The 144,179-nt window shown below is 45.5% G+C and overlaps 1 protein-coding gene and 2 long non-coding RNA genes across 3 annotated transcripts; 2 read left to right on the forward strand and 1 right to left on the reverse strand.

Annotated features, from left to right (window-relative positions):
- The first annotated feature begins 47,399 nt into the window (after positions 1-47,399).
- On the forward strand, positions 47,400-60,338 carry LOC107033116 (uncharacterized). Its single transcript, XR_004194478.2, has 3 exons — positions 47,400-47,510; positions 58,444-58,541; positions 60,243-60,338. It is a non-coding gene; the product is annotated as an uncharacterized lncRNA (long non-coding RNA).
- A 7,670-nt stretch (positions 60,339-68,008) lies between these two features.
- On the reverse strand, positions 68,009-118,095 carry BRINP2 (BMP/retinoic acid inducible neural specific 2). Its single transcript, XM_015235425.3, has 7 exons — positions 117,827-118,095; positions 88,580-88,770; positions 87,271-87,479; positions 76,806-76,911; positions 74,066-74,302; positions 71,484-71,706; positions 68,009-69,991 (listed from the first exon to the last, which is right to left on the reverse strand). The coding sequence occupies exons 1-7, from the start codon at positions 118,093-118,095 to the stop codon at positions 68,875-68,877; spliced, it is 2,352 nt and encodes a 783-aa protein (XP_015090911.1). The 3' UTR covers positions 68,009-68,874.
- Positions 79,079-86,591, forward strand: LOC140688032 (uncharacterized). The gene is made up of 3 exons (XR_012062697.1): positions 79,079-79,872; positions 81,020-81,095; positions 85,754-86,591. It is a non-coding gene; the product is annotated as an uncharacterized lncRNA (long non-coding RNA).
- Positions 118,096-144,179: the final 26,084 nt, after the last annotated feature.

A 144,179-nucleotide genomic window follows, 5' to 3' on the forward strand; every position in this document is an offset into this window, starting at 1 on the left:
GGAGGGATCAATTTGAGATCATTTGAAGGCCAAAGAAATTAGTTTTCTTTTCTTTTCTTTTTTTTAAAGCTTTCCAGAAAATGCAAAGTTTTCTACACTTGAGATAGTTAGTGGAAAAGAGGAACCCGGGTACCATTAGTGCCTTTGATAATTCATTAGGAATAATTCATTGAGTATTAATGAAAGAACAATACCAACAGTAAACACAAAAAACTGGAAACCCTCTTGCCTCCCAGTGTACTTAAGGGAATGCACGTCCCCAGGCTCCAATTTAATGATGATACAAAGATAAACCACAAAGTAGCCCATTAACTGCTCATTTAACTTTAACGAATTTTGATCTCTGGCATAAACTATAATAATATAAATGTGTCTATAATTTGCAAAAAGTTTTTTAACCTCTGGTAAGCCTTCTCCTGTAAAATGCTTAAGTTTTATGGTCCCCTCGGCAACACCTTGTTCACCTATTGGATGATTAGTATGTTGGTGTCCTAACACTGTCCCTGAAAAGAGAATCCTCCATCCCTTCCATCTCATGAGAAGGCTACACAGGGGAAGCCCCCCCCCCCCACTTCTGGATTACATGTATCCTGTTGGGATGCCCTTTGAATTGCTGCTGTGGCAGCTCGAGTAGACATGTTGAAGCATTCATCCGTTTGTCTTCTCCTTGGGAACCGCTGGCATTTCTGTAGAAGATGTTGGGGAGACCAGCTTTGGCTGCACACCAACCATGGCTCTGTCTCAAATGAGTCTCACCCTCAGGCTCAGGACTGACAAACCTCATGCTTTTGTTAGAGTACTCCACAGTGGAACAAGCCAAAATGGATGATAGTTGGCTGAAATGTGCTGTAGGCTGTTCAAATACACTACGGTATCATGCTTAAACACCAAAGAGCTCTACACTCACCTACTAAAACTATTACCACCTCACCGACATCTGTGTTCCACCTATGTGACCATGACTCTAGGTTAAGAACTGTGAATATTTGCCTAAACCAACAGCGCGGTCCACAGCTTGACTTGATTCTTCAGTGCCGATTGACATGAAAATAGGACGATAACACTAATAAAAGCTATGAATAATAATGAAGTTTACTAATGCTAAGTGCTTTCCATGCATTGTTTCATTAAACCCTCACAACCTATGAGGTAGACATCATCATTAATTCCCATGCGGCAGAGATAAAGAAGTTGAAGCCTAAAAACTAACTAATATGGTAATTGGAAGAGAAAAAAAATTCTGTCTGACTGGTATGAATTTCTCTTCTCTGAACCTCTGTGCTTTCTCACCCCCTGGGCGTAATGAACCAGTGTATGCGTGAAGGCTACCATCACCTCTCGGACGTACCTAGTTATAATCAGGTTCACGTCATTGCTCTCCCTCATGCACATATCAGCCCTTGCGCCCACTGACTTAATTCTCGCCCTATAATCTTTACGCACATTGTATGTAAACTTGCTTATTATAACAATTTTAGAACAAATTGCGGAAACATGAGGGTGTTGAACAGCCCTATGGTGAACATTCTTTCTCTGCTGTGTCCATGGTCACATTTACACTATGTTCCTAATCATCTAATTAATTTAGTTAACTTATTTAAAAATTTACATTATTTTTCTCATCAGCCCAGTCTGAAATTAGCACTTTGTGCCTCAACATCTGCTCAAAAAGAAGAAACAGAAAAGAAAATGGAGCAGGGGTTTCTTCGTTGCTGTTTTGACAGTTGCAATGTATCACCTTCTTTGTCCTGAGGGCTAAAATCATGTTCGAAATTACAGCAAATTGGGATCTCAAAGCCAAATCTATCTTCCTCTGTAGTTTTCTACTTTTGCTTGGAATTCCTCAGGGTTTCCCATTTATTTAGTGTTGCAAATTTAAAGTCTGGATCCCCCCAAGTAAACTGTCCAAAAGCCACTCTCTGCCTCAGTTCCCCAACCCAGCAACCCCAGGCCAAACAGCCCCAGGGAAGGTTTTGTTGGCTTATTTTTTTTAACATGACACTCTTGAGTTAAATATTTCTCACCACTCGAAGGGGAAAGTCTAGGGCACACATGTCATGGAACCTGGAGGAATTTCTCTATGTGTTCCTTGGGCTAGTGAGGTAATAGTGTATTCAAGTCGTAATGGGTAAATTATCCTCTGACCCTGTGGGTGGAGAGAAATTATGAAGAAACAATCAGAAAACCTTGATGACTGATGAAATTGGAAGACAAGGGAGAGAGAGGAGTCTGAGATGATAAGCATATAGAACTTAGGTTCCTGGGAGAATGATGACGCTATTAACTGGAGTAGAAAAGTCAGGAGGAAGACCACAAGGGATGAAGGGAGGAGGGAGAAGAAATGATGAATTCAGCTGTAAAGTTGCTGAGTTTGAGGCGATGCTGGAAAATTAAGTACCAAGTATCCAGCTGGCACTTTGAATGGTAGAAGTGAAGTTTAGGGAAAAGGTCCAGGTAGGAGGTAAAAATATGAAGGTCATGTGTATAAAAATGGATGACATCTCTGGGGTGGAGAAGAAGATTGAGGCCTGAACCTTGAAAAATACTTACCCTGAAATAAGCAGCCAACACAGAAAAGCCAGTTAGGAAGCTAAAAAAGGAATGGGCCACGAATGGGAGAATAAACAGAATAGTGCTATGTGTTGGAAGCCAAGAATGATAATGGGTTTTTTTTTTCTGATAAGGCTATGAGGACTCAATCAGATTAAATGTGTTGAAGAAATTCATAAGCTACTAAATGCTATACCAGCTTTTACTTATAAAGCTGTTATTTAAAACCAACATTAGATGAGGAAATGGAATGTGTTGAAAGAGATCAGCATCAGAACCTCTAAACCCAGCTAGGAAACTCCAGCAAAACACACACTTTATAACTAAATTGAACCATATAAAATGGCCACTTATTTTGTCCCAGAAAATGACTCTTCCATATGATTCATTCTAATAACTTGAGCATGGTTCCCTGAACCTACTAGGGTGAGTTTGGCCAAATTCAGACTTTAGGAACTGGTTTTACCTAATCCATACCCTTGCCCTTGGCCCTCGCCCTGGTTCCTCTGGTCATTCTACCTGGGGTCTTCTGAGAGCTGGAGAGGGGACATGACTGATGGGAGTTGTACAGCGAGGCAGCCACAAGCTTTAGATCAAAAACCTATTCTAACTTCTACCTGGTCCGCTCTTGTGGCCTCTCTTCCATACCCTTTCTCTGAGCTCGGTGAGCACAGTCAAGAAATCAAGACTGTCCAAAGGAATGACTCTGACTATCTTTCTCCAAACTGTACACAAGAGAGAAACCCTCAGTGATCTAATACACCGGGTCCACTCTTACCACTCGCTACAGGGCAGATAGTCAGATAACCTGGAGGTGCAACTCATCCGGGCAGAGGAAGGGTGAAGGTCTGTTCTCATTCTGATTGACACATTGACCCTCCTCCCACAGTCTAGTGAGTTTCATCGTCAGACTGAAGCAGAGCACCAAGGGGATTGCTTCAATTATGTAAATCAGTGTCCCAGTTAAGAACTTCCTTTTGTATATAGAGTCCCAGCAATTGCCTGCCTGGCCAGTTGTTCAAATGACCAAATTTTGCTTGGTCTCATTAATATGTAATCCTTAAAATGCATATGCACCCAACTAATGTAAGAGCTTGGCTTCTGCAAATGGAAATCTTTCCAAGTGTGTAAGTGGCTCTAAGTAGTTTTAAAAGTTTAAAAAGCCCTGTAAGTAGCTTGTACCTAGCCTGTTGATCGTTAATAGAAGTTCTACAAAATGGAGATCAGCAGAGAGAAGCCTTAAAGTGCAAATGGGGCAATTAAGACTGCCAGCCTGCCTCTCCCTGCCAGTCTGCGTGATCGCTGCCCCGTCGCCAGCTCCAGGGCTGTTTGAGGACAATGACATGTATTCTTGACGCTTTGATGTGGTTTCAGGGATGGGAGGTATTCCAAGCCGTAGCTTTCTATCCAGGACAACACACAAGAGGTTGAGATGATGCTTGGTTATCCAAGAGCATTAAGTCTGGCTGTATATTCGCCCCTCGAAATGACCATTGGTGTCTGACTTTATCTTTGCCCCTTCACTTCAGTTTCTTATAATACTCACCCCTCCCCTTTCCCACGGCTGCTTCCTTTCATAAGTGGAATTTCAGGATGAAAATGTGAGAAGAATGTGGCAGCGGTGAATTGCCAGGAAAGGCGGCCGTCTCTGCCTTTCTCTTCTTAGAGACCATTAATAAAACACTAGTGAGATTTTTCATTTTAAATAACTGGAGAGAAAGATGCCGATGTACAGAAATTGGTATAATGTCACATATGGAATATGAAATTACCAGACCATAATTATATTAAAAACAGTATATACATTAAAGTTATATACATTTAATATATATGGTGCCTGTTTAATTTCAATGTACAGTCTTAGGAAGACCCAGCAATGTATTTTAGAAAACTGAATGCTAAATTTTTTTAAAAGCCTATAATTTTTGCACCTATGGGATACTTCAGAAAGTTAATTTTCTCCACAGACTGGTAATTTTACCAAGAATGTCCTAATATGACTCAGATGCTCATGAACAACTTCCATGTACTGAAAATTGGGTTTGAAATAGGATTTGGGGCTGTCATTTTCACAAATGAGATTATATTTTGTGCATGTAGTTCCATTTTTAATTCTTAAATCTCAAATTAAGAGAGAAAAAAAGATCCATTGAAATTTTTTTAAGGGAAAAGGCACTGCTTACCTTCATCTGGTCGCTTTGCTTTATAAAAATCCCCTTAGGGCTTCATCTAGACATCACATCTTTTCAGCAGCCATATTTCTATTACTTCATTAATATGTTATATAAAGACCGCAAAACTAGGTGTATAGACTTACTGCAGCCTGAAAGCTGCTCAGCAGGTAGCCTGGCAAGTCAGAGCTTGCTTCTGAAGACATCATCATTATTCTTTGTGGATGTAAAGAGCTTGTTTTGCCTATGTTTGTTTATTAATTGTTTCCATTTTTATAATAATTAAATGCATGTTTGTGAGGCCTGGGCTGAGATCCCTAGACCCCTAGGACAGTCAATGGCTGTTCTCTGTTCCTGAAGGTCAAGGCCATGATTGGTAGACCTGCCTCCCTGTCAGTCATTGCTACAGATGAAACAAAGATGAGTTGGAGGCAACCCCAGGCTCCTGGAAGAGAGCATGTTTGTGGGGTTCGTTTCTCAGTCTTTACCGTAACACCACACCTTTATTTTCATGATGTGTGTGAGATAAAGCAGCCTGCACACACAGCCTGTAAAGCGTGGACTGTTACTTTGTCCTCTCCACTCCAGATTTCCTCCAGTGGCCTCCTCTCAGGTTGGTTTAAGGTCTTCCCAGGTTCTGGGCATACGTACGGTTGGATGCTTCACCTCAAACCATATCAAACCTGTTTATCTATTATGTATGTGCTTAATGCACCCACACCCACATGAAATCACATTTCTCCATGATTGTAGGAAACTTGACTTGAATTATGGTTGACTATTCAATGTAATAACATTTATAGATATTTAAATATTTATTAATCTTGCTTTTCAGATAATTTTTCATATTTTGGAGGGATCTTTCATTTGTGTCGAAGTCCCAAATATTTTTGAAGCCCTTGAAAAGCCTGTAGGTCCTAGATACTGAGCCTAGAAGTCTTCCCTTGTCCCTTGTCTTAGAAGAAAAGTGTCATTCCTGCTGACCAAGACCAGACTAGCCCCTTCTCTTAGGCCTTCAGGACTAGCCCTGGCACTGAGCAACAAGCAGTGGAGAAAGTCTACCATATGACCACATGACTCCAAGCAATGATAATGTAGAGTGAAAATTCCTCTAAGACAGAGAGCACAGGGTCAATGTGTCTTAGGACGTGGCTTAGGATGGCTTCCCAGAGGAGGTGGCCTTCACACTGAGCCTCATGGATGAGTCGGAATTGGCTAGATGGAGGGGGGTGGGGGTGAAGCAGGCATTCCAGACAGGAAGAGCATTGGCAAAAGCACAGCTTTCTCTTAGATCTTGGTCTGTAAAGTATCTCTGCCTTCTTCGTTTTCAAAGACTTTAGAGACACCAGACATATTTTGTTTTTCTTCCACCTCTCATAGTGCCCTTTTTCTGGGTGTTATTTTATTCTTACCTCGTGAAATTAGATGTTGCCCTCCAGAGTCTGTCTTTTGTCTCCTCCTTTTCTTTCTCTCTATCTTCTCCGTTAGTAACCTGAAGCTTTCTCAAGGCTATAAACCATTACCTTTTGTAGAACTCTATACCCTTGTCAGTCTCCAGGGCCAAGCTTTCTTCTACACTAAGGGTGCTTTGTTCTGTTTTGTTTTGTTTTCATTTGTATGATGGATATCTCTGTGCATCTCAAACTAAACATATCAATTCTTCCAGAAAAGTCTACTCTTTGTTCTGCATTCCCTATTCCAGCTACTCCCAGAAGATCTTCTTGGGCATTTAGATTTAAAACTTCAGAGTCATCCTTGATTCTCCCTGCTTGGCCCACCACTCCCTTCTACTAACTCCTTCTTGTCTTTCACTCCCTTCCCATCCCAGTCTCTCCTCCCTAGCTGATCACTCACTTCCCTCTCACCTAGATTATCACCTAGCCTCCTGACTGCTCTCTCTGCTTCCATTCTCACCAATACTGGCTACATATCAAGTTACAAAATGCCCATTTCTGATCATATCTTTCCTCTATGAACGATGTTAACATAACATCCACTATCTAACAAATAAGGTTTAAGATGCTTTGGCCATATGTGGGGTCTCTATTACCTACCTTTCCAATATTAAATCAAATATTCACTTTTACATCCCCTTTGCCTCATCCAAACAGACTTATTTGCTGCTCCCCACGCTCGCTTAGAATGTTTCAGGGTCTATCTTTTTGTGTAGGAGACCCTTGCTTCCCAGGTTGAAACCTGACTTCTCCATTAAGATCCAACTAGAATCTGCCTCCTTCCCAGAGCAGCGCCTTAGGCTACGCTTTCTTCCCCATTGTGCCTCTCGCCCCTCCCCCAACCCCGCATCCCTGGGGAATTGGGAGAAAATTCTCCCTCTTCCAAATTCACATTTAATTTTTTTAATGATCAAATTTGTGTTTTTTCTGTTTATAATGTTACAGCATTATACTCAAAGCTCTTAGGGCAATTATTGCACTTTGCATTGATTCTGGAGACGTTCCTCCATAAATATCTAGTGGATGAATGAGTATAGCCTTTATAGATTTTTTTTTTCCCTCTAACAAGTCTGCCTTCACATCTCTAAGTCAATTGAAAGAATATTATACGTGCAGTGAATTTATGTATGTTCACAACAAGTTATTTTAAAGGATAATTTGAAAGGGTGTTTATTTCTGATGTGGAATTACAATTCTCTATATAACTATAAAAAGAGAAATTAAAATGGTGATTGGATAATTTTTGTAATATCCCCTAACAGAATATTTGAGTTAAAATTTTGTATAATAAAGCAGGGAAGAGTCAGGACGGTTAACAACAGCAATAATGATAATTTAATAACCGTTGTTGACTGAGAACCAGATGTGTGTCACATACGATACGCACACATCATTTCCATCCTTACCTTTTACAGATTTGAAAATTGAGTCTCAAAGAGATTAAATTCAATTATCTAACTGCTCAAGATGACTTGTTTAAAATTCACACTTAGATCTGATTTCTCTGGATCAGAGTACTCCCCCAGATATCTCTAGTTACTTCAACATCATACAATTCCAGCTACTTCCCCTTGCCTCTAGTAAAGCCTGTTCCAGTTTTGGTCAACCTGTGTTTTGCATCTGCATTATTAGTATGAAGTTGTGTTTTCCTGACTTTATAACATTCGTGCGGTGGTCATTCCCAGAGGTCGAAAACAATGAGATTATCATTGCATGAACAGAGTCTTTCCTCATGGTGATTCATCTAAGGATAGAGTTTAGCAGTGCCTGCATCTGCAAGTAATGTGTATGTGCCCACAGGTCTGGGCACCAGGCTCAGCTCTTTCTTTAATATTGGATAATGTAGCCTAAAATATTTCCTCTTCTTTTTTTAAAAAAAAAAATTTTAATTGTAGTCGGTTTGCAATGTTGTGTTAACACAATATTAGCTTAAAAAATTAAAACCAAAAACTTGGCCATTGTTCAAAAAATATATATATATACCTGCACTGATTTGTTTTACCAGTGGCAGAGTCCCACCTTCAGATCTGCTTTCTGAGTATGGAAGCTCACTGTTACAAGAGCTTTCTCCAGGGAGTTCTAGATGAGTAGGGTGGTGAGAGTAAAAAGCTTGGGCTTCAAGTCTTGGCTCCACTGCTTAGGGTCTGTGTGGCCTCTCAGTGCCTCAGTTTCCCTATTTGTGTAATGCGTGGGCGAGAGGGGCGAGAGAGGCTATAACACCTATTTTAAAGAAGTGATGTGAGAAGTGGAGAAAACAGACGGCCTGGTATAAATGGGGCAATCAACAAATGGTGGTCAGTACCTTTCCTACTCTCCCAGGAAATCCATCTTCCCTAGCAGAAGGAAGGGTCCTGTGTCAGGTTTTATGTGGCTGCTGTGACAAATTACAATCTATTCTCTCACTGATGCAGAGCCAGAAGTCTGAAATCAAGGTTTGGCAGGGATGTACTTCCTCTGGGGGCCCTAGAGGAAATCCATTCTTTGCCTCTTCCAGCTCCTGGTGGCTTCCAGCATCCCTTGACTTACAGCCACATCGCTCTAATCTGTGCCTCTGTGGTCACACTGCCTCCACCTCTTTGTCTTTGGGATCATCTTCTGCCACCCTCTTATCAGGACACATCACTGGGTTGAGGACCCACGCTGTAAACCTGGGGTGATCTCATCTCAACATCTGTAACTTAATTACATCTCCAAAGACCCTTTTCCCAAATAAGATGGCATTTATAGGTCCTGGGAGTTAGAATATGAATATCTTTGGGAGCCACCATTCAGCCCACCACTGGTCCTGGAGGGACGAGTAAGGGATTTTGCTTTGTTTCCTTTCGGCAGGTGGAATCTGTGGTGCACAGGATGCTCCCTGAATGGGGGCTGCCATGATGAGGCTGACAGCCAGGGGGCAGCCTAGGAGGCTGCAGCAGATCCTTAGAGGGGATGATAAGGCATCCGGGGAGGCGGCCTGCAAGGATGGGAGACCGCAGGAGGCCTAGACTTGGGGAATCCCTAGGCTGTTGCCTAGACCTTGGTGTAGTCTTGGTCCGAGTTCACAGTATAACAGAGGGCCGGACACTTCACCATGGGCCTCAGTTCTCTCATCTATAAAATGAGAGACTGTTGAACCAGATCAGAGATTTTAAACTGACTGCATGCAGGTTGAATGCAACCTGCCCAGGTGTTTTATTTGTATCTTTTAAAAAATCTACATATTTAAAACTTGGCAGACATCATATAAAAATTGGTACAGCTTCTTTTGACAAGCAGACGTGGCGGCCTGGGGCACCCCTTTGCTGGCAGTGGGTTGTAGGACGTGTGGCTGCCCCCTTACCGTGAACCGTCTCGCCACCTCTGGCTTCTGACACTGAGGCTGAGTGCCAGGGGGCCCTTGACCTTCCTCTCGTACTGTAGATTCCCTGATGGTAGAGAAATATGTGTCTGTCTCCATGTTTCCATCAGTCAAGAGCTCCAAAAGAATGGTTTTTCCTTTGCCTAGCTGGCCTCACTCACTCACGCGGCCTGCCTGGGCCGTCTAGAGATCTGCTTTTGTGATGACTGAGTCAGGAGACGGAGAGCATGCTCATCTCTGTGACACTGATGATCTGGGTGCCACAGGAAAAGGCTGAGGGTGCCCGAGGCTGATTTGACTTGTGTCTGCCGGCAAGCTCCCCACGTGCCCTTCCAGGCACACCAGTTCCCCAGGTTCCAGACCTGTGACAGAGGTACTTCACAATTCCTAGGATGAGATGCCTGGCCCCCTCACTGCTACTTATAACCAGGTCCTCCCTGTCCCAGTTATCTCAGTCCTCAGATTTCCTGCCCTTGTCTTTCTACACATTTCCACGACTCCTGCCGCAGAACGTTTTACCCTGCGACGCCTGCCCACGGGTCCCCTTCCTGAGGTGTGTTGGGAGTTTATTACAGCAGCCTGTCCGTCATCTGGACTTTACAGCTCTCTCCTGCATGATTCATGATTTAGTTCTGCGAAGCATTTTTAGAGCCTTGTTTGCAATGGAAGAGAACTAGGAAACAAAGCAGCATATTGTCTTCAATCTGGTCCCTCTCGTAAGGGGGCTGGTTAATTTTTAAAACTGTAATCCTCCAGTAATGGACCATCTGAAAAGACAGTCTCTCTCTCGGCTGGAGCCTCCTGAGACACAGCAACATGTCACGTGTCCTGTCACATGCCTGCCTGGCCACCTTTCACGGAAGCTGTCCTCTCCCATTTCCCTAGTCTCAGCCTTGTCATCACTCGTCCTTTTCCAGAGGTTTCTAACTGATGCCATCTTCCTGCCCCTCCATCCCCAACAGTTTTTAACTCCCCAAGGGGCTACCAGCCCACAGGGAAGGCCGGGTTTGACTGGTGGTAGTCATCTGAATTAGCTGATGATGGAGAGAACTCTGACAAATAAAAGAAGCCTTTGCTTTTATTTTAATTTCTATTTATTTTTGTTACGTTCCTGAGCCTCCTTAGCAGGGATCAAGCGAGGAACTTTTAAACAATGTAAAAACCAGGGAAAAGTTTACTCTCTCTTGAATCTTTAGTTGCGTGCAGTTCAAGTTCGCAAACAGCTGGGGGCATCTCCTGGGTGCGCCGGCTGTGCTGGCGCTCCGTTTCCAGCTCACAAGATGCGGAGATCATGCTCGCTCTATAGGATGGGTACACAGGATCAGCTGGGGGTGGAGAAAGCAAAACTCAAAAAACAGGACAGGAGGGAACATTTGGTAGACACAGAGGAAGGCAGATTGAGAGACAGGAAATGTGATGAAGGCATGAAATAAGACTCTTGGAAGTTCATTTTGTGGATGGTGACTCACCTAGGGCTTTTGCAGACTCTGAGGACAGGAAGTATTTCTTGAAGACCCATGTGATTTCCTCAAAAGCATATACTCATTTCAAATGATGCCCTATCAACCTTGTTCCCATTTTTCTCTGTTCCCCATGTCAATAGGGCCACAATTCACCCAGCTGCTCAAGCTGGGAACTCAGATTTCTTCTGACTCCCACTGCCCCTCCCCTCCCCCAGTCTCCCCATTCGGTTGTTTCTGTTTCCTAAGGGGAAATCCTTGGGGATTTAAATCTGTTGGAAAGGTCACTCAGGCAACCTGGCTTATGTCATGACTCCTTTTGGCACCATGTACACACACTCACCCTCACAACGCCCTCTCACACATATACACACTCAGACTCTCACATACACTCACATGCTCTCACACATCTTGAGATCCCTCCCTGCAGTGGGACCTCACTGGTGCTGTGCACCTTATAATCAGCCCTCAGAGAAGCGATCATGTCCCAGAATCAGCTATTTGTCAGCTGTTCCTTCCTTCAGGCTCCTACTTGGGGTTGCAGTAACTTCAGGTCTGGTCTTGGGTCACAGGTCTGTTTTCTTGAAGCTTCCTTCAGGTTCTTGCTCACCCTGCTGTACAAGAATTCTAGCCTCCCTCATCCAGATGTCTGTGGACGGCATTACTTTTTCCTCTCCTCTGGCTACCTGCCTCGTCTCTCATGACAGTTTCTCTGTATGCACCCTGCTTCCCGGGAGAATAAATTCCATCCTGTGCAGGAATCCCACACCCCTATGTTCACAGCAGCCTCCACCACGGCCCTGGGAGCACTTCCGAGCATCCCTCTGGTCTCCAAAGCAGCCACACCTCTGTTCTCTTGGATGGCATTTATTTCCAGGATACGCCCCCTCCCTGCCCAGCAGGGATAAAGCAGCCCCCCAAGAGGGCGAGGACATCTTTGATCTGACCGTGGCCCTGCCTGGAATTATCTCATGAAGCTTAGCTTCGTTGGAGACATTATTGTCCAGTCAAGGAAGAAATGAAATTGCTCCAAAGTTAGAAATTGAATTGATTAAAACAATTAGTGACCATCATATCCCCAGGAATGAGATGGGGCTGTTAGGTAAGATTGTGGGTTCCCCCCACCTCTGGATGAAAGAAGAATCTTCTTTTTCTTTCCATTTGGAGCCTCAAAAAGTAGAAAAGTTAGCAGCACATTTCTGGAGAGGGCTGGAAAATGAAAAAGAAATGATAATTCATTATTTAGTAATCAACTTCTCCTGCCAAAGCAGCAGATTCTGCAGAGAACGCAGGGTTGTGGGGGAAAGGCAAACCCAGACCCTGCCCTGCTCATACCTCGGGGGCGAATGCTCTCCACAGAGACCTTATTAAGAGGAGAAAGACAGGGAACCAGCATGGGGTACCACTCTTCACAGCCTCGCTACTTTTGTACAGCACATTAATATGCAGAGTCATTGTTTCGTGGGCCATCGCTCCCTCCTCTCTAACCCTCACTCTCAGATTGTATATAATCATCTGCCTTAAGGTTCTAGAATGGCTCCCTCTCCACTGGGGCCTCTGCGTACAGAGAAAGATGAAACCTTTGTGAGAGGACACACCTGTGAAGCCGCCTGCATTCGTCAGCCTGCTCCTGCTCTGTGCTCTGTGCTGGGCAGAATTCCAAGAGGGGCCCCAAGACCCCCATCATCAGGTGTACACGTACCTTCTCCCACATATTCAAGCCAACACTAATCTCACTGCTGCTGTAAAGGGACCTTGCAGGTGTAATTAAGATCCCGAATCAGTTGACTATAAGAAAAGGAGAGAATCCCGGAGAAATCAGACCTAGTCAGAGGAACCTTTAAAAGGGACTGGGCTCTTCCTTAAGGGTTGGAAGTGCGAGAGAGAGTTGACAGCAGGGAGATTCTCCGTTACCGGCTCGGAAGATGGGGGGGCCGGGGACTGAGGAACGTGGGTGACCCCTAGGAGCTGAGAGCAGCCCGTCCTATGCCAGTTACCTCTTGCTGTGTAACAAACTATACCAAAACTTAGAGGGTCAAGCAACAGCCGCTTTATTACATGTGCAGGTTTTGTGAGTCACGGATTCGGGCAGGGCTTGACCAGACGATTCCTCTGCTCCGTGTGGCGCTGACCGAGGTCCCTTGGTGCATTCAGCTAGCAGATGAGCCAGTCTGGAGCCTCGATGGCTTCTCTTTGTACATCTGTCACCTTCCCTGGGATGCAACCCCAGGCCCCCTGAGTTTCCCAAGAAATAGAAAGAGGGAATTGCCAATGTCTCAAGGCCTAGGCCCCAAAACTGGCTCAGTGCACTTCCTTCATATCCTATTGAACAAAGTTCTCACAGAGCCCACCCGGAGCCCAGGGATGGGGACACACACCAATGAGAAGAATGGAAAAACACTGTGACTGTATGTAATCTGCCACAGAGCCCAAGCGAAGTTAGGAAGCGCTGTTTTGTCAGAATAAACATGGCTAAGACCTCCTCCGTGGGCAGTTTCTGGGAGTCCTAGAGCAGAGGCCAGCAAAGGTTTTCTGTAAAGGGGCAGATGGTAAATACATTAGGGTTTGTGAGCCACAAGTCATCCCTGTCACATATTCTTTTTTATTTCCAATTAAAAAATATGTACAAATCATTCTTAACCTTGTGGGCTGTACAAAAACAGGCCGCAGGCCAGATATGACCCATGGGCTGTAGTTCGCCAGCCCTTGTTCTAGAATGACCTTCCATGACACAGAGTGTGGCTGAACTGGGAGTAGGGTGGCGACCTCTACCCACTGTGTCCCCTAAGTAGCAATAACTCCGAGACTTAGAGCTGGAAAGGACTTTCAGAGTCACCGACTCCAACCCATCTATTCTGCAGATGTGGGGACCAAGGCCCCGAGAGCTCAGGGACGTGGCAGAAGAGCCACGCTAATGAGCAGTGGGCTCACAGAGATCCCTAGACCCCCTCACTTCTCCTCCAGCCTTCTTCCCACTGCGTCAGACTGGGTCTCAAAATGCTGCTTTTCCGGTCAGCAGAAACAGGGGGTATCTAGGAGTGAAGGTTAGACACAGCAGCAGTCAGATATGCTTGGACCCTAGGACCTCGGAGTGTGTTTACCACTGGCTGTGCAGGCCAGTCTCCTGGAGGTTCTGCCTGCTGGCTGGGAAACCAGAGTGTGTCTTCGGGGTTTGCAGATACTAACTACTATATATGAAATAGACAAACAACAAGGTCCTACTGTACAGCACAGGGAGCTATATTCGGTACCTTGTAATAGCCTAAAATGATAAAGAATATGAAAAGGAATGTGTGTGTGTGTGTGTGTGTGTGTGTGTGTATAGCTGAATCACTGTGCTGTACACCAGAAACTAACACAACATTGTAAACCGACTATACTTCCATTTAAAACAAAACAAAACAAAACCAGAGTGCAGTCTGTCACTCCTGTCAGGACGGATCATCACCAGCATGGTAAGGGGGCAGAACATGTAAGGAAAGGGGGTGTGGAGAGCTGGTACATGGATCTTCAAGAGGTCAGCTGGGGTATCCATGCCTCCCGTTGGAGAAGATCAGTCCGAATTTTGAGAATCACTTATCTCCTTAGCGGGAGGTGTCATCTGGGGGAGATTCTCGCTTTGCTGAGTTCCTCCAGAAGCCTCCGACTTCCTGGTCAGTGCTTGCATCCACCGTGTTTTTCCCATGCCTCCAGGCCGTTGTGTGTGCTGTCTCTTCTGTCTAGGATGCAGCCTGCATGCCTTTGTGAAAAATCTAAGTGCTGTCTCCTCTGAAGAGCCTTCCCTGTCCTTCCTAGGAAGGTTAAGGCACTTGTCCTAGACTCTCACTCCTTTGTAATTTTATGTAATAATGTAAGTAATCTGGCCCTAAGTCACCTACTGAGCCTGACACCAACAGTAACTGTTTCTGTTACACACCTTCTTTATAGGTCTTATCTAATGGTGTTGTAATTGTTCATTTTCATGCCAGTTTCCGTATTAGGTTGTAAGCTAACTGATGGTAGAGTTAATACTTTTTTTTTTGTTCTTTCCCCAGCCCCTCCCATAAAGCCTGGTACAAAGAAAGTGTTCAAGTAAGTGTTTGCCGGATGAAGGACTACGTGAATTTGTGAACGTGGTTGCATGTGCAGTAAGTCCCGATGCGTTCTCCCAGGGCCAGGGCATGGGTCGACTCAGTGCCTGGTAGTTCATGCCGACATTTCCTTCATCACGGGCTCTCAAGAGCTGAAATCAATTGAAATGGTTCCCGGGAGGTACCTGCGAAGTACAGTGGACCCTTGAACCACATGGGACTGAACCACGTGTGCCCACTTATATGTGAATTTTTTTCACTAAATACGTAGGCAGTTCTGCACAATCCGAGGTTGGCTGTATCTGCGGACACAGGACCACGGATGCGGAGGGCAGACTATAATGGTGGATTTTCACCGCCCTGGGAGTCAGCGGGGCGCCATGTTGTTCAAGAGTAAACTGCATTCTCATTTGGGTCTTAAATGTTAGAACTGTTTCTTTAAATAGTTGCTTAAGCTTACCTCTGTGAAGCTGGCCTCGCAAAGCTTTTAAGCTGTGATGTGGGTATATCCATCTCCCGTCCCCTGTGTCCTGAATACTGGGCCTCTGAACCAATCATATGTTCTGGTTCTGGCTGTTTCTAAAGGAAAGCCACAAGGTCAACAGTTGGCTTTTGATAGCTTGATTCATGAAATATTTGAGACCATTTGCTTAACATAGGACTCATACTTTAGAGGAATATAATTACAGACTCCTGCTGAGGTCTTCGCGGATGTATCTTGGCAGTTCTAGCTGCTCTCCGTGGGATCGTGTGTTTTGATTCAAAGTAACTAGACACTGGCTGATCATTATCCCTTTCCACATATCAGTTTTATTTTTTTATATCGATTCCTGCCTTTTGCCCACATGCTGCGATCTTTTATTAAATCTGCCTTGACCTCTTGCAATTGCAATGCAGAGCAGCGAGGCATTATTGCTTTTCCCCACCATTCTAGTCGATGTGACCAATTGGTTAATACTGGTAGGGATTCTAGGTCCTTGGAGGGATGCGTTCTCTGTGCAAAGGAAGGATGCTTTGCTTGTCTGCTTGCAGGGAGAAGGGATGTTTGGTGATCGGTGCAGCCCTTCATGCCTGCCCACCCCTACGGCTCTGCTGCTGTTGTTTTGCTGTTGTTAAAAATAACCAGTTGGAGGGAGAGTGTGGGCTTGCAGTGGTATCAGACGATGTTTCAGACTATTGTAGAGAGATTTATAAAACGCCACAAACACTTTCAGACTTTCTCCAGCTCTCAGGATCCTCCCCTTGCTAATTGGTTTCTCCGCAGGCGAGTTATCACGAAACATGGGTCGCTGGGGGAAGAACCGCACCAGAGCAGGGACTAAGACTTTGTTTGCAGCGTGTGCTTGTCTTTAGTTTTGGAGTTTTGCTTGTTTTAGATCTGGTCGAATTTCTCCCACCCCCAGAACCTGGGGCTGGATGTGGGGGCTGCTGACAGTATGACATTCATTTAGCTGGTGCAGGTGCCTTTTGGCAACTGTTACGGCCATAGAAATCCAGGAATGCTCACCGAAGACAGATCAAGCTAGCACATACTCACGCGGGACCCCTGCCATGGAGACAAAAGCCTGGTGATAGAAGCCTTTGCGATTTTCTGCTGCAGCTGGATCTCTTGTTCCGATTGTGGACCTGTTACTCCCTGACTTTGAACCTCAGTGTCCCTCTGTGTAAACTGGGGATAACGGAGCACTTTGCTTGGCCTCTCACATACTGTTTAGCTCTGGTCAGTGCTTATAGCCTGAGCAGTCAGGACTGGCCCGAGGCAAAAGTGTGCCCCATGCCGTGTTCACATGCAGTACCCTTGGAGGCCCAATTCCAAGTTCAACAGTGCGCTCCTGGATGAGGAGCTCAGAGACAAGATGCAGCCAGCCTCTGGAGGTCTCCCTTTTACCTCCAGCTTGCAAGCACAGAGTGAATGTGAAAGTGGACTCAGGGAATCCCCCAGCAGGGAACTGGTATGGGGTGGGCGTTAGACCTGTGCTTGGTGAGTGAGACCCTATTCGAGGGCCCAAATGACTGACCCAGTCCCCGTCCCCGTCCCCCTCCACACGCTCCCCAAATGGTTGGCTGTGGTTGTCTTGTAGGAACGCATGCAGACACCTTGTCAATCCTAGGGCATCAGTTCTGTGCAGCCTTTTTCCTCCACCCACTCCCCGGTGGGAATAAAGAGCCCCCATCCTCTGGAGGTGAGAACCAGCAGCTTCCTTGATCAGGGTATCCAGAAAGGCACTTCTGCAGTGGCATTTTCTAGAAGAAGTAACAGAAATCTTCACTCTAAACAACAACAAAATGAAACAAGGACTCCATGGATACAGAGAGAGTGGACTGGCAGATCCGGATGGCCTCAATAACTGCTGGAGGCGGAGCAGGCAGGAGCTGGGAGGTGGAGGAAGGAAAGCAAGGGAAGCGGGTGGAGAGGGGTGAAGAGGAGAAGGCAGGGTGGGAAGGGACTTACAGTCAGTAGTGTCTGCAGTAAAACACTCTAAATCAGGGTCAGCAAACCACAGCCCGGGAGCCAAATCCAGCCCACCACCTGTCTCTGTACAGCCCACAAGCTCCAACTCATTTCTGCATATTTAAGTGGCAGAAAAAAAATCGACAGAGGAATATTTTGGGCCATATGAAAATTATATGAAATCCCAATATCAGTGCCCATAAATGAAGTTTTCTTGGAAAGCAGCTCTGCGCATTGGTCGTTCTCCACCACTGCCTTCGCACCTCAGCCGCAGAGCTGAGCAGGTGTGACAGAGCCATATGGCCCTCTGATCAAGACAATTTACTATCTGCTCCTTTACTGGCAGATTTGCTATCTGCTGACCCCTGCATTAGAGAGCAGTCTTACATGCTAACCTGTCAATTGGATTTAGTAGTTTCAATTTCCCCCACAAGAAGCGCTTAGCAGTTACTGATTACTGTGTATCTGTTCTGGTAAATAGGGGGCCAGGGCTGCAAAGGCAGGTGCGAAGCTTTCCGGCTGGCTCTCCGGCTGGCTCTCCGGCTCTGCCCCGCCCCTCGGCCGCCCACTCGCATCCCCTCCCACATCTCAACGCTGCTCTTTTTGGAAGCTAGCCTGCCAGTGGAACTCAGTGTACACGTTTGAGCATTTTCATTTGAGCAATCACATGGGGACGACATCCAACTTTTTGAAATATCGCCGAAAAACAGTTATATGTGGAAACGTGTATGAAAAGTGTTACAATGATTTCCATTTCTTACAAAGAAACGATCCGCACAGCCATATTTGAATAATCGGATGTATATTAATCACAGTGTGAGGTGTGATGTTATTAAACTTCAGCATAATAGTGAATGTTCCTTACTACATGGTATAGAGAGTCTTCGGCTAATTAATCACACTTGTGGTATATATTTTGTATTGCTGCAGTGAATATTGCTATATTTGACTCAGTTGCTCATGAAACACATATGAGGCATTCAAAGATGCCTGTTTTCTCCAACGGCATTTTTTTTTATCTTGTTAACACTTGCAAAATGGCTGTTGGACAAGAATCTAACATTACCCAACCTAGAATTGCCTTGATTCCCAATACTTTCCACCAACTAGATCTTTCTTTAAATGGGTTCCTGTGTAAACTAGCCATTTTTAAATTAGTTGTGTGGGTTTTTTTTTTTTTTTTTGGAGATTTGCTTTACTTTTAAGTGATGGGCTGAATCCTCGTGTATTCTCCAAGGAACTTGTTACGTAATCCAAAGTCAGCTTTTTAACTCAGGGAAATCTAGTTCAGTTGGAAGGACAGGGATATATTGAGAGAGAGGAAGGAATCAGATAGTCATAAGACTGCCTCACGTGGAAGCTCCTGGAGTGCCAGGAAGGGGGGCAGCTCTGAATTGGTCACTGACAGGTGGAGAGAAGAGGGATGGTGGACGGTTGGGGTGGGGAACAGGCGTGAGGCAGTGGTGTTTTTCTGCGGGGCTGTGTATGAAAGGAGGGTGAGAGCAGGTTCAAGGTTAGAGAGACGAAATGGCAAGTGAATGGGTTTAGAAAAAAAATGTGGCTAGAAAACAAGAAAGAGGCTGAGGGGTCTAGCTGTGATCTGAGATGGAGTGTGAGTGTGCGGTCCACATGTGAATATGGTTTCTCCCGCAGGTTGTACCTGGAGAGAACCATTGTGCGGGAAGATGGGTGGGTCAGAAAAGGAGCTTGTGAAAGAGCATGTAAATCAGAGCAGGGGGTGGAGGTGGGCTTGTGTGCACGTGCTGTGTGGGCATCGGGAAGGAGAGGAAATAGAAGCACGGGGGCCATGGGGAAGGCGTTAATTGCTTCCTGCCTGTTCTGTAACCTGACTATAAACACGGTTTCCCCATCAGGCTTTTTAATGGACCGCCGAGGTGAACGTGTGGCTCTGTGCCCTGTCAGGAGTGATGGTATTGAGGTGGACAGCCCTGGGGCTCTGCTTCCCCCCTGCAGTTCGTCATGTCTGAATTAGAAAGGGAATTGTTTGGACAAGCCTGTTAAGTGAATGTTTTTCCAGCATTAGCGGGAGAGCTTCAGGAGCTCCCATTGGATAGAAACAGCATCTAACCACCTCGGGCTGTGCTGGGAGAGAAAATTTATAGAACAACGTTCACATAGCATCTTTCCTTTGCTTCCTCGGTTTCCTGCATTTCAGACTGGTCTAAAGCATCTGTCTAAATCTCTGCCCGAATTGAACTCACCCTGCATCCGTCTCCTAAACTGTCCAAAAGCCATAAGGCTGTTTGAACACTCTGATTTGGTTCTGTTGCAGCGAGATTCTGAGCGAGCCTGTGTCCATCTGGACGTGTGCGCGTGTGTGCACACAAAAGTGTGTGGCGCTGAAGAGAGAGAAGCCCTGCTTGTGGAGACTCTCCAAGGGGCAGTTGTTGTAGGAAAGTGTTCAAGCAAAATTGTCTGCACAAGCTTTTTGCTTCTCTCCGTACGAGCTTCACTAAGCCACAGGAAACCCAGCTCCTGGGATCTTTCTAGTTATTCCATCCCCAGTCTATTTGCAGGAGAATATACCAGGCAGGGGAAGCCAAAAAGAGAGAGAGAGAGAAAGAAGTGTCCAAGGTTGTATTATGTAGAGAAAAAGTCAAGTATATAGTAATAATTTGGGTGTGTGCATTGGGAAGGGAGGAGAAGGCTAATGGGGACGGGGTGAGGCCCAGCTGCTCATCAAGGGGGAAAGCGGGCTGGGTGGGATTCCTTTGTGTCTTGGAGCGGGTCTCTCTGAGGCTGCCGAGCCAGGGGCGTCTGCACACCTCAGCAGCAGAGAGGCCCAGATGGAGCTGGAGGGGAAGCCTGCTCTGCCAGTAGAGAAGGTGGGGCCAAGGAGGCGAGAGAGCGTTCCTGGGTTCTGTTTGCCCCATTAACTCTGCAGAGGGAGGGCCTCAGTCCCAGCCAGTGCAGGTGTGAACGCTCGAGTCATCGCTTGGAAAATTGGGCCCTGGAGGCACGAGCTGCCCGCTGCTCAGTGATGGGCTCCGATGCCTTCCAAGTCAAGGCTGAGCCCAGCATCCCCACCCCTGCTCCCCTTTCCTGGCCGTGTGCTTGGCCCCCCGCTGCCACCCCCCTCCCTCCAATTCTTTGCAGCTTCCTGTGTAATTTGCTTGTAACAAGCCTCATAAAGTTTGATCGTACTTGCTAGGACTGCAGATGGATGAGTGGAGTGAGCTCAGGATTCTGGCAGTGGAGCACGAGGGTTAATGTGAGTCCCAGAGGGGGCGGCCAGCCTGGGCTTTTTCAGGAATGGAGGCAACTTAACAACCTTCAGACAGTCAAAGTGTCAGGAAAGTAAAACTCGACATGCTCTTGGTGGGCTATTATACCCATGTTCTCTGAATTCTTACGATTTATCAGCTCCTTTTACAAGCCCAACCCCCTCTCTCCTCTGCCCCCATCTCCTGGGACCTTCAAATCATCATCAGACAAAACCTTTATTGTCATCTCACCGCCTTGAACCATTGGGCCCATCCAGTGTTTCACTGTCTCCTCCCTCATCCTCTCCTTCCCTTCCCATCATGGTCGTCACACCCCTCCTCTTCCTTCTTCCCAAGAACCCTTTCCTCCTCCTCCACCTCCTCTGTGCTCTCTCTGCCCCCTGACCCCCGCCATATCCTCTGTACTTTCCCAGACTTCTGCCATATGGCTGATTGGCTTGGCATCTCAGTGGTACATGGACAGATGGACAGAGACCAGAGCAGTGAAGCAGGCAATTTCCCAAGGTGAACTAAAAAGCTCTCCTCTTGATTCTTCCAGTCCACCCAGGGCACTTCTCAGTTTAGCACACATGAGAGGAACACCATTATATACAGTCACCATGGTAAACACGGGGCTTGGCTCTGCTGTGTACCTTGGAACCTGAATTAGCACAGCCATTATTAACGATATTATCACTAAACTATCTTTAGCAAATCGTACCATTATTAAGAAGTACATTTGCAAGCTTATCAAATAACTCTTCCTATGCTATTCATTCCGATAAATATCTCTATATTGGGTACTTCCTGTGTGTCAGTCATTATGCTAATCGTTGGAGACTTAAAGTGCCCTTGATAGGTCTTAAAAAAATCTCTGGAATAGCCAGGCTCCAGGATGCTCATTGGCCAGCCCCAGGCTGCAGAGCTAATGAATGGACAGCTCAGACATCTTTCAGCTAGAGCGGATGCTCGCTCTTCAGCATGGTTTCTCAAACTTGGCTGGACTACATTGAAATCACCTGGGAAATGAAAAAATAGACTGATGCCTGGGCTCCCCTCCCAGAGATTCTGATTTCACTTATATGGGGTACGGCCTAGACTCAAGATTTTTTTTCAAGTTCCCCAGCCGATTCTAATACACAGCAAAGAGCCACCACCTAGAGCGTTTTGCGAACTATACTAGCTGCATTGTGTTCTGGGGGGTTTTGCATGCTTGTTTGCACATGAATGAACCTTGTTTCCTCTGTGAGGCTGTAAGCTACTTGGGTGTACACCTGTGTCTCCTGCATTTTCTAGAGAGCTCATCCCACTTAGCACCATGCTGAATGCGCCATAAAGAGACATCACTACTTGTCGGATGCCTGCAAGTGTTATAACAAGTTGGGGGGTGGGATTTGGTGGCAGGAGAGACTAGCAAAGGCATCCGGAGCCCCTCATCTCGTGGCCGTGGGCCTGAGCCATTTTCTCTGACAGTTCTTAAAACCCCCCCAGGACAAGATGGCCCTCCTTTAAAGTTCAAACGAGCTCCTTTACTGGACCTTCTCTCTCTATTTTCCCCACTTTTGTCTCTTCCAGGTTTCTCTCCCCCAGAACTTTACTCTCTCCATTTAAAATTTCTTTTTTTCAAACTGCAAACAGATGCCAGATTGGCTTTCCAGACCCTTTCGTGGCATTGTCGGCTCTTTCTAGTAGGCACCTCCAAACGCTTGCAGCTGCTACCCTTGACCCAGTTCCAAAGCCACTTCCACATTTTTAGGTATTTGTTACAGCAGCACGCCACAATCAATACCAATTTCTGTCTTCGTCTGCTTGGGCTGCTGTAACGAAATACCGTAGACTGGGTGGTTTAAACAACAGACGTTTGTTTCTCGCAGTTCTGGAGGCTGGGAAGTGCGAGATCAAGGGGCTGGTTGTGTTTGCAGCTGGCTGTCTTCTTGCTGTGCCCTCACCTGGCAGATGAAGTTCTCTTGTCTCTTCCTCTTCTCATAAGGATATTAATTCCATCAGGAGATACTCTCAGGACCTAATCTAACTCTAAGTTATCACCCAAAGGCCTCATCTCCAAATGCCATCCCTTTGGGGATTAGAGCTTCCACAGATGAATTTTTCAGGGACACCAAGTTCAGTCTTTGGAACCCTATATCTGCGGGTGGGGGATGGGATTAGAGTCTCTCACGTAAACTTAAAGGCCCATCTGTCAGCGAATCCTTACCCCAAATACCTCCTCGTTCTAGAAAAACGTGAAATACTGTATTGCTTTAGCTTCCAATATGTAGAGTCGTGAGGGATGGGAGCAGGGGAGGGTAGGATTTTTGCTTTTAAGGAGCTGCTTGAAAGGATTCATTCATTCATTCATTTAATTAGTCAGTCACTCGGATAACATTTACTGAGCCCTTTTGATTAAGTGTTAGTCCTGAGAACAGACATGAATAAAGCATAAACTCTGCCTTCAGCAGCTCCCAGTTTAATGGGAGAGAAAGACACGTAGATAGACAAATACACCTGTGAGTGAAGTGTTACGTGGAGCACAGAGGAGAGGTTCCCCTGGGAAGCGAGGTGGTTAGGGAGGGTTTGAGGCGAAAAGTGGGGTGAAAGTTCAGATGTGAAAGAGAAGCAGGCCATGGCTGGGTGAGTGGGTGCAGGGCCAGTGTGGTGCATGGAGCTATGTGTGGTGGGTGGGGGGTACAGTGGCTTTGAGGAGGGGGCAGAAGCAAAGGTGAAGATGGAGAGGCAGGCCAGTGGTGTATCAGGAAAGCCCTCATGTGTCACGCTAGGGAGTTTGGGCTTCAGTCCAAATACTTTTCACACCTCTAGACCCCTAGACTCAGGGAGGTGACCGGCCAGCCTCTGCCCCAGGATCTCTTCTGTGGCTGAGCATTCAAGATATGAAGGTGGCTTCAGAGGCAACCGCCCGGGTACTCAGCTGACTGTCGGATGGCCATGCCACCACCTCCTGCAAAGACACTGTCAGGTGCAAGTTGCAAGGACATTTCTCCCATCGTGTTGCGCTCGCCTGCAGGAAAAGAGTGGGCAGTTTCTGGTTGGGGGTTCTGCTCGCTCTGAGAACTGCAGTTATGCCAGCACCAGGCTACACATCCACTAACGGACCCGAAACAATGAGGGCTCCCTGAACCCGCCGCCAGAAAAAAGAAAAAGAAAAAGAAAATCCATGTACCCAAAGGCATGTGACATATCTGCTCTCTGCTGATGCCAGCAGTTTTTCTGGATAAAATGTGCCATAACTGTAATTCTCAAAATCCCACCCAAACATGGCTCCCTTGTTCTCCTGTCTGACACAAGCCATTTGCGCCCCTGAGTTCCTTCTTAGCAAGAGAACAAAAATCATTCCAGAGCTGAGGCCAGAAAAGACCCCACTAAATTTACCTTTGTTTGCTTTTTAAACCCCACGACAGGAGCCTCTGGAACTTCCATGTGTTTTGTTCACTGTGGCCTTGCAGAAGCCCCAAGGGAATTCTGTGTGCCTCACCACACGCCCAGGGACAGGCACCACCGACTCATTTCTGGAGATATTTGTGTATGTGTTTTTTAATATATATATATATTATATTTTATATATATATATATGGAAAAGGGCTAAAACTACAAAGAAGGTTGTGCTGAGGTGTGAATGTGTTGAGCCCAACTGCAGATCTAAGAGAGGCTGGCTATTAAGAGATGCAAGCATTCTGAGCTGGGAGGAGATGAGAATAGAAGGGGCCAAGCGATCCAGTTCTAAGCTTTGTATTTTGTGTTATTAAGAGGACAATACCATTTTGAGATTGTTTAAATGTACACATATATTTCATGAGAAATTTGTTGAGCTTTTGGAGAAAATAAAAAGCTCGTTTCTATTCATTCTGGGTAGCTTTCTACGAACCTTGTGTTTTCCAGTCCAGTGTCTCCATTCAGTCTCTGTCACGAGGCAGCCATATTCAAAAGCAGGAGAAGGAGACGGGAAAAGAGGAAGGGAAGGACTTGGGGGTGGGAGTGATCAGATTCCTAGAAGGTAGCAGGGATGTTACAGATTTTATCCTCATGACAGCCAGGGAGGCAGGTAAAGGCACCCTCATTTCACAAATGAGGTTATAGGAACTCAGATAATATGAATAATTTGCCCGTGATCGCAGAAGTGGGAAGCAGCAGACTGGGTTCTCTAGGTCTGCGCGCAGGACAGGCTCCTAATTAGTGTCTGTGGATTTGAAATTCCATGGGTAAAATTAGCTGGGGGAAGAGAAGGCTTTTTCTGATTAATTTGGGAGAGTGATTAATGAGGGATGTAAGAGTTGATAAAAAGAATATGCCATCAGATTGGTAAAGTGCTCTTCTACCTTAGAAAACCTTCTGCAGCTCTTTTCTCATCAGACAGGAGGACCAAATGAAGTACGGATTTGTTTAGGCAAAGAAGCCGATACTTGACGGGACCATTTCATGAATTAGGGACGGACTAAGGGGAGGACCCCAGGCTCCTGGCACCTAAGCCAGAGGCCTTAGCACCACATCTGGACTTCTCAAGCCTTGCCCTGCTTCAAAATGCATACAGATTTCCAGACACCACCCCACAACCTCTTGTTGTATTGCCATTTCTGGAAATGAGCCATGGGAGAGAGATTTTAAACCAACTCCCCAAATGCTTTTTTCCTGACACCAAACTTCTGCATACTTGCACTGTTTTGTTTTGTTTTATCGTTTGGTTTTGTGTTTTGGTTACTTCGACTCTGTGAGTTGGAGGTTCTCGTCCGTCCCCTGCACCGAGGTGAGAATCTCCACAACGCCCACTAGGATATCGGGGTCTTCTAATCCAGACGCTGCGCAAGAAGGGAGACGCGAAAATACCCCTCCTCCTCTCTCATTCTTAGCAAGCCTCACTGTGTGCTAGTTCCTCTTCATTCAGGGTTTTGTTCTTTCACTTTCTCATCATTAGGAACAGAGAACATACAATCACCACCCCTCGTGTAATAGTAGTCCCTGTGATTGAAAGCACATCTTACGTCTTTCTTCAGACACTTCTACCCCCAGACTGAATTCTGTCCTTGTAGCCTCAGTTATGAAGTATTTTTAGACTGAGACGATTCTGAGCTGTGGACTCTGAGGAGAGCATCAGAGAGAAGCTCCAAAGATAGACTAACTTCCAATGTGACATATTTTGGGTAAATATGAATGAAGATTCGCACTGATTTTACCTAAGAAGGAAAATACACATTTTCGGTTTCCTTTGGTTGCCCTACATTTTGTTCTTAGACACCTAAAGTTATAAAGCAGATAAAAGTTAGAACAATTTTTAAAAATCACTGATCATAATGATACACTACGCAGATCAGTGCAAGGGATGAAACTTCCTTCACTCATGGCTTGGTTCCAATTGACAGCTGCCCATTATCTTCGGGAAGAGGTGCGTCAGACAAGCTCATATCTTTTTTCTCACTTTTCTGTAACTTTTCTCCCCTTCTTACAAGACAGGCAGTGTCAGTAAAAGGTAGGAAAACACCCTTTCTTCCTGTGATCCTTTCTTCTCGCCACCTGCCCCCTACCAGCCACTCCCTAAAAAGTAGAACCTCAAACTGTTTCTTTTACCAAATCCCTGGGTGATAATTCCAGTTTGGACTTAAAAAGATGATTCCTGTGTATATTTTCTCAGGACATGAAAGATCAAAGAAATGCCCCAGGGTAGGGGGCGCATAGCTGGGGAGCCATGACAAGGTTAACAGAAAGGATCAGAGGTCTCCATCCACTGTCAAGTCCCTTTGACAAGGTGCTCCTTTTCTAGCGCTGGCTAATATTCACACTCACTTATTCTGTGACACCTCTGGTACCACTGGGGGCTCAGGACTTTTTGTCTGTTTTGTTTTATTCTAAAAAGTTTGTTAAACATACGCATTAGCAGTACAGTCCATCAATACCCACTCAAATTCTAAGCTCTGAGTCCAGTTTCAAACAAATTAATAGCTAGCTGCTGTTTTTTTCCCTTTTTTCCTACCTTTTTCTCTTGCTTTTTAGAAAATTTTAAATATTTAGAAATAGCCAACTAAAAAAAATCAAATCATTCAAGAAGATGTTCGGGTCAGTGCATTCTTCCTTCCCAGCTCTCCCAGCAGAACTGCCACAGGCAGAACTGTTCAGCAAAGAGACCTGGACGCCACACGGAGAAGGAAGTAGTGACATTAATACATGGGACTGGCACACGGAGTGAGCGCCTGTCGGCAGGAAATATGTACAGACATGGTGCTTTATGACCCCTAGACGCCACTCTTCCCATCGCCAGCCAACTTTATCTGGAAAGACCATTCTGCCTAGTGTCCTAAATGTCACAGACAAAAGAGCTTTTTTGTTCCTAAAGAATCATTTCCTCACTCAAGGCTTTTGGCTGTCAATGCATAAAATCTACAAAGAAAAACAATAAACCATACCTGGAAAAGACATCAGTGGCAACACCTTCCTCCAACTCAGGGGATCAGGGAAGTAAAGGAAGACAAGACAGAGGCAGCCAACCCCTTTCCATCACAGCCAAAAAACAAATGTGGTTTGCAGATGCCTTGGACAGCAATAGACATTTGGCTCAGAACTGCCTACATTTGTTTCACTGTCCACCTCAGACACACTCTGATGGAAGCAGTCAAATGCTCTCTCTTCTGCTCTACCCTGACGTGAGCACATACACACTTGGGAGAGACTCTGCAGCACATCCTTGGCTGAGCAGATCAGAGGTTCCACTTCCCACCCTTGGAAACTTCATGAGGGGAAGATGTTCAAACATCCCTTCAGTCCAGTAAGTCCTCTTAGAGAACCGTGGTTGTAATAGATCTACAGAAAGAGATGGATGATTCAAAAGCAGTCTCTTCAAAGTAAGACATCAGTCTTCTCTTGGGGCCTAGAGTACCAAATCACATCAGGACAACACAAGGAGAGTCCTTGGCTCCTTTAGATTGTAAGCAGATGTGTTATCTGGTGCCTCCTGCTTGAGGAAATGCAATGTTTGCAATCTTCACATGCTCACGTCATCACAGAAGTATACTCAAGAGACATCCCCAAAGGCAGTAGTTTTCTCACTTCCGTTGTTGGCATTCCTACTTTCCTGCTTCCCACCTTCTGTGTTGTTCTCGTCCAGGAGTGACTTTGCCTCCACAGATCTGACCTTTGTTGCTTCCTGAGGCCATTCTCACAGAGCTCTAACTTTCTGCGTGGTTTTCTACCAACTGGAGTTGACCTAGTGATGTCCGGCAATAACAGTGTACAGTGCTCTTCCCAGATGGCATTTATTCTTTAAAAACTTTTGTTGATGTTCACAAGGTGAAGAAATGACGACTGTGGGCCACACCAAGTAGGAGGTTAGGCCCATAGTAGGCCCCACACAAATCGTGTCATGGGTTCTCATTCCTACAAAGATTCCTGGATTCTAAAGCTCTTTTTTTTTTTTCAAAAGATGGTCCCTGTGTGCTATTCCTCCTTTCAATCCAATTCAGCAAAAGTCTTGCAAGTGGTCACAGAACCACGTGCTTAACACATCACCGAGCCAGGGGCTGTGGAGGGATTAAAGAAGCATGCCTCGGCCGAGGCACCCGCTGGTGCAGGTGAGACTCCACTACACGTGACACAGCCACAACGCAGCAGGATCAAACTCGTAATTGGGCAGTAAACTCTGGGGCAGAGCTGACAATACTGCACACGTTCAAAGAGGGATAAATCACTGTGAATGGCTATTCTGGAGGACTGAGTGGGTTCAGAGTGAGCAGGCAGAAGGGGAACGCCATTCAGGGTATGGAAAATGTGCTGGGATGTTGGAGGCATCAGAGCTAACCTAAAGGTGATGCTCTGAGCTATCTCTAAGTACCGAGTAAAAGGCTGCCTCTTTTGCATTTTGTTCTGCATCCTTGGATGACCCCTAAGGGAAAGGTGAGACAAGATGCCATTTGCTCATGAGCAGGCCGTCAGCAGTCAGTGCTGGTCATCTCAAAGCCTGGTTCTCCAGGCACAGCATGAGCAAATGTCTGTCAGAAACTTGGGAAGTGAAATATCTCCAAATGATCAAGTGCCCAAAGTCAAGGTTCAGTCCTGGGTAGACCAGTCAGCTCTGCCTGTTTCACGACATCAGTCTGCGGCACTAACCTCAGGCCACCTGTTCTATGTTAGTCATAAGCCTGAACAAGAGCATAAATGGATTATGACGAATCTGCTACCACCATTAAAAAATCCACAGTTCAATACTGGCTGTGTTTCCTGATGTTGTGTTGGCAATCTCAAAGCTTTTTTTCTTTTTTGTCAGTTTGTTTTTGTTTTTATAGAGCACATCATTAAAATATACTCACAACAGCAGAAGAGCGTAGTGGCTGTGTGTAGGCAAGAGGCAAACTGCCTGGGTTAAAAATCCCAGCTCTTCTCTTAGCTGCATGACTTTTGGACAAGCTCCTTGATGTCATTGTGCCTCGGGTTTTTTTTTTTTTTTAATTTGAAAAATGAAGATGATGATGGTAATATTTCTGTAAGATTATTTTGAGGAATAAATGAGAAACTATATGTAAAAGGAATAGAAGAATGCCTTGGTGTATATATATATGGGGCGTGCAATAAATGCCAGGTCATCACTGTGATGATGGTCATTATTCACCCTGAATGGACCTTAGAGGGCGTCAAGTTACATAATGCAATTTTACAAATAAAGAAACTCGGTTCTCAAGAGGTCAAGTAACTTTCTGACAATCATTGGTAAAATGGGTGCTAGAACCCTTGGCTCCCCACTCGTAAAAAATACAATGTGCATTTATGTGTTATCTGACTCACGGACAGAGCACACTGACACACATTGTTCCCCAAACACTCCCTGTTACCCCACGTGGCCTATCCAAACTGAATGGCTCGAACATTTTTCAGGCACCCGAGGATGCAAGCTGCACAGGGAACGATTCTCGGTGAGTTCCGGAAAGCAGTACTTGTGTAATGAGATGAGGGAAGGGCATGGAGAGGGCATGTCCCAACAGTGCAGCAGACAAATGGGAGGCCTTTAGTGCTGTGGCACAGTTATGCTGCATTATTAATTTGATGCTGTGTTAAATTAGCCGTTCTGATGAGCAGTGGAGAGCGTCCCTTCAGAGGGAGGTGTGCTACACTCCATGAGCCCAATTGTCCCAACAGGCTGTCAGGACAGTGCCTGTTTCTCTTGGATGATTAGGAGTGGGTGGCTGCGATGCCACTAGGCTGGCTGCATTTCTTCTTCCTTGAAGAGCTTAGTCTGACCTAGACCTGCAACATGCTTGTCTTTGGTCCCTTGAAACCTCCCTCTCCCTCCACCTTTGTCCCCTGCCTGAATTGGCCCACCTCCACCAGTGACTAACAGGCTGGTGTGCCACAGTCATCCGCTTGGGGGTGTCCTTTTGATGGAGTGTACCTGTCTCATACAGGCATCAAACTCCTTTAACAATTCTGTTTCTCTTGAGGCAAGATAGAGAAGAGTAGGTCTTACCAGAACTTCCTCGAGGGAGACCATTGTGTGTTGTCTGATAAGTCATTTAAGTTGATGGGATGAGACTTCAAAGTTATATTAAGTAATAGCAGCCTGATGGGGTATTCAGATTAGGGGCAGAATTATGTGGGACACTAGAGGAACAAAAGGCTGCCTCTAGGTGTGGGAATCCCGTGTGAGGACCACAGTAGGAGTGGAGGAGGAGACATATCTGGTAAGAAGACGATGCATTTTGCTGTGGGGATGGGGTGAAATAGAAACCCTCCTTTCTGTTTTTCTTATGATTCTTCAGTAAAATCTGTTAACAAACATGAACTGGACTTCTTTTGAAAAACAATGAAGGAGCCGATGTTGACATACAATCTGGTAAAGACAAGACAAAGGCAGGCTGAATGGTTGGTGGGAATAAGAGGGCAGGAGGGAAGCTGAAAAAAAAAAAAGTGCTGAGCTACCCAGTGATGACCTGAACAGCAGAAGAATTCTTCTTTCTACCAATAACTAGCTGATCCTAGGTAGGAATGGCCATCCTTCAACCTCTCTAATTTTGGAAACATTTTTCTTCTTTTTGTTCATGAGGTGTATGTTATAGGCTGAGTTGGGTCCTTCCAAAATGCACAGGTTGAGGCCTTAATCCCCAGTGTGACAGTGTGCAGGTAGGAACATGGGGGAGATAATTAAGGTTAAATGAGATCGTAGGAGGGGGGCCCTAATCTGATGAGACTGGTGTTCTTGTAAGCAAAGAGTTCTCTCTGCACACCCAGAGGAAAGGCCATGAGAGGATACAGTGAGAAGGCATCTGTCTACAAGCCAGCTGTAGACAGGGGGCCCCCTCCCCAAACCAGCCCCCCTGGCAGCTTGATCTTGGACTTCCTTCCAGCCTCCAGAACTGTAAGGAAATCAATTTCTATTGTTTAAGCCACAAAGTCTGCTATTTTGTTATGGCAGCCCGAGCAGACTAGTACAATGTGCTTATTCCATGAAAAGAACACCCTCTTCCTCACTGTTGGATATGGCTTTATATTATATTTGCTTATTCTTTTACCTAGACTACTGTACCAGTCAGTGTCCCTGCCTCTCCTGGAAACCAGACAATTTGTTACATGAGCCGGTGGACAGGGCTGGCGTTCAAATGTGCTATGGTTCTACTATTCCTCAGTGTCTGTATCAGATTGCCACCAGAGGAGCATGTGTAAGTATGTGTGTATGTGTGTATATGCATGTGTGTATGTGTATATATTAATCATGTATATGATTAATTACAGGGCACAGGCTTAGGGTTGTAGGAGCTGGATTCATCAGCCTGAAGTCCACAAGGCAGGCAGTCAGGAAGGAAAAGGAGAGCAAGTGTAGCTCCAGCTGCTGCTTCACACCAGTGAGGTGGGTCACTAGATGGGCAGCAATGAGGTGAGTGTAGAGATCTCAGAATTTGGAAATATTTTACTGTTTATTTTCTCCTCTACTGCTTGGAATCTTTGCTGTTCACAGAGGGCTTTAAAGGGATTTCACCTAATTAAGTCAGGCCCATCCAGGATAGTCTCTTTCTTGATTAACTCAGAATCAACTGATTTGGGAATTTAATTGCACCTGGAAAACCCTTTCACTGCAGTATTCAGTGTTTGATTAAATAACTGGGGGGGGGGGATGTGCATTACAAAATGGCTGCTCACCACCTTCGACACTCAAGTTCTTCTGGAAGAATCTCCCTTGGAGCCCACCCTGATCAGAAGCATCCCAGGGAAGTATAGTTCAGCTTGGCCAAGCTGACATGTCACAAAGCCATCACGGTGTCCCATTCTTACACGTGTCCTTCTCCATGTTTGTGTTTTTATCTCACAGCACATCTAGGGCTGGTCCATCCAAAAAAAAAAAAAACTTCCCTGAGTTCCATGGAAAAGACCATCAGCCTTTCAGAAAGACACATTATTCTCTTCTGTTCTTCCCTTAGTTGTCCTCCTTGTGTGTAAATCCAGTCCAATATTCACCATGTCAGTCTTTGGCTCTGTTTGCTGGAATGTCCAAGGAAAGAAGGATCGATGCCCTTTTCTTTCTTTCTTCCTTTTCTTCCTTTTCTTCCTTTTCTTTCCTTTCTTTTCTTTCTTTCTTTCTTTCTTTCTTTCTTTCTTTCTTTCTTTCTTTCTTTCTTTCTTTCTTTCTTTCAATTGAAGTACAGTCAATTACAATGTGTTGATTTCTGGTGTACAGCACAATGTCCCAGTCATGCATATATATACATATATTCATTTTCATGTTTTTTTCATTAAAGGTTATTACAAGATATTGAACAGTTTCCTGTGCTATATAGAAGAAACTTTTTTAAAATCTATTTTTATATATAGTGGTAACATTTGTAAATCTCAAACTCCCAAATTTATCCCTTCCCACCCCCTTTCCCTGGTAACCATAAGATTGTTTCCTATGCCTGCAAGTCTGTTTCTATTTTGTAGATGAGTTCATAGTGTCCTTTTTTTTTTTTATAAGTGATATCTTACAGTATTTTTATTTCTCTTTCTGGCTTACTTCACTTAGAATGACAATTTCTAGGTCCATCCATGCTGCTGCAAATGGCATGATTTTATTCTTTATTATGGCTGGGTAGTATTCCATTGTATAAATATACCACAACTTCTTTAACTAGTCATTTGTTGACGGATGTTTAGGTTGCTTCCATGTCTTGGCTATTGTATATAGTGCTGCTATGAGCATTGGGGTGCATGTATCTTTTCAAATTAGAGTTTCCTCTGGATATATATCCAGAAGTGGGACTGCTGGATCATATGGTAGGTCTATTTTTAGTTTTTTTGAGGAATCTCCATACTTTTTTCCATAATGGCTGCACCAAACTACATTCCCATCAGCATATTAGGAGGGTTCCCTTTTCTCTACACCCTCTCCAGCATTTATTGTTCATGGACTTTTGAATGATGGCCATGCTGACTGGTGTGAGGTGATACCTCATTGTAGTTTTGATTTGCATTTCTCTGATAATTAGCGATACTGAGCATTTTTTCATGTACCTATTGACCATTTGTATGTCTTCATTGGAGAATTGCTTGTTTAGGTCTTCTGCCCATTTTTGGATTGAGTTGTTTGGGTTTTTTTTGTTATTAAATTGTATGAGCTGTTCATATATTCTGGGAATTAAGCCTTTGTCAGTCACATCATTTACAAATATTTTCTCCCATTCCATAGGTTGTCATTTTGTTTTGTTTATGGTTTCCTTTGCTGTGCAAAAGCTTATGAGTTTAATTAGGTCCCATTTGTTTATTTTTGCTCTTATTTCTATTACCTGGGTAGACTGCCCTAGGAGAACATTGCTAAGATTTATGTCAGAGAATGTTTTGCCTATGTTTTCTTCTAGGAGACTTACCGTGTCTTGTCTCATATTTAAGTCTTCAAGGCATTTTGAGTTTAGTTTTGTGTATGGAGTGTATGCCCTTATTCTTATGGTTTGCTTTGTTGCAGTCCTTCTAATGATGACCTGGGGTTGAATAATGGCTTTATTACTAATGAGCTGTGTGAAGCTGGGCCAATCCCCTACTTCCCCAAGGCTCAACAAATAATCTTGATCTCTTAGGTTTACTCTGTAGGTCAAATGACCAAATAAAGGTCAAACACTGAACACTGCCTACACACGTACATCATAGTCATTATCATCTCAATATTCTTTTTTATTATTTTCCCAAAGTCCTTAAAGACAACTACAGAGTAAGTTCTTTACCCAAACCCAGAGCTCAGAATTTATATCAGTTGGTTTGTTCCTCACCCTATCACGAGTTATCTCCAGTTACTAGATACTTTAAGACATTTATTCAGAGGGGCTTCTAATTGATACCCACTCTTTATCGTTTCTCAGAGATACTGCCTACAGCATTACTGGAGGCAATGATAAATACAATAATGATAATTCCACAAAACCTCAATGTGTGCTTGAGGATCCAATGACAGCCTGAATTGTCTTCCCACCATTTAATAGGAAGCCACGTTGGATTTGCCATCTGCACAGCACTTTTGAACCTGTCAGGGAAACAGGAAACCAGTGAACCTTCATCTTATCACTAGTCTTCTTGAGGACTCTCTCTAATGCAAATGAAAATAGCATTCATTAGAGTGAAAAATAGAAAGCCTGTGTCATTTCCCTCTGTCTCCTTGGCTAGAAGTTAAGTCCATCCTTGACAGTGAGGAGGTGGCTTTGAAAGCCCACTATACACTCATCTCCTGATGTTGGAGTATGAATATTCACTTAAATTCTTTAGAAAAGTGTAGAGTTATTCATTCTACTGGGACATAGGGGCTCAAGGGACATTATAAACATAAAAAGAGCTCCACTGTTTCAAAGTCCTAAATATGAGAAAATACTCTAGAAGCCATGATAAATTCCAGGTAAATAAAATAGGACTTCCGAGATGAGATGATTTTTATTTTTATTTTTGTCTCTCCTGATCATCTAGAATAATAATACAAATGTATGCAGTCCATTGTTAGTGTATCCTTGTTAAAACAAATACACAAAAATCAGAGACCCACAAACCCCTTGCCAGTAGTATATACTAATACTTCAGTATTGCTGCATTTCTTTTCATTTGGCACTTTGCTTACAATTAGGGACACAGTCCCTAGATGAAAAATGTGTCGTATACGACCATGAGGTTAAAAACATGAATTATAGCTTATTCATTCAGTAATCCATTAATTCAACATATATCTAGTAAACCTACCATGTGCCTGGAACTTTGCAGGCAAAATTAGTTACATCCTAGAAATTTCGCCTTACCTGAAAGTAATCATATATTTATGGCTACTTTTATGTAGAAACCTTATACTATCAATTTCTAATTTATTGATGATGCAGGTAATTAGAAAGAACACACTCTTATGGAACATTTCTTGCAAATTATGGTAATCTAATTCTCTCCTTATCCTGATACCTTGATTAAAATTGCCTCCTTCCTCTGTCACGAATTCTGAATCCCGTCGTGGTGCCATTCTTCTGAACTGGATGTCACTTTGGATTCTTTTTGCAACAGCAGCCCCTTGAGGGGCTTTTCTCGGCTGCCGGGAATCCAGGGACTTCTTTTCCTTCATCCCCCTTATCGTTGATCTGTTCACTCTCTTTGGAGTTTAGACTAGTTGCTCAGCTTAGGAGTAACCCAATGCCCTCTCTGCCCTCTTCTGCCCGGACTTACCCCCATCTCATAGTGAAGAAGGGATGATGTACAGACTGAAGTCAAGGGGTTAATTGAGCTTAGGTCTGAGACATTCTCATCTTTAGGGATCTTTCTTCTGAGGTCCTCTTTTTCATAGGATGTCAGTTCGAGTCTAGGGCTGCTCTGAGAAGGCTTCACCCATTTCTAATCTAGGCACTGGAGGGTACTTAGAATCTCACGCCTCAGGATTTGCACAGTGTAGAGTAGTTGAGGGAAGACAGAATCTTGGGTCCTGACTGTGTCTCTTGCTGTTTATGACCAATAACCTGACTTCTTTTGAATTAGAGGGACAAATTTCATTTGTCTTCTACATTTCCAGATCTCAGCTCTATTCTTTCTGACAGCCCTGTGTCTTCTCTCCTATAGGCTGACATGGAAAGGGTGAGAAAAACCACATAACAGAGCCTCAAGACCACTTCCCTGCAATTACAACTTTTTTTTTCCCTGTTGTATATATCCCCCCTTCCTTGGGAAGTCTTTCAAGTGTCTGTCTTTCTGATCAATACTTTATTCGCAATCAGTGACTCAGGTTGCCTCTAGCAACAGCTTTAGCTTAAGCATATCATCAGACATACCTTCTCCCTTCAAGATTTGTTTTCCATAAGCTTGTATCTCACCACACCACGTTTTCCAACAACACTTGTAACCAGGAGATTTAATGATTCTTAATAAATGGGAGACAAAGTATTTTTGTCAAGCTATCATGATAGGGACATTCTTTTGGACCCAAGCATTTATTGTAGGATTATCTCTCAATTTGTGTGTATGCACATGCGAGTGCATACACACACACACAGACACACACACACACATACATGCATAGCAAAGTCCATCTATATGTATATGCAGAGGTACATATATTTAACAATACATAAGGCAATATAAATACTGCTTTTGCCTTCTGTAATATTAAACCTAGTATGAACGTAATAGAAATATGCTCAGTTCATAAGATATTAGGATGAAGAAATAAAAATTAAGGTGAAGTGGAAAAGAAATTGAATGAATTTATCTTGCTACATGCTTTCTCCAAGTACAGAGCATGAGCCCAGCCAGTGGCTTTCCTAGGCTCCCTGAGCATCATTAGATACAACATTTAGGCCCATTTGTGCATTAAATCAGAATATTTCATACTAGCATCTGTTTAAGCCTTTGGGCTGCTCAGATCCTCAGGTCCTAGGGTAAGAAGAATGAGAATTTTCTGAAATCCAGAAAAGTCTTCTCTGAAGGCAGTCTGTCCCCAGACCACTCCTCTTAGGAAGGAAAGATCAAAGAAAACACCCCAAATTCGGTCTATTATGGTTGGGAACACCACTTGCAGTTGGATATATAATTTCCTATTTTCAAAGGCCATTTACAGCTCTGCCTTAAATGGGTTTCATATATAGTCATATGTATATTCATATATACTTTATACATATCCCTGATTTATAGGCAGAAGGCTTTTAAGACAACGAGTCACAATGAGTAAAACCTCTATAAACTTTCCACCCCACACTAGTTCTGGGAAAGTCTGAGAATGACCGCATTCCCTGGGAGCCTTAGAGGTTAAGTGTAGTTGGGCTGCACTCAAAATCTCTTGAGAACGAAACCTCCCGTGATTTGCTTTGTCCCTTGTCCTTATCCCGGCAGGACCATCTAAGACAGATGGTCCTAGAGATTTCTAGATCCAGAGGGAGCCCTTTGACCTCATTAGTACCTTCCAACTGCAGTTTTACTCACAAACCCTACAACAGATAGCACAGAGTCTTCCGAGAACCGTGGTTAAAAATTCCAAGGAAGTCGCCTAGACTGCGGATGAGGATTATTTCTGTTAAAATATAAATGTAGCGTCTTCATGGCTTCTTTGAAGGTATACAGATAATACTTTTTAAATGCAAAGTGCCATGAAGCCATGAAGGAGAAATCGCAAGGAAAACAATCTCCAGATTGGAGAGGGAAGTTGGGAGGCAGAGTTACTGCTTCTGTTTGGACAGAGTGTTACAAAAGCAAAATGGAGTGTGTAGTGGACACAGAAAGGCAGGCGTGAACTGGCGGGGGGAAATAAGATAAGTTTGAATAGAATGACATGGCAGATGATAACTAAAATTGTGCCTGGACTGTGTAGAAACGAAACACAGTCCGCATGAGGACTCATGTCACAGGTTGAAGAAAGGGGACGGATGAGCCACAGTGTCCCAGGTAAGAGCCAGGTTCACATGCTGGTCTGGAAAGCCCTGATACTGGCAGCACACTGCTGATCACCAGCTGCCCGGTGAATGAATGGAACAGAGGAAACGGGATCCCTGAAGGAGTCGTATTTGTTGAGCTGTTTACCAATATTAGCAGCAGAGCTATTCCATGCTGTAACACCTGAGCATGTAGAAAACTCTCATTTCTTTTGTCGAGAACATTAATTTCATTAACTGATTCAACAGATATCTATGAAGGACTTGCTGTGTGCAAGACATTATGGTAGGTGCTGGGAACACAATAAAAAAGCAAGATAAAGTCCTTGCCCTACAGAGTTTTCATCATGTAAGGACGGTATAATACATCAGTAAATATGCTAGAATATATGCTGTCATTAGCGCCAGAAGGACCACACACAGGGAGCTCTGATTGAGAAAAATGAGCAGAGATGGGCTTACTAGATAGAGTGGTTTGGGAAGGCCTCCCTGAGAAAACTGGAAGGTTAAGAATCAGTCGTAAAACAGAGTTGTGAGCACCGAGTTCCAACCCGCTGAAGGCAAAGGAGACAGCAGACGCAGAGGCCCAGAGGCCCAGAGGGTGAAACAGCTTGGTATGTTCTAGGAACTAACAGCAGGCAGCCAGTGGGAGACGTGTGACACTGTTGAGGTACGCGGGAGCAGCAGACAGACGGAGATCAAAATGGGAGCTTCATTGCTGGAAAAAGCCAGGTTGGAGGGCGTGGTATAGATGGCTGGGGGAGGGGCTTGCTGGTGGACCTCAGAACTACACTTGCCCACCCAGGCCTGGTTGGAAGACACCAGCATCCCCAGCTGGACCTGGACCTGCGATTTACCCCACGGAGGAAGAGAGGGTGAGTCTTCCCAGGGAGCAGGCTGCCACTCCAAAAAGAGATTTAAGAAAAAAGAGGCTGGACCGTGTGATTCAACCCCTCCTCCCAAACCTACTGAACAAGTCACTCCTCTTCCCCTGGGTACCAGATGCCAGGAGGCTTACTCAAAGGGCAGTCCCTTCATTAGGAAACTTGAAGCCAAATAAGGTGGTTCCTGTACGATAGCTATTTAGTTTGTGCCTATGTGTTTGGACTAGAAAAGGCAGGTTGGAAGAAGTAAGACTCTGCAGTAGAATGTGGCCTGTGGCTTTTGATTGGAGAAATCCCTCACAATTTTCACCAACAGTTTTTTCCCTTTAGGTAGTACCCACAGACGGCCGCCATCAGAGATCATGGCAGAGATGGGTTAGGCAGAGCTCTTTTTTGGTTTTGATCCAGTTACAGCTCAGCTGGATTTACAATAGGAAATGCTGTCCATCGGGATTTGCGTGAGGCTGACGTCTAAGCCAATTCCTGTGTCTTTGAACTCATGCTACCATGGTTATAGGCATGCACACATGTGCCTGGCCCACGTGCATCCCCTGTCCCTTTCATTAGTATGTAAACCTCCTTGGCTGGTTTTATATCTGTCCAATGGCATCTGGTTCCGTTAGAGAAATTCAGTTTTTGCTCTTTGACTTCCTGATTCATAAGGTTAAGGACAGCGCTGTTTAACATTGGTGGGTTCAAGCCAATGAGGAAAGTTACCTCCTCCCCATTTCATTCAAAACCTTTATCCTCTTTCCCTAAACACTGTGGTTGCCAGTGAACAACCTGCACAGAAGCAGGGGGAAATCCTAGTTAGAGTGAAAAGAGCCCTTCATCCTTTGGGAAAGCAGGCTGGGCTCGCTCCGATTCACACACAGTGAAATCCTGCTTATCCCAGTGTTTTCTGCTGTGTCCCCTAGGATCCATTAGCAGTGACTTTCTTGGCATTTGTGGCTGGCAGAAATGAGATCACCCAGGCCCAACAAGCTCCAGTCCACTGAGGGTTGAATTTCAGCACAGGCAGGCTGAGCACCCTTCCCAGCGGCTGGCTGGGAGCAGCGTTCTCACTGAAGGAGCTCTGGTGGTCCAGGCGTAAGTGACCCTTTCCTGTCCGTGGGATGCTGCCTTCAGTAAGACAATTATTGTTCTCTTTAAAAAAAAATTTTTTTTAAATTTTTACAAGACGTGCATCATTCAGAAAGTTTTAATGGTTCTATGAGGTTTACAATGAAGCCCTCAGCGGCTTGCCCCAGCCCTGGATTCTTTCTCCCCAGAGGCACTCACTTTCAATTATATAATCCTTCTTCTGGTAGTTACCTCAATAATTTTAAATAACACGCTTACACTGCTAGTTTTTCAATGTTAGGCATAATCTATCGATTTTCCTACTATAAAAAATTAAGATTTGAGTCTCTGATGCATGCACACACACCGCACGCATGCACGCACACACCCCTTCTCTTCGCCGCATTCTCCTGCTGTAGTCATATCATGATTTTGCAAGGGATCAATATGCATTGTTTACTTGCTGTGAGGTTATAAATAAGATGCTCATACTGCTGAGTTGTATGGAGCCCTCTGATTTTTCCCTTGTACAACTTTTCCCCTGAAGTGAATAATTTGCCTAAATGATCTTTTCTCTCAGCTATACATGCAACTATCTTTAATTCATCCCCAAACCGGATCTCCTCTCAGTGCTTCAAAACACATGGGGTAATCTCCCTTGTCACGCCTTCTCTTGGAAACATCCCTCCTGGAGCCTTCATCCTCTCCTGCCATTTGATGGTTGCTCGCTGGGCCCACCTCCAGCCACCCTCCTGGCGGTTTTGTTAACTCAGAGTACACGCAGGAGTGAACACTTCCCTCTGTATGGGAGTCACGGATTTCTCAGATCCCTTTTTTCCCTCTTTCTTCTCAGGTCTTCCAATAGCTTTCCAAAAAGGGTCCATGAATTGGAGATACATTTTAGGTCACTTTTATATCTGGAAAAAAATCATTATTCTATTCTCTCTAATTGACTGAGGCATAGAAACAGAAGTTGAAGTCATCTATTCATTGTCTTCTAGATTCCTATGTGACTATTGAAAAATCTCATATTATTTTTATCCCAATTTTTAATATTTAATCTATTTTTTTCTCTCTGGAAAGAATTTAAGATTTTACCATTTTCCCAGAAATCCTGAATTTCATAATACTGTGCCTGTACACCCTTTTTCATTCTAGAAACTCAGATCTTTTAGTTCTGAGAAATTTTCTTTTTTTCCCTAAAATATTAATTTTTCCTTTTTTTTTTTTGGCTAGAACTACAGGGTTGATCCTGTAGATTTGGGGTCGGGGAATGGGTTCTTTTGTTTGTTTTTATATATTCTCTGCTATTCTTTCTCATTCTCTCTCTCTGTGTTTTGTCTTCTGGAAGATTTCCTCACCTTTATTTTTTAGTAATAAATGTTTCATCTCTGCAATTGTAGCTTTAATTTCCAGTGACTCTTCTTTGTTCTCTGAATGTTCCTTTTTATAAAGGCCTCTTGGAGCAGCATCATTTGCATGATGGTTGAACTTGTAAACTGAACGAGCAAATAGCCGGGTGCAAACGCCAGCTCAGCTGCTTAACCAGCTGTGTCACATCTGACGACACACTTCCTCCCTCTGTGCCTCAGTTTCCTCGACTGTAAAATGAGGATGGAAACAACAGCCACTTCTCGCTGTGTTACTGTGAGGGCTCAGTGAGTTACTCTGAAAGCACGTGGGGCAGCGCCTAGCACATAGCAAGTGCTCAGTACGTGTCAACTTTCATTACTACGTATGTGATATCATCTCTCATTTTTCTGAGGATATTAATTACAGGGATTTTTTTTTCCTTGAAAATCCTTTTTTGCTTCCTGCTTCATCTCTGCATTTTCTTTTCTGTTTGTTTTGGTCTCGCCGTTTCACAGGGCTTCCCTCCAACATTTCAGGATCTTTTAACAGTGAGAAATTTAAATGCTGATGGGGTGCTCTGGGGTTTGCCCCTGGCTTGTGCCTGAGTGGGTTTCACCGGATGTCATCTGCTGGATGTTTCCCTAGTACAGGTCTTGGGCTGTTTCCTCTCTTGCCTGGGGGTCTAAACCTGGCAGCCAGCGTTCTTGCACATGAGCTGGGTAAGGGGCCCAGGCCCTCCAGTGCACTCTGTAGAGGCCTCTGGGGGCCTAACTGCTTCTAACAGAGACATTTAACAAATACTCTTGTTTTCAGCCCTGCTTGCACTCCCAGTTGAAAGGTATCATTGCTTCCTGTTCCTGGGGTTTTCTGAATTTTGAGGGTATAGACTTGCTTGCTTTTGGACATTTCTCACCACCGGCTCTGGTTTCACCCTTCTCTGACGCACTAAGTTTATTACCACTTGTTCATCCATTCTCTCTAGTGCGAAGAATTGTGTGGTCATTTTCCCTCCTTAGTTTTTCTTGACTCATGACTGTATGCAGCCTTTAAAAAAAATCATTTTATCGGCCTATTTGTGCAGTTTCACGAAGATGCAGAGATACACTCTTTACAATTATACTTCACAATGCGTATCTCATGATTCTGGGTTTTGCCTAGTGGAAGGACTGTAAATGATAAGGGCCACAATCCAGGTAATTAATAAGTAGATTACCTTAGTTTGTGAAGATGCGGCTACAGATGTTTGGTGAGGGCTGTGAGCTGTGAGTCTTGAGAGGGAATTTTCCTGATTGGCCAGCAGGCTCTCGGTGTATGACCAGCAATTCACACGTGTGACCTGGCTGGCGAGGCTCAGGGAGCAGCGTGTGCTTCCAGGTCTGTGATTTATCGGCTGTCTGACCTTGGACAATTAAAACCTCTGACTTCAGTTCCTTCCCTGGTGAAGAAAACACACCTCTGCTTCTAAGTTTTGTGTTAGGTTCAGAAACTGTAAAGTGCAATGCTCTGTACGAATAATAGAACATGTTATATTTTCATTGCTTCCCTTTCTTAGCTCCCAAACATATCAGTGTGTGTGCATGTATTTTACAGCACAAAGTACACTAGAGTGAAATGTTCATTTTCCTATCCTTCTCCCACATTAGACTGTGTGGCTTCTAGGCCGGTATATTGGCCATGATTTTCTCAGTTGGTCTCATCAGGTCCTAGTACTGGGCAGGGTACATAATAGCTGTTCACTAAAATATTGTCTTAATAAAGAGGAGACAGAGCTATCTGGCATAATCTTGACCTCCTTAGTTGCAACTTCTAACCATCTCCATATACCGTTAAGAGAAGTCACATCCATGACTGAGACGACCCATTCTTCATTGGCTCTTAGCAGCCGTAGTCTGGTTCACATTGCTGGCCGTGAATGCCTGGGGGGCAGACCTGAAAAATGATACTCCTGCTAAGCCTGACTGCACATCCTATTACCCATCCCTTGAGTCATATGTTTAGCAACTTATATTTAATAAATACAGCAACTGAATCCGATTATTGCGAGCCCAGTGATAGTTAAACTCAATTGCCAGGGAAACAGAGTTAGAATCCTGAATTGTTTTTATGTATTGCGATGGGCAATTGGAATGTCTGTTCCATATGGCGTGGACTCTGCGAATTGCACAGCCCGTTCCCTGTCAGATGGTCCCATTTTGGGTCAGTGATGATGACAGGAAGCAATGTGTAGACGCAGGTGATCCCTAAGGGGGTCCATTAGACTTCTGTTGTCTCCCCTCAATCACTGTCCCACAGCAGACCAACGGTCTTTGGCACAGCTGAGCTTGCATCCTTACGTTTGTAATTGGCGCATTGATATTTACGATGCTGGCTCTATGTAGGGCTTCAGAAAGGCAGAGACAATGATGGGAAGAGAACAAATGCCTCATATAAAGGTTAGTGGAGATTGTTTCCATGCTTCCAGAGGCGGGGGCGGGTTCTTTTATCTGCACCAGTTCACCCGTTTCCAGCTGTCATGGTTCTGAGGTGCATCCACAAAGCTGCCGAGCGTTCAGCCAGAGAGGAGGGGGTCACCTGCTGCTCAGCCTCCAGAGTGACATTTTTCCTTCTCTGACCACCCTCCCAGCCCCCAGAATGTCCTCTCCTTCCTTCTTGAGGCTGCCTGGGGAGTTTACCATCCTTTACCCTGGCGGGAGGAAGTGGCTTCCTCTCCCATCATTGAGTGGAAATTACAGAAATGTCTTTAAAGATGTTCCCCTCGGGCTCACCTGTTCAGCTTATTAATAAAGCCATTCTATAGCTTCTGGGGGTGAAATGGCCTGCTATGAGCCTGAGGTCACTCTTTGAAAAAAGAACTCCATTCAGATCCCAAGAAGAGACACACGCCTCTCTCAATGCCCCTTGCTAAGGCTTTTGTGAATGCTTTTAGAGTCTATTACGGGGAGGCTGGCTTGGCCACATTAGGAATATCAATTGAGTTCACACAGCCATTCTCCCTATCACAAAGGAGCATTCACACGGTATTCACCGGCACGGTGGAGACAGTAAGTCTGCTTCCATCCGCAGCCCCTTTCCCTTCCTTGTCAAGTGGAATCAGCTCAGCGAAGGGCGCGCGGGCAGTCTAACTTTAAGAAATTGCTCTGCAACCTGACCTCTTGAGCCCGCAGCCCCTTTTTCTCTCTCCTTCGCTTGTCCTGAGTAGGTTCCTTCTTCTCTAAACATTCTTTCCATCTTGTGGTGATCTTTCTCCCTTTCTTGCTCGCTTTCTGAGTTTCTTCCTAAAAATCCGCAGCTCGGCAAACTCGTGGGTGTGGATGTTGAAATGTCATGGCGACTGACTCCGCCGCTCAGTGGCCAGGATACCAAGCCCTCTGCTCTCCATTGAAAGGACAGTACCTTCCAGCTGGAGTGCACAAATGCCTTGAAGTCACAAAATTTTCTTGTTTAAAAAATAAAACGACACCTCCTTGCTCAAGTGGTAAGAGTCTTAACGGCCTACGTAAGGCAAATGGCGATAAACCAGGGCTGCTTTATAGCCAACCGTTCACGTGAGAGAGATGCGTACAGTAATGATAATAGTCGTAACAAGAAGTAGGTGTTAGGGAAGGAGGGCTGGAAGTGGGGGCTGTGATAAAATGCATCTCTCCCACCCTTGTCGTGTGTGTGTAACTCCTACAAAGCAAGGGCGGGGCACTCCTCCCTGGGCAGCGGACAGCCGCACTGACCGAGTGCCTCCTGTTTTGTCTTGGTCCTTGATCACGCAAGGCTGCATGGTGGGGATGAGGCTGCCATTTGGAACTAGGTGGAAGGAAGAAATGGCTCTCCTTGCCATCTACCATGTTTCTCTCTTACACATAATATCAGAGGTACCCCCCCACCATAGTCAGACACAGTTATTATACTGGGCCCACTGGCCAGTGTCTAAGTCTTGGTCACTGCAGAAGAGTCATGTCAGACAGACTCCTTACACAAGGACTTGCCCCTCTAGAGAAGCCTAGAGGCACTTCAGTATGCTCTAGGGTGTTGGGGTTTATATTTCGGGCCATATGCCAGCGGCTAGGAGCTAGGCAAGGCAGTATCCCTCCCATGCACCCCAGTGAACCCTCCCCAAAAAATTCTTTGGCAGCAACAGCATCTAATTTTAAGTTCATATCCCACTTGCCTTTCCTCTTGTCCCCTGCCTCCGGAAAGTCTTATTTAAATATTCCCCCTGGTCCTAGCTACGCTACAGAGTTGGGAGGACAGGATCCTGGCTCGTGTTTGGTCAGAACATTAAGTAGGAACAGCTCTGTCCCCAGATGAGCAGTGGTGGCCCTAGTAATTAACAAAAGATTTCCCTTAGGCAGCATTTTCCAAAGTGGGTTGCATATAATGAGAGTTCCGTTTGGATATTAATAAGCCTTATGGGGAAAAAGAGCGCCATGGTTAACCAGATTTGGGGAAAGTTGAGTTAAGCATCTGAAATGAGCTGCCTCCTCGCAAGGCTGCACAAGGCCTTTTCACTAGTTTTCTGTGGTTGCTGTGACAAATTGCCACACCCGGCGGTTTGCATTCTTATAGTTCTGGAGCCCAGAAGTCTGAAGTCAGTATCACTGAGCTGAAATCAAGGTGTTAGCAGGGCTGTGTTCTCCCCGTGAGCACTAGGGGAGAATCTGTTCCTTGCCTCTTTCAGTTTCTGGTGGATGTCCCCATTTCTTGACTTGTGTCCAGGTCACCCTGATCTTCACGGCCAGCATCTTCACTTGTCTCTCTGCTGCACTGTCATGTCATCTTCTCCTCGGGGTGTGTGTGCATGTGTGAAACCTCCCTCTGCCTCCCTCTCACGAGGATACATGTGATTGCATTTAGAGCCCACCCCGGGATAAACTGCTCCTCTCAACATCCTTAATTTAATCACATCTTTTGTCATATTAGGTAATGTTCATATCCCTCCAGGGATTTGGGAGTGAATATATCTTTTTTCAGGATCACCCTTTAACTCCCTGCAGCCTTTAATATGTTACGAGCAGAGGGCATCTCCAGGGTGAGGCAGGTGTTGTGAAGTGTTTCTCAAACCTTGGTGATAAACCAACCCTCCTTTCAGGACATTTCTGTAGGGTCAGTGTTCTGAAGAACACACTTTGGAAAATTTCACCAAGGGAAGATGAATCTCGGGGGAAAATGAAACCTGATCCATCCAGCTGCCCTTCCCTTCATAGATCTGGGTTATATTTTCCTAAGGAAGATGGCACTTTCCTTGCCTTAGGAGTTAATATCATTGCACAGAGAAAATATGAAAAAGAAATCAGCAATTTCACAGGGTCATCTAAGCCAGACTCCGCAGATGAAGTGTCTCTAGGGAACAGTGAAAATAGCATTGTATTAGGAGTTTCAAAACCTGGGTTGGATTCCTGGTCCTCTAATATACAAGCCTAAATGATGCTGAGGAAGTAATTAGACTTTTCTAAGCCTTGGTTTTCTCATCTGTGAAATGGGGATACCTACCTTGTCATATCCTGTGACTACCTTGTGCAAAAGCACTTTATTAAATATGAAACTTTATGCAATATAAATCATTATTTTTACTCTGGGAAACCCAAAGTTGAAAAAAAAAAATCTTGTCCTATACGAAGACGATGATGGTGAGGGTAGGTGATCTTCTCTGGAGGTCAAGTTGTTTTTGCTCAGTAAGAGACCATAGCAACATGACTATCCTTTTTTAAAATTTTTTAAATTTATTTATTTGGGGGAGTAATTAGGGTTATTTATTTTTAATGGAGGTACTGGGGATTGAACCTAGGACCTTGTACATGCTAGTCACATACTCTACCACTGAGCTATACCCTCCCCCAACTATCCTTTTTGATATCCTGTTATATATCCAATACTCGGCATCTAGTATGTTCTCAGTAAATGTGGGATGAGTGAAGTCTCCTTGCCTGGATCACTTCCCCCAAGTGTCAGTTTCAGAGACTCATGGACTCCTTGGGCTGAAAGGGCTCTTGAGATATCATCAAATGCTGATTGGGGAACTATCAAAGGCTGGCTACAGGAGAATCAGCTGGGAGCGCATTAAATACAGTTGCCAGGCACCACCCTGGGGATTCTGATTCAGTAGATCTGAAGTGGCACCTGGGAATCTGCATTTTTAACAAGTTTCCTGGGGGATGTTGATACCGCTTGTCCGTAAAACTGATTAAGCCTTTCCCAGTATCTTCATGCAGAACCACTCCAGAAGCATCACACTAGGTAGTCTATTTATTTTTAAAGATCTCCATGGATTTTTGCAACTTCCTTTCCTAGAAATGCCCTTTGTACCAAGTGGTCATATGAGAGAGCCACAACTCAGGGCATCTTAGTTCATTCACTCACTCATTCACTTATCTGTCCCTTCCTACAGGCATTTATTTTGCACCTACTGTGCACCTGTCACTGTGCTAATTTATTCCACTGCATCCCTTCTCAGGAGCTCCCTTGTCAACACGAACCCCATTTCTCTTTTTTTGACTTGAGTAAATAGAGATATAGGGAGACTCGCCTTTCTGCTTCACTGTTTGCTTTTCTCTTTTCCAGGGATTATCTTTAAAGTAAGAAGGAAGCTTTTCTTTCCTTGAATGATGAATCTTTTAATGCCTCAGAATCATGGATCAGACAGTTGGGAGGTGCCTCACAAGACCCAGTCCTCGAAGAGGTAAGGAACCATCGTCCCCCCTTCCCCATTTACACATAAACTGAGTAGAAGTTAGGAACACCGGATGATTTTCCCAGCAGCCGATTCAAGAAATGTGGGGCTTAGAGCTCCTGTCTCTCCTCCTTTTATTTCTTAAAATAATGTTTATTCAGAACTCTTCATTCTGAAATAATATATGTGGAAGCAATATTCTCCCCCCACAAAAAAAAATTCTACCTTTCGTCTATTCATCTGGCTGGCTTGGGGAGCGGGCCTTTTCTTCTGCAGGGCTCATAATTACTTATTGACATCTGATATGTGCCAGTGTTGGCTTATAAGTAAATATCCCATGCCCCCAAACTGAGCCAGCCGATAAAGGGTGGATGAGTAAACTGTTAGTTGTACTTTATTTTCCTAGGCTGCAGTGTGGCCTTGAGTTTTCTTCAGAGTCTCTCTAGCCCCAGAGGGTGACAGTGCCTCCCCATGAGCCCCGCTTCTCCTGTCTTTTTGGGTCTCTCTTCTAAGGATGCTCCGTTCGTTTGTCACCAGCGGTCTCCAATGTCAGTGGGGAGGCAGGTCTCCAGGCAGATCTAAAACCTGCCATGGGATCTGCTGGAGTTGGGGTGTAGCAGCTGGTACTCAGCTCAAGTTTCACAGGGTCCAGGATGGTGCTGCCCTCCTGTGGCAAGTCATGTCCTACCAGGAGCGAGGAGGGATGAACCCATATCTCTGACCTGCATGTCAGGCGATCAGGCTAATCAAGAAGTGATCTTTTTCATTTTAAACAAAGTTCTGCCATCTCTTGTTGGTTTCTCTGTTTTTTTAAGGGTTTCTAGACAGAGGTGCTGCCTTCCTCTGCTCACGTCGATCCAGAGGTCAACAGAAGGCATGTGTAGGCGCTAGAGAAGGCCTCAGGGCCATGAGCTGGGGACTCAAGTCCTGGGCTGGATTGTGGGAATAGGATGGTGATGAGCCCCATAAGGGCAATGGGAATCTTGAGAGTTGTATTTTTTGGGCCAAACTTATATGCCTGGTGGCCCCAAGGAAAGGGCAAGATACTCTACTTTTTGGGGGGAGGAGGTGCCTAGGGAGCACGCAGAAGACACTCTGGACTTGGTGAGAGTGCTAGTCTTTTTTTCCTTTCTTTCTTTCTTTTAAATTGTTGATTTTTTATCACTTATATCATGACTTTGCACTCCTTTTTCTGGGATTGTGATCATTCAAAATGGCCCCTTAATGCTGTTAGCAGTGAAATCTGAAGTCCAAAGGATCTGAATAAATTAACTTTGAAGGAGAACAAGTAGTACTAATTATGAAATGTGCCAAATTCCCACCTTTTCTCTCTTTTCCCCTACTCTGTCTTCACCCAGTTGGTCCAAAGCACTTTAAAGGTGATAAAACTGTTTTGTGTACAAATATACAAGGCCATCATCTTCTCCCCCTCCCCAGCCCAGCGTCATCCTCCACCACCTTCCCTTATCCCAAGAGAGTCTAGATTGGGAACGTTTTGCTTTCTTTGCAAAACTTGTGAATTTAGGACCAGCCCAGCAGCAGATCAGCCCCTCCCCTCCCCCATCCTCCCCGTGGGAGTGTTCAAGGGCTATTTGCATATGTCCTGAGAAGGGGAGTCCTGGGAAGCCACCCGTTATCAGCTGTCACGGCCACCCTTCCAGGATAACTGGAGTGAAAGGACATGCCTCATTGTGTCTTGGCTTGGAATGTATTCTGATGCCGGGAAATGTGGGGTGGAAGGCCAAAGTGTAGGGCAGAAGGAAGACAGATGAACGGTTAATGAGGGCTGAAGTGGCAGATTGAGAGAGAGCACAAACACAATAGACAGAGCAACGGATTGATGGATTGGACCAGGAGATGTAAATAGGATAGTTTATCTAAGCTGTTTAGAGTCTCTCCTTCTTATCTATCCATCTATTTATCTATCTACGGGAAGCAGGGGCTGATAGGGGTACAGATAGATAACGCGAGTGAGATGGATTTGTGGCAGGCGCGGAGCCTCCGGGCATCCCAGACTTCAGGACAGCAAAGGGGGTTCAGGACCTGGAGGACAGGTGACAGGCACTTTCCTGGAGGATTCCTTCCCCTCCTGTGCCCCAAATAAAAACACGATGAGTGCGCGGACAGAGAGGGTCCCTCAGGCGGCGGCGCAGGGACCGCTCACCGCCTTCCTGCTCCGGACCCCTCTGCTGACAGTGTGCAGGTGCTCTCCTCTCGGACCCCAGAGCGGACAGCCGCCCATCTGAGGGGGAGGCTGGGAGAGCACTGCCTGGTGCCGGCATACGTTTTCATCCCAAAGCCTTGCTTTAAATTCCAGTCAGGCTTCCAGTCTCGCAACAACAGGGGAAAGGAAGAGGAGAAAAAAAAAGAGAAGGAAAGCTAACAGGGCTCCGGCTGTTCCGGAAAGCTGTCAGCTGTCAGGTCTGCTCAACTGACAACCCGGAGCCCTGGGAGCCCAGCCCCCAGAGAGGGGAGGGCTGGCCTGGGGGTGGGGTGGGGCGTTGTTGCTGCTTGCCAACCGCAGGATGAGCTTCCCTCCCTACCCTGCCCTCCCTCTGGGGTCAGGCAGGGCCCTGAGCTAACCAGCAAGCTTCCCAGAGGGGCTGGGGAGTGCGGTGGGTGTGTCCTCTGGCCCACCAGTCACCCCGGGGAAGAAGGCGCCGCAGGGTCCAAGGGGGCTGCGGAGAAGTCAGGCCCTCTCAGAACACCCCTCCCTTGTTAGGCTGGGGCGGGTTCTTTAGGGCGAGGGAGGGGGTGGCAGTGGAGGCGAAGCTCAGAGATTTCCAGAGCTGACTCTAGGCACGCAGGTGCCGTGGAACCCACTTTGGTCCATGTCACATTGGGATTGAGTATCTTCCGGCTAGCTAGCTGGCAGCCACTCTTGGGACAAGCTGGCCCTCCCTCGCCGCATCTCCACACGCTGGCTTCCAGGATCTCCTCCTCCTGTTCTCTCTGCCGGACTCAGATTCCTAGGTTTGAAATTTCTGTGAACCTCAAGATCGCCTTTTCAGGGCAGACTCTTGTGCCAGGTGGTAAAACATAACTGGGCTCGATTCCAGTCCTCACCGCCCAGTGACTTTGTGACCTTCATCCAAGACCCTACTACTTACTGTGTAACCTTGATTTCAGTGCCCCCTACAAACCCTGTGACCTGGCCTCGAGTCCCATCCCCACTTTCTATTGTCTGTGTGACCTCGATTCTAGTCCTGACTGCTTGTTATGAGACCTTCATCCTAGTCTGACCTACTTACTGTGACCTTCATCCTAGCCCTCACTGCTTATTCACCATAACCTTCATCCTAGGCCCCACTACTGACTGACTGTGACCTTGAGTCCAGTCCCCACTATTTACTGTATGACCTTGATTCCAGTCCTCACTGCTTACTCACTGTGACCTTCATCCTAGATCCCACTGTTTATTCATTGTGACCTTCATCCTTGGCCCCATACTGACTGATTATGACCTTGACTCCAGTCCCCACTATTTTCTGTATGACCTTGACTCCAGTCTCCACTGCTTACTCACTGTGACCTTCGTCCTAGATCCCACTACCTACTTACACGTGATTTTGAACAAATAAGCCTTATCCCTAAGAGGGAGATAATCTCTAATCCACTGATCAAACAAAGTGCACATACAGAGACAATTCATAAACTATAGGCGTCTGTAAGACATTATTCTTCCCTGATTTATCTTGGTTCCCCTGACAGCCCCTGGCACAAAGACTTACACAGAGTAGGCACTCAATAATAGTCAAATGAATGAATAAATCAATGGATGAGGGGATGTAGTAGAGAAATGTTTCCTGGAGCATCTGTGCCCACTACAGCTTTAGACTCGGGAGCTCTGGGATGGGACCTGGGAGTCCAGCCTTCACAGGTCGTCAGTGTTTCAAAACTGGCAAGTTTCTCTTCTAAGCAAGGAAGAAGCAGAGGGCCAATAACCAGGTTTTGTGATTTTTTTTTTTAAGCATATAGACTATGACATTGTTGAATCCCCAGCACATAGCACAGTGCCTGAAAAAAAAAGATTGACGCTCAGCACAACGTTTTATAGCTTGAGGGTTACAGTCAAGGTTTTGGTAGAAAGCCGGTTACTGAAGTTTCATTGATGATTGAACATTCGTCCCTACCCTCAAAACAATCACATGCAGAGATAGTTTTAAGACATGGCTACAGTGCACCCAGAGACATACACAGGGACATCACTCCAAGAGGGCTAATGTCTGGCAAGGCCAGGCGGGGCTGGGCTGGGGTGAGGCAGGCGAGGTACCTGGGACACCAGATTTAAGTAGGCGGTACTCTCATTTCTGTGGAAGTGCCTCCTTGGATTGTGTGCCTTTGGGGCCCTGCCCGCCTTACCCTAGGTCTGGCCTTGAGGTAAGGAGAAGGGTTAGAGGGGGCTTCTGGAAAGAGTCATTAGGTCTGAAAAGATGAATAGATGGTGGTTTTCCAGGGGTCTCTGAGGAAGGAAGTTACTTCAGAAAGAGGGAAGAGCAGAGAGGTGTGACAGCCACGATGGTGCAGGTAGAGGTTACCTGCCCGTGGAGAGGGCAGGGGCGTAGATTAAACGTAGAAAGTTGGGAGACCTGAGGAACACAGCATGGCGGGGTCTTGCCAACCGCGTTAAGGACCTTGGAATTGACTTTGCTGGCTATGAGAGCCGGAGAGTAACATGGTACATTTATGCTTGAAACAGAACATTCTGGTCAATCTCTAGACACTGTGCTGTCCAGTTCATAGATCTTATGAACCACAAATGCGAGCCATATGTGTTACTTTAAATTTGCTAGTAGCCATATTAAAAAAGGACCGGGGAAAGGAAAAACTAATTTGAATAATATATTTTATTTGACTTGATATATTCAAATACAATCATTATAACCATTTTAACATGTAATCAATATTAAACAATATTAATGAGACATTTTATATTCCTTTTTATTGTACTAAGTCCTCAGAATCCAGTGTGAATTCATGCTTATAGCACATCTCAATTCAGTCTAGCCACCTCTTAAGTGCTCAATAGCCCCACGTGGCTGAAGGCTGCAGTACTGAACAATGCCCATCTAGAGGATGGAATGTAGATGCTAAGAAATAAAGGTGGGGTTTTACAAGGTTCAAGGGAAGAAGATAAATTTCTAAACTAGTATGTTGGTAGTGCGAATGGAGAGAAGGCGATAAGATTGTCAAGTGGCCTAGCTTCTCCTAGCTACTTGGTTTGTGAAATCTGGACACAGCATTTACCTCCCTGGGTGATGTAAAGATTCTTTGAGGTGCCGTATGTAACACATCAGCCCAGGCTGGCAGGCAAAGTATGCTCAGCCAGCATTGTCCCCACTACCCGAGCTGTTTGCTCTCTCCAGGAACAAGAATGGACATCTGACTTGGATAAGGTGGGGCTTAAGGCACTGGGATGATACAGTACCAGGCATAGACTGTGATCACTAAAAGAAATTGCTGCATGGAAGCCCCACCACACCTTCCTGGGTGTCTCCCTGGCTATCGCTCAGGTGATGGGAAGTTAGTACCTGACTGTCGTGGGGAAGCTGGAAGAGTACATGAAGCCAGTCCAGGAGAGGCAGAAAAGCAGAATTGCTGACAGTCCAGGCAGCAGCCACTCTGACGATCAGCAGCCAGCAGTTGGCAGCAGCTCCAGATGATTGAGAACTGAACAGCTTAATTGGAAGAGCACGAGCATTGTGGAGTGCCAGGCTGGCACGGCCAAGTGCAAGAATATTTCCCCAGAGCCCTCCTTCCCTGCCTTAGGCTGCTCTTGGGGAATGCCCCCAGCCAAACCCTTGTGTACAGATCAACAGCTCCTTGGAATTTAAATACAGAAATCTTTTCCAAGTAGATGCAGGACACGGCCCTCCAGATGGAATTGCTTGTTGCTTAATATTGAGGAAAGAGGCTGGGGGTAGGAGGGAGGGAAGATAAGCCATTTTCTACTCCATGAGAACTCCATCTCCACATGGGGTGTCCAAAGAGTAAGACAGAGGCTACAAGTAAACCTTAGCTGCATTAAGACCCTTCTGATCATGCCTACCTCATCTTTCCACCAAGGTAACTTTCAGATGTATATTTGTTCAAAATGATAATTTTGGTCAGCTGAAGTCATTGGGAGGGTGCTGAGAATTTTCAAAAGTTACCAAGTAATTAATGCCTAGAATTGGAGAGGACTACAGTCCAGGTTCCCTTGGGTTCCCTCTGACGCACATTAATTTGCTTATCTCTGTATTAGTCAGCATAAGCCAACTGTTGTAACAAACAGCCCCCAAATCCTCCTGGGATAACACAAGTGATTGTGTAACAGTCTGATTTAGAGGAGCAGCTCTCCTGGAAAGCTTTCTTCCAAGCAGATGTGCAAGGGCCCTCATACCTTACGTCTCCTGGCTCTAACCTTCAGTCCTCAGAACCCTTTCCTATCTTCTCAGAAGAGAGAAAAGGAAAAGGAGAATTGCATTTGGGAGCGTCCATGGGCCAGGCGTGGGGAGGAGGCACATCATCTCTGCCCAGTTCCTTTGTCCAGAGGTCAGGCACATGCACTTAACTTCAGGAGGCTGGCATATACAGACTATCTCTGTGTGAAGGAAAAATAGGAAAAATGCTTGCTGAACATCTAGTTGATCTTTGCCACAGTCGTTCTCTCTCTCTGTTTCTCTCTCTCTCTTTTTTTCCTCTCTCTCTATGATGAGAACAAGATGGACTGTTTTGGGCTCTGACTTGACCCTGGAGGTTTGAGAGTCAGGAGACTGCAGGAAAGGGGCAACATTAATTAGAGGGTGAAGCTCTGAAGTTTCAAGGTGATCATTAATCAGCATAATGTCATGGTGAAGAAGTTGTAATGCCAAACTAAATTTTCTCTCTGTACTCCAAACCTATTTCATCAGTTTCTAAGCCAAATAAAGGTGCTGCCACCTGAGTGCCACCAGAGTGGAGGGCTATCGCGTGACTAATTGGCACCACATTGTCATCCATGGGTCTAGGTACTTTCTCTGTAAATATCTTTGCCACAAACATTTTTACTGTGTAATTAATTGGCTATAAAGCATTTTTGCCATGAAAGATAAAATAACCGGTCGATAGTTTTTAGTTTGACAGTTTGGTTTCCACTGGTTGAAATGAATTAGACTTTCTTCTAGTTAGTGACTTTTTTGATGGCTTTATCCAGCTGTCAGATGACAGTGATTCACCCCAAGAGTTGATTACTTATTTGGAAACACACTACATTGGAGGAGAAAGAAGCCAAGGGCCTCGAAGGCACAGAGTTGAACCCACATTTCCCTTAGAACTTTGGAAGGTCCATGAAGGGACAAGTGACAAAATGCAAAGGACAGACAACAGTGCAGAGGCTTTCCCAGCACGATACAAAGCTTGGTTACAAACATGTATCCTAGTATTTGGAAACTGATACCTCTTTTAATGAAGGAAGAAATTTAAGCAAAAAAGAAAAGCCACAATGCTGAGCAAGGAGACAAATCAACAAGCAAATAAATACATAAAGCCATGAATGAAAGACTTGGAAGTCAAGTGCTTAGGTACGATACACAAAGTAAAATCAGTTGTCTGCGCAGCATTGCCACGAATCTACACCCATTTAAAATGTATTCAAAGATTTTGTATTTTGCAATAGAGTCTTCCTAGTTTTGTGATGCCTTTTTTTGTGTTTCATTATGTCCTCCTTTAATTTTTGTTATTTTATCTTTCGTGGCAAAATTGGCTTATGGCCAATTAGGTATGTGATGAAAATGTTTGCAGCAAAAATGCTTATGTTGAAAATACCTAACATGGTCACTCATGGCCCCCATTTGCCAGCCAAGCTTAGCAGATCTTTTGTGGTGCTGTTTTCTTTTTGCTTTAAAATGCAACCCTGAATGTCCAGAATAAGCAAACTATATCTGCACAGGTGTGGAGATTCCTGTCTGGTAAGACACTGTGAAAGGCAGGCAGTGGTCCTGATAACAGAGATGGTCTTTGTAACAGATGCTGTTATGTGGCACATGCCCCCTTAGGGTTGATGCACATGCCCCCTGGGTTCTTGGAACACTGACTGCTGACTGCTCACAGTTCACAGCTACGCCTCTCACTCGGAACTGCCTTGACCACAGTTATGCCTCCTCCCATGCGTAACACCTTCCACAGAGTCTATGGCTAATGATGGCCTGCTTGGAGATATTAAAGGCTAGCTCTCTTATCTCAATCTGGCATAGCTCTGAAGGCCCATTCGAGCTCCAAAACTCCCCATAGAGTCTGCTTAGGTCTCTGTTACAACTTCATTACAAGTCAGCTGCTGCTTCTGCCCAGACTTTCCGTCTTCACTTCCTTACCTGTGTCCCCCTCAGGAACTCACCCCATTAAAGCTTCTGCATGCAACTTCTCATCTAAGAATTCACTGACACAGAAAGTGGTTTTAGGAAGCTTTTGAAAGGGGATTTTGGAGTTGGGTCAGTCATTGGCTGTCTGGCAATGCCAACCCCATCACTCATAGTAGGTAGAGAGAGCTTGCCCCTGAGATGCTGTAGCAGTGAAGTTGTTAAAATTCGGGAAGTTTCTGTGCAATTGTTGAAACAGTCACCAGCAGTAGACTGATATGGGTTATCTGTAGAAGGGGATGATACATGCCCTGGTGCAGTATTTCTCATGATTGAAGGGATAAAGGAAATGTAATTATAAGGACCATGGAATTGGGTGGCTGTTGCTGAGCACCATTGATTTCTGAAAGATAAATAATGACAGGCTCAGATGATTAATCACCATTTCAAGACAGAATATGAAGCTGGAGGGCCTCCTAACAGCATTTAGGGAAACCCTGGTCTCCTGCAACCAAAGTACATACCAAGAGAATAGAAAGCTAGGCCCAGGACTTAATCATTAAAGTGGTAGAGCTTCAGGTAGGATTGAATTCTCAGCCTCTGTAAGTCCCTGTGGCAAGCACAGGGCACTAATGGGGAAGGAACAGGATGCTGGCACTTGCAATGGGCCGAGTGGATGCCGTTAAGGACCTTGACTTGCTGGGCCTTCAGAAGTCCGCCCCTCCGTTAGAAGATAGTGTCCCAGCCCTTGCTTGAAGATGGTGCAGAGACCTCAAATGAGGCATGTACTTTGTAAGACAACGCTTGGCTGCTTTAGGATCCTCACACCACCCCTCTTGGCAACCAATCCAATAAGGAAGATTGAATCTCAGTAAAGCAGGCTAGACAAAGGCTGAGCCTGCTATGGAAGGAGGAGGGGGATACATCAAAGGAACTGCAAGGCCTGGCTAATGTGTGCTCATGGTAGCTGGTAGCACGTGTGTGGGGCTGAAACCTGGAGTCCTGGGTCAAGAGGGGCAGAACATACGGTTGGATAACCAAGAGGTTATCAGTATAGGAACAGTCTTCTTTTTCATGATTTGACACCCTGGCAGGCACCGAGGAGATAACACCACTCTGTTGCTAGAAGGGCTGTTAGGATCTGGAAAAAGCCAAGATCCACACATCGTGAAGTAGAAATGCTAGACCTGCTGTGGAGGATGGTGAAAGAATAGATCGAAAGTTTCAAAATATTTGGCACACCAGACTGCATATACTGCGTAAGGCTGGAAACCCACCAGTTCAGTATGTTCCATGGGAGGGCCCGAAGGGCACCCCAAGTGTCATGCCAGGAAGGAATACGCTGGTGAAAGCTGGGTCAGCTCCGTGGTGACTGTTCTCTGGGGGTCCAGGCTGATGATGGCAGAGGCTGATTTAGAATTTGGCTTCCAATAGACTGATTAGATCTCCAAAAAATAAAGGTCCAAGTGTTGGCACTCAACCCTCAGAAGCAAGGTAGTTGCAGTTACTGTGATGAAGCGAAGTGGCCGTAGGTACCACATTATGTGGCAAAACCCAAGTGGCATTTGGGGTGAGCTGGAGGAGGACTCTAACCTCCAAAGAACTGTGGAGATATTAATGGGAACTTGGTGTTTCCAGAGGTAAGTTAGGGGATAATTAAGTAAAGAGGGAACTTCTTAGTTTACGCAAGCAAATAGTACCAAGGATGGATGATGATAAGGAAGAGGGAAGCCTCGCAAATTAAAATTCATGTTACTTTGCAGTCTCAGCTTCCCCACGTGGGTTTTACAGATGCTATTAAAAACCTTAGACTAATGTCAGGTACGGATTATTATTTTTTTTGTCATTGATATGTCTTGATTTATACAATAAAGCATTAATTATTTCACTGCTCAGAAAGAAAAAAAATTCATGTTACTTTGTCAGGTTCTCAGACTTGAGTCAGTCCTCAGACCTGAAAGACCGAGGGCGGAAGGAGATGCTGGCTTCTGTGAAGAAGAATCCTGCAACTCTATAGCAGTTTATTCAGTTGAAATTCCTCTAGTCATTCTCCTAAGGGACTATATAGCGATTTACTTAAGTGATGTGCATTTGGTAAAAGGGAATAGCCAAACTTTTCAATGATTGTTAAACACGGAGTCAGAATTGACGGTGGTACCTGATATGCCAAAATAGCCTTGTTGGACCTAGAACTCAATTTGGGGAGTATCACCATATAGTGCTGCTGTCCAGGGCAGAAGACACATGAAATTTTGGAATCCTTGGTCTGGCTCGCAGTGGGTCTGCTGGGTTCATGGATGCACCTGATGGTCATTTGCTGGTATAATTGGAAATGACATACTCAGTATTTGGTAGAAACCCTTGGAGTTGGCATTTGTTCCTTAATCTGTGGGGTAAGAAATATCATAGCAGTGATAGCTGGATGGAAGCCTCTGCAACTTTCACCCAAGCCAAGACAGTAAATAAAACGATAATATTGCAACCTGGGGAGAAGAGTAAACATTAGTGCTACCTTCAGAGATGTAAAGAATGCAAAGGTGGTGGTCTGTGATGAATCCCCATTCAATTTAATAGAAGGGTCCATACAAAAATGGAATGAATTGTGACCAAATGGTTCATTATTGCAGACTTAATCAAATGGTGGCCCCAGGTGCAGCTGCTGTGCCAGATGTGGTTTTACTGAAGCATGCATGCCTCCAGTATGTGTTATGTGGCCATTGATCTGGTGAGTACATTCTTTTCCATCCCTATAGGAAAAGAGGATCAGATGCAGTTTATATTTTTGTGAGGTGGACAAGGGTATACAATTATGGTCTTGTCTCAGGTTATGTTAACACTTTGACCCTCAGGTATAATATTGCTAGAAGGCAGGTGAAGTGTCTGACATCCCACAGGACATCGCACTGGCCCACTATATTGACAATGTTATGCTAATTGGACCAGATAAGCAAGAAGTACCAGCTGTGTTGAAAGCCTTGGCAAAACAGATGCGCTCCAGAGGGTGGAGATGAACGCTTCAGAACCCCAGCACATTACTGAACTGTTTAGGGATCCAAAGTTCTGAAGAAAGCTCGACCTTTTCAGGTTCTAGAGGGACCATATTCTGTACCTGGCAACACTGCTCTGACCCATGTATTGGGGAATATTAAAGGTTGTGAACTTTGAGTAGTGTCTCAAGCAGGAAAGCTCAGCGGAAGGACTAGGCTGCAGTAAAGTGGTCTTGACATTTGAACCATATGACCAGGAGACACTATAGGGCTGATAGTATCTGTGTGAATAGAGTTTATGGAAAGCCCCAATGGAAGAATTGCAATGTAGACCTATGGGGTTCTGAGTAAGGTCCCTGCCATCTGCAACAGAGGACTATCACCATCAGGACTCAGTGACTGACGTGCTAGTCGGCCTGGTAAGTACAGAGCTTCTGACTATGAGAGACCAAGGACGTTGTGGCCGCAGTATCCATCGTGAGCTGCGTTCAGTCAAAGCCACCAAGTCGTAAGGTGAGGCTTTCCAGCAGCAATCCATTCTAAGATGGATATAGTGCATCCAAGATGGGAACAAGCAGGGCTAGAGAGCTAATAAGCTAACCAAGCAGGTGGCCCAGAGCCAAATGCCATCCATCAGAGTTGTGTCAGTGTATCTCCCACAGCTCACATCCGTAGCCTAACGGGAGGCCTTTATGACCAGATAACAGGGAAGTAGAAAGGCCAAGCTTTATTTATAGGGTGGCAACGATGGGCAGTGTTGAGGGGACATCCTCTAGGTGGGAAGAATTGTGATATTAGGTGCCATTGCTCAGTAACTATGTGTAGAAAGAGAAGTGGCCTGAGGGAAGAGTAGAGAGAAACTCATGGGCAGTAGTGAGTGGCATGGTTGGTTGGTCCAGGGTCTGGAAGGAGAAAGATTGGGAAGTCAGAGACAAAGAGGTCTGGGAAAAGGCATATTGGATAATCTACGGAAGTGGTCGGGAAGTGTGAAGGTTTTTGAACTGCATGTTAATGCTCAGCAGAGAACTTCTGCTGTGGAAGAGATACTGAACAATGAGACAGCATGACTTGGTCAGCTGGTGAAAGCCATTGGACACTCTGGTGCTGGCACAATGGATGCGTGAACCAGACAGTCACGGCAACAGGCGTGAATGCTAAGCATGGGTTTCCATTCTTTAAGGCTGATCCAGTTACTGCTTCTGCTGAATGGGCCTTGGAGACAGCTGAGAGCTTTGGAGATGAGCTAAGAACTTTGAACAAACAGTCTAGATTATCGATTATTCTCACATTTATAGTGTGTTAGCTTTTGGATACCTTTGTGTGCCCACAAATAGTGCTGTGAGTGATATATTTCTCTGTAAGCCAATCTGACTCTGCAGTAAAACAGTTTTCTCAAGTGCTCCCGGTAAGATCATAAAGAAAGCCTTTTGCCTTCGTAGGAAGCAGCAAACGCAAGACTGTGTCTTGACAGCAAGAGCAAGAATGCACCGGCTAAAGAAGAGTCATTAAGAATAAAGGCTGTACTAAAACTACACTTGAAGATGTTACACCCTTGTAAATAAAAAAATTCTAAGGAATCCACCAAAAAATTTTAGAGCTTATTCAGCAAGGTTGCAGGAGACAAGATGAATATATGAAAATCAATTGTAGTTCTATACACAAATAATGAACAATCCAAAACTGAAATTAAGGAAACAATTTCATTTATAATAGCATCCAAAAATAAAATACTTAGGAATAAATCTAGCAGAAGAAGTGTAAGACTTTTAAGGCCAAAAACTCCAAAATACCATCAAAAGAAATTAACGATTTAAATGGAAATGCGTTCCATGTTTGTAGATCAGAAGACTTAATATTAAGGTGGCAATAACTCCCCAAATTGATTTACAGATTCGACACAATCCCCATTCAATTTCAGCTGCATTTTTTTTGCAGAAAATGACAAGTTGAACCTCAAAAACCCCAGAATAGTCATAACATCTTGACAAAGAAAAAGTTGGAGGACACACGTTTCCTGACTCCCAAATTTACCACAAGGCTACAGATACTACAAATAAACACCAGCATGAAGATAGACATACAGACCAGTCAAATAGAATTGAGGGTTTAGAAATCAAGCCATACTTTTATGGTCAGTCCATTTTTAACATGCGTGCCAAGACAAATCCATGGGGGAAGAAACATCTTTTCAACAAGTGGTGGGACAACTGGATATCCACATACAAAAGAATAAAGTTGGACCCCTATCTCACACTATATATGAAAATTAACTCAAAATGGATCAGAGGTCTAAATGTAATAGCTAAAATTATAAGACACTTAGAAGAAAACACAGGCATCAATCTAGGTGACCTTAGGTTAGGCAGTGGATTTTTAGGTAGCAACAAAACAGCAAAAGAAAAAAGATAAATTGGACTTCATCAAAATTTTAAACTTTGTGCTTCAAAAGATACTATCAAGAAAGTGAAAAGAAAATCATACATATTGTATGATTCCATTTATATGTAATGTTCAGAATAGGCAAATCCATAGAAACTTAAAAGAGATTAGTGGTTGCCAAGGGCTGGGGGTCAGGGAGGAATGGAGAGTGACTACTAATGGATACAGGATTTCTTTCTTGGGTCACGTAAATGTTCTGGCATTGGAGAGCAATGATCGATGCACAACTTTTGGAATAAGAACTATTGTACTGTACACTTTAGAGGGGTGAACTTTATGGCATGCGAATTATATCTCACTAAAGCTGTTATTTTCCAAAGAAGGAAGAGCAGGAGGATGGACGTGGAATGTGAACATTAGGCTGATTCGCAACTGAGTCTATGAATATGCGTCTAGACTTCTGCTGCTCCCACTTCTTAGAACGCTTCCCCACCTTTCTGCCTATCCATGTCTTCTACTTCTAATGTAAACTCTGCCTGGCTCATGACTGTATCTAAAAGCATTACGGTAGTACTATGCCCTGGTTGCCCATCAAGGAATTCAGCTAGGAATCGACTGCAGTCGGTACTTGCTAGAAGTGCACGTAAGAGGTGCTATTTGAAAGAGACAGTCTAATGGGCATGTTAACCAGCCATTCTCTCTGCTGCTCCAAGCTGTCACTGTAATAAATTATATCATCAGAAACAACCTGGGTACCTGGGCCACATGACCTAGCCCGGGCACAGGCGTTTTGGTGATGAGCCATATTACCATATTCTCTGCTTTTTTTTTTCTTTTTTTAGAGGATCTATATAAGAAATATCTGTGTGAATGGCTTATCTATGTCTGCCACAAACCTACAATTGAAAACCTTTTGTATTAGATTACCTAATGACCCTTATGTAAGGGCCTGGATGATACATTTCTCTGTTTCCAGGAAGAAGTTTGCTTCTGCAGGCGAGTGGTATAAATATTTCTTTTTCCTTTCCTTCACTTCTCTTCTAAATATAGGAACTACTGAATGCGATAAAAATAACCCCCACTTACTGATCATGTACTGTGAGCCTACCCCTGCCCGTTACATGCTATGCTTTATTTGACCATCACAGCATCCTATGACAGCCACACAGGTATTGCTCCTTTTTCACAGATGTGCAAACTGAAAGAGATTAAATGACACATCCCGCCTCTAACAATTGTTAAGTGACAGAGGTGGGGATTTGAAGCCAAGCAGCCTGACACCAGAAAGCATGCTAAGTCCAGCTTCTGTTTCACTTAGCTGTATAGCCACCCCCAAGTTTCATAATATAAGTCATCTGCAAAGGTTTTTGACTTAAGGGAGTCTACATACTAAATACATGTTTGTTTAATTCCCCGTGTCTCCTCTCTGAAAACTCTCAACAAATAACGTTGATTCATTCCTCCAAGTTTGTGATCCTTGGAAGAATGACCCTACATAAATTCTGGTGGCTGTTTTTATTAATGATGCAAAGGTAGTCATCGCACAGGCTGCAGGAGAGGGGGACAGAACTGAAAACAGAAGTAATTCATTTTTTTTTCTTAGATTAGGTACCTAGAGGTGGTATGGCACCTTAGCAGTCTAAAGTCAGGGGCCTCTGGGTGCTTGGACCTTGCTGCTGCGAATTTAATCATCTCATCTGATGTATGTTTCTGTAGAGTGACAGAAACTCCCGGTCCCACTTCGGAACAGATTTACTCTGATCGGCTTGCGGGGAAAATATCTTTACTCAACCAGCATGATTCAGCTGGTCTGTGGGGCTGCTTGTCTGTAAACACATTCCCAGGCAAGCTAGCTCAGCCCACAGAATTTTGATTTGGTTGTTTCCTTTCTTTTTCCTCTGATTTCTCCTTTCTCTTCTTAGACTACTGGTACAGATGGGCCAGGCATCTGCCTCCCAGCTGGTTGAGAGGTTAAAGGCTAGCGGAGGGCCAAGATTTTCTTAAGTGAGGTCTTCACCTCCTGGCCAGACATCATCAACCTTTGGCTTCTTTAGCCCCTGTACTTCCCAGGAGGCTTCTGATTTTAGCATCCTGAGCACTGCAGGAAGATGACAGGCATCCTATCCAAGGACCATGCTCCTCCAAGGATGGTCTTCAGGCCAGCAGCAGAAGCATCACCTGGGAGCTTCTGACAAGTGCAGAATTGAGGCGCACCCAGACCTGCTGAAATCAACTCTGCAGGTAAATCACATGTACATTAAAGCCGGGAAGCCCTGATTTCAGAACACTCTCCCCTTAAGGGGAGAAGGCATCCCCTCTATCAAACAGATCGCCCATGGCAGTGCCTTGAGTGTGCCTCGGACTGCGACTGCGCAACAAGGTGCTGACATGGTGCCCAGGAGTTAGAAATAAAGGCGCCTGCAAGACGCAGTGTGCGCCTTCGTGGGGCTCTGCTGCTGTCACTGCTCTTTTCTGCCCTCTGAGAAAGAGGCACGCGTTACGTGGTAAATCTTTCCCTCATGAATATGTAAATCATCTGGAGACCTGGAGTATTGCTTCCTTAGTTATTAGAAGGTTCGCAACAAACGGCAGCAGCGTCTGGTCCAGGGAGTGATTTGCTTCCTTTCTGTGCTCCATCAGGACTTTGCACATCTCAGCCAGAAAATGCACCACTGTGATTTGTTTCTGCATTCCCACATTAGATTGTACAATTCTTCATGGCCCAGAAGAATACATAAAAGAAGGAAAGGAGGAGGAAAGGAAGGAGGGAGGGGGAAAGAAACGGGGTTCCGTTTTAGAGAATTGAAGGTACAGGTGTATTCTGGAAGTTGGAGAGGATGGAGCAGAAGTCTGCAGAGAAGTGAGTGTTCAGAAAGAGAAAGGAGAGACAAATCTTAGGGAGATGGGGATGAAGCTCTTGGGGTACAGATAAGGAGACATATCAGGAATTAAGGTCACTTAAATATAGGTGTGATGCCACCATGCGAATCCAGGTCTGTCTGACTTATGGCCTACGTGTCTCCTGAACCACACTGCTTTTAACATCATGAAAGGAGTGCACTAGAAGGTCCCCCAGTACCTGCATGGGAAACCCAACTCCCTCGTCCACAGAAGAGCAAACACCAGGGAAGTGGAGTGACTTGCCTGCAGTTACAGAGCTGGCTGGTGGCAGAACAAGAGACCAGAGAAAGACACGTGTGTACAGCCAGGCACCCGACCTGAATTTTCTAGCCTGTCCTTCCAGGTCTGGAGTGCAGGCCTTAGCGTTGTGTCTTGGGTGGCTCCTTTGGTCCATGCGCTCTTGCTTTTCTGCCGCAAGGAGCAAGGACTCTTAGTCCACAGAAGAGCATTGCCTCGTCGCTCTTCTCCGCTGCGATCCTGGACCGAGGTCACACACTTGCTATGGTGACCATGCAGCCTTAAGACCTTTGGAGGTTGGTGGTGCCCAGCTGCCCCTAGCCTTCACGGGGAACATGTTTTGCAGAAGTTACCAGATTTGTAAAGAAAATGTCAAGAAATTGGAGGCAGGATGTTGTAATTAAAAAAACATCGAGCTGAAAAAGTCATCGGGAAACTGGAAGGTTTATCCTTTTTCTCCAGCTCAGATGGAAACATGTCTACTCGGTGCTTAAAGCTTCTCAGGGGAGAAACTTTACTTTTTTTTTTTTTTCTTTCACTTGTTACAGCAACTGATTATTTTTGTAGAACCAACCGCAGCTAAAAATGCGGGCACACTCCTACCTCTCAGAAGTCCTTTTCTTCCTGGAAAATAGTCTTTTCTCCTCCACTCTCACACCCAAGCCCTGAACTGGGTCCTTGTCATCTCCTGCAACCCGGATGTCATTTACTCGCAGAGAGCTGTAGAGAAAGACCCAGATTAGGCTGCTGTTCGGAGCCCCACCGATAGATACAACCTTGGGAAAGTTCTCTCCACCCCTTCTTCCGCGTGTCGGAAATCAGTAGACTTGGACGACCTCTAAAAGCCTTCCATCTCCAAAAACCTAATCCTCTATTTTGCCAGCGGGTTGAACTTCTAAGATGTATTTCTTCCTAAGGGCATTTTAATTTTCATACAAAATATAATGGCGAGAAAAGATCTCTTTTATATGCAAGAGAACAGACTTACGTGATGAAATTACAGACATTGGAGGTGATATCTGGGGACAGGACACCAGGTTGGCAATGTATGTATTCCATCCACCCATACGGCAGCTCTGGCCCTCATGACCGCTATTTCCATATTTGTGAGGGGAAGCCAGGAACTGAACCTGAACTATTTCTGATAACCCAGTATTTGAAGCAGTCTTCAGTTATGTTTCTGGCTATGGATGCATGAGTCTGCATGATATTAGCAGCAGCAGGTTTTAAATATATTATGTCGTATTAGAGGTGTTAGTCTCGAGCATTAGGGCAGATTAGCATTTGATGTATTAGCTCTTTGGGGTTACAATTAAAAGTTGAATTTCAGATTGCTAATATTCAGTAATTGAATTGTGATTTGGCTCTTAATTCCAAAAGGCGTTCACCAGTATTGACAACCTAGTACTAATTAATTAATGGCAACTCTTTATTTGCAACCGTGTCTGAGAATAGGTAGCTCACATCTTCTGATTATTAAAGACTCTTAAGGCAACAATTTGGGGACAGCCTTTCCTTACTGTGGCATTTCTCAGTCTAGCTTTCTGAGAGACTCTATGCTGAATTTGTGGTTTCAAGACTTTAAACGCCTCTTAAGGAATCCTGCCCATCCCGTGCTCCCCTCTTGTTCCACCTGCCTTCTAGAAGCCAAGTCTCTGGTCTGCTGTTTTGATCCAAGCTCTTGTACACCAGATACTCCATCACTGTCTTGGAACAGAGGAGTCAGGTATCCATCACAGGTAACAGATGAGTAGGTCAAACAGAAACATGTCTACTACTGTAATTAATTATTAATGCCTTCTACCAGTATGGTACTTGCTTCTGGGCTCAGAAGGGCACCCCTAGATATTAAACCAATGTGTAAGAGTACTTTTAGATGAAGTTGATACCCTCAGCTTCATGGTTTTAACCTTCATGCAGGCAAGACGTGGAAGTCTTTGTAACCAGGTGCGTGTATTTCTAAAACCACAACACATCATGCTAGCATCTTCTCAGAACCTTCCTACGGCAATGAGTCTGAGACAGGCGATGTAGCATCCTTGCTAATAACTCTGTTGGCGGGCTTTTGCCCCGAATCTGCTGTCTGAGTCAGAGACTGACAGTTGAGGTTTCCCACCCCTTGGCTGCGGGGCTGGCTCAGGTGGGACGTGAGCCCTCATGTACTGACTCAGCTCTCGCTAGGCCAATTACCTTCATGCTCCTGTGGGTCAAACTGCTAATTCTGGGCACAGCACATTTTCAACTGCTCTCCTCCCCACTCTGACTGTTGCTACGCACGATATGCCTTTAATTTGTGGGTGGAAGCCTCTGCCCATGCACTCCTATAGCATGTAGACGTGCATACTCAGAATGCTAATACCAGACTCTCAGGTCTGCCTTGCACCTCTCAGACCCCATCCCTGGAGGGTATCAAAGCCTTCCCACCGGTTGCAACCCCTTTCCCAACAAATGCACACTCCTCTGGCACATCGACACCCCCCACCGATGAAAATGACATCTGCTGGTTCCATCTTCCACAGATGAGGAGCTTGATATAAACCCTGCAAAGGAAGCAGTCGCTGAACCAGAAATAGGCAGCCAGTACCTGCGTTCATCCCGAGATCATCCCGTCACTCCGGATTTCCACACAAAAAGCCTTCTGGGAAATCGTAAAGAAAGAAATGCCTGAGGCTGCGTACCTACCACGGATTTCAGGTACTCGTGGATTGAAAGGTGGTGCAGTGATTAAATAGGATGCTGAATTCTTCTCTGTATGACAGTAAGTGTAGAAGCCTCTGAGAAGATAGGCGTGACCATCACTCCTGTCTCCTAGTTCATTTTGTACCAACAGAGATGTACCACAGGTACAGAATGAGGTACTTAGTATTTTTGTGGGGACTTCTGCCTGAACAGAATGGGGGTTGTCATGCCTACGCGCTGTACTTGGATCATGTGGAGAATAGAGAAGTGATTCTCCGAAAGATTTGCTATAAAGTGCTTCTCACTCTACCCAGAGGAGGCACTAAGGGAGAATGATGCGTTGTTCTGTGTGGTGTTATGTCAAACCTGACTTTGGGGCTGGGAAAGTTATAATCAGAGTTGAGAAAACCAAATGTCATGTCTGCATCTTTCCCAGTTTCCTTAAAAGGTGACACCAGACCGAAAGGTAAGATGCAGAGTACGGGAAATTCTCCTGATGTCCGCCGCACTGTAGGCAAAGAGGAGCCCCCTTTAGCAGGGTCTTGCCCCACCACGAAGGCTGCAGCTCCCCGTGACAGCAAGAACTTCCCTGATAGTGGGAAATCCTGGTTGTAGGACTTGTGTTAGCCTTCACACCTGGGAGAAAAGGAGGTGGACTAGCCAGATAAATCTCTGGAAGAGTTCTGCCTCACTCAATTTCTTCATTTAATACGTACCCCTCTCTCACTCACTCACTTACACACACACACACACAGTCAAGCCAGATGTGCATTCACTTGTGTGTATACCAGTCAACCAGCTTCCCACACGGCCGTCCCCACCATCCATGGACACCCACGTCACACACAGAGCAATTAAAAAAAAAATCCAGGCGGCCCAAGAGACTAATAATCCTTTTTTCTCTTTTCTCTCTCATTTTTCCCCCTAAAAAAGGCCTTTTTAAAAATATATATTAAACCAGGTAAATTTTTACTCATATGTTCACGTGGCTGGAGCAGATTGACAAGAAAAACAATCACAAAATAAATATTTTGGGGGTTTTTTGTTTTTTTTTTTTAAAAAGAACATTTCCCTATACATGGTCTCTCTCTTACTTGCCAGAGCTGCTGTCGTGGACCAAACGGGTGGTGCGGTTGGAAGAGGAACTCTGGCTGGGCCACGGGGAACCTGGAACAAGCCAGGCCCCGAAACTGGGGAGGCCGAGGAAGCAAGGGGGCCGCGGGAGGGATGGGGAGCAGGGCTGGCCGCCTGCCCTGAGTGGTCCTCCGTGGGTGTCGCTTCTTGAGTTTCCCGAGGGAGCTGGCTCGGGGTGCAGTCAGAGTGTCCGGAGGGCTCAGAAGAGGCAGCGTACAAAAAGTAAGAACCAACGTGGGGAATCACGAAACAACACCATTTTAAGAAATCTGGTTAAAAAGAATACAAAAGTGACTCCACAGAGAGGGAGGCCGCGCTCCTGCCCCTCCCACTGCTGTTCCCTCTTGCTCTCCTGAATGGTAAGAATCACTTTTAAGGATTTGTTGGTTGCGCGGTTTGGCCGGTTCTGTTTTTGAATCTCTCCCTTGGCACCTCTCCTTCAACTGCATTCATCTGGGAAAGCACCGGCGGTACAGATTCAAGGCTGCAGAGCTGTAGGGCTCCCTGTGTGAGTGTGTGTGTGTGTGTGTGCATGTGTGCACGAGCGTGGTGAGTGTGTGTGTGTATGCAGTGGCTGTTTCTCGCTCTCCTGCCTGCTTCAGTCCAAGCCCCGAGGTCCCGTCTGCTGGGCGCTGACAGTCTCAGGGGAGCACCCTGTTGGCACTAAGGTAAGGGCTTGGGTGATCTTTGCACCCCAGATTCCTGGATCCCTCCCTACCCAGCACTGGAGTGGGCCCCCAGTTAGCTACAGAGCTTGCCCGTCTCATACTCCACGGGGTTTGGCAGCTTGGAGTTGAAAGCCCTCAGGGAGGACTGGATCCTGCCCACCTCGTTGTTGGCCAGCTTGAGCCGATGCCGGAGCAGGCAGGAGAAGAGGTCGAGCCGGACCTTGCCCGGTGGAGACAGCTGGTTGACCCGGTCCCTAAGCTCTATGAGCTGCAAGAGGGCTGAGTCCTGGGAACCTTGGGTATACGGGTAGTCTAACTGGAGGATTAAGTCCCGGATGGCGTCCGGGTCAAAGGGCAGGCTGTAGCCAAAGACCTGTAAGGTGTTGATTTTCATGTAGCCCAGGTTCTTGGACGGATCGGTCATCTCCAGGGGCTCGTAGTAGATTGTCTCGTTGGAGCTGTCATCCAGGGACTTGATGCGGCTCCGTAGGTAAACATGAACTGTCTCGAAGAAGGTCTTCCACCTGTTTCCCAAGGTGATAGTCCAGTTTTGGCACTGGGCGGCCGCGTCCACGTTAGTCCTTTCCCAGTCGGGGAAGTCGCCCTCGTTCACGGGCATGAACCAGCTCTCGGAGTGGCTGCCCCCGAAGGGGTTGACGTAGATGGCCATGACGGGCTCCAGCGTGCTGTTCTTGGTGAGGCAGATCTGCAGGGACAAGGCCAGCATCACGTGCACCAGCCCGGGCTTGTACTTGTTGCTCTTCAGGGTGAGCAGCATGCGTTTCCTCCAGGATGGGTCGAACCAGCTGCCCAGGCGCATGTCGTTGCTGATGAAGATGGAGTGCACCTCGATGCGGCTGTCCCGCTTCTGCAGCAGGTACTTCAGCTCCAGGTCCTGCAGGTCCGTCTCCAGCCCCAGAAAGTTCTCCAGGGACTCGGCCACCTCTGGGCGGCACAGGCCCTGGGCAAGCACGTAGCCCGGGTTGCAGCTCCCGCAGCGTGTGCTATTGTCCGGAGCGCAGTGGGCACAGGCAGGCCCTTCCCCCAGGGCACACGGGATGGGGCCCTGGCAGGAAGACTGGTCGTAGGGGCAGGTGCAGCTGTGGCTCTGCTCCAGGAAGGTGCCGGGGAAGATGCTTTCTCCACAGTAGAGGAGGGACTGGATTCGGTTCCACCAGTAGGACAAGGACCTTGGGGAGGGGAGATAAAAATGAAGCAGGAGTCATAGGAAGCCACACACTGCTGCTTCCCCGAGGGTGGCAGGGGATTGACTAATAGACAGGGAAGGTGATGAGGAAGAGAAAATCCCCACATTCTCTGAATGATGGCAACTCTACCATACCACATTGGGATGACGGAGTAAGGCCTGGAGCTTGGTGTCTGATGGATCAGCACTAGAAAGATTTGACACTGTCCTGAAACAGCTAGGCTCATCCGTCCCGACTACCACCTTATTCAGAAGCCTACAGAAGCTCTCCAACAGCCTCCGTTTCTAATCTAGTTCTCAGCCTCCGAAATACCATCTTCCAAACCCTCCGAGGTCACACCGACCTCTTTCCCACTTCGTGGTCTCTGCCCTTTCTTTCTGCTTCCGTCACTCTTCGCCAACAACAGGGCTTTTCTGTGGCTGGCTCTCTCTGAAGATTTACATTTCAGCTCTTATAATACCCGCCCCCCAGAGGTCTCCTGTTGTGACTCCCCTGTCAAAAGGGCCACCCAGTCTCTCTAGCAGGTCGCCCTGCTTTGATGTGAGCCGTAGTACTGATGCAGTGTTCAGCGTCAAGGACGATTGTTTGCTTATTGTTCACTTGTTCAGAGGTGGCGTCCCTGCAAGCACCCTGAGAGCGCAGACACGGCATTCTTCACCAATATAATCTCAGAAACTAGCGCTGTTCCTGGTGCCTGGTAAGCATTTACTGATTATTTTTGGGGGGGGGGAAACACCTTTCTCCAAAGCCCTGGCCGGTCTGTCCTCTCCACCCAGGCTCCCCCCTTACCTGTGCCGCGGTGGGAGGGGCAGCTCCCCTCCGGGGACGCTCCGTCTCAACAGGCGCCAGTCCCTTTCCATCTCCTCCCGCATGATCTGGCCCAGACCCCCTTCTCTGAGGTGCTTTTTCCTCTCTGGCCTTTGATTTATGTCCCACCAACGTGAACTTAAGTGGCTTTAAGAGGCTGCCACATAGAATTTTCTCGTTTTTATGTCCCTGTGTATTTATTGTATCTCCCCAATTAACAGATATCCCCTCGCTGCTTGCTGTTAGGACAGACAGCGTGGACGTGACACAATCTGTGCTGCGCACACGCGTGCGTGAGGGCCGAGGGCGCGGGGCCTGCTCGCTGTCCTCCTGTGACCCTGAACAGTCACCTGGGGGAGTAACCCCCTGTGTGTATTTCTCATCATATGCAGCTGGTGTCCGAGCTTCCACTCCACCCCTTTCTTTCCTAAAAGACTGACCACAATGGAAGTGAGTGAGTGAGAATGAGAGGATTAGGAGGATAACGTTGGAATCTACTGTAATTTATGTGGAAGTCAAGTTAGCCTCCCTCTCTCGTTTGTCTTCCTCTCTCACTTCAGACACAGCTCAGAGTGGAGGCTGGCACACAGGCGGGTGGAGACGACCGGGGGCTCTCAGAGGCCCCAGGTCCCCAGCGGCCGTGGTGGGCGGCGGGGCGGGGGCTCACCTCTCCTTGGGCAGGCGGAAGCGGGGCTGCCGGTGACAGCGCTTGCACAGGGTGAAGAGCCGGCGGACCAGCCGATGGGTCTTCTTGAACAGCACTTTCAAGCTGGCTCCCAGCTGCTGGTAGCGGTGCTGGAGGCTGGTGTCCATGGCCCAGAACTGGGAGATGGCCGTGGAGTTGAGGAACCTGTCGTCCGGCAGCCTCTTCAGCAGGGCCTGGAATTCCTCTGATGGGCAGAGACGGGAGGGCTGAGCTGAGGGGGGGCCGTGCAGACCCGGGGAAGGCAGGAGCGCCCTCCCCAGGCCCGCCTGCCCTCCAGTCTCTGTGTGAGGGAGGTGGCTTCACGTCCACTCTCCCTTTATTCATTTCTTTTAAAACAGCTTTACTGAGAAATGACTGACACACTGTAAGATACGGCTCCGGGATTCTTAACCATCCTTTCTGTCTCTGATACACTTACGAATTTCAAAACACATCTCTGTCACCACCCACAGGGCCAATGACCTCTTGGGACAATGTCTCTTGACCTTTGCACCTCCTTGTAAGTCATTCACGATCCTCAGTGACACCACAGCACCCTTAGGGAAGGTGTGAGGCACTGGTGAAGGGGCGCGCACACAGTACTGGCAAATCAGGACACAGAAGACCGAGCACCCGGCTCAGAAGTCGTCTTGGAGACCAGCCTCTCCTCTCTACATCCTTCTCTCTGACTCTAGGATACCCTTCCTCTCTTGAGATTGACTTCTTGGCCAGATACCTGTTCTTTCTTAAAGCTGATCCAGAAGCAGTGTGCCTTCTGGTTCTCAGCTCCTACTGCAAGTCTGACTTCATTTCAGACATCCCTCTATACAGCATGTTTTCTGAACTCATGATCAGATCTCTGTCCATGATCTGGAATCTGCTTTCCCTTGGGACCTGCAGCCATCGGTCTCCTAGTGGGGGTGGGTCCAGATAGCCCTCCTCCCCCCCTTAACAGTAACTCGTAGTACTCAAAGCCCAAAGTCATTTCCCCGTGATCGAGCGCTACCTGACCCATCCTGCCCCCACTAGTCTGGGAGGTGGCACGTTCCTCCACTACCAAATGCCTCTTCTAGGGCTGGAGGTGGCAATGCCTGGGGTCTCAGCTCGTTCTGATTCCTCAAGCACCTGGTTCTTCATCCCCTACCCAGATGATTGGAGAACCATGCCTAGTAATGACCTTAACCAATAGCATGGTAACAGCCAGCAGGGCTCAGTTCATTTTATACAACATGTCCGTGTACAGATGAGCACACAGAATAACAAGGTAAACTCCCATCTGCCCACCACAAAGATTTTTGCCATATTGGATTCAGATTTTTTTTTTAAAGAAATAAGGCAAAGCAAATATACTTGAAGGGCCTAAACTTCCCCTTCATCTTTATCTAGATGTTACTCTCTTGTTTTCTTTTTTCTTATTGTATATTTTTTAAATGTTTTCTACAAATATGTCCACAATAATATTAAGTATTGGCTAGTATGTTTTTAAACATCACATAATGATGTACAAAATATGTATTACATTTAATAAATTATAGTATTAGATATATTCATATAATATTTGTATGTATATAATACATAACCTTTTTCATTTGCTTTGTCTTATCCAACAGTAAGGGGTTTTGAGATATAGCCATATAATTAGCATTCATTTAGTACTGAAGTACATGACTATACCACGTAGAGGTCTTTATACTGTAATTTTATCTACACTGTCCCATATGAGCCATCCATCCACTCATTATGATCATTTTCCCTCATTTACAGATGAAGAAAGAGGCACTGAGAAGGTGTACGGCTAAATCAAGGTCATAAAACTGGTCCGTAAGAGTGTGTGTTAGACGTTGTAACAAAACGCCACACACTGGTGGCTTAGAAACAACAGATACGTAACTCTAGAGGCTAGAGGTTCTGGATGCCAGTAGTCGGGGTCTGGTGAAGGCCCTCTTCTGGGTGGCAGGCGGCCGAATTCTTGCTGCGTGCTCCTCTTATGGTGGAAGGGGTAAAGGAGCTCCCTGAGACCTCTTTCATAGGAGCACCAATCCCATTCATGAGGGCTCTGCTCTCGTGTCCTAATCACCTCCTAATACCATCACCTTGGACATTAGATTTTCAACAAACATTCAAACCATAATACAGAGCCAACACTCAAAACACGTCCTCTGAACCTAAGTGTCAAGGTGGCACTGATCTCCATTACACCTGCAATAAGCAATAACAGGCATGTACTAGGCACCTCCTAGAAACACGCTGTGTACTTCATTCATTCATTCACCAAATACTCACTGTGCCCCTTAATGTGCAGGCACTGTGGAATCTGCAACAAGACAGACAAGGCCTGTGCCCTCAACTTTACGTACCTTAGCTTATTAAGTCCTTGAAACACATCTCTTGGGTAGGTATTAGGTCTGTTTGCATATACAACAAAAGAAGGTGACTTGAGACCTGGGGTGGCGATACATAACCTGCTGGAGGTCACAGAGCCAGTTGTTCCCCGTGTTCCTGTCCTGCACCTCACAGCCACTTCCCATCAACAGGGGGAATATCTGGGTCGGCCGACTGCTCACCTGACTCCTCAAACTGCCGGCTGTGCGTCGCCCAGGAGTCCTGGATCTGCAGCAGGCTGTCCTCCATGGCCTGGATGTCGGCGTCGGGACAGTTGCACTGCGGGAAGGTGGGGCTGCACTCGCACCAGCAGTCATTCTCCCTGCAGACGAGCTCGCCCTCGGAGCTGCACGTGATGTAGCTGAGCGCCGCGGCCACGAAGCGCTCCCGCAGGTACTGGGGCAGCAGCACCTGCAGGCCTGGGGGGAGGGCGCGTCAGGGAACGGCCCGGGGGGGACCAGCGGGGACTCAGTTCCCCACACCCACAGCTGCTGGGGCCCTGCCTGGGGTTCTGCTGACGTGTGCATCCTGGGCCCAAGGATGGCCACCCCGGGGCCTGATCCTGCTGAGCTGGCTGGGACGGTTACTGCTGCCCCCATGAGATGGGGAACCTCAGAGCTTAAGGCTTAGTTGAACCCTTCACATCAGCCAAATTGAGAGCGTGCGTGACATATGAACGGGCTTACCGGCTACACATCAGCATTTCTAGGATGGGATGGGATGACATTTCAGATGAAAGAAGAGCTTATAGCCCTCGTGGGGGAAGAATCAAGGCTTGATGGGCTCTTTGCCCCGCCTCTAATAGCCATCCTATTTCTGGCTTCTCCGAGATTAGCAGCAGGCCTCCCACCTGGACGCTGACCCTCCTGGGCCTCCCACCTTAGCCCTGATGACCGAGGCGGCCGCCCGCCGCAGGAGGCAGGGACAGGTGGTGTGGGTATGCAGTGGCCCGGCGCTACACCAAGTCCTTCCCATGTACGACTGCAGGGGCCACTGGCGGTCATACTGAGGCTCTCCAGGTGAGGAAGTCCAAGCCCAGTGACCACAGCGACCTGCCCAAGTCACAGCACTAGCAATGTGACCTTGGTGTCAGACCCTCCCCTTGCCCCCCTGGGTCATCTCATGTAACTGGGACTGCCTGGCCATCTCATGATTTAACCTTTAAGGAGATCTGAAAGTAGGACGGTGGGGGACACCCCAAGTTCAGTCAAGCCTGGAGAGGGATAAACGTGTCTCAGCTCTCTCTCCTGATTCGCTGCTTCTGGTCATGTTTATATTCCACTGAATTGCTCTAAGCTTCCGGTTTCCTACCCATCTGGAGTAGATGTTGGTTTTCCGCAGCAGAATATACTCCGAGTTGGCTTCAAGCCACACGGGGTGGCTGCTGGAAGCGTATCAAGAGATAAATGAAGGACAGACATGCCTTTGGGTGCAGCTTGGCCAGGTTCGAGGTCAGACCTGCAGGAGGCTCCCCCTGTAGGGCCACTGGGAGACACTGTGCCAGGCGAGTGAGGAACACGATGTGCTCCCCTTTCATCAGATGTCTGCCAGCCCTTTATTGTCACACCCTTGACCTTGTCCTTGGCAGGAAATCAGGGAGCCCAAAGAACGTCTCCCAGTCTCAGCGGACCTCAAAACGGAACTTAGAGCTGTGGCTGCAGTAGGCGTGTGCTGTGCTTGTTTGAGACCTACCTCCTATTCTGAACTGCGCCTAAATTTTCCTCTTTTAACGCTGTGGCCGCCAGGGCCCTTGAGCGGTCCCCCCAACACACACCCTGGCCACATTCACTTGCATTCCATACTCATCCCCCTGCAAGTCCTTTCTTTTCACCTCCCCCGTTATCTCCCTCCTCCTCACCATAACATTTCCTCTTGCTATAAAACAAGTGCCCCGAGCAATGTCTGCATGAGTGATGGGCTATAAAATTAAACGCTATAAACTATTCCAAATGAACCGCCAGACACTCTGAACTTCACTCATCGCTAATTTCTAGACACAAAGCCAGCCCATCCAGGGACACGGGGGAAGAGGGGTGCTAACTGCCCTGGGTGGCTTTCAGTGAAGGATTCTTTTCGTCCTTTCGATTATTATATATTCCCTGATTCCTAAAGCATTGAGGGATTGCGTCTGGCTCAGGTTGCCTGGAATTTGTAATCGTAGATCCTGGGTGAGGGCTATTGATTTTGTAATACCAAGACAATAATATCTGAAACAGAGTCCAATTCAGTTAGGCCTTAAGAAGAATGAACTCTTCCCACTGCCAAACAGCTCTGTCTGAATCAGTTTGCAGAGCTCTGCCCCCGGGGTGCTTGGGGGACAGAGAGCAGGAGCTGAATGCCACCCCTCGTCTCCCAGCCTCCAGACCTGCTGGCGCTCCCATTCCTTCTGCCTGTTCGGTCTCTGGTTGAAGCTCCCCTTCCTCTTAAACTCTTCTCCTGGCTTTGATCTCCCATGGAAGACTGCAGACCGGTAACAGAAGGCAGGGACCACGCCCAAGGTAACCAGAGGTCCTACAGTTTGTACAGCTCTTCATCGAGCCAGAGATGGTGCCCCACAGCCACTCTGCAAGGGCCAGCTGTCCCCAGCGTGTCCTTAGGATAAGGCAGAGGGTTCTTTGGGCAACACAGGAGATCACTGAACTAGGTCAAGGCATGAAGGCAGGACAGTGACAGAGGTCTCGGGACGGACTAGGAGGTGGGAGGATTTGGGTGTTGAAAAGCTTGAGCAATGGTCTAGGTGTAAAGTAAACCAGGTAAGATGTTTTCTCCAAAGAATGATAGGAAGTTATTGAATACAGGTCCCCAAACGAGTGGTAGTTCTGGTCTTCAGCTTTTTCCTTTTGGTGAGCCAAGGTTTTTGTTTTTGTTTTTGTTTTTTAAACCAGGTATGAAAAGCATGAAAATCATCACAGCAAAACTCACCAAGTAACTGCACTTTGTTCTCCGGACTCTGGACCAGGACAGAGCTGACCGAGTCCAGGTTGTCGTAGTTGCTGCAGCCCAGGGGGCCGGTCCTGGTCTCTGTGACCTAGAGAAGGAGGGGCAGGGTGTGGGTTTAGATGATGAGCCAAGACTTCCCCTCTGCACGTCCACCTTCCGGTCAGTCAGCCGGTCTCAGGCTCTGTGTCCTGTCCTTGACCCGCCCAAGGAAGGGCACGTGTCTCCCTACCCTGGAAGCGTGAAGCCACTTTTCCCCTTGTTCTAAGACAGCGGGTACCAGTGGCACAGGGCTGGCGGAAGCAGCTGTCCGTAAGTGGAAGGTTGTCAGAGGAAGCCAAAGGGAATCTGTGTCTGGGGAGAGAAAACTCAGCGCAGGCAGAGGAAGCTGGACCCTCAAGCTGGAGTTCCCCCTCATCCTCCCCCAGAGGAAGACAGGAGGCCAGATACGGATGCTGTCCCCGCTGGCGAGCCCAGCTGCATCCACTTGATGTGGTGCTCACAGGCTTTAGGGATCCCAAAGATGAAAAGCACTAGAGAAATATGAGTTATGAGTATTATTATTAATATTAAACATTCAAGTCCCATGTCGGCACTGAGCCGTCCTTAGAGAAAATCGGCCATGAGCTTACTACATATTTTAATAAGTGTATTAAATATACATAAACTCTTATAGCTATGTAATATTCCAAAACACCGTAGAGTCATTTAAAAATATTATAAAGTTGGCCTATCAGTTTTTCCCTGATGTTTAAAGTATAAAATGAAAAATGGGGCGCTTTAAATGCCCTGAAATAATTATGTAGTAAGAATGATGGGGACCTGAGGCCCTTTCTTCTCAGGATCTCCAAAGGCTTTGCCAACAATCAATCAACCAATCAGCGAGTACTTATTGAGCAGCCACTGTTCAATTCCATCCAATTTATCAAACATTCCCAGAGTGCTTTTCTCGGAGTTCTTCAGGAAGTCTGCCCTGACACCTCTGGCCTTCTCTCCTAGCTCCAGGCACCTCTGCTCCGCAGCAAGCACACGCTCCCCAGTGTTCCATCCCTTTCTGTGAGTATCTGGTTCAAGCCTGGGTCCTCCGCACCCTAAGGGCTCCACAGAGGTAAGCTCCTAGTTACTTTGCTCATCATGTTGTCAACAGCAATTAACAGTGTCTGGCACATGGTACTCACTAAATTAGAGAATGTATGATGGATCTGCTCCAGGGCTTGCAGGGTGGAGAGGTGGGCAGAAAGACGTGCAGGTTATGAGTGAGCCCCCCAGGGGGTGTGCCCCACCTTGGGGGGAGGCAGGTGTGTACGCAGCTGACCAATACGCATCCACGCTGAGCAGAAGCAACGGGTCATAGTGAGCCCTGAGGAAGGCACAGCTCTAAAGAAGGGAAGATGTTGCAGAGGAGACACCAACTGGGTTGGTCCTTAAAGAGGAGTAGAAAGTGGACAGTAAGAGAAGAGAGGGGAAGTTCTCTGAGAAGAGGAAGGGGCAGCATGATTTCCGACACATGGGCGTGAAAGCGTGTCGCGTGTGCGTCTGCTACCCGGCTGGGCTAGTCATCATGGTGAATACCAAAGTGTAAGTGACACCTTTAAAGAGAATTTAGCAGACTTCATCTTTCAAAATACACACGGAACAGAGTAATTAAGTGCGAAATGCTGTAGTACTGACTAATAATACGGGAAAGAGAGAGACAGGAGAGATCCTTCTAGCTGAAAGTAGTCAGAGAAGGCTTCTTGGAGAAGGTAACCCATAAATTGGCCTTGAGGGATGAGTAGGGATAGGGTGGAAAGAGGGGGGATTGGGGTAAAAAGAGATGATTGCAGCAGAAGACCAAGGGGCAGCAGAAGACCCAGGGCGTGAGAAGGAGCAAGACCCAGCCGGGACCAGGAGCGGGACCAAGGCCATGACAGGCAGGAACAACTTCGCCACTGTTTCCAAGCTCCTCCTCCGACATCATCCCATTTAACTTTTGCATTAACTCGGAGACAAATCCCGCTGCTATCACTCTTCAAAGAAAACCGAGGTTCAGGGAGTTACAGCAGCCTGAGACCACAGAGCTGCTGAGTGGCTAAAACAGGGTTTTGACTATCGAGTTCTCAGACTCCAGTTCAAAGCCCCCTGTGTCTCCCATGAGGACACATCAAAGGGCTGCCGAAAATTAAAATGAGTTCAACCCATTTCAGTGACATCACTAAAGACAAGTGTGAACAGACCAGTTCATCCAGAATATTTTTGTGATCTGCCCTCTCCTGAGTACATGCACATGGGGGCAGGACACACTGGATAGACTTGAGACATTGTGATGCTTGTATTAAAGGTGAGGAAACCAAGGCCAGAAAGGTTAAATGATTTCTTTGAGGTCACACAGCTAGTCACCTGCCACGCTAGGTTTCATCTGACGCATTAATTCGTTCTTTCACTCATTCATTCATTTAGCACATCTTCAAGGAGAATCCCAAACTCAGTAAGACACACTCACTGCCACCGGGAGTTCACAGACAAGCGGAAACATGTTTCTGTAGGCCTGGTGTTACACGTGCGCCCGCCTCCCTCCACGGGTGGGCACTAGGTGCTGAGTGATAGCTCCGTACTGAGTGGGTGGGTGGCTGGCTGGTTGTCAGACTGCAGAGGGAAGGCAGAGCTAGGCTGATTTCGAGGTAAAGTCTTCTTTATCTATACGGCGTAAACATCCCTGCAGGAAGAGCTGTGGCCAAGACTACTAGCCCAGCCGTTCTGGGGAAGCCGGCCCCTCTTGGGATGGGGCGGGCTGAAGGGCAGAATGGGATGGTGAGCATGGTGCTTGGGTGTTCCCACCTCCAGGTAAACTGGCCATCACACCATCACCACACCGTTCTGCACTGGCTTTTCTATCCACCCCTCCTGAGTTGGTGACTCCCAGCATCAGGTCCAGGCAGGGAGAAAGCTACGTGCCTTATGCAGAAGCAGGGCCACTTCCAAGGGGGCCCTCTCCGCCCTTATCCAACCACTGTCCCTACCGAGCGACCACTGAGCCATCTGCTTCCCCCACCACCACCATCTTGTTCAGCAAGTGAGTAGCTTCACTTTGTTAACTGTGGTGCAAGGATGGGGAGGAGGAAGAGACAAAGACCATGATCCCCCCCGCTCACTCCCTGGTGGAGGGAAGGATTCAAGCCAGATCGCCATGAGTGACGAAGGCTCACCCAGGTTTTGCTAGATCCCAAAGCCACTGCCCTCTCCACTGCTCTTCTGCCCTGAGCCACCCTGTCCTCCCTAGAGGCAGGAAGAAGGGAGCTGGAGAGGCTCCTGTTGCAGATGCTGTCTGAGCACTGACTTGATGCGCACGGTGGGCTAAGGACCCCCTCCCTCCTGCCCCCCATGCAGTGAAAGTCCCGGAGGGTCTGGCAGTTTGGTCCAGAGAGCCCTGTGCCTCTGTCTGGAGAAGAGGCAGGCAGCTTCGGCAGATTATAAAGAGGGCCCACAGAGGTGATGGAGAGTGCAGTTCACTCAGGCATGCAATCAAAGAGCGTCTCAGATAAGCTTTCAGAAAGAGAAAATAATCGTGTGCTAATTGGTCTGTTGTCAGAGACCGTCCTGCCTTCAGAAAGCCCTGCTGGATCTCAGGTTCATTAGCACAGCCAATTTTCCATAAATACCAGATTGTGCAAACCTTCATTCCGGTGCGCCCGCTTCCCTGTCCCTGCCCTTCACTTCCTGGCTGCTCATGTCCTACTCAGGCGGCTGGTGGTGGGGGGTGGTACCTACAAAGCTAAGTGCAGGTAAAATGGGCTTCTAATTGTGAGCGATAGGGCCGGCCAGGAGAGCAAGGCTGACAGACAGGGTGTGTGATTCAAAGAGCTGCAAATTGAATCCCAGGCTGCTGCAGTGAGGAATCTGGACAAGTCGCTTTAAGGATGCTTTGCTTTGTGAAAACCACTCCCTTTTGCTCTCCTGTAGTGCACATGAACTTTTGCCCGGGCTCATTTCAGGCGGCTTAGGAGCTCTCTAACCCTCCCTACCAAGGCCTTCCTCAGCCTTCAGTTACGTACACCCCTCCCCTCCTTCAGGGCTCTGATCCCTTCGCTAGTATTATGCACAGGATGAATGTGCATTCAGCCCTTTACAGCTTGCTGAGTGTTTCCATGTGAACTATATCATTTGGTGTCACCCCCAATCCTATGACCCAGAGTCAGGGGTGACAGTCAAATACGTATCAGCAGGTACAGGGTGAGCTGACTAACCAGAAGAAGTACCAACCGCGGTGCCAAAGCCGGGTCCTGACGGCCTCGCGAGGTGCGTAAGTCCTTTGGTTACTGTGGGGGGAGGTCCAGGGGATCCAGGGGAGGGGTGGAGGCGGTCCACCAGCTGGTATGGAAGTGTTTTGATATTTTAACCACTGATGCGGCCTTATCAGCTGAATGTAAGCCCTGGGCACAGATGGGTCAAACAGTTGGTAAGCCCGTGTCGTGGAGTTCAATAACTTCTCAAGGTCATAGACATAGGTTAGAATCAAGGCTGAAACCCAGTCCCAGTTCTTCTCACGTGAGTAAGTTTGTTTCCCACTAAACCAGGTAGCCTGTCTATCAGGCATTTTACTGAGTGTCTCACCACGTGCCAGATACGGTACGCGTGCAACAGGGTCCCCACTGCTCCAAGCCCCCCTGCTGTGTGTGGGGAGGTGGACACGATCACACCTGCTCAGAGAAACGAAAGGGCAGATATGCTTGAGGCTCTCCTTCGCCAAGGCTGAGCAGGTGAGCAGAGCCCCTCGCCCCCACCTACCTCCATGCAGAGTAATGGCAGCGCTGGAAGCCAGCCCGGCCACCGCGAAGCCATGTGCAGCAGAGGGGGTAGGCGGCGGGCGCTGCGGCACCAGCAGAAGAGTGTTAGCGAGCAGGGATCTGCAGCAGGGCGCCCTTGCTATACGGACAGACGTGGCTTTGAGGGCCGGGCCACCTCGCCCTCTCCCTCCCACAGACCTTGCTAGAAAGGTGAGTCCAGTAAAATTTAAGAGGGGATGATGGACACTTACACAATTCAGAATAAATAATTATCAAGCACCTACTCTGTACAAGGAACTGAGGATAACTACAGTGAACAAGAGACGGGGCAGTGGCTGAGATGAAACACAAAGATAATGTTCAGTCAGGGTCAGAGTCAGCTCCAAAGTGAGGCAAAGCTAAATGGAAGCTGAAGTCACTGGGATACAGCCAGCCTAGAATTAACAGGAAGGAACTTGAACAAGAGAAGCAGGTAGAGATGAAAAAGTAGAGACGTGTGTTCCAACAAGAAACAGAGTAACCTGGGAGTGTTACCATCCTTCACAAGGTCCATGAGTCTGGACTGGATTTAGCATCTCGTTCTTGGAGGTCCTTGATGCTTCTCACCAGAGTCCTCTTCATCTTAATCTTGATGTGCAAGCTACCTTGTTTCTTTCAACTAAACACACTTATATGCCCTTGCACACACACTGAGATGAGCCTAACCCATGGAAAAGTGGGGTCAGTGACTCATTCATTCATTCAACAAACCTTTACTCATTACCCATCACATAGCATGTTGTGTACTCTTCCTGGACACCAGAGATGCCTAAGACACAGTCCCTCCCACAAAAACCTCATAGTCTCTGAGGTCGTCAGATTAGCTAATGATCTCAGTTCAAATGATAATCCCTGTGAAAGAGGCACGTGCTTGAAGCACCGAAGAGGGGCATTTACCTACCTTGGGAGTCCGATAAGGCTTCACCAAAGAGTCACCTTTTTGAGCCGAGTAAAGAAGGGTTAGGAAGAGTTATTCAGGTCAACAGACAAGCACTAGAAGCAAAACACACAGCAGGTGCCAGGGACGGGAGACACAAGAGCATGGCATATGTGAATAAAGACTGGTAGGTAGCTAGACCGGGGTTCCATGTCTGTAAACAAGTGAAGGGCTGAGAGGAACGCAGGGCTCGAGAAGAGTGTAAAAGGATTGTTTGGAGCTGAAACTAAAAAGGCAGCAGGGATAGATCGTCAGTGGCCTCCTGTTAAGAGGAGGAATGATCCCTTTTCAAGCTCCAGCTCTGTGGTGGCTCATGATTTCTATATATTTTCTTATTTCATCTTCACAGAAATCCTTCAAGGTAGAAGTTACTCTGATTTTTCAGTAGTTTTAAGAAGGAGCCAACAGGGGTTCAGAGAAGTTGGGTGACTTGTTCAGAGCCTGGCCGTGAGTAGTGGCAGAGCTCAGACCTGGGTCCGAGCCTGTGTTCTTTCTACTGCGTCCCCTGCCACCCTGGACAGTCGGGAGCCACTGAAGGATTTTAAGCAGGGGGATGATACGATATGATGATTTGCACTCATGCAAGCAGCACAGAAGGTGAACCAGGGAGCAGAGCTGAGTGTGCAGACAGGAAGACTAGTTACGCAAGAAAACTGGGTACGAGTTGGTGAGGGTCTGAATCACGGGAATGGCAGTGGCCATGAAGAGGAGGCAAAGGGCAAGTTGAAGATACATGCGAGGGAGTGATGTTAGTGATGGCTCAGGGGATCTAAGTTAGGCAAAGAGGAAAAGGAGGCCATGGAGGAGTGACGGAAAGTGAAAAGTAAGATGTAGGGGCGTTAATGGGACCGTGGAGTTGGTGATCCCAGCCTACCTTTCATGAATGCATAAGACCAAATCTTCAACTTTGACAGAGCCCACGAGAGGACACAAGGGGTTTCCACAGTGTTCTGTCTTCTTGGTAAAGCCCCCTCTATGCTTCTATGGCCCTTCCATCATCTTAAGCTGCCTAAGATACCAGCCTCCCAAATGGACCCTAAATCCACATGAACTTCAGCCTTCCTCCTCTCTCAGGCTCCCTCCAGACACCGGACATTCCCAAACCTGACCCCTTCTCTTCAGTTAACCTCCACTGTGCTCAATGAGTCTCACGTTCGGTCTGCAGCAAAAATATCTATCACCTTGATCTCTTCTCAAGTGTCTGCCTCACCTTTCTGCTCTAACCACAACCCAGCAGATCTGGAGGACATGGTCCCCCTGCAGGCTTCTCTAGGTGCGGCTGTCTGCTTTTCCACACCTCACACCCCTGGTAGCCCAAGGGAGGAGGTGGGTCTGCCACTGTGACCCTGAACGCTGTGCTTCCTTCCTCTCGAAGCATCTCTGGCTCCTTTGAAGTAGAACCATCAGGATGCTGTCCCCCACTGCCCCTCCATGTTGCAGTCTGGTTCTCTTGTTACTCTCCGTTACTCATTGAGGATATTCAGTCTTTAGCTTGCTTTCCTCCCTCTTTCTTACCACCCCAGGTCTGTATCATTCCTGCTGACTTCAGCACCCATGCAGGTAATCCTTTCATCCCCTGGCCCCCTCACCTCCTCATCTTCTCCCCCATCTTAGCCACCCACACCCATGGCTGTGCCCCAGAACCTGATTTTTGTCGGTAAGTGCACTCCCTCTATAATCTCAATATATTAAGCATCACACATTTGCACCTCCTTTAGTCTCTTCCCACTAACAAGTCATCAAAACAACTTAGTCTTCCAGTCTTTGGCCCTGGCCAAGTTTTCACTTTCTGTCATCCCTTAATGGTCTCAACTCCCTTGATCCATCACTGTCATCACTCCTTTCTATATACAATCCACTCCCTTGTCTATTTTTTCTTTCATCTTGTACACACACACACACACACACACACACACCCATCTTGGTTAGATCCAACTCTCCATCTATTCCATGCCTGCCTGAATACAAACAGCTGAATGTAGCTGATAAAACTCACAACTCTGCTGACTGGCTTCATGTTAATAGCAATGACTGTGAGTCTCAAAGGGGCCCTCAGTGATGCCCAACATTCCCCTCCATTTATCCAGCCAACTGATACACTTCACTCTCTGAAAAGATCACTTCCTCCATCCTTTTCTCAACAACTCCTTCTTCCTTTTAGCCACAGACTTGGCTTGTCTCATCAAGGAAATGGAACCAATCAGAAGAGGAGGTCCGCATCCTCCCACTGCCGCATCCCGCTGCATCTGTGCTTGGGTGCTCTGTACCGCCTCCTGCTACACAGGATGACGTGTTTATGTTCAAGCACAGAACGTCAACCTCTCTCACGTCCTCGATTGCATCTGCAATGATCTCCTGTCTCTCCCGCATCATCACTTTCCCCTGCTCTGCTGAATCATTTCAATCAACTAACCAATACCCTGGAATATCCCCATTTTAAAAACACAGACACCAACTCCCTTGACCCCCCCCCCATCACTCTCAAGCTCTCACCTATTTTTCAACTTTTTGAAACAGCAAAACCTTTAAAGGATAGTTTCTCCTCCTCTGATTCGTCAGTTTGCTCTGTCTCTCTCTCTCTCTTGCGCCTTCTCCACTCAGCCTTTTGTACCCTTCACGCCACTGAAACTGCTCTTATCGGGGCTGCTAGTTCCTCTCCATGTTGTCAAGTTGAAGGTCAGCTCTCAGTCTGACTGCTCCACAGCACTGAACACAGCAACCTGCTCCTTCTTTCGTGAAACACTTCCTTCACATGCCTTGGGGATCTGGCTTTGGTTCTCTTCATACCTTTCTGCTGTGTCTCAGCCTCCTTTGTTGAAGCCGCCTCCTTCGGCGCATTTCTGAATATTGATGTGATTCGCAACTCTAAGCCCAAGGGCCACTTTATTAGCTGCATTCGTGCCTCGAGTGAGCTCATCCATCCTTTCCCACAGTTCTAAATACCAACCACATGTGGGTGTACATTTGTCTGCCACATTTATATCTCCAGTCCTGACCTTTCTCTTAACTAACTTCTATCTAACTGCTGGTTAGAGATCTCTGATCTCTGGTTGGGTACCCTACAGGAATGTCAAACCCAGTATGTCTAAAACCAAATACTTGATTCATTTTTTTTTCAGATTTGCACCTTCCCACAGTGTCATCCGGCCCAAAATCTTGCACTTAATCCTAACTCTTTTCTTCCACTTTATTAGCTAACTCTGTGCGTGCTCTACCATCAGAGGACAACCTGAACCCGCGAGCCTCTCAGTACCTCCCATAACACCAGCGTGGTCCCAGCCACCACTGTCTCGCCTTGACCACAGCAAGAGTTCCTGCATCGGTCTCCGGAACCCCTTGTTCTCCTCTCTTCCCGAATCAGTAAAGCCCTCATCACCTGGCCCCGTAACCACTGCAGCCTCAGCTCCCCCCTCACCCCTTGTTTGCTTCCACTCCAGCTACGCTTGAGGTGCTCCTGGATCAGACCAAACACGCTCCCACCACAGGGCAATGGTACTTGCCTCCCCTCTGTCTATAACGCACTGGCTCAAGATACCCACGGGGCTCACCCCCTCCTTTCATTCGGATCTCTGTCTGGTCTCCCCTCAAGTACCATGTCCCCATCACCCCCTATCCTCTTCCCCAACTTCATTTCTTTATACCATTAATCCCACCTGACATTACATATGTATTTCACTGTGTCTCCCCCACTAGAATTTCAGCTTCCCAGGGGCAGGAACTTTATATGTTTTGTTCACACCAGAACAGTGCCTGACTCATGCTGGGCATTCAGTAATTATTTACTGACTGACTAAATGAACAAAACTTCCTTGTGACTCTTGGATGGGATAAAAGCAGGATATGAGACAAGGTGGACCTTAGCATCCAAACTTCAGATTTTCCTCCTAACTTTAGGAAGAGAATATCCAGCATTCTCAAGCATCTTTACTAGTCTTCTCCTCCCTAAAAAACATGACCTTTCCTAGAACTCTAGATATAAGAAGAGAAGATGGGATGGAGGTTATAGTTAATACAGTTAAAGTAACTGTTGATCTTTCCCAAACATACATGGACTCATGTCACTCCTCTGCTTGTCTTCCATGGCACTTTGACTTATATTAAAATTCCTTATCATAGCCATGTAATCTGGCTCCAGCCTACTTCTGAACTGCATCATGTACCAGCATCTCACCTCCCCGCAGTCACAGCAGCCTTCTCTGGGTTCTACCAAGGCACCGCACTGGTTCCTGCCTCAGGGCCTTAGCACTTGCTGTTCCCTCGGCTCTACATGCAGCTGGGCTTCTAATCATTCAGATCTCAGCCTTAAAGTCTAAACCCAAAGTGCCCTCCCTCAACCAGTCTGGCTACCACCAGCTGCTGCCCTCTCTCACCCCTGGGAGTCCGTATGTTTGACTCAGTCTTTTCTTTATGTCATTACCTGAAATTACTTCGCTGATTTTCACTTGTTTATTACCTTCATTCCTCACTAGAGTGTAACCTCCAGAGAGCAGGGATCTTGTCTACCTTTCCCCACAGTCCCTCGGCCTCAGCCTGCCTTAGGGCAGATGCCACACGACTATTTGCCGCAGAAATGGAGACCCAGACCGCGTGTGAGGGTTGGCTGTGCCCACATCAGTCAGGCCTGGCCGACTCGGAGCCGGTTCAGACTCAGCACCCCCGTCCCTGCCCTCTCTGCCTGCCCGCCCGCTCCCAGTACCTCTCGGGCCGTTACCTTGATGGCCCCTGTGGCTATCTGGATGTGGTGCAGCCGTCGCAGGGTGCTCTCCCTGTCGATGAAGTAGGAGGCCGCCAGCTGGTGCAGGGTCTCCAGGGACACGGCCGAGCTGTTCCCACTGCCCCCGACCGCAGGGGCACTTCCGGCTGTTTCTGACCTTCGGCTCAGTTTCCGCTTGTCCACAAAAATGGTCAGGGACTCTTCGCCTATAGTAAACGACACAGTGCACTGGTGAGGCCGCCTGCCCCCTAATGTCCTACTAATAAGAATGGGAGCCGCTTGGCCAGCAGGGGCGGCGGAGCTAAGAGGGAGCCTGTTGCCCCTGCGGACGGCCCCTCCTCCATCCCTACTATCTTTCAAACGATCTCATCAGACCATCAGACGGTGCCACCGGATAACGGCCCCGCTGCTGGAGAGGCCCTCCTCCTCCTCCTCACTTCTGTAATCTCCCAAGGCTCATCCCCTGCCCCTCCAGCTTATCCATTTAACATCCTCTATTGATCTCTGTCTCAGGCAATCTGCCTCCATGGGGAAGAGAAAATTCTCTCTCTCAAGTTGTTTATAAGAAGTCACAGTGGGTATTTCTGCTCCCTAAGAAAGGGCAGAAGCCTTGAAGCTCTGCCTCCCCTCTCTCCATCAAACACACAACACCTACCACATGCCGCCAGCTGGCCTGAACCCTTGGAGAGTTCCTGTTTGTCTATCAGACAGCGAGCTAAATGTTATAATAAATCCTGCTTTCTTCTTCCCAGTGCTGAGAGAACTCTGCCTTTCCGAGGTTCTGATTCTGCCCTGGGTCCCAGCCGTAGGTTGTGCCACCCCCCACTTACCTCCCCCCTTTGCCTCCACCCAGCCCAGAATCACTGGAATTGGCTTGGCTGGTTACCAGTCTCTACCGAGTGGAAGCAGAGAGGTCAGGGACAATGGATGTTTACCTCTTTGCCTGTGGATCTGACAGCTTTTGCTACAGCCAGTTTTAGGATACGGAGAAACCTTGGGGTTAGGTGGCTCAGTCAAAAGGAAACTGGGAGCGCCCCCTGCTGGCAAGTGCTTACTAGAAGCCTGACTGTCCCCCAACCTCCTTACCCCACACCCCTTCCTCAGGAGGATGCTTATAAGCAAACAGCAGTGTTCTGGATGTCAAGAGGTTACACTGCTGACAAATACACCAGAAAGAGAATGTTTCTTAGTCAATAATAGGCCAGGACAAAGAAAAGACCCAGGAAGAGAACTGAAGCTAAAGTCAGTGGGTCATAAAGCGATTTTCAATGACCTGGCAACCAATGAGGATCAAGATTTTGCTTACCTCCGAGGGTGGCAGAAAGTAAGAAATGAGTGCCGTACTTTTTGATCAGGTTTTCTGTGACCTGCTGCAGGTTGGGTCTCCTTCCGAGGAGACGGATGTTCCGGATGAACTCTGGGGCAAGAGGCAATGGCAAACTAAAGAAGTCCTTCCTTTCTAGAGCCAAGTTGTTCACTTTCCAGCGAGCAAACTCCCTGGAGGAAGAGGGAGAAGGAAAAGCTCATTGTATTTTGGGACAAGAGGCATAAAATCGGCGGCAGGGATGGTCCTTCCTCTACGTGCACTCAGCCCCCTCCTCTCAGCGCGCAGCTCTGCAGGCGGAGGTGCCCAGTGCCTGCAAGAGGCCCTTTGGCACCTGGCCTCTATTTCTCAGCCCATAAGAAAGCCCTAGCTCAACTGATCTCCACCAGCACCCGCTCCCACCCGGCTGTCTCACCGGAGACGAGTTGACCAGCTTATTCATATGAAGACCGTCATGATGGTTGGGAGAAAAAAACCAACCATGAAAATACTGGAAATAACCTGCAGAAATATGATCTAGCCACAGTTGCCAGTGAGTAAGTCGCATCATGGCCTCAGTTACCCATTTTAAAGTCAAGAGCTTGGTTTACAACAGTTCTCAATCTTTTTGGTCTCAGGACCCTATCACACTCTTAAAAATGACTGAGTTCCCTCACAGGAAAAAGAGGGGGAGAAAAATTAGGAGTTTGGGATACACACAAAACAAGGACCTACTGTATAGCACAGGGAACTATATTAAATTTCTTGTAAAAAGCTATAATGGAAAAAGTCTGAAAACGTGTATATGTATGTGTACGTATACACATAACTGAGTCAGTTTGCAAAGCAACTGCACTTCAATAAAAATTTTTTAAAATAATTGAGTCCCGTGTATTTATGTGGCTTATATCTGATGATAATCACCATTTTAGAAATTTAAACTGAGAAAATTGAAATTTATTCATCTAAAGATAACAGCAATAAATCTATCACCTGTAACATAAACAACATGTTTGTATGACAATGTATGTTCTGAAACAAAATAGATTCAGTAAGAAGAGTGGCATCACTGTGCGTGTTGGCAAATCTCTCAAGTATCTGGCTTAGCAGAAGAGAGGTGCGTTCTTGTGTCTGCTTCTGCACTCAATCTGTTGTGATATTTTGAATATTTCTCTTTGGTACCACACAAAGCTCAACGAATGTAGTTTCTTAAAGGTTAGTTACAGGGCGGAGTCTGAAACCACATTAATGAACTTTTCATACTCTGTTACATTAGAATCAGTGTTCTATATTCTATTTTGAATGGATCTTTTTTACTCTTTATGATTTTGTAACATCATGGATTGGTCATCCATCTGGAAAACATGGGACCACTGAGTTACTCAGATCTTCCATATTTTGACATGTTTTATTATGTAATATCAAAACATCATATTTGTTAGTATCACCACAAATCTCATCTGAAAAGTCTTTAAATATTGTAAAGCTGTCAAGCTTAGGGTGACAAATACAAGTTTTCCAAAATTCCAATTTTCATTTGAAAGCTGAAATTCTGTCATTGGTAACAAATACTGTCAGCTGTTTTCCTTGAAGAGGCAAGCTTGCTTCAGTTTCTGCTTTTTTTTTTTTCTTTTTACTTTTAGAAAATGTCTGCCAAACACCAGGCTCTGAATAACCATGGTTTGTCTGTTGGTGGTCCTTTCAAGAAAAACTCAATTCCATGAAAAAAGTGGCCAGTTCAACTCACAACTCAATCACGAAAGTATTTTTCTCCAAGACAATCATCATTCTTCAGTAATCTCAAACACTTTTTATGAATACTTCTCATTTCATCGCACAGTATATTAAAAAGACATGTACTCAAGGGTCAAGATCCAATGATATAAACTTAATAAATTTTACTGCTTTAAGGACTTTTCTGAAGCTAGCCTGCATGTATATGTGTGCATGTGTTTAGATGCAAGTATGTAACGATGAATACGTGAGTACTAGTGTCATCTGGTGAGACAGCTTTTATTCAAATTAAGATGCCAGCAGTTTCATTCACCTTCGCTTGTGCAGCTTTAGTGCAGATGTTAACTGGACATCCTGGAAGGAACTAAGAGGATGCACATTTTGAGAAGGTCTGTTCTAGAAGACAGCAAAGTTCCTTTCCAGTCCCATCTGGAATTTTAATCTTCAAGCTTTTCTACTCACGATAATGTTTGTATTTTAAAGCATGAACTTTAAGTGATCATTTCCAATAATAAAAACAGTTTTTCATTGCCTCTTAAATCATACTAGCAAGGATCAGCCCCGCTGCCTTAGAAAAGCCCATAGTGTGAAGTCTTCTCAACTTTCTCACCCATCCCAGCTCTGCGCTTCATGACTGTGCTAAACCTTGGTCTAACCTTCCCCCTAAATCCACGGAGTACAAATGACAGGGCTGTAGAAAAATAAAATACCTCAAAATAAATAAGTACAAATCCATGCCCATTTGAGGCTGTAGCCATCCCCCCATCTAACTCTGGAAACTAAGAGAGGAAGGGCACATGCCAAACATTACCAGGGGAATAATGGAAAAGGGATGACTAATAATCTGCGGTTCCAAGAAAATCTTTTAATATTCCCGCTGTGTGTCTTTATTTATCTAAGCAGGTAAGTTCATAATAATACATTATCTTTTATTTCCTTTGTGTAGGAAACGCTAAACTTTAAAGTCTAGGGTATTTGTCAAGAGTTTTCGATTCCAAATCCCACTGTAGCATAAAGAACAGTTGCTTGACATCGTTTCTTCATGACCTGATGGCCAATCAAAGACATAGTACAGCTTAATAGATTAAAAAGACAAGACCCAAACTATGTTCTCCATCCAAGACTCACTTCAGCCTTAAGGACATATACTGAAAGTGAAGGGATGGAAAAAGATGGCTCATGCAAATGGAAACCAAAAGAAACCTGGGGTGGCTATACTCATCTCAGACAAAATAAACTTTAAGCCAAAGACTGTAAAAGAGGAAAAGAGGATCATTACATAGTGGTAAAGGGAGCAATGCATCAAGAAAATATAACATTTATAAATATTTATGCACCCAACATAGGAGCACCTAAATACATAAAGCAGGTATTAACAGATCTGAAGGGAGAAACAGACAGTACCACATAATAGAAGGCAATTTCAATATCCCACTTTCAACAACAGAGAGATCACCCAGACAGAAATCGGCAAGGAAATGTTAGGTTTCAACTGCATGTTGGACCAAATGGACATAACAGATATTTATAGAACATTTCATCAGCAGCAGAATAGACTTCTCAAATGCACGTGGAGCATTCTCCAGGATAGATCATATGTTTGGCCACAAAATAAATCTTAATAAATTTAGGAAGACTGAAATCATATCACACATCTTTTCTGACCGCAATGTCTGAAACTAGAAATCAATTAGAAAAAGAAGTCTGGAAAATTCACAAATACATGGAAATTAAGCAACATGCTCCTTAACAACCAATGGGTCAAAAAATATCTTGAGATGAATGAAAATGTAAACATAAACACCAAAACCTATGGGGTGTAGTAAAAGCAGTTCTAAGTGGGAAATTTATAGCAATAAATACCTATATCAAGAAAAGATAAAAATCTTAAATAAACAACCTAACTTTACACCTTAAGCAACTAGAAGAGAAGAACAAACTAAGCTCAAAGTTAGTAGAAGGAAGAAAATGACAAAGATCAGAGTGGAAATGAATGACAGGGACTAAAAAGACAATAGAAAAGACCAATGAAACTGAAGGTTGCTTTCTGAAAGATAAAGAAAGACAAAGACAAATTGATAACTAGACCAACCAAGGGGAAAAAAAGGAAAGACTCAAATAAAATTAGAAATGAAAGAAGAGACATTACAACTGATACCACACAAATACAAAGGGTCATTAAGAGACACTGTGAACAATTTTACACAAACCAGACAACCTAAAGGTTTCTAGAAACATATGTATATATTCTACCAAACTAAAGAAATAGAAAATCTTAACAATGTAATTACTAGTAAAGTGACTGAATTAATAATCAATAACTTCCCAACAAATGAAAATCCAGGACCAGATGGCTTCATTAGTAAATTCTACTAAACATTTAAAGAAGAATGCATACCAGTCTTTCTCAAACTCTTCCAAAAAAATAGAAGAAAAGGGGAAAATTCTATAATCATTTAATGAAGCCAGACTTACTTACCCTGATACCCAAAAACAGGCAAGGATATTCTAAGAAAAGGAAACTTATAGTCCAATATCCCTGGTAAACATAGACACAAAAATCCTCAGCAAAATATTAGCAAACTGGATTCAACAATACATTAAAAGGGTCATACACCTTGATAAAGTGGGATTTATTCCAGGAATGCAAAGATGGTTCAACACCTACTAATCAATTAATGTGATACACCACATTAACAAAACAAAAGATAAAAATCACATGGTCATCTCAAAAGATGCAGAAAAAGCATTTGGCAAAACTCAACATGCAATTATGATTTTAAAAACTCTCAGCAAAGTGGGTATAGAGGGAACATCCTTCAACGTAATAAAGGCCATAAATGACAAACCTACAGATAACATCATATTCAATGGTGAAAAGCTGAAAGTTTTTTCTCTAGGATCAGGAATAAGATAACATTGCCCATGCTCACTTTTATTCAATATGTACTGGAAGTCATAGCCAGAGCAATTAGGCAAGAAATAAAAGTCATCCAAATCAGAAAGAAAGAAGTAAAACTGCCTCTATTTGCAGATGGCCTAATAATACATATTAAAAACCCTGAAGACTCCACCAAAAACTGTTAGAACTAATAAACACATTCAGTAAAACTGCAGGATAAAAAAATAAACATACAAAATCAGTTGCATTTCTATAAATTAGTAATGAAATGTTAGAAAGAGAAATTAAGGAAACAATCTCCTTTACAATTGCATGAAATAAATAAATAAGTAAAATACCTAGGAATAAATTTAACCAAGGAGGGGAAAGACCTGTTCCCTGGAAACCGTAAGTCACTGATGAAAGAAATTAAAGAAGACACAAGTAAATATTCTGGGCTCATGGCCTGGAATAATTAATATTATTAAAATGTCCGTATGACCCAAAGCAATCTACAGATTCATGGCAATCCCTATAAAAATTCCAATGTCATTTTTCACAAAGCAGATAAAGACAATTCTAAAATTGGCATGGAACCACAACAGACCCTGAACAGCCACAGCAGTCCTAAGGAGAACACAGATGGTAGCATCACACTTCTTGCTTTAAACTCTACTACAAAGCTATAGCAATTAAAACAGTATGGTACAGACATAAAACAGACACACTGATCAATGGAACAAAACGGAGAGTCCAGAAATAAACTCATACATATCTAGTCAATTAACGTATGACAAAGAGTTCAAGGAGATTCAATGAGGAAAGGATAGTCTCCTTTGAGATAATGGAAATGATCATGAGAAAACTAGATAACCACATGCTAATGAATCAAACCGGACCCCTGTCTTACACCAGGCACAAAATCAACTCAAAATGGATTACTGACTTGAATGTAAGACCTGATAGTATAAAACTCCTAGAAGAAACCACAGGGCATAAGATCCCTGACATGACTCTTGGTGATGGTGTTTGTTTCTGACACCAGACCCATTCTCCCTGCTTTGTGGTAGGCCACACATAGACTTCATTATGTAACAAAATATTTCTATCTTACATTAGACCATTGGGGGGAAAAAGGCAGGCATTCTTCCATTTCCCATAATTTCTCACAATGGGCAAAGCCCCTCACTGAAAGGAAAGGCTACTTTACCAAAGAGGTGGCTCCCACTTTAATTAAATCTAATAAATAAAAATTGGTGGTCACATCGCTTGCTCAGTGGACTTAACTCAGGACTGGCAAACAGTATCTCCTACAAGAAGTGTTCCCTGTCTCATCCAAAAGAGCACCCCCCCGCCACTTTCTGTCCCCATGCTCTGCTTTATGTATCTTTTTAGCCCTTATCACTACCTGACATAATATATTTTAAAATTCTCCTTCTCTCTCACTAGAATATAAACTCTGTGAGGGCAGGATTGATTCTTCCTTAGTCAACAGCAATAAAATGATGCTAGATGTTCTAAAACAGAACAATAGTAGATATTCGATAAATATCTGTTGAATCACTGGGGGAATGCTCTTATTTATTTATTTAAAATAAACAGTCATTTATTTTATGTTACAGCTCTCCTAATTCTTTAGTTGTTTGCAATTACTGGCCACTTGATAAAAAAGAGTTACTGGATGAGAATACACGGATCAATAGCCAATTAGTGACTGGTCTGAAATAAAAGTAAAGCATTCTAAATGTGTATACATCTCAAGGGGAAAATTAGATTTGATTCATAAAAATGTAACTTATCGGCATAATTTGGTGCATTTTTGTATATAAATAAAGGCACTGATGGTACTTTTCTATGGTAAACTGAGTCTGGGCCCTCTTCCACTGTCTCCAGGGGACATAGACAACTTCCCATGACTGTCCACAGACCACACGCTGAAGTCCAGTGAGCGCAGAGCTGCTTTTCAGACTCTGCCGTGCTTTACGCCCAGTGATAACGATCACCAGCTCCAATTCTCTGTACCAGCTCTAACAGTATTTTCTGCCACATTCATAGTGTTAAACAGTCCCCAAAAGACAATGATTTTGGAGTTCTGCACTTTTCTAAAGTCTTCGTCATTTTCTTTGTCTAACATCAGACTTGGAAAACCGGATATTTTATCCCAACCAAAAAAAAAAAAAGTTTTGAGTATATCTTACTTAAATGAATGAGTATATTGAAGCTCAGAAAACTAAGTAATTTGCCTGATGTCACACTACCCCAAAGAGGGAAGTTTAGGCTACTAGAAAGAGAAGAAACATGTGAATACTATTTGCCAATATTTTTCATGCTACCGTGCGCAATGAAAACTCTCTATATGTGATGAACTGGGGTCAGTGAATGAGGCTTCTCAGGCCTGAGGAGACAAGCTCACAGAGTCCTGCTACCCCAGACCCTACCCAGTTGTGCCAAGGGCTGAGGGGATCAATACATGGACATACCTGGATTCCATCTGCAGAACCAGCAGGTGCACGCACAGCAGCTGAGAAGATCTATTCCATTCCTCTTACGTTAGGAGAAAACCATGAAACAGAGGGACGTGGTTTTTCTAAAGCAGTATAACCACTTGGCACCAGATCCAGAACAAAATCTAGTGTCCCGACCCTCCGCCAGAGTTATTAACAACAACTATGACTGCGGTGACAATAGCAACAAGACCAGAGAAGTCAAGAAAGAACTTGCACAAAGGCACACAGTAAGTGGCAGAGCTGAGGTTAAAACCCAGGTCAACACCATATTGCTGTTTTTGTAACACTGTTTCCCTCAGTGTACATTCGGTTAAGTGTATTTTATTTCATTCGAATGCTTTTCAAATGTTTACTATCTTTTAACGAAGATATTTTCATTACCCAGAACACTTAATTCCTTAAATTGTCTACATAAAAGAGGAATTTGCTGTATATCCAAAACATAGTGCAACCTATACATCTAAGCAATACCTTTTGGGATGAAGGGAGTTTCAGTTTATCCATCTGCAGGAGGAGAAGCTGAGACCTAGAAAGCAATCAAGTCCAGACACAGCCCCATGCAAGCCATCAGAGACAAAGGCCTGATTCCAGCTCCTACCGCTGCTCTGGAGATCAGAACACAGACTAACAGACGACTTAGAAAATAAATGATACTGTCTTAGAAAGCTTTTTATGAGCCAGTAATAAAAAATAATGGTTACCATTTAATGAATTCTTAGTATTCAGGCAGTCCAAGTAGCCTGCAAGTATTAACCAATATAATATTCAAAACATCCCCATAAGGGGGAAAATAGCATTATCCTCATTTTACAGATGAGGAAATCGAGGCACAGATAAGTTCATTTGCCCAGTGGGTAACGCCCAGTAGGTGGCGGTATCAGGACTTAAACACAGGCTGTGTGGCCCCACGATCCACAGCATTTACTAACATGCTACACCACCTCCCCCGTGAAGCTTAAAGGGGCAATCCCGATTTTGTGAGTGGGAGAGTGTGCATGTGTTCGTGCGTTGTGTGTATACGTGAGGAGGCAGGAGAATTTCACTGGAGAAAAAATACCCCCCTAAAACAATTAAGAGTTAAATCCATTTCCATAAACTAGGAGGGTGTCAACTCAGAATTAGGCAGAAGGCGTCAGCTGGCTGCAGGAAGGTTCAGGCTCTGAGGCGCCCAGTGGTTTTCTCTTCTACTTCACTAAGTTTCCTGCCTGCCCTTTGGGGCCCTTCACTGAATCAAAATAATGGGAGAAACAGCTGTGAATGGAGTTTGAGCCAGAATGGTAAAAAATGTGCTTACGGAACTTATTAACCTGGTTCGTTCCAGCAACTGCAAACCTCAGAAGGCAACACTGGAAGGCAGCCTGAGCTATTCAAAGAATAAATGTTCATTTCCGATTTTTCATTTAGCAGGGTTTTTTTTCCAGTAATAAAATAATCAAGGCTCTTTTTTTTTCCCTAGGAAAAGGATGTTTTCTATATATCAGTTATATTAAAGCATACTACTTCAATTAAGCCATCATCTTTGTTTCAATTAAGACATCAAGTAAATTTCCATTTCAATTTAGCCATTTCTCCTAAAATCTTCTCCCACTGTGTTTGTTTCACAGTCAACAGTCTGAGAACGCAAACATTTCCAGCAGTAGGGAAGACCACATGGAAAGGGCCTTTAGCACAGCAGAGGCCACTGCATAGAGGGCTCACAGGTTAAGCCAAGGGTGACCAGTCTCCAGTGTGGGCTCTGCCCTCAAAGGTGTTCTCGCAACACTTCAAAAGAGTGCTTCACTCTATGCTGTAATTAACAGAAGTTTAGTCCATTTTCCATCACGTTTCAAATCAGCCTAGACTGAACAACACGTATTTCTGTCAAAGGACTAACATGCCCATAACATCCTTAATGACCAAAACAAAGTTCAGGAAACATATAATCCAGATTGGACGGAGAAATCCAGCGTGTGACAGCGGCCGTGCATACCAGCACTGAGAACATTGCAGACATCACCAAAAAACTACATATCTACATTCTGAAGTGATCGTAGTTATCTCTGTCCCAAACTGCTTAACACTAGCCGTCCAGATTGCCAGTACACGATGCTCCTGGTTGTACATGAGGTTAGGGATTTCCCGGAATCGAGAGGGGCCTGAAATGGGAGAGCTGAACGACAGCCGTGCCAACCCCTCGGGCAACAGGAGCTTCAGCAGGGCTTGGGGCCGGGCCAGCTCCGGGTCTGAAGCAAAGGGCCTCTGATTAGAATACGAAATGGCTACAAGGTGTTCTGAATTTAAAAGATGTAAGTGGGAAAAAAAAAAAAAGGATGCCTCCAAGTCATAGTTACTGACTCTAAGGTCACCAACGTCCTGGCATCTGGCAGCACTGTGTTCCTCCGCGGTCAATGAGAACCTCCAGCTAAAGCTCCCCCCACCCCCCCCAAAAAAAACGCTCCCCTGTAAAGGTCCGGAGCTGTTAGCTATGAAACACAGAGAGAGCACAGCCGGGCTCTTCCACCTCCGGTGCTGTTTCTAGCTGCCTCGCACTGAAGCCCCACTTCTCTGGCTTGTAAACTGAGAACCCTGATCTGGCTCCCACGAAGTCCTGACCTATGAAGCCTCCCTCCCTGTGAGGGCTTGAAGGAGAAAGTTGTTTGTTTTTTTTTTCTTAATCCATAGTTTGAAAGCAAAAACAACATGAATGGACCTGGAGATTGTCATTCTAAGTGAAGTAAGCCAGAAAGAGAAAGAAAAATACCATATGACATCACTTATATGTGGAACCTGAAAAAAAGGCAAATGAACTTATTTGCAAAACAGACTCACAGACATAGAAAACAAACTTGTGGTTCCCAGGAGGGGGTGGGGGTGGGAGGGCATAAACTGGGAGTTCAAGATTTGCAGATACTAACTGATATATATAGAACAGATAAACAAGTTCATGCTGTGTAACGCAGGGAACTATATTCGGTATCTTGTAGAAACTTATGGTGAAAAAGAATATGAAAACGAATATATGTATGTTCATGTATGACTGAAGCATTGTGCTGTATACCAGAAATAGACACAACATTATAAACTGACTATTCTTCAATAAAAAATATATATACATAAAACCAAAAACAACATGATCTCAATGACGCTGAAATCTGGTAGCAATGAATATTACAACCTACAATATGAGTGGTTGTGCTGAGAGACTTCATGCTAATAGCCAGATTATTGTTACCAGTTTTCCCACAGACATCTCTCTCCCTCTCTGTGTGGGAAGCCCAGTTAGGCCCATTTCCAACACCACTGATATGGCTGTCATTTGGCAAGTCGCATTTCTTGTACCCTTAGTGTGCAATCTACCCATCCCCCTCCACTGCAGCACCCCAGCAGGCTGGCACCATCCTGTCCCAGGGTCAGTGTGCTCCTGAGTGCTAGGAGCCCACTTGCCCCTCCTGAGTTAGAATCCAGCCTGGGTTTACTGGGGAGGGATGCAATGCTGTTTGCAGCAGAGCCAGTCAGTCATCACCTGCTCACTCAGGCAGCAGTTCTTGGAAGAGATTCTGGGACTCCCTGAGAGGTTGGGGAAAAGCCTTAAGGTTGCCACAGAGCCCAGGATGCTCAGCTTCAAGGTGTTGAAAACAATGGCAGAAATGTTAGAGCAGGCAGACAGCTAGATATGAGCAGAGTAAGTGGGGGCATGAATCAAATGGCAGGAATAACAGGGGTCCTCGGGCAGACAGAGAAAAGCAGGGACCTATGGCTGATAAGAAACCACACATTTGGGGTTGACAAGTGTCCTAGAGGCAGACAAAGCAAGGTGGGATAAGGCAGGAATCTCAAGTGTGTGAATGTAGCCTTTTGCTCATTACACCCTCACTGCAATACAATGAACCTTGCAGATAAGGAGTGCCCATCACACAGCGACGCCATGACACTTCCGATCCAGACTAAGCAAGGACAAAAATCCCTCCTGCCCTCAGGAAGGTGGAGCTGGGATGAAGACCAGGGAGAATGACCCCAAACCCTTCCCTCTCATGATTATTCCACCCCTTCATTTTTACACCCTATGTAACCAGCTTGCCAAAGAAACTCAGGGCAGCTGTGCACCTGAGTCCTCCTGTTCACCCCTTGGGAACACACCGTGACTCAATGAATCCTCACTTTGCTTTCTTGATCTCCACATCTCATCTGAATTCTTTCTGCGAGGAGACAAGAACCTACCTTCCAGTAACAGAAAGAGTGAAGTGTTGTGTTCGGGAAGGCCGCCCTCTCTAGTCTTTAGCTCCCCTGATCTATTTCCAACAACCTCTGTTTTGGTGGCACCTCCTCCAAACCTTTTAGGGTTGAAAGGAACTGGGGTATCATTCTCTGCAAGGTGGTCTGGACATGAACCACACGTGTAAGGGAAAAATATGACTGATTTTCCTTGAAAAATGAAGGAAGACACAGGACAGGTCATTAAATAAAATATTTAAGAACTCTGGAGCAAAAAAAGATGGCTTGGCCTTAAGCCAAGGACAAAAATAGGTTTCTTGTCATTTTTCCTCTGACTTGACTTTGTCTATGTAAACTGTCAGCCAGTGACCATGGGGAAATTTCTCAATACCAACCGGCTCTAGCACTAACATCTTTACTCTCAGAGCCCACCTTTCTCCTGGAGAATTACCTTTTCCCACCTAGCTAGAGACTTCCCAGTTCGACACAGGAGTCTCAGTGAACCCCGCTGAATGCTGGACTGCTGATTTACCCGGAAGACTTCCAGACCCAAAGCAGCCTTCTCTGTCTTCATATGCATTCGGGGCTACAGCTCTCTTCATGGAATGCAACCCATCAAGCTAAGACATTACCCAGTTTTTTTTTCCCATATGGCTCACACTCTTTGTCTTAGAAAATCCACACGAAGGAATTGCTAAGCCAATACACACACAGAGGGACGCCAGCTGTCCACCTGGGTGGCTCAGCTAGGATGGCTTCCTGTTCTCGAGCGGGGTGTTTTAGAGGCTGAGGGCTAGACATGCTTTGGTCCCGCATAGGAGGCAGTATTTCTAGACGCGTCACATCAGGAGACTTCTAGCTCAACAACAGATTACTGTAACGTACTTGGCTGTTAGAGTCTTTATGGCTATAATGAATAAGACATGATTAATCTGAACTCTAAAAAGAAATTATAATGAAAACCATTATCTCTTATATGGATATAGAGCTTTCCTTTAGTTTTGTGTAAAAAAAACCCACTGTACATAGTTTTTACACAAGCTCAACAATTTGATCAATACAAGGACCACGAGAAAGAGGAAGTGGAGTTACCATGACTCAACTATGAACCTTTTCGATGATAACAAACGAAGAGACAGAAACTGAGAAACTGGGAAAAGTGACCAATTCTTAGCTGATCAGTGGTGGAGTTTGAGAACCCAAGCCATTGCTACAAATGATTTTCTGCCTTTCTCTATGACCTGTGCTCAAGTTCAGAGACCACTGTACACTTCTGTCACACATCCCAGGAAATTCTTTTGCCTCGCTGACCACTGTGGCTGGGAGAAATCCCCAGGCAGAACGACTTCAACCCAGGGGTGTTTGGTTAAATAATATCTCGGCCCCTGCAACTCTAGCAGGCATAAGAGCAGAAGGAAGGCCAGCCCGCCGAGTGCCCCGGTGCCCGGGTCCTTCCCACTGGAAGAATTCAAGAAGCCTGGCGTGGAGGTAATTTAGCAGCCTGCTGTGTTCTCAAACAACGGCCCGTAAACAATGATTGGCCAATTTCATTCTAATCTTCCCAATTTTGCTCTAATTAAAATCAAGCTGTAGCTTTCAAACAGTTTAATTAAGGCTGATTGGGAGAAATGGGGAGGGGAGACTCAAGCTTAAAGGAGGAGGAAGAGATTGCTGTTGGGCGAATCTCGCACTGCCCGGTTGGGGCTGGGGAGCTTGGACAGGGCACTGAGAGTGGTGTGTTTGTAGCATCAACATGACATGCAGCAGACACATTGGAATGAAGGATCAGTGAGTCTGTGAGACCAGAAGGAAAGAAAGGGGCTGATACCTGTGTTTTCCGAGGCACAGAAAACCTGCCCTCCCTCCCAACCCGCTCCCCACAGCTCATCTGCTGGCGGAGAAAATGGTTTTGTTCGCTACTTTTCACCTCCCGCGTGCTTGTCTTTGTTCAGCAAGCTGACAGCTCACGCCAGGTTTCTCCCCAGCAAATGTCCATGGGCTTCTCATTATCCACTTAACCCCAGGAGAATTCCCTCAGACTGGCGGTTCCTTCCTCTATTCGACAAGTTTATTCCTTTTGCAATGAGATAGCCCTTCTGGTATCTGGGAGCATTTACTTTTTATATCAGCCACTCTTCCTTGGATTAACTATTTTTAGTTCCTCCGGTACAGTTTGCAGATCCCAAGGCCTGGTGCTTTAACCTTCTCTGCCTGCAATCTAGCTTGTCCATGTACTTCTTTTCAAAGATGGCAACCAAAATTAAACCCAATCTAGCAGATGTGTTCTGAGCCACCGGGAGTGCACTAGGATACAATCTCTGAATACATCATTATCATCAGCAGTACAACTATCATCACAGTGTCAGTTTACTGAGCCCCTGTGTTGCCAGTCATGGGACTGGATGCTTTACATTTTTTTAATCATCACCATAGTCTCGCAAATGTCAGTGTGGTGGACTGAATCCTCATTCTCGCCTGTATTAGAATGCCCTTTGACATGTAACTGTGCAGTACCACTCACTGATACGAATGGAATTTATTTCCCTCCCCCATAGACAACGGGCTTGGCTATGTGACTTTGCTTTGGACAAAGGATAGGGAGAGAAGTGACAGAGTGCCAATTCTGGGCCCCAGATGGCATGTTTTCACTCTCTCTCTTGCATCCCTGCCCTCACCAGGAGAATTGCTCCCCCCATGGACCTGCAAGGTGCTGCCCTTGCAGCCTGAGACCCGGAATAAACATCTTTGGAGTAAAGACCTAGTGGCGCCCTTGCAGACCCTCAACCTGAAGCATAGCTAACTCAGTCAATCTACAGACGCATGAGGAAGACAAATGATTTTGGTTTTAAGCTACTGAGTTGGGGGGGGATATTTTTATATCCATAATTGTGGTAATAATCAATGGATACACTGATTTACACCACAAGCTTAAGTCTGATTTTATAGCTGAGCTGGCTGAGAGTCAGATAATTTAAGTACCTTAGTCAAGGACACATACCAACCCAAAGTGAAGACAGTGATGATTTTTCTACTCTACATATTTCCTTTAATAATGCACCTGAATATTGCATTCCTTTTTTTTTTTTGAGACAAAATTCTTGGCTAACAGTAAATCTTTTGGCCAACCAGACTCCCCCATTTTTCCAACCCCAGATATTTTTCCCCATGGCTAATCCAGGACCCCTGTACCCTATATTTATGAAGTTGACGTTTTGAACTTAAATTTAGGGCTTTGTATTTCCCCTCTTCTGGCATCTCACCCCTTGTGGCAGACTGGGAAGTTGTTCTCTAAGCTATTTCATTTTCCTCCTGTGCCCACAGGTAATTTTCCCCGGCTTCCTCTGCGTTTAAGTAGAGCCATGTGACAGAGCCACTAGGTGAACCCAGGCCTAGCCCATAAGACTCCCTAAGACTCCCCATGAAATCTTTCATGCTTGCTCTCACTCTGTCTCTCTTTCCTTGTCTACCAGGATTCCAAGCGAACTCTGAGGTCCAAGGTGATGGCAGAGGGACCAAAAAGAAGGAGTCTTAGTCCTGAATGACTTCATGAAGCAATCTCCTTTTAACCCTACCATAAATTGCATTGGACATGAGCAAAAAAATTAACTTGCATTACATCGCTGAGATTTGGGGACCATTTGTTCCAGCAGTTAGCCTCCTCTGACTAATTCTGCCTTGATCATGTCAATCTCACAGTGCAGCCTGGCCAAATAACCTTCACTCTTGAAATGACTGTCCATAAGGCCCCCTTTCAATAACCTGGTTTTATTGCCTATGTGGTCAGACATCCACAGCTCAGTAATATTCCCGTATCAGGTATCTCTTGCTCTTGTAAGTCTAGTTGGAAATGGTGCTGGTCTTGAGACCTTGACTGTAACGCTATGGGATTGTGGTGGATGAGTTGTGTTCTACAGGGAAGGTACCTGTCACTGTTAAGGATTTATTCTGGACTATCTGTAACTATAAAATCAGTGAATAGATTAACTCAGGCTACAGTTAGGGAGAAGACTATGTAGATTCTAAGCAATAAATCTGGTTAATGCATGAAGACTGCAGTTGAAAGAGTTTGATAGACTGAGACTTCCCCTTCTTTGTTTTCTCTTTCTCAATCAATCTCTCTGTATTTTCTCTTCCTTCCTCTTCTCCAGATTTGCCACTCTATTGCCCCCCCATATTTATTCTCAGGAGACCACTCACAAAAAAGAACGTCTTTATCATAAAATAAACCAAATTCATGTTTTAGCTATTATCAAATAATCCCATAAGGTCCTATTATTCTGCCCATTTGACTGATGAGAAATATGAGGCTCAGAAGCAAAATAACTTGTACAAGGTCACACAGCTGGAAGCAGGAGAAATTCAATTTAAACCCACATAGTAGGATTCTAGAGCCTGGAACCTCAACCCTTTGCTTTCTGCTTCATCTGAGTCAGTCCCAGAATCTTACTCTTAATGAATGACTTCATTCTCTTATTATATCATTACATGTGGCAGACATAGTACGGGGGTCTGGAGACATAAAGATGAAATAAAACTTTTTTTTTTTTTTTTTTTTTTTTTGCCTAGAGGAGCTCAGAGCCAAGTGAAGAGCAAACAGAGATAGTCAAATAAATAATTAATTAACTGCACAAAATGAGTTCCCTAGCAGAAGTATGAACCGACTGATGGGGAATCATAAGTAGGAATAACTAACTCACTTGCAGGAGCCAAGGAAGACTTCACAGAGAGGTAATGTTTAAATGGGTTTGCAAGGTGAGGAGGAGCTCAGCTGGCAGAGAACATGGAAAGGGCTTTGCAGGAAGGGGAAATGGGACATGGAAAGACACATGGGATCTAAACAGGCCTCTGTGTCTGGGCAAATCTGGGGATGCTCACCGAGACAGGAACAGAGAAGCAGCAGGAAGAAAGGGTGGGGCATTATCAGTGGCACAGGGTCCATAATCAAGGACTATTTGTTGCAGTAGTGAATGGATGGATTTAGAGGAGACTTTAATGCGAGGACAACACATGTGGGTTTTATCCTTTGGGTAGAGAGGGACCAACAGAGGATTTTAGGCAGGTTGGATTGGAGAAGAGAGAAAAGGCCAAGTGGTCAATGATGAAGCCAGGACAAGAGAGAAGAGGCTGGCTTTGAAAGACAGTCCTGAGACAGAAGCCCCACAACTCAGATGGAAGATGGGGATGGGGAAGAGGCAGGGGTTACAGTGGCCAGGTGGCTGCTCATTCCAGGAAGCTCAGCAAAGAATACAGGAGATATGCTAAGTGTAGTTGGAACCATGAGGGCAGTTCTGGTTATGATTTTACCACCAGCTAGGTCTAGCTGTACGAAACCAAATCAAGAGGGGGATGAGATTCTTTGCAAAGCTGAGAAAAAAGCTAGGATATTTTTCTCCTACAATTCACTTGGATGAAAAACCTATATTCTCTCACCATAAACCCAGAACATATTTCCAACTTCCCTTGTAGAACTGATGCTTCGGGTCCAGAGCAGAGTCACCACATTTTCTGAGGTGTGCCAGTGACCTAGAACTACCATCACTAATTTTCAAGAACTGCACAGAACACAAGAAGTGAGAGAAGTCCGTGGAGAGCAAAATGCTGGGTCTAAGAAATGTCAGAATAGGGAACTGGTACTGATCCTCGACAAACTTTGTAAGGATTTTGAAAGGTACGAGGAAGCAAGCTTTCTAGGAGCCAGAACTGGTTTAGGAAGAAAATCTTATGTCAACATCAATTTCTTATTTATTATCTCTTTCCTTGTTCACCAGGACCCAGAGGGGAACTCTGAGGCCTTAGGTGATGACAAAGTGACTGGATAGAAGGAGTCATGGTCCTGAATGATTTCATGAAGATGAAAGATGGAAAAGGAAGAGTTGAGAAAAAAAGAAACAAGGACAGTTTGAGAGAGAGAATGTGAGAGGAGAGGAAAGGGAGAGAAAAGAACCTCTGGAGGGAAGCCACAGCCTGCTGACAAATCTCAGAATCAGGGGAAATAAGAACTGTCTTCAAATACCTGGAGACCTGTTGTGAAGAAGAGGTGTAGAGACTTATTCTGGAGAAAGAGGAGACCGCAGAGTCAGGACCAATACGTGGAATTATGGAAAGAAAGACTGAGATTCAATTTCACAAAGATCTACATAGCATCTGCGGCTGTTGAATAGAAATCGGCTTAGAGACAGGCAGGACTGGGTCTGCCCATGCCAAGGCTGCCTGACCACCTTCCTGGGGATTTGCAGAGTGGCTGTCTGCCTCTGGTAGGAAGTAAATGACTTTAAAGTTTCCTTCTGGAACCCTCCTACACTGTTGGCGGTAATGTAAATTGGTGCAGCCACTACGGAGAACAGTATGGAGGTTCCTTAAAAAAAAAAACTGTAAGACTTACCATATGATCCAGCAATCCCACTCCTGGGCATATACCCGGAGAAAAACGCTAATTCAAAAAGATACATGCACCGCAATATTCATAATAGCATTATTTACAATAGCCACGGCATGAGAGCAACCTAAATGCCCATCGACAGATGACTGGATAAAGAAGTTATGGTATATTTATACAATGAGATACTTACTCAGCCATAAAAAAAATGAAATAATACCATTTGAAGCAACATGGATGGACCCAGAGATTATCACAGTAAATGAATTAAGTCAGACAGAGAAAGACAAACATCATATGACACCACTTATATACGAGTTCTAAAAAATGATACAAATGACCTTTTTTGCAAAACAGAAACATACTCACAGACATATAAGACAAATCTATGGTTACCAAAGGGGAAGTGGGGAAGAGGGACAAATTAGGAGTTTGGGAGTAGTAGAAACAGACTACTATATATAAAATAGATAAACAACAAGGTCCTACTGAATAGCACTGGGAACTATACTGAATAGCTTGTAATAAACTACAATGGAAAAGAATCTGAACAAGAATGTGTGTGTGTGTGTGTGTGTGTATTAATTATATATGTCTGTGTGTATTTATGAAACTGAATCACTTTGCTATACACCAGAAACTAACACAACATTGTAAATCAACTATACGTCAATAAAAAATGAAAAAGTTTCCTTCTAATTCACAGATTCAAGCACCGTGGTTCTGCTCTGCATCCCACGCTGTCAGGCTTCCTTGCATCCTCATACACTGTCTTTGCAAACCTGGCCTCCTTTTCCAAGCCAGCCACTAAATCTGTGGTTCCCTGATTTAGTCTCCTGGCCTGCAGGTACCAAAATGGACACCGCCCTACTTGGTGGTAACAGAAGGCAAAGGAATGTTCTATCAGCCTCCAGAGTCTCATTTCTTCTATCAAGTCCCGTTGGAGCATGAGTTTCCAGATGACTGAGGCTGACACTCAAGGACTTGCGCAGCCCCCCTTCCTCTCCACACGGCCTTTATCAGGCTCACACTTCAGAAAACAAAGAGAACCCAGCTAAGCACGGGCCGGCTCACCACGCTACAGTTTGCCTCTGTTACTAGTGAACCAACTATGTAACCCTTGTCGAGGGATCATTAGGTGTTTAGGTGCCTCCGTGGATCCAGATCTCACTCCCCAAAGAGTCTTCTTGTCTGTTCCTCCTTCGTCACTAGCACGTCCCCAGGTAAGGCCCAGGCTCTCCGGGCATACGAGGGAAACAAGAATTCCCCCGGGCGTGGAGCTGGTAACGAAGGACTTGGTGCAGCGCTGGGTCTGGCTACCTCATTTGTCTCCCATTGGGGCCTCCTGCCTGGCCAGTGAGACTTCTTGTTCACCCCGACTCATTCTGACATCCAGAGCTTGTTTGTTCTTTGCAGGGGGAGGGAGAAAGAAACACATTTCTGGGCTCAGGGGAGAGCCTGATGGTGGCATGGTGGCATGGTGGCATGGTGGCAGAACCAGGGAGCATTAAACAGGTGCAAAGGGGCAAACGCGGAAGGCAGAGGATCTGTCTGAGATTCCTGCATCCTCCCTAAGCCGTGTCCCTGGTATAGCAGCCCTAATCTGCCCACACCTAGACCTACGAAGCCTAAAACTGCCTTGGGAATCTCAGCCCCTAGGTGAGATTCACTGCTTCACTGCTTCATCTGACTCCATGATGTGCTGTGGATGCAAAGGGCAAGTGGGAGTGACCCAGAGCGTATTCCAATCTTGCACGATAAGAAACTCCAAATTTGCAAAGAAGTCCAGTATGACTGAAACATTTGGCTGTACACCAGAAATTGATACAACATTGTAAATTAAATAATTTTTTAAAATTTAAAATTATTTTTTAAATTAAATTGTTTTAAATAAAATACTCCAATAAGCAGACGTTATTTGCATCACCCAAGTGTCTTCTGGCTGTATGAAAATATTCCTTGAAACATAAGTCATTTCCAAGCAGATATGTTTGCTTATAAACCAGCAGTTACCTGATCCTGAAGTCAGGGGCTAGAGACAGGCTTAGCACTGAATTTTTATAAGCCACTGCCAGGCAAAAAATAAGATACTGCATTTTGGAAATGGCATTAAGTGTCCTTCCAGGAGAGGATTCGATTTACGGAAATTCGATTCACCACTGCACCCTTACAGAAATACACCAGCAGGGCATGGCCAACACATACAAAATTTACTGTGGGTGAACTGCTTCAGGAAGGTTCATTTGCAGCTTCCTCCCACTAAGGGTTCCCCGGAGCCCAAGTGCAGTTGGAGAACTCTGGTGCAAACAGAGGACTGCAGGATCTTTGAGTGGGATGGGACAGCTTCCAGCCCCTTGAGACCCATTTTCTGCAGGCCCAAGATCTGCTTGAACACCAGAAGGACGAGTAGGAGGCGCAGAGACCAAAGCTGGTTACAACTGGAGGCACCATTTCACTTGGAGCATTAAGAATCCCCGGCTCAGATCTGATTCAATGTATTTGATTCAATAATAATCATTTAATGGTCAGACTGAGATCCTTATTGTAAGGATTAAGTGCTGGCTCTTCCTCTTACCAGTTGTGTGTTAGGCTCTAAAACGCAGTGTCTTCAAGTGTAAAGTATGCATACAAGGAGCATCTCCCTTGTAAAGCTCTCAGAATAACTTTAGCCTATACGTAGACAGAGCACCATGCACTTAGTAAAATGGTGAGTATATTACGAATACTCAACATCTATAGCTATTAATTACTGTTACTAGTATTTCACAATATAGAAGGAATACTTTGCTTTCCTCTCCTAAGTTATGTATTTGCCCTCCCAGAACAACCTATTGTCTTTGCCTCCTTACTCCTTCCATCCATGACGAAATTGCGGAGATGGGGGAGAGCCTGTTGTCCTGTGGTCCACATTTCAATGCAGTGTAAGTCAATGCCTTGGGATCCCTGCTCACAAGATCCTTCCGTCTCTTGGACATCCACGCCCTGCAGCTGACAGTTCCTCCGAGGGATTTCCCCTCTTCCTCGGTGGAGCTCCACCTGAGGCCACCTGCCCAGCCCATCCGCAGTATCCAGTGATGCCTTCTCCAGCACTGAGGATTGTGCAGATCAGTCCAACAGACCCAAAGGCTCTTTAATCTGAGTCAGGGATGGATTGTGGGGTAGAAATCCTCGTCTCAGACTTGGGTCCAGACTTTCACCTCCAGCTCAGCTTTTTGGTAATAAACCTGTTCCACTAGCTTCGAGCACACTCACCTGTTTCTAACCCTGGAGAAGATGGATGATTGGCCCGAGAACCCAGCTCCTCACCCATAGCGCTCTGCACCGCTTCACAGACCGCAGCCCACTTCCAACCACTTGCTCCCACGGGTCTGTCTTCCTTGAGGGCAGAGCTTCCCGAGGCCTGGGCTGTGTCTTGTTCACGGCTGTTTCCTCAGCACTTCGGGCGTGGCCAGCACACAAAGACACTCAATAAACACGCCATGAGTGAATCGATGCCCCACCACACGTTCTAGGCTACGTGGGCTGAAACAATTTTCTTGTGGGAGATGTGGGAAGCCCTGAGGTGGGATAAATGTGGCAGAAGCTGAATAAAGGGGAAAAAATTGAGAATCCCTGACCCAGAAAAAGCTCTTCTCTTGAGGAGAAAAAGGAAAAAAAATGAAAAGACCACGTGGCTAGCCAGTATCCCTGTCTGCCTGCATCTGTGTCATGATGGTTTCCAGATGAAGCCTACCTCACTTCTTTCTACATAGACACGTCTCTAAGTAGCCATTCATTCATGAATAAAATTAATTATTTCTCAAAGCAAAAATTAATCCTCTTTTTCTCTGCCTGACTGACTCAAGATCTCTCTACTAAATCTCATCGGAAAACAAAACTGATGTAGCTCTCTCCCCTTGGCCTTCCTGGATTTTCCCTGAATTTCCTGCACATTTTTATTTTTACAGACCATCTTTGCAATCCTATTTCAAGCCCGGTGGATGACTTGGAAAGAGCCCCAAAACACAGCGGAAAATTTGGGGCAAGAGTCATTTTGTCCTGGGGGAAGGCAAGACTGACATCCTGAGAATTCATTCTGATATGGCATCCAGGGAGCAAATCTATCCATCAGTCACCGAGAATGTGCTAAATATCTTCTTCTCCCCAGAGCTTGAGACGCTACATTCCAGTCTGGTTTTCCGTGTGTGTGCTGTCACTCAAACTGGACAGCTGAATTCCTGGTAATCAGTAAAGCCCTGTTTTCTGTATCTTGTGTAGCCCGCTACAATGCCCAGAATAATGCTTTCCAGAAGGCAGATGCTCTGTAAATATTGCAAGAGGACCAAGTGAGCAAACACACAGTGTGGGGAGCGTATTCTGAATTCAATTTTTTAAGCATATACGATGCTGGATTTCAGCTGAACTAGTGGCTTGATAAAACCTTAAAGACTGCTTACCATTTTCTCACCAGGTGAATATTCACACTCCATTTTACCAAGGTAGAAATGCAAAGAATTGCCTTTGGTCCTACCTTCTCCAGATATGCAATTACTTTTAATTCATTTTACTCACTGCTAATGCAGGGAAAAATCCCATGCCCCCTCCAGGTGAGAGGTTTTTAAAATTGCATCCTGGAAGAGGTCAGTGTCTAAGAGATGCTTTTTTGCCTTTTGGAGGAACCAGATATGGCAGAAAGAACACAGCAGAGCAGAGCGGGTGAACAAGGGACACAGCCACATGCTTCTCGGCATTTACGCTGGACACACAGACGGGCTGCTCGGATTCTAAAGCGCACCTGTGCTCCCACACCTCTGGTTATTCTGCTCCTGTGTCTACAGCACCATTCCCCAAGCTCCCACCTGGAGGGTCTCCACTCAAACATCAGAGTCTGACCCAGGCATCCTCTTTTAAGCCCAGCTTTCCTGGCCCGTCTGTGCAGAGTAACCCAGCACTTTCTCCAAACGTACTTGTCTTTGTGTACTTTGTACACAACAATACTCAATAAACATGTCATGAGTGAATCAATGCCCCACCACATGCCACTTGCTGTTCTAAGCAGATCAGGACCTGTGTCCTCCCTGGTCATGGTTTATTATCAGAATCTGGTAGAAGCATAAGCAGGGGTGGCCTTCAATAAAACAGACTGAAAGAACGCTGCTCCTCTTACGATCCTGAATCCTAGTTGTTGGTCTCTGCGCTGTTTCTCCCTGCTCCAAGAGAGTAGAACCCCTCTCCTCTGCAGAGGTCGGTTGCCCTGCTGTTGCGTTTCCATGGCAGAGATGGAGACAGGACGCTGCACAAAGATGAGGATGTGCAAGCCCCTATTCAAGGGCCCACGTGCCCTTGCAAGGTTCGTCATCCAGACGCTGCTGGAATAGAATTCCTTGGGTGAAGGCCTTCTGCTAGGTCGACAGCCTTGAACAGATATCCTGTGTCAGGTATCCGGCTGTACATTTAGCCAGCACTGAACTCTTGATGAAAGCAAATTCTAGACATTTTGCTCTGTCCTCCTCTTACCTCCTCACTTCTATGGACTGAGAAATAGTACCTGTGCCCAGACTGCAGGCTCATTCCTCCGCGTTGCCGCCGATTTTGCTCTAATTTGTTTTGCTCTAGTTTGCTTATCCTTCCACCTCAGCAAACTCCCTTGCCAAAATACGAGCGCAGCGAGAAGGGCAGAGATCAACCAGTTTGCTCAGGTGATGGGCGCTTCTCCAGAAGAGCTCACCTCCACCCACGCCTGTCCCTTCCGCCGAAGAACCACGCTTCCCCCGCGGTGCCCTGCAGCCGCGCGATAACGCAGCCCTTCTCCACCGCTGGCGCGTAATGAACGCCCAGCCAATCACCGGGGTTCACCCGGGCCCACTGAGGTTGCCTTCGCTTGCCGCTTATTTATGTGGATTGTGATCTCTTAATTGGAGATGGTGCCTCTCCCAGGGTTCGCTGTTTATTCAAATCAGTGTTTGTTAAGTCTGTGAGACGTGGTCCGGATGATAAATCAGCTCTGGAGCTCCTTCTGTGATTGCTTCCACAGCTGCTCCCTGCCTCCTCACCTCTGCATGTCCCGGAAGGCACCCACAGGCCGGTTCTAGGCCCTCCGGCCTTTTCTGCTTTTAAACTTTTCTCCCAGCTGCTGGATCTATTCTTATGAGTTCATGTGCCTTGGCACTGGTAACTCCTAAATTTAACCTCCCCGACCACTATTGGACTTCATTTGTAACATTTCCTGTAAATATTCTTCCTACCTCAGATGCATCACCATGAAGCCTTCTGCCCCTCTCCACCCTGGTCATTCCTGCTCTCCTCTCCATCTCCCAAGCCCCGAGTGTAATCAAGCTCTAATGTCATACTGTTCATCGGGGCTCTTGTTAAAATGCAGATTCTGATTTGGTAGGTCTAGGGTGAGGCTCGAGGTTCTGTGATTTCTACAAGCTCTCGGGTAATGCCAATGCTGCTGGAGCAGTGTGGATAAGAGAGTTGGTTTTGCCTATTTCTCACTTCCTTCACCTATAAGCTATTGCCAAATCTTACTTTTCATCTGACGAATTACAAACAGGTTACTGTTTCTTAGAGTCATTGCTCTGGTGGCTGCTGAAAAGTTCTTTTTGCCTTAACTGCCTTCATTCACCACGTCATCTGACTCTATCTCTGGTTGCCTTGCTGGGTATTTTCAAATGCACCTGCTAAAACACGCCCATGCTTCTACACTGCCTCCCTTTGGGTACCGCTCCACCCTCTTGGTTTTAAGCTTTGTTCTACTTTGGTTCTCAAAATTTGCAAACTTTGCCTGGAACATGATCAGAATATAATGGTCTTTTGTCCCTATGAAGATATCTATTTATTTTATTTATTTTTGGTTTGTTTTTCTCCCTGAAGACTTCTAACATACCCCCAGATCCTTCCTTTCTGAAAGAGAGGCAGATAGAAATGGAGGTAATGATGCCGAAGGTCAATAATTTGGAATTCTACCTGCTGTTCTCCCACCCACGATATTATACTCATTGTTCTGTACAATTTCTAACTTTCTCTCTTAATTTTAATTTATTCTTTCCGAGTTTTAAGTGTTTCATCATAGTGGCTTGGATTTCTTCCAATTCCATGATTATCTCTCTATTAAAGCCTTAATACAAAAAGAAATTAAAAAAAAAAACCAGACTCCTCATTACTTTGATTTGTAGCAAAGAGAGAATGGAACATTACCGCTAGAGTGTTTCGAGAAACCATATTTACATTTGCATCAGCTCAATTTAGGTGCCTGATTAGGTTGCGTGTTATGATGAAGATGCACTTACCAGTCAAAGGGAAGTGGCGTGGTCTAGAGTAATGAGCAGGAGACTTCAAGTCAGGAGCTCTGAGTATTGTTTCTGGCGGTGACTGGCTACCTGTCTGACCTTGAACAAGTCCGTCTCACTGCCTTGAACCCTAATAGCTCCCATTAGCCTCACAGGGCTGCTGTGAGAGGTTGATCACTTAAGTGTTTGTTGCAGTGGGGGCTTTAGAGTGGAGGAAAGGCAGGTAGCTGGGGGTCACAAATGGAACTGGAGAACCTCTGCTCTTACAGCTCTTACTGCTAGCCTGTTATGAGGCAGTGTCTGAGAAGTGGGCTGATTACTCAGATCTTGGTCTGACCGGGCTTGATATGCTGAGAGGCTGGCTAATGGAATTTAAAAGCTTGCCAAAAATTGGATGAGATAGCCAAGCACACTGTGTTATTTAGTAAGGTTCAACATGAATGTATATTGTCTCTCTGCTTGCAATGGTGCCATCTTGACATTGTTCACGTCATCTCTGAGACCAAGGATCTGGCAGGGACCAGTGACCTGCTTCTGTAGGATGTCTTAAGGAAAGCCTGTTCAGTTGGCAATCCCTTACTTTAGGGGAAAGATCTGTACCTGCGGAGACTCTGAAACATGCTGGAAATGCTCCAGCTCTTTCTGGTAGCCCACAAGACCAGTAAGAGTGTGCCCCAGAGAAGATTCATTCATTCTCCCATCAGAGAGACAGACAGACAGAGTTAAAGTTAACATACTTTAAAAAGGAAAGCAAGAGAACATGTTTTTCCTCCTAATACAAGTTGTCACATGCTAAGCCCTCAGCAGATGTCATCACAAAGATGGCACCCATGGCTCTCACCTCATTATAATTTTCTCATTGGTTAATATTTGTTGAGGATACCCTAGTAATAGGTAATATTTATTAAGCATGCTTCTAAGTGTTCCACATCAATTAACTCACTTAATTTCATGTCAATCCATTAGGCGGGTGCTATTAGTGTCCTAATTTTACAAATAAGGAAATTGGGAAACAACGAAATTAAATAATTTGCCCAACATTACACAGCTAGTAAGCTGCAGCTCCAGGAATACAGCCCAGGTCATCTGGCTCCAGAACCTTCACTCGGAAGCACCTTTGCCTACAAGAATACAAACGTGAAATGGAGAGAGCAGCAGTCCCTGGGGACACACGGTTAGAGAGGCCAGAGCTCTTCTGGGACGACCAGTTATCTCCTCCAAGTGGGAGCACAATCTGATATCCAAGTAAGAATAGCTGGGATGTGGAGCTTAATATTAGAACATGGTTGTCTAATTGTTACAATGTTAGAAGGCAAGAAGGGTCTCTCTTCCGCTGTGCGAGAGAGCGTCATGTAATTCTGCACCAAATATTCTAGCCCCACTGGAAAGTCTTCTTCCCCCATCACGGTCCATCTCCTTCCTTATATAGAAAGCACATGCGGATGCCATCTGACTTTTAGGCACCAAAAGCTTTCTTACAGAATTGAATAAAAGACTAATTCTGTTCAAGATCCTATATTTTACCACAGATCATCTCTGACATTCTCTGCAAGCTTTTTCTCCCCCTGCCCTTCTGGACAAAACGCCCTTCTAGTCACTGGGGATGACCTTCAGTGGATATTTCACCAGTTTTCTGTGACCCCCTCTAGTTAGAGAAAGCAAGGTCTTGAACTTACCAGAGGGAACTGCCCCTAGAGACAAAAAGGGAAGGGATTAGAGCGAGTTCCCAGGGGGACAATACGGAGTCCTGCATTTCCATGAGTCCACCACTTTGCTTGAGAACTGGAGGCAGGACTCCCAGAATGCTCCGGGAGCAGCCGCAGGGGACCACTCTCTGGTCGTCCCACCAAGGGGTCGCAAATGAGAACGCCACAGTCCTGTTAGAATGACTAGTTACTGTTTCCCCAAGTACAGGTTCATGTGCAATAAGTGACCCCAGAGAAACAGACTGGCACATGGTAAGAGTCTGTCACATTAAATGATCAAAAAACCATTACTGCCTGATAGAACGGTGGACGGCGCACAGTGATTACAGACACTCCCCACAGGCCAGCTCCGAGCGGCCACTCAGGCATTTGGGGGCTGCCAGGCTTGGGGCTGGGGCTTGATGGGAAGAAAAACCTATTGAGGGGAGAAGGAAACTGGCGCTTCACCCCCAATAGCCCTTTGATGTGAACGGTGGTGTTGGGATTCCCAGCCTAACGTTTTAGTTCCAATATACTTTAAATATATATATATATATATATATATATATATTTTTTTTTTTTTGGTGACAACAGTGTTTTTGAAAGATCTGGGATAAACTAAACAGTCTGAGATAAGTTCAGTCTTGTTTTCCTGGACTGAAAGGATTCACTACATAAATACATTCTAGGGTGGATGTTCTCTCTCTCTCTCTCTTTTTTGGGGGGTGGGGGGAGATGGAAAAAGAAATTCTTGGATAAAGAGGAATATCACCTGGAATGTGCCTTATGGAAAATTTGTGGGACGCAGTCTAGTGTCTTATACGTGTACTGAGAGTCGAGGTAACCTCTTCTGTCTGCCTACTTGTGCCGGAGCAGGTGTTAGCTCGGCCACTCCCAGCCTGAGCTGGCTGCTCTCTGCCTCAGTGGCCCTGTGTGAATTTCCACTCTAGTCTTTGGAGGAGAGCAGGGACCAGAGCCACTGAAGCAGACAGTGTGAACTGCAATCCCTTCTAAGGCCAGATTGGAAAGAAATGGCCTGAAAGGAGGGCAGGCTATTCCTGAGAGCAGGATTTTGTGACTACATACCTCTGCACCCATGAATACCTTGTCTTGGCCCTTTGTCTGCATCTGTGTATGGGATCCATGTACCAGCAGAACGGCCTCTGTAAACAGCTGCCCTTACCGTCTGGGAATCTCCTGGTGCTAAATACCTTAAAACCTGAAAACCTTATTCCTGAGAGCCTGTTCTAAACTAAATGGACTGCATGGTTACTGCAGAAGTTAAAAAAAAAAAACTCTCAGAAACAGAAAAATATAATTTCTTTAAGTATAATTTAAGAACCTAGACTCTGGAGTCTGACCACTTGGGAGCTAATTCTGCCTTCACTATTTGCTCTGTGCCCCTTAGCAAGTTCCTTAACGTCTCTGGACCCCAATTTCCTCATGTTGCAAAAGGGGAGAATAATTGTTCTTCCAACAGAGGATTGTTAGAAGCATTAAATGAGCTCACGTACGTAAGGCACGTAAAGTGCTGGGTCTAGCAAAAGGGCTGAAACCTTTAGCACATTCGTATGACTAGGAACGCATGGGCCCAAGGTTAGCAATAGCAACCTCTAGGTGCTAAAAGAATAGGTGACTTTCCAGCCTTGTTTCCCTTTGTACTTTTCATATAGTCTCTCCTCCCGCAGCACCCCCCCTCCTTTTTCATATATTCTTCCTCTGTGTGTGTGTGTCTCTCTCTCTTGCATTATAAATTAATCTGTAATCGGAAAATGAATGTCTTTGATAAAAGAAAAAAATTCCACCAAAGCTCCCAGGATTGTCTGAAGACTACGGTCAAAGTGAAGAGAAAGTGGGGGTGATGCTAAGTGGGCGAATGGGCAGAGGGATGAAAGGGAAGTTTGAACTCAGTGGTGCACTCCAGGGAACCCTGAGGTTCGCTGGATCGCCCGAGGTTGGGGTTTTGAGGAGCTTTTTGCTTTGGAAGTGCTGGTCCAGCAGCCAGGAATCTGTGCCTGCTTCATCCCTCCTCAGGTGGACCAGGCAGGTCCCATGTTTGACTTTCAGCTCTGAAGCACCTGAGGACGAGCCTGAAGGGCAGGGAAGGGCCAGCCCATTTCCATGCACAAAGCCCGCGGAGGCTGTGGTGCTGACCGGGGTGAGGGCAGGCTGGTCCCCGCCCCTGCTGGGCTCCCCCCACCTCTAAGGCAGGAGCTGGGGCTGCCCTTCCTTCATTTGCATGTCTAGGTAATTACAACTCATGAAAGTACCTCACCCATTAGTTAAAACTCGGCCCCAGCATTTGACTCTGACCTCCCGCAGCAGTGCGGGCCACATGCTGACGCGATGCCGCCTGATTTGTCCTCAATTTATAAGCAGCACAACCTATAAATAGAAACCCTTTTGCTAAGTTCCCCAGGAGGCATCAGCAGGTTTTCCAGCTTGCATGTGTTTTCTTCTTTCTTTTTTTTAAAAAGCCAACATGGCAGGCTTACTCTCCCCACCCGCGGTCCCTCCGCTATGCGCTCTGTGGCCTGCCAGCTGGCTGGGCGGCTGGGGCCGCGCGCACACACCCAGGCTGGGTTGCCGGGGAAGCCCCACTCACCTGTAGATCCTGTACCTGGTGGTGAAACCCTGGCGGTAGCGCTCCACGAAGTCGGCATACTCCTGCGCGCGGTGGAAGGGGCCCCGGTCTGTGAGCAGCCAGTCCAGGGGCGGCTGGCCGGCGGGGGAGGCACGATGCTCGGGGACCACGGCGGCCGCCGTGGCCGAGACAGCCAGCACCCAACCGGGGAGGCCCAGGGCCAGCAGGGTTGCCCACGGGGCCGCCGCCGGCCGGGGCCCTCTAAACCGAGTGCCGCACTGCCACCTCATGCTTCTCCCGGGAGGTTGGTTTCTTCATTCTCTCGCCACCCTCTCCCGCTCTGAGCCGCTCCTCCAGGACTCCTGGAACTGAAAAGCACAACACGGACATGTCAGTTGCACACCCCGGTCTGACCCCCAGGGCCTGTGAGCATCCAAGCGCGGTGGGCAGGACCCATTCTCCAAACCTTTGAGTAACACATCTCCGTTTTAGGCACCGAGCTAGGAGTTGATGTATATTTCATTTAATTCTTAAAACAATCACCATTTTAAGTGAAATAAGCTAGAAAGAGAAAGAAAAATATCACATGGTATCACTTACATGTGGAATCTAAAAAAAAAAAAGGACACGAATGAACTTATTTACAAAACAGAGACAGACTCACAGACATAGAAAACAAACTTATGGGAAAGGGAGTGGAAAGGAATAAATTGGTAGTTCGGGATCTGCAGATACTGACTACTATATATAAAACAGATAAACAACAAGTTTCTACTGTATGGCACAGGGAATTATATCCAGTACCTTGCAATGGCCTATAATGAAAAAGACTGTGAAAAGAAATATTTATGTAAAAATGAATCACTCTACTGTACATCAGAAATTAACACAACATTGTAAACTGACTATAGCTCAACTAAAATAAAAAATCCTACAGGAAACACCATTGTCATCATTTTACAGATGAGAGAAGATGAGGTTTAGAGATGAAGAAAGTTGCTTAAGCTCATGCAGCTTTTAAGTAGAGAGCAGACTTCTGAACTCAGGTGGTCTAATCCTTAACCCTTACAGTGTGTTTCTTCCTCGTGTCCTGTGTAGACCTAACACCACCCACTTCTGTCTTCCTCTCTCAGGAATGTTCACTGTGCTTCAGAAACAGCCTCACGGGTGGTGTGCTGTCCTAGAAACTTCATGGAAGGCAAATAACAACCCCATTTTTTCGGATGGTGAATTGTGGGCAGAGGAGTGACGTTCTCTCACTGCTATGAAGCTGGGTGGACTTGGGCAAATCACATCCCATCTCTGGGTTTAGTTATCGCTTAGAGAAAGTAAAGAAACTGGACTAGATTATGTCTAAGACCCTTTCCAGCTTTGAACATCTAACCCGTTCTTTTACAAAAAGCCACGCAGGGATGGTGTTAGAATGAGAAAGCAGATTGACCTATTGCTGTCATCAGAGAGCAGACCCCCAAACGCACGGATACCCGTCATGCTCTCTTTCTCCTCACTGTGTAGCATGAAAGCTGTGTATCCTCCTCTCCTAGCTCCCGGGAGCACACAGTAGGCCTTCAGAGACCCTTCCTGAAGGAATGGATGAGTGCATTCCTGCCCTGCCCTCTCTGAGTTGGAGGGAAGGTTCCAGGAAAGAAGTCAGACTTTGGATTTCAAAACGCCTGGCTGCCTGCAACTCACCACAGGCCGTGGATTTCCAGTGCCCGCACTTCTCTGAGGATGACTAGTCACCTTTAGAAACCTGTGGGCAGATGCACAGGGCCAACTCAATCCTGTGGGGGTTCTTGCAATCACACTCCCTTCTTCTGTCTTCAATGTGCAGCCCATTTTGTCAGAGTCTCGCCCATCTCCCCTCACCTGTACCAACCGGCATGTGCTAGAATGACTTCCAGTCCCCAACACCTGTAACTTGTGGCTCTGAGGACTTTCTCTGGCTGCCAAAGTCCGGAGATAGGCTCCCTGGGGATAAAGCAATTCCCTGCCACTCCCAGACTCCTGGAAGGTCAGGTAAAGTAGGCTTCAGCTTTTGACTCACACCAGGTCCCCAGGCTCCCAGGGCACTCTGGAATGCCTCCAGTTCACCACCAGACTTCCCCTGGACCAATGTGAACCCCAATGTGAAGAGGCTGCGGTCAAGATTAATCCTGGGCACTCCCCGCCTAACACCTAGCCTGAGTCTGAGAGATCCAAGCCTCAGCATTTGTACAAGATGCTTTCAAAAGAGTTGCAGGGTCTGCTGGTAAGGATGGAGCGATAGCAGTCTGTGTGCCTAGACCTTCAGAGTCACTCCTCCACTCCACTGACCACCTATTACGTGCTGGGTGATTCTTAGAAGTTGCCCCCTGGTTACTTCTCACAGTAAGTTTATACTGTTAGCATTATTATTGCACGTTTCCATTTACCTGAAACTCAGAGGCGTTGAGCTAGTAAGATGCAAATGCAGAATATGAACCTAGATCTGGTTCCATGTCCAGATTTTGCCAAAGAATGCTTTGCTGACTAAGGCACAAGAGCAGGCAGCAAGACAGACCTGAGCTTAATGAGCTGGGGGAGAGAGGGGCGGAAGGAAGAATAATGATGAGGCAACACCTGCCCACCCGAATCTTAAAACCTGTTATAAAATTCCAATAACTAACTGGGTGATGCCGCACAGGAAGTGGGTGGCAGATTAATGAAACAAAACAACTAGCGGGTAGGGGATGGACTATTTTATACATAATATTGGGAAATTAGTTCCAGATGGATTAAAATATTAAATATAAAAAAATAGAAGGAAAAAACATTCCCAAATATTTTTATAAGAAGTAGGCATTACTTTTAAACCAGAGGAAAAAAGATCTATGAACTAAAAGGAGGAATCAGCCTTGCACGTGGAGGGTAGGCATTCTTTTTATGGCACGTAATCTGACGAGGATGCCCAAAATATTTCTCATTTAATCATCCATGCATCCATTGCTTGAGAAACATAAATGAAGGACTCCTAAGTGCCAGACACTCTGCTTTCATATTCAGACAATATGAAAGCAAGTGCTCATTGCATTGTCTGAAACGCTACCTACCGTTTGAGATTAATTTCTCTTATAAAATATCATTGTGCATTTAGAGGCATAATGATGGAAGCCTATTTTGGAGACTGGGGCTGCTTGCCACAGCAGGCCAAGGCAGCAAACACAGTAAGGTGGACAAGCACTTACCCAGAGGGAAGGACACAGAATGCAGGTTTCTAAAATGGTCCACAAGATTCCTGAGTCCTTTTGTGCATGGCCTATCTAATCCCCCCTCCTTGAGTACAAGCAGGAGCTGTGAATATAATGGGATACTCCTCCCATGATCAGGTTACTAATAAGCTGGCTTTGAGTTAATCAAAAGGAAAAGTATCTTGGGTGAGCCTGGCCTAATCAGGTGAGCCTCTAAAAGAAGATGAAGTGTCAGAGAGGCAGGCTCCAGCTGGCCTGGAAGAAAGCAAACAGCTATACTGTGTATGGCCAATGGGAGTCCTGCTTCCAGCAAGAGACTGCGGGTGGCCTCTAGGAATTGAATGCAATTCCCAATCGACAGCCAGTAAGGAAACAGGAACCTTAGCCGTCCACCACAAGAAAACCAATTCTGCCAACAACCACACGGGCCTGGAAGAGAATCCTGAGCCCCAGATTAGAACTGCTTCCCTGACTGGCACCTTGATTTGTGTCTGGTGAGACCCTGAGCAGAGGACCCAGCTAACCTGTACCTGGACTCCTGACCCATAGAAACTGCAAGTGAATTGGTATTGCTTTATGTGTAAGTTTGTCATAAGCTTTTATACAGCAATCAAAAGATAATACAGGCACGCAGAAGACAATGATACTTCTCTCCTATTCTGCACAAGTTCTGGCCTGGTGAGGGCTCTCAGTGCTTCCTGAAGAAGACTAGCAGTTATTCTTGGCATGAGAGAAAGCCAGTGTGGCAATTTCTTGAGCAGAATGATAATGATCATATCCCCTAAATCTGATCACCTCCCCTGAGTCATACTACATCACCCTTGCGTAGATAATGAAGCCTCTCAAGTTCAGAGGCCAGGTCTTTGTTTTTACAAAAGATTCCAACATTCACACATAGTCTTCAAAAATAAGTGATGAATCACAAATGATGAATGCTGGAGAGGATATGGAGAAAAGGGAACCCTCCTACATTGTTGGTGGGAATGTAATTTGGTGCAGCCATTATGGAGAACAGTATGAAAGTTCCTTAAAAAATTGAAAATAGACTTACCATATGACCTAGCAATCCCACTCCTGGCCAGATAACCAGAGAAAACACTGATTCAAAAAGATACATGCACCCCAATATTCATAGCAGTATTATTTGCAAGAGTCAAGACATGGAAACAACCTAAATGTCCATTAACAGATGATTAGATAAAGAAGTTGTGGTATATTTATACAATGGAATACTACTCAGTCATAAAAAATGAAATAATACTATTTGCAGCAACATGGATAGACCTAGGGATTATTACACTAAGTGAAGTAAGTCAGACAGAGAAAGACAGATATATGATATCACCTATATGTGAAACTTAAAAAATTATAAAAGTGAAATTTTTTTACAAAACACAGACTCACCGACATAGAAAATAAACTTATGGTGACCAAAGGGGAAAGGAGGAGAGGGATAAATTGAGAGTCTGGGATTAGCAGATACAAACTACATAAAATAGATAAATAACAAGGCCCTACTGTATAGCACAGGAAATGTATTCAGTATCTTATAATAACCCATAATGGGAAAGTATATATATATAACTGAATCACTATGCTGTATACCAGAAACTAACACAATACTGTAAATCAATCATATTTCAATTAAAAAAAATAAGTGATGAATCAGTTCCGTGGGTTTCATGGAGGGATCACTGTGAGCTGGTGACAACGTGTGGCCTTGGCCCAGCCACTGAACCTCTTGGTGGCCTGTGCTGTAACATAGGGGTGGTAGCCGCCCCTCGCCTGCTACTCGAGAGTTTTCTAAGGACAGGTGAGAGCATGTGCATGAAAAGCTGTGTGCTCTCTGAAAGAAGCGAGCTATATTAAGTCAACGTGTGCTTGTCATTCTTTGTTTGCAATCACGCTTTTTCAGGGCTCACAATGTGCTGGAACCTTCCTGGTTATATAGGAGTATCAGCTTTAGCATCAAATGGTTTTGATTGCCGGGCCGGGTCTGCTGAGCACAGCAAGAACGCCTGAATTCCGTGCTGACGGCTCCTCTGAAAAACCTGGCCTCGGGATCACGTGGTTTCCATTTCACTGGTTTTCTTCAGGATCTGAAGACATTTTGACTAAAAAAAACATCTCTTTCTAAGTAAGAAAAGTTTTAAAGAGGTTTCAAAATTTTCATTAAAAATAAAACCCCTAGAACTTGTTCCTTCACCTTAAAAAAAAAAAAAAGACAAAATAATTGCTGCATTGGCAGTTGTGTAAAAATTAGAATTTTTAAGGAGAATAGCTTTTGGCCATTTCCTACTTATTCTCCACAAATAATGTCACTAGAAACTTTGTAACAGCAACCTGTCCAGCAAATGTTAACTGTTTACAAAAACAGACATAGAAAACAAACCGTGGTTACCAGGGGAGAAAGGCGGCAGGGAGGGATAGATTAGGAGTTTGGGATTAATAGACACACATTACTATATATAAACTAAACAACACAGACGTACTGTGTAGCACAGGGAACCATATTCAATTCTTGTAATGAGCTGTAATGGAAAAGAATCTGAAAATATATATATATGTATACGTATAACTGAATCGCTTTGCTGTACATATGAAACTAACACTGAATTGACTGCACTTCAATAAAAAGTAAGAATTTAAAAAAATAATGTAAAATTAAAAAAAAGAAATTCAAAAAAATTTGAACTATTTAGATTCTCATGACTTCTGCTGGCACCGCTAATGTTCATCAGGTTAAAACAATTAGCGCCTTTCCCATACTGCCTCCACATAGCTCTTCTGTCCTAAAACTGGCTGTGAAAGTAAACCTTCAGGTTACATGTGAGTGTATTAAGGTCATGGCTAAGCTAGCTCCTTGTGGAAAGAATTCTAAATTTACTTGTGAAAGCCAAATAATTTCATTTACTTAGACCACACTCAAGACAGAGCTTTACACCTGCACGAATAATAAATTAGCTTTGGACCAAAGTTACGTAAAGTAAGTCCTGGGTTTTCCTTTGTCTGTTAGCTCAGACCTGTTAATTAAGCCATGAATTCAATGGGCTCCAGTTTTGTCAATAGAAAAAGTCAAGGGTAGACAAAGTCACATGAGCAGTAGGCAGCTCTGTCTTCAAAATGGAAGAGATTTTATGGATCAGACCTCCACCACTCCGAGATCATCACCCAGCCCTCCTGCTCCATCTCCACGTGTGCAAGCTGTGTCAACAGAGCCACAGGGATTTGGGGCACCAGCTGCTCATGTGCTCGGTCTGGGCAAGTGAGACAGAAGTAGAGTTTTCTCTTTGAAAATTATTGCGCAGAGGAGGGATAACGTGTTGGAGGAGGTAAGGACATGGCTAAGCTATGGTTAGAGACCAGAAGAAAAGGAGAAACTGATATGAAATTAGTATTATGATTAACAAAATTGTCATTAATAAATACCAGCCTTTATCTTTTTTTTTCACTTTTTTTAAAATTGAGGTATAGTCGGTTTACAATGTTGTGTCAATTTCTGGTGTACAGTATAATGTTTTAGTCATACATATACATACATGTTTGTTTTCATATTCTTTTTCATTATAGGTTACTATAAGACATTGAATATAGTTCCCCGTACTGTACAGTAGAAACCTGTTGTTTATCTGTTTTATATATAGTAGTTAGTATCTGCAAATCTTGAATTCCCAATTTATCCCTTCCCACCCTCTTACCCCCCAGTAACCATAAGTTGTCTATCATTTTATATTTGTGTGGGAGTTGCTGCTCATGAAGCAACAGATAATAAAATGGCACTTGATCTTTGTTTCCCAGATTTTAGGTTCCCCTTTAACAGATGAGAACACTGAGGCCATGAATAGATCAGTGAGTTGCCCAAGGTCCTGACTGTCAGGGGCAGATCCAGGTCTGCTTACTCTAGACCCCACAGTATTCACACATCACTGCGCTATTTACATGACCTACAGCTATACAAACATGCAGGCTTCACGACTTTCAAGTCAGTAACCTTGAAAGCAAGTCCCTTCCCTCTCTTTGGTCATCAGTCAGATGACTGAAGAGGTAAGATGACCCCTATGGTCCCGCCCAATGCTGAAATTCCTTAATTCTATGCAAATAAAGGGGACACAAATAGAAAGGGAGAGGCACTGAGATTTTAGTCTTTTGGGGGAGGAGCTCTGTGTTTTAGAAAGGGAGTCAAGCATACGAGAAGTGAGGGATAAAGCAGAAATCCTTGCCTGTTGGAGCAGTGACATTTATTAAAGTGATTAGGCAGTGACATTAAATATGTTTTCAAGCCATTTGCATGGTTAACTGGTCAACTCTATTGAAGAGACGTTTTCTTGAAGAAGTCTGAGGGTGTCAGTGGTAAAAACCCACAGAAAGGGCTATTTGTTCTTGTCGCCCACAACGTCTTGATGCGAAACCTCCTGCTTTGGCTAGAAAGGGAGAGGAGACAGGAGAAATGACAGGACATTCTGGGGCGAAGATTCCTAAAGGGGAGGGTAGATACGGGTGCCATCCGTTCAGATTACTAACTTTTATTCCCCTCTCTTGTTGGGATGACCTGCCAGTCTCAGCAGACCCTGACCACGACACTTTTACCCCTATAATGTGCTCCTGGTTGCACTTCAGAGAGTTCCAGCAGCGCCATCATTCTCTGCATGCACCCGGGCAGATGTTACACCCCGACTGTCACCAGCCTCCCCAGGCTCTGGGATATGACCTTCAGTGTCACCCCCAGAAGTCGCATGGAACTAGCAAGGCACGCCTGATGCATTTCCCCACGGCCAGACTTCAAAGAGGAGAGGCACGTGGACAGGTGAAAGGGCTTGCTGGAGAAATCATTCCACAAGAAAGCAGAAGGGAAACTCAGGGATCCTGTCTCCAAAACCTATAACTCAGCTCTCCTCACCCTCCTTCACCTCTGCCCATCAGACAGTTTCTATGCACTAGGACTGTTTTAGGCGATGGTGGTAAATCTGATGAACAAGATAGACTGGCCCTCAGGGAGCATGAACAGAATGTAGGACTTGACAATCGAATAATGAGCTTAGAAGAGTAATATTCTGTCTCCTCCCTCCCACCTCCCACACCCTCCCAAACACACACTAAGCTTTAGTGGCAGCAGCCCTCATAGGTTGCATCCCCTCAGGGCCCCAGATCTATAGGTTTCTGCCGTGTGATAGCCAGCCCTTCACTCATCAAAGACGGGGTTCATTTGTCAGTGACAGGCTTCAGAACTGCCTGCCGGGCATCCGTGGCACTTTCTTTGGGGAGATGGGCTGACAAGCTTGCCCAGAGCCTTGCCCAATAAAGCCCAGGCCACGGTGTACACCCCACCCCCCAGGGCCCAGGGCTTCCCTTGAGGTCACGGGGGTCTCCAGAAAAGAGGAAGATGGCACTGCAGATCAAACAGAACCTCTAAGGGAACCTTTGCACACTTCAAAGCCTTTAAAACCTGATCTCCATGCAGACTAACCTTCCTCAAAACCACTTCCATTACACTCCTTCATCATGAAACCCCTGCAGCGACTTGCGGCCCTGAGAGCACACCTGCCTTCCTCTGCCAGGCACCGTGACCCCTGCCAGCCGCTGGGTAGTGGAGGCGCCGGGGCACGGACCACGGAGCCAGAGCGCCTGGCTTCCCACGCTGGCTCCAGTTTGCGGCCTCAGCTTCCTCTTCTGTTAGGAAGAAGAAGAAGAAGAAAAGCGTCTCCTCACAGGGCATGGGGGTTAAACGCGTCAGTGTCTGTGAAGCCCTAGGAAGCGCCCAGCCTGTGCTGAGTGAGTACGTCCACTGTCCCTTCCTCCAACGCTTCAACATCGGATCTTAAAGCCTGGAAAGAGTCCATAGGCACTAACCACCCTGTGCAACGTGGGCTTTTTGTTCGTTTTGCTGCTTTTCTTGTTTCCAGGTAAGGAGCCTGAGGAGGTAAAGTCTCTGCTAAGAATGTGTCCTCATGGGCCCCCTGGGGGCCTCTTCAGGTCACTCCGAGTGACCCCGCGTCCTCCTGTGGCACCCTCCGTTGTTAATGACTGCAGACGTGGGCAGGCCTTTTGTCTTTAGCTGTGGCCTCTGTCACGTGACCCCTGACAGCCTGGCTGTGGGCCCCGCCATCGTGCTGACTCCTGTCTTCCTCTGCTCTCTGTGAGTCTGTATCTGCCCATCACATCTCGGAGACTCATTTTCTCCAAGAAGCTAGCCTCTGTGCTGACTACTTGGTTACTTTGGTCCCTGACTAATTTCCACCTGATCAGGTCACGGATCTGGGGGCAAGGGGTAAGATCCTAGAGCGTCCCTGGCCCAGTGGTTCTCAGCAGTGGAGTGGGTGTGGTGTGTGTGTCTGGTGTGGGGAGGAGAGGTCTGGAGACAAGGAGGGAAGGAAAGAGAGAAATAACTCGTATCTTGAATTTGGGTGTATGTATGTATTCTCGAATATTTCAGAAGCCCCTGAAGGAGATTTTGATATAACTCTCCAGCACCAGCCAGTGACAGAATCCCCTTCACGCTGTTCAACAGGTGAGAGAACGCAGAGCCACAGGGGTGCCGTGAGTCTTTCAAGGTCACACCACTGATTTGGGGCAAAACCAGGACTTGAACCTGGGTCTCTCAACACTAAGCCTAGAGCCCATCTTGTCTTCATTTCACATGTCAGTAGGAAATTCAAACTTTCAGAAGCCAGAACCCATGAGTTCCAGAGCTACCATCATCATCATCTCCAGTTACGTTTAGATATCAGTTATTATGTACCAGACACTGATCTAAAAACTTCCCATTCATTGGCTCATTTAATTCTCATAAAACCCTAGGAAGCTGATGTTGCTTGCTGTTATTATGCCCATTTAACAGAGGAGGAAACTTGAGAATAGAGAAGCCAATGATCCCCCAAGAAAGCTCTTAGGACAATCCAAATGGCCGATTAACCTCAGATGCACAGGCTCTGATAAGGGACCTGTGGTCACAGAAGGTTAGCCTCAATTCCTCTAGGTCACTCTCATTTTACAAAAATGTCCACGGATTGATGAGAAGTCTAGAATCTTGGGGTACAAAAGCAAGATTCATCTAAAATCAATTTCCTGCCTTGGACAAAGACACTTAAGCCTTCTGTTTTGGGGGAAGCTGTGTGGCTCCTGTTTAGATGGCCTGTCAGCATGGCCTTATGAGATGCCAGTTATATAGTTCATGGGTACTGTCTTAAAAACCATAAGGTCAGACACATTCCCCCAACCTGGGTCCTCCTGGTGGACAAATTACAAACGCTGCTGTCCTGTGTGCCCCTGAGTTACAGTCCTCTTCCCCTAGACCCCCAAACCCAACTGAGCCTGTGCCCAAGTTCCCCAGCCCCTCCTTCCTGCCCAGTCTCAGAGTGGGCGTCTAAGGTGTAAGGGGCTTGCATCCTTGCTGGCTCTGGCATCTTCTGCTCCTTCTCAGCTCCCGACATCCTGCTGTAGGAGACAGACCTCCCAGAATTGCCTGCCCCTCTGTCTAATTCTGAATTGTCTCACCAGCTAATTATATGTATTTCCCTCTCTATGTATTCTGTTACCAAGCTTGCCGGAATCATGCCACTTGGCCCCTGCCCCGGCTATACCCAGCCACTCCCCCGGGGTCCAGCTAGTGAAGCTGGCTTCGTCATCCTTCCGCAACCCCTGGCACATAGCTGGTTCCATCCTCCACAGAGGATGTTCCTGCCTCCTTCCCACTGTCTGGCTTCCAATGCTGAAGCTCCCAGCTCACTTCCCAGCAGAGCCAGCCCCTGTTTAGGAGAATTTAAGTGTTTCTCTCAGGCCTGGGAAGCCAAAAGAAGCCTCAGCCAACCACACAGAAACTGCTCATCACTGTGCAGGCTGCAGTCCCGCGGCGGGGCTGACGAGCAGCTCTCCCTCCTGACCCACAGCCCTCACCGTTACTCTCGCTCTTGGCTTTCGGCCACGCCTGTCACCGAATCTGAACTCTTAGCCCAAGCTCTGCCCTGTTGGGACCTTGGCACAGACCGGAATGTAAAATGATAATGCCCTGAGCTCTGCCAAACAGCACAGGGCTCCGGAGATGTTACAGATGCAGCTGTGACCAGCAAACAACATTGTTTCCGGGATCGTGTTTGTAAATATCTGAGATGCCCCACAGCTTGTGGAATTAAATATAGATGCTACATCACAAACTCTAGCTAAAATAAACTACCGGCTGCTCAATGAATGCCAATAAGTACACTGAGAAAGGATCATTATCCCTTTCTCTAGCGTCGTCCAAGAAACCCAAACCTAAGTGGTTTCTCGGTTGTTTGTGCTTTGATGAAGGCGACTTTTCTCCCCAGCGGCCTTTTGCCTGGTACTGGTGGGCAGCTGGGGGGAGGGTGGCGTGAGGAGGAAAAGTGGGTGCAATCATAAGTTTGCTGTGTTGGGTCTACTGTGTACAGGGTGGTGATAAGAGCCAACTCGGAGGTTACCAGGCAGACGAGGAAATCACTGTCAACCTTTTGGGACTGATGGCCTCTGGGCACCATTTCTAAAAGTATGGTCTGAGATCCACTTGTTGTTTGGAAAGGCTGTTTATGGAGAGCAAGCTTCTCCATCACTGTGAGTCCCCTCTTCAGGTCTTGAGCCAAATGACCTGCCTTCCTTTACAATGATTTCTTCAGGTTCCTTGTATATTAGCAACCTCTTAAATTAATAATGGCTGGTTACCAGTGGCTGGTATCCCTGCACTAAAGTCAGCACCTGCAAGAGTTTACTGGGCACTTGCTCTCTTTTCATCTTCAGCTGAGAAGGCTTATTGCCATGTAATCCTTTGTGTGGATGCAGAGCTCGCTCTGCCCCACCTGGGTCACCAAAACCCCATTCTAGAGGGCGGTGCAAAATGAAGGTGTTTTGAATTTCAGGCCTCTTCAGTGTCACCCTGAGGAGTTAAGGTTTTTACTTGTGTTGATCATTTTGAATTTATGTAGTTGCTATGTTGTTGCCGATTTTGTTTGTTTGTTTTGTGTGTTTCTCTCCAGTTCTTTTAACAGCAAGCTCTTTCTCCACTCAGAGGTGGAACTGTAGACAGAGAGACTGCAGTGATTTGGGCACTAGCTGGAAATCCTTGTGCAAAAAGGTTTCAGAGACTTCAGTGGAAGAACCAGAGAAACTCTTTAAAAACCTTAATTCACACTTCATTCCGGCTCACACTGTTACTGACTACTTGAGCCATTTTTGACAAATTAAACCCTTTGTACGATGTGGTAATAAGTTTCCCACTTCCTTCCTTTTAGGAATGTTAATAAATATCTACTCATTATTCCAACTAATGTTTACTGGACAAAGAACATTCCATTTAGCTAGAATATAAAATGCATGAAGGAGACTGGAGGAGAAAAAACTAGAAGGTAGTGCTTGGATTTCTTTAAGAGAAAAGCAAATCCTTGCTGTAATTTTCTCACGGCAAGCTATACTTAGCCAAAGACACATTAGGAGGACTCTGTGCTGGCCAGGATTTGCAAATGTCCACAACTCAGTCGTAACTGAGGCTCGAATCAGCAACTTCCAAATCAAAATGGAGATTAAATTATTTTCAGCCTAATTTTGAATTGTGTCATTGATTTTTCAGTCCAAATCTTTGGAAAAAATACTATAAAGTAACTGTTAAAAATTTTTTAAATTAAATCACAGATTCCATTCCTCAAACATGGTAACAGAGAATGTAGTTAAGACAAAGTCAACCATTTACTCCAGTCCATCTCAGCTGGTCTGCGTGTCTGTCTGTGTGTATGATTTTGACACCGGGGATCTCTGTCAATTTCTAGAGAAATTTTTGCTGTTAATGACTTGGAGAGGGGCGCTACTTGTAGGGGGGTAAGCCAGGCATCTTTTAAACGTCCTATAAGGCATAGGACAGCTCCTTACAACAATTCTCTGGCCCCAAATATCCGTAGTGCTAAGCTTGAGAAGCTCTGACTTATGCCAATAATTTCTAATAAGCCCAGACTCATAAAATATCTCTGAATAACAGAAGACCAACTTTTTAGGTACATTTTTGATGCATATCTAGTTTGTCAACACTCATCATGGTGGCAAAGACCAAAATTACCCAGTTCCATAGTCCCTCCTTCTAGGATCCCTGCTTCATGCTTAATTCGTCCTTGACAATAATAACAACAGTAAAGTGGTATAATATTATTAATCCCTGAGCAATTAATAAAGGAAAATGAGATTCTAAGAGATTAAGAAACTTGAATAAATTCCAAGATTCTTTCCTACCCTCCTGCCTAATTCAGTCAAAAAGCCAATAGGCAGACCTATGTGAGGGGGTGACCTAGGAAGGGTCTGAGTCCATGTGATGTAAGTGGGTTGAAAGGGGCAACAGCCCAGTGGAATAAAAAAAAAAAGTGGTTATGTACAGGGATCTAGCCAATAAGTCAATAAGGATAATAGGAGCTAAGTTTCTCATAGTCAAGGAAGATACAAATATGGAAAATACAAAAGCTAGAATAAACCCTGTGGTGTGGCCTTGAGATTAGAGGTTTGAACTCATGGTTCTAAATATAGGTAGAGAGAGAGAGGGATAGAGAGATGGAAAGATTTTGGATTTGGACTTCTTTGAAAGAAATGGATAAATAGACGGACAGATAGATTGTGTGTGTGTGTAAGCACTAAATACAATATGATACTCTGGATTGGATTCTGGAACAGAAAAAAGATATTAGTGGAAAAAACTGATGAAATCTAAATAGTTCATAGTTTAGTGAATAGTATTACACCAATATTAATTTCTTGGTTTTGATAAATGTACCACAGTTACACAAGATATTAAAATTAGGGGAAGCTGCAGTGAAGAATACACAGGAAATCTGTGTTCTCATTTTTCTGGGAATCTAAAATTATTCCAAAATAAAATGTTTATTTAAAATCAAAGTGCATATAATGCACATTATAATGTACATAATGCATACATTTCCTAGTGTATACACACACACACACACACACACACAAGCAGTCTTTCCCAGTTTTGTTCACCCAAGTGTGTCCACTAGCATTCACCTAGCTTCATGATCTTGGTTTCTAATTCTCCACTAGAAGGAATCAAGGATCCTTGGAGAAGTGGGTGAATACAAGCCTGTGGCAGTTAAGGAATAAGATGGCCCTGTTACATCTTTTCATGGCAGAAACATTGATGTGCTGGCAAATTTCTAACAACTAGATCTTTGGAGGAAAAAGTTCTGGTTGCAGCATTTGCCATTTTCTATGGTGTAAATCAATTCTCTCAACATGCTTGATTGTGAGTATCAATGACTTTCAAATTACCTGAAAAGTTTAGAATGAGCTCTTATAAGGCAGTATAAGCCAGTCAAGTAAACCACCAGATTAAAAAATACCCAAAGAATGATGGGTGCCTGTCAAAAGGACACAAAGCTCCCTTGAAAGGCTTCCTCTCGTGAATCCGGGGTACAATCTGAATGTCAGAATAAATAGTGGAAGTAATGGATTATCATTCTTTGAACAAAATAAAGATCCAAGAGGCCATATTATATTTATATAATATGTATAGAAAAATAATAATTTATAATTGATTATATAATCAATAATAATGTAGAATAAAATGTCTAATAAGTGTTGAAAATAATGGAATTAGAAAGACATTTATATATATATACAGAAAAATGGATGTAGAAAAAATAATCATAATTTATAATTAAGCATAGAATAATAATAACTTAGAATAATAATTTCTAGTAAATGTAGAAAAGCAATAGAATTAGAAAATTATATTTTAGGGATTATCACAGTTATAATCCATTCAGGCAAGAAACATAAATCAGTGCCAAACTAGGAGGTAACATTTGGTGAAGAATGGGGTATTTCATAGTCTCAAGATAAAATAACTCAGAAGTCTCAAGTCTCAAGAAAAAAATAACTTTACAGTGGGCAAACCTGACAGCCGTCATCTTACTCAAGTGGTCAAAGTTAACATCATAAGAAATTAGATAAACGGAAGTCACATGCAGCTGACAGCATCTAGCAAGATCACAGCATCACTTCCATGATATTCTAGCCCAAAATTCACAGCCTGAACTCAACATGAGGAAACATCAGACAAACCTAAATTGAGGGCCATCCTACAAATACCAAGCCTGTAACCTTCAAAAATATTAAGATCATAAAGGTCCGAGAAGAACTGAGGAGCTAACTGTTTCGGATGGAAGGGCACTGAAGAGAGGCGACAGCTCCATGCAACGTGCAATCCCGGGCTGGAGCTTCTGTTAGAGAAGACTTTACTGGGTCAGTTGTAAGCACCTGAATGGGGACTCTGGGTAAAAGCATATGGAAGTTCTTTCTACTCTTATATACCTTTCCTATGAGCCTGAAATTATTCTAAAGTACAAAGAAAAAAGAAACAGAAAGTCATACATTGTTATACATGCAGCCCACACTGAAACCCTAGTGGTTCTAACTTTGACATTTATGCCATTTACCAATCCATGGTTCTAAAATATGCCTGTCTATTGAACTGAAGGAGAGATGTCTAATAGAGTTTTTTGGTTTTTCTTTTTTCTTTTTTTTTTCAACATTTTTTTTATTGAGTTATAGTCATTTTACAAGGTTGTGTCAAATTCCAGGATACAGCACAATTTTTCAGCCTTTCAGACAAAATAGAATAATAAATAGGTTTAAGACACAGACCCTCATTGCTCATGGCTTAGAAGATAAAGCTGGGGATCTGCTACAGGTGGCTGTATCCAATAAAAATATCATGCAAACTACATAAATATTTTAAATTTATTAGCAGCCACATTCAAAAGGTAAAATAAAATAGATGCATTAATTTTAATAATATACTTTATTTAACCTAATGAATCCAAAATATTTTCATCTGAAGATGTAATTACTATAAGAAAATTATTATCAAGATATTTTGTGTTTTTTTCACACTGAGTCTGAAATCTGCAGTATATTTTAACACAGCACATCTCAACGTAGACACTAATTTGTCACCAGAAATACTGGATTCTGTATTTAGATTTGAAGTAATTTACAGTTGAAAAAATTCACATACACACATTACTCTAAGCATACTTAAATTTTTTCCAAGAACTAAATTGAGTATAAGTTTTAAAATTGAATTAATTAAAATTAGATAAAATTTAAAAACCATTTCTTAGTTGCAGAAGCCACATTGTGAAGTGCTCAGCAGCCCCATGTGGCTCGTGGCCACCATACTGGACAACACACGGCTGGACAGGTCCACGAATCATCTGCTCCTGTGTACCCTGTGCATGCACAATGCTTATTTACAGCATTTCCATCTGCGCAGACACTATAGCTTTATAAGGAGCAGTGCACTCTTTTCATTTTGCTGACTTAAGCATGAAGATTTGGAGTGAAGCATGGTTCTCCACAAGTCCTGGCTCCTGGTTTTCTACCTCCAACTACTCAGTTAATCTCTCTTAAATCATGGCTGCCTCTGAACTAGAACGTAGGTGAATAAATATGGAAGGTACCTAGAAGATGGTGGCACAAGGGAAAGCTCTTTACAACTGAGAAGTAGTGAACAACTGTGAATCATCCAGGTTATGTTTTATTATTAGAGGCTGGAACCGGTGGACAGAAAACATTGCCATCACAGAGACCAAACAAGTCGGTGACTTTGCTATTTTGACTTCCCTGTAATGATCATAACAGGAATCACTACTTACTTCCAACCAACCCTCACACACCTGCACTGCAGAATGAATTAGAAAATGTTTGCAAAGTGCCCTGCTCTCCTGAGAGAAGAGTGTTGCAAGTGAATTTATATTGATAATTGTTGCCAAGTGATGCAATTACGGATATATTTTATTGCCTTTGTGATGATGCTGTGGATTTCCAAATTTTCTAAAAAACAATGCATTGTTTCTGTAATCAGAAAAAAGAAATCTTCTTTCTAATTAAAAAAAAATGAGTGTAAGTCATTAGGAGAACTTTTGTCTCCATTTTTCTCATCATCTATTGGACTGAACGAGATCTGAGTCTTAGCTGTTCTGACTCGAGAGCTTCAACCACCAATTAGAACAGCTGGTCAGACAATCCTTTCCTTTCCAACCATCTCAGTGCCTCACCCTTGGTTGCTCCACTTGTGGGAGGCGGAGCTGGGGTTTAGCTGAAACAGAGACGATTCATCACATTCATTCACAGATGTCGCTCCTTCAGCTCTCATCTGGCCCCACCACCCCTGACACTCTGCCAGCTCTGTAGCCTCGTGTTTGCTCAGCCCTTAGCCAGGCAGCCCGTGGGGATGGCCCGGGCCGCTCTTGGAACAGGCACTGGTGATTCAGCAGGACAGGGCTTTCTGTGTCGTCCCATCCATCCTCACTCTCTGCCCTAATGAGCTGTCCAAAGGCTGAAACTGCCCTCCTGACATCCCAGCTGGCTTGGAAGGCCTGGGGAGCGATTACCCATATGCTTTCTGTGCTCATTGTCCCCTGAAGTTTCAATTAAAGATGCTCCCAGTTCTTATGTTTTGGTTCTTTTTTCCATCCTGACTTGGAACTCTACCTCCTCCAAAAGGGCCAACCCATACTACGGTTCAGACTGTCCTTGCACAACCCCAAGAGACACCATTCACCTTGTAGTCTAAGTGAACAGCATTCTGCATTGTTGAGCAGAACACAACCTGTGTGGTCAGCCACATCTGGGGCCCTGCCACGTCCTGTGTTTCCTCTTAACCTCCCAGATGACAATTAAGCCTCCCTTTCTGTGATACAGCACGGTTGTCCAGAAGTAGGGAACATGCGCAAGAAAATACTCAAAGGGCAAAGAAAAAAGGGACATTTGTCCGATCATGAAGGACATTTCTGGGTATCATCGACACACCCCAAGAGCAGAGTTCCCTGAGGTGGCTTGCCAGGGTGAGAACACATGCGGCTCTGATGCAAATATAGAAAGTTGTGGAGGGGGAGCCAGAGGGTAATGCACACTGTTTATAGATTAGCACCTGGGAGACACTTCTCTGAGGGGCAGTGATCAGCAGTTAGCAGGGCGCACCTGCTACAAGACTGGGAGAGCGGACGGTAAGCGCCCGTCATAAAATATTTCTCTTCCCATTTTTGCTTGTTCAATTTATTTCAGAGATAGAAAACTCTCCCTCGCCAGACTGTCTCAACACAATTCTTGAACCTATGCATATACAGCCCAGCCCCCCATCCCACAAGCGTGATTAAGCTTGACTTCTGCAGACCCGTCACAACTTCTCCATCTCCAAACCGGAGAGACCTTTTAGTACCTGTGGCTACTACTTACTGAGTAATAACTGGGTGCCAGATGCTGGGCTCACTGCTTTACAGACACTGTCTCATTTGATTCGCGGGACGATAAATAGCATTGCGTTCTCCTGTTATTCTCTTTTTATGGATGGGGAAATTAGGAGCTAAGGAGATGAAGTAATTTCTCAAGGTGCCAGCATTTTATGGCTGGGGTTGGCTGTCTGGACCCAGCGTCTGGGCTGCAACCACTCTGTTCTACCTTCCTCGGCTCGTGTCTCCCTCATCACCTTGACCTCTCCGCAGCCTTTGGCACGGCCTGCCCCTCTGCCTGACTTGTCTGTCCCCATGCGCCTGTATTTTTGCTTTCTCTTGCTTCTCCTGCCTCCTCCTCCAAATACAGCATCCTGATCCAGTCCCCTCACTTCCTGTCATCCTCCACCCACTCAGCGTGGGCCTGTTCTCACCCTCAGCCCTGGGAACCAGCCTTCTTGAGGGAGTGGGGGAAAGGAACCAACCAGAAAAAAAAAAAAACTGTAAAGGATACAGGTAGACAAAAATCCCAGGAAGATGGCTACCACATTAGCAACTGACATCTGGAATTCTAGGCTTGTAGAAAGAAAGGCCCCTCGTTTCACAAAGGAAGGACCAGGGTCCAAGGTGCGGTTACAATGGGTAGGGTTATGCAACCTGTTGGTGGAGATCTGAGATCAGGATCGAGGCAGGTCTTTGCCACTCAGCCCAGAGACCCTGGATTGCACCCTACTCCTCTGACAAATCTCTGGTTCCAATACTGGTCTGAGGGACACCATTATCGGCACAGGACTCTCACATGCCTGTCCTTCCGCATCCGCATCCTAGGGCAACACTTCCGCTCAGCTGCCCGCTCTTCCCCTTCCAAGCCCCTTCCCACCCTGCGTTTCTACCCTCCCTTCGTCTCAGGCACTGGCTTTTCTCACAGCCTGTCTTCTGTCTACCTGCCCACCTGCGATCTTGGTGTTTCCAAGCTGTTAGCCACTCCAGCCCTGGCTAACATCTTTCTTCTTCTACAGGGCTGTTTTCAGCAGGATATAAAGGCCATTAGTAAATCAATAACCCTTTATTTAGAAAAGGGGGAGGGAGGGACCTGGAGTTTTTAATTCAGACCTAGCAGCTCCTGGGGCATTATCAGGAGCAGTCTAAAATTAGGCCTTGAAAAGCATGAGGCTGCTGCCGCTGGAGCTTTATCGCTTCCTGCCCATAAACAGGAGCAGCTTGCTACGGGTGGGATCATTAGCTGAAATCTCCCTCTCCTGCGGTAGTTATGTCTTCCTCTAACTCGAACACCATATGTCTTATCTACTGCTCTGGGGCTCTTTGTTTCTTTTATTCTTGCCTCCTCTCTCTTCGCTCCATGCATCTTTTTCCTGGTCTCTGCATCTGTCTTTCTTCTTCTTTCCAGGAATTTGGAATTTCCATCTATCAGCGCATTTCTAACACACCAAATTCTTCTGCCAGTGCAGAAAGCTTCCTCTGTCGATGTTGACACACTGAGCATTCATAAACACATATCCTTCTGATATACATACAAAGGCGACCCTTCAAAAAAGTCAGCACTCACCCTAGGACCCATCAAGTTTCCTCTCAACCTTTGGGGACTCCTGTCATTTTTCTGTCCTTCCTCCTGCTCCCGCCCTGCGCTCTCCATGCAGAGAACAAAGACACGGTTCTGCAGGCAAGTGTGTGAATAGGGCAAGAGCAGTGACGGCTGGACCCAATGGCATGTTGTCAAAAACAGCACATTCAAGACTTAATCATATGACACCGGAATTCTGCATTTCCTTTGATCTAGCAAGTCTACATCTGGACAGTTAGTCTGAAGATATGCACGAAGATTCAGCTACAAAGTGTTTATGGGTTGGCGACTGGGAGAGAGACAGTGCCATTTATATGCCCAAAGTATATTAATTATCTAGTTCTATGTAACAAGTTATCAAAAACCGAGTGGCTGAAGACAATAGAAAAGCATTTAGTACCTCACACAACTTTTGTGGGCCAGGAATTCAGGTGGTTCTGGCTCTGGGGCTCTCGTGAGATTGTGGTCATGATGTCAGCTGAGGCTACAGGCATCTGAGGGTCTGACTGGGGATCGCAGGTCCATGTCTAAATTGGGCCATTCTCGAGACTGGCCTGTTGGCTGGTGCTGGCTGTTTGGCTGGAGGTCTCTAGATCTCTCCATGGGCAGCATGAATATCCTCACAATACGGAAGCTGGCTTCCCTCAGAGCAAGTGATCCAAAAGCAAGCAAGGCAAAGGCTGTGATGATGTTTGTGACCTTGCCTTGGAAGTCGCACACCCTCATTTCTGCTGTGCTTTCTGCTTGTGTAGACCAAGCCTGATGCTCTGAAGGAGGGGGTCATACAGGAGTGTGGATGCCAGCACTGGGAATCACTGAAGGCCGACTTGAAGGCTGGCTACCACACACAGGGGAAGACCTCACCCAGAGAAGTCCTCACCAGGAATTGTTTGGACTGTGCATTTGGGAGAAGAACGGAGCTGGCCTGGCCCTGTTAGCTCTAGACTTCTCTCTGCCAGCCGTCTTCCCGCAGTGGATGTGCGTTAAGCCTGAGTTAGTTCCAGATCTGGGCCCCATTCTCTACTCATGAGAGTAGAATGAGGCCAACCTTTACTTGTGTCTTATTCTATATTAGATCTCAATCTTTGAGTGTTTTCTTGACCCCTCACATCCGCAATTACGTCTTATGTTTCATAAGGTGTTTTCTATACTAGTGGAAAAATCAAAACAACCTAAATGTCAAACAATAGATTGCTTGAGCAAATGATGGCATTTCTATACAATTCAATCTAATGAAATCGTTCGAAAATACACTACGTAAGAATATTTAATGACATGGAAAATTGCTTAGGATACATTAAGTGACAAATACCAGTTATAAAACAGTATGCAAGTTGTTATTCTGTTTAAAATAATGTCTATCTGATTTAAAAAGAACTCCAAGGACACAGATTTATACAAACTGTGGTCATCACTGGTTGGTAGGTTTATCGGTAGTTAAACTTTCTTTCATTGGTTTAATCTGCTCTTTCTAAATTTTCTACATTTTACACTCATTATCTTTGTAATGAGGAAAAAGGAGAAAAAGTTTGTAGATGCTGGTTTGGGGATTCAATTAAAAGTAATTAAAGCTTTCTGACATCCTTTTCTGGGGACAGAGTCAGGCACTTAGAGTCCCCCAGCCTACGTCTCTTAAGTTCATTTGACATCACTGACCACCGCCTCTTTCATAAACGTTCTCTGCTCTTGACTTCCTTGACCCCACACTCTGTTTTTTTTCTGCTTTCTCTGTGGCCACTCCTTGTAGACTCACACTCCTACACCAAGTCACTGAATGTTGGAGTTCCTCAGAGCTCAGCCCCAGGCCTTTATCCCTTCTCACTGTGTGCTCTGCCTCAGCCCCATTCGGGGTTACCCAAAGCGGTCACCCACGGATCACATGAAATTCATGCCTCTAGCCCAGGCCTCCCCGCTGAGCTCATGTGACTGGTGTACAAACTAACTGAGCACTTTAGCTGGATGTCTCAGAACTTCCTCAGATTCAGCATCCACAAAACCAGCCTCATGATCCTAAGTGGTTTCCTATCAGAGTGGAGGGAAAAGTAATCCATCTAGTCTGCTGGTTCTCAGTCCTGGGCACCTATTGAAAATTTCTGGAGAAACTTTTAAAAAATACCAATGTCATACTATGTATAAGACAGATAAACACAAGGTCCCACTGTTTAGCTCAGGGGTCTATATTCACTATCTTGTAGTAACCTATATGGGAAAAGAATCTGAAAAACAATATATATATTATATATGTATAACTGAATCACTTTGCTGTACACCAGAAACTAATACAACATTGTAAACCGACTATATTTCAATTAAAAATAAGAAAAAATTAAAAATGCCATCTGGAGTCAGGTTCTAGAGTGGGTATTTCTTTAAAAGCCTCCCAATGGATTTTAATGAATAGACAATGTTTAGTGCCACTGATCTGTTTATTCAATAGAAACCAAGTGGTCATTTCTGACATCTGCCTCTTCCTTGCCCCTAAAGTGTAAGCCACCACTAAGTTCCATCAATCTGACCTCTAAAATAACGCTCAGACTTAAACATAAGCCTTGGTCCTCACTTCCACCACCTTAAACTATCATGTCTCATCTGGACTTTTCAACACACTGCACAACACCTCAGACCTGAACGTGCCATCACTTTCCCCTCCTGCAGTAGACATTCTCTAAGGTGGCCCCCAATGAGTCAGGCCCTTGTATAATTCCCTCCCCTCGAGTATAGAGAGGATCTGTAATTCACTTCTAACCAGTAGAATGCAGCAAAGTGATGGGCAGTCCCTCTCACGGTTACGTGACATTATATAAGACTTCATCTTAACAGACTGGAGACCGAGATTCTCCAGTGGCCTTGGAGAAGCCAACAGACCAGGCTATGAATTGCCTCTGTGGAGGGCCACGGGGCAGGGACCCGAGGACCGCCTCGAGGACCTGAGGGCAGCCTCCAGCTGACAGCCAGGAGAACCTGGGGCCCTGTGCCCTAGAACTTGAAGGAAATACATTCTGTCCACAAGCTGAAAAGAGCCTGGAAGTGGACTCTCCCCTAGTTGAGCATCCAGGTGACAACACAGCCTGGTCCATACCTTGACTGCAGGCTTGCGAGATCCTGAGCAAAGGATCTGGCTAAGTCACGCTCAGCTTCCTGACTCATGCAAACCATGAAATAATTAATGTGAGTTGGTTTGAGCCATTAGATTTGTGGTAATTTGTTATGCTGCTATGGAAAACGAATAAACCTCCTTACTCTCCACCCCAAAATACATCAATCATTCAATGGCTTCCCATCACTCTTTAGATATGTATTTTAAAAACTATCAGTATAACCAACAAAGCTATGAACAGCCTGGCCCCACCCACCTCTGCAGCCTGGCACGTTCTACCCTGCTCGAGGCACCAGCTGTGCAGACCTTCTTTAAGGACCCCAGACCAGAATAACGCCCTTCAACCCCGGGGCACTTGCTCCTCACGCTGTCTCTGCCCTGGGGGCTCCGTTCACCTAATGACCTCTTACTCAGGTCACCTCTTTCAGGAAGCCTTCCTTGAATCTCTCCATCAGGGTCAGTCAGATTCCCCACTCCAGCCACCTGTAACACCGTGTCCCTTTTATTCCTCACACTTGCCAACTACGATTTTACAAACCTGTTTGGATCATTGATCAAGGTCTGTGCCCCCTACTGGTCTCTAAGTTCCACAAAGGCTACAACATGACTCATTTTGGCTCATCATTTATCCCCCGTACCTAGCATATTACCTGACACATAACAGGCACTTAAAATTTCCCCTCAATGAATAAAAAGCGAAACGGATATGGCTTTTGTCGAGAGCACTGGACCTCACCTCATCTCTATGGACCCCGATCAGACCAAGGTTTATAAGGCTGATCCTCGGTCCAGATCAACCATAAAAGTTCCAGACATGATGGCCTAGACTTTGGTGAAAACCAACTACAACCAGACAAACATCCAACACTTTTTCCTCTTCAAGGAAACTCTTTTTAATGACAACCAACTACATGGAGAGCAATGTGTTAGTTATCACGTGTGCTGCCAAGAGGTACAATGCAGCGTCTTGGACTTCCCCATACCAAGCAAGGATCCATTTTAGGGTCTCAAGAGAAAACTGAAGAAACATTCCACCTTTCTTTTTATTAAAGAAATAGTACTTTATAATACAATTGATGGAGTCGAAATTGCCAGAAGACTCCTGTTCAGGCCTATCCTAATTAAATGAGGGACGAATTAGGCAAAAATAAACTGACAGTATAGATGCCCCATCATCTAGACGTTTAGGCTTCTCGAACTCTTGGATGCCCAAGTTATTGAATTCAATACCGGTTTTATACACTATGAGGCACAATAATTATTATTTGTATATCTTATGTTCATTCCACAAAATATTGAATAATTGCTACACGCTAAGCACTAATCAACTACTTCCTTAGTTTACATTCTAATGGGGGAGGGTACACACAGGAAGCATGCCAACAAGTAAATACTTGATGTATCAGGTGGTAATGGTTCCAAGAGGAAGAATGAAGCAGGGCAAGAGGATAGGGAGTAACAGGGAGGTTGCTGTTTTATATATAGATAGATCTTTTATATCTCTCTGCTGGTCTCGTGCTGTGCAAAGCTGCCCTTAAGAAGTCCAGTAATAGGGTATCGGAGCAAAGACTCGAAGCAAGCTTGGTGAGGACGTAAGAGGGCATTTGGAGGATAAAAGCATGCCAGGCCCAGGTAGGGGTGAGTGCAGGCAGGGGCTTGCTTTGTCAGCGAGGAGAATGGCCAAGAGCCCGGAGCGGCTACAGGGCAGAAAGGCAGTGAGAGAGGAGGGGGAAGTGAGTCACAGAGGGAGCAGTCAGCTAGACTCTGTGCGACCCTTTACGTAAGGACTTGACCTTTAATCTGGCTGTAACATTACACTGGAGCAGCCTTGCTCCGGCTGCCCTGTTGAGAATAGACTCCAGGAAGCCATGGATAGAGCAGAGACCTGTTCAGAGATCAGAATAACGGACCAGGGAGATGATGGTGGCTTGGACTCAAGTGGGAGCTGTAGAGATGGTGAAAAATGGTCAGCTCCTCTCTAAATTGTACACGTGGAGCCATTGGTATCTAGTGATGCATCGACTGGTTGGAAGAATAAGTAAAAGAGAGGAATCTGGCCATGCTCCAGAATTCACAGCGTTTTATTTTTTAAAAGAAGACATCCTTCGCTCTCTTTCCTACCCTGCTTTCATGCAACAATGTCAACAAGACAATCTTGAGACATGCCTGCATCCCAAATTTCTCAATCTCAACCAAAATTTAAACATTAGACTCCTAGGAAGCACTTTTAACCCTGAAAATGTTGTCATTTTAGTATCTCTGCCAAAGAAAGAAGAGGGAAAGGGTGTCAGTGGGAGCAGGATGGAGAACTCTGGATCCAAGCAAATGCAGATCAGATGCTGCTATTAACAAGCTATGGGAATGAATGCTTAACACAGCCCTCAGTCCAACATGCATGGGGCACTGGCGGAGGTTTGGTGGCCCTCCAGGCTCCACCCATCTCTGTGACTTGGGCCTCAGAAGGAGTTGATGATCAAAATGATCAGATAATCCTTCTCTCTGCTGGTCTTGTGCTGTGCAAAGTCACCCTGAAAAAGTCAAACATGACTCCGGCGCATGTGGCCAAAGTTGGGACTCCAAACCCCCACCCTGCTGCTAACAGGTCATTGATTTTCCTCACGCGGCCTCCTGTCTCTAAGACAATTATGCTGCCAAGATGACAAGTTTATGATTTCAGCCATTTGGGAGCAGTACGGTATGATAATGGTGAAGGACCTTTACATACGCTTACTGACCCCCAACTTGCAATGGGAAAAACATCGAAGGGTGTTTTTTCCTTTCCTATAATATTACCTCGGGGATAAAAATAGTATGCCACGCCCATGTGAATCTCTGTGTGGATGGTGTGTGTCTGTATATCTACAAGTGTGTATTTTTCTCAGGATTAGGAATGGAGATGTCAGACAGAAGAAATGACGGAATAAATTAATAGCAAAAAATGGCTTCTCTTTTGACTCAGAAATCTTCTAAGCAACAGATTCAAAGGGTGTTTTGCAGGGCTCGTCTGAGCAGCATGTGACACGGATGTCACTCCCCTTGCTGAAACACGTCCTTTCATTCCTCAACTGCTGAGCATCTGTTACGTGTCGAGAAGGTCGGGGGGTTACACCAGGGATGGCGCGTCTGCCCTCCCAGGATCGTGGGCTCTCTTCTGGTGTCCCTTCCCAGGCTGGTCCTTCCAGGCTCCCACGCTTTCTTTGCCCATCCTTTAAACAGGGTAGCCCTGGCCTGCCACCCTTGGAGGACTTTTCCTCAG

The sequence above is a fragment of the Vicugna pacos genome, chromosome 21 (genome assembly GCF_048564905.1).
Source record: "Vicugna pacos chromosome 21, VicPac4, whole genome shotgun sequence".
NCBI classification, from domain to species: domain Eukaryota; kingdom Metazoa; phylum Chordata; class Mammalia; order Artiodactyla; family Camelidae; genus Vicugna; species Vicugna pacos.

Bases quoted from the DNA above. Each gene is read 5' to 3' on its own strand.
- BRINP2 (XM_015235425.3), bottom strand. From the start codon at position 118,095: ATGAGGTGGCAGTGCGGCACTCGGTTTAGAGGGCCCCGGCCGGCGGCG. The intron at 87,480-88,579 runs GTAAGCAAAATC...CGTTTACTATAG, and splicing joins ACTTTCTGCCACCCTCGGAG to GCGAAGAGTCCCTGACCATT. The intron at 74,303-76,805 runs GTGAGTTTTGCT...CCCTCCCCCCAG, and splicing joins GAACAAAGTGCAGTTACTTG to GCCTGCAGGTGCTGCTGCCC.